The following is a 111799-nucleotide window of genomic DNA, read 5'->3' on the forward strand; positions in this document are numbered from 1 at the left end:
ATGATCCCATGTATTACATGTACATGGCCACATTCTCAACAAAGTTACGTAACGAAACATTCTGTATTCCTTGCTTACTTTTATTTAATGCTTTATAACAGCTGGAATAGTTCGTTAGAACAGGCACCTCACTCGCAATCTGCTCCTCCGCAACGCCTACCACCTACCTACGGCTGAAATTATGAATGTACAGTTAGTAAGGCATAGTAATCATAGATAACACGGCAGGGTCCGTTACAGTGTTTTTCATCTGATTTCAAATATTTCAAATGTCTGAAGTTAATAAATACATTCTTAGTGTTCAAGTCAATAATAGTCATATAAGAAAAGTACTGATCTAATAACAGAGATTTTATAAGGACTTTTCAATGTTCGACATCGCTCATGTGAAATACAGTAAACTGGATGTTGTGGTGCCGAGAGGCGGGGTATCAAAAGTACAAGCTAAAACTTTATTAGCATCTGAACACACTTGTAAACAACGTGATGCCCGGGAAGCGAAGACCCGGCGGAAACAGCTGGTCTGGTTCACTAAAATTCCGTGTACAGTATATCTGGTACTAATGTATAGCGGATCTTTGTTAAGATCCATATGTCAGTAGAGATGGGATGGCAGAAGGTGCTATATATATATATATATATATATATATATAATTCCAAGCTGGTAAAGACCTTTCAAATTTAGCAATAATAGTCATAAAAAAGTACTGATTTGTTCTTGAATCAACTTTTTATGGAAAATGTTTTATGTAACTTTATTTCATTTTAAATAAAATGAAAGACATTCACAGTTAATGTAATTAGATATACATTATTAATGCCATACATTTTTAAATGTAATTAGATATACATTATTAATGCCATACATTTTTGCATAAATATTTATTCAGTATGATAGCTGTCTAACAGAAGTTAAATCCATTTCTCACTTATTCTGACAATGTACTTAACCCCAAATAAAAGAACCCAATAAAAATAGTTGTTAAATAATAGTGAAGTCACGTTGTAATAAACAATAACTCATCTCTCTCGGTTTTTTTTTTGTTTTCTTTGTGTGCTTTGCCAAAAGCCACTGTGTCAAGTGTCCTAGTTGGGTTACCGTAACCGTAACGAACAGCAAGGCCGGCTCTCGATTTTTAATCCCATTTACATCGTTATGTTCGCCGAATTGACATGAATCACTGACAAATATGAATATACTGTATTCAACTTCATTAAAATGGTATTAACGTGCCTAAACTCAGTAATTCACTAAAATTACTGATCCCCGTCCGCGGCGCGGAGGATCTTGATCCCTGGTGTTATTTTTCCCCCATAATGACCAGTCGCTGCAAATTATCCCGCTTATTACATGGCCAACATTCTCAACAAGTAACGACCTGACTCCCAATATTAATTAAAATGCTTTTATGGATTTAGAAAATATTTGTATTGATTTAAAACATAGTTTAATGTATTGATTTAAATTTACATGCATCCGCTAAGAAAAAATAGTCCGTTGTTACCGTTTTTTAAACAGTCAGAATGAAACGGCAGCTCATCAGCTGTGTGTTCACACTCCTAACTCTGATCTTTCTTTTCCAACAGTTAAGTTAACTGTAGGTTACTCTGAGTGACCAAGCTTACAGTTAGTGAAAGTATAACACTTTTTTTTTGTGAGTCACGACCTCGCTGTTTCATTCTAACATAACGCTCCAAATATGACTGTTTCCACTCGGACTTCAAGACAGCAACACCATTGTTTGGTTTCCATGGTAGCGTGTCCTTTTAGTAGCGTGCACTCCTTTCCTGTAAATTACAGGTCCAGCCGGCAAAACAGTAATATGAAATATGAACGTGTAGTTTTAACTGAAATGATCAAATAAAGTCAAAATGTCACAGTGTTTACAAACATTGACCACTACCGTTCACCAGCCCCCACCCCACTCTTTGTTTAAAAACGAATTGGCCATCGGAATGTGTGTGTCCCAACCCCCCCCTGTGATATCTCTTCACAGGGGGGAGAGAGTTAGAACGCTCTGAATTGTCAACGGGTGGGGGGCCTCTCTGGCACGGAGGAGCCGCGGAGAAGTGAATCACAGTGATCTGCTATTTAAAGTAAATTCAACACATATCGACCCTAAATATAGCATATATTAAGAACGAGAAAGTGTTAACATCGTTTTTTTTGTAAACATATGACCAATGTGCGAGGGTGATGACATCAGAGCATCGTCCTATGGGCTTGCCCCCGGACAGGTACAAACAGGTATTCACTCAGAGGGGGGTAGTTACCCATTGTACATGTCAAAAAGCAACATACAGTAGGCGGGGTGGGGGGATGGTGAACGTTACATTTCTCTACAGCAGTGGTTCCCAAACTTTTTGTGCCCAAGGCACACCAAAGGACAAGTAAAAATCTCAAGGCACACCTATTGTGCGAAATAGCCCTTATAACACGGGTTATCACTCATATCAGTAAATATCTGTAAATGTGCATAATTATTTACTAATGCCAAATAAAATGTATAGATAGAACAATCAGTGGTTCAAGTTAGTATATTCCTCAGTGTAACATATCCACTAGTTGCAAAGCTTAAACATTTTTATATATTTTTTTATTTTAAGGGAAAGGATGTTTTCACTACTCAGTTTGTCGACTATGTACGGACAAACTTGATGTCATTACAATCATTTGATTAAGTCCTGCACTTCAAGTAAAATCAAATTTGAAAGGCTCTTGAGTCTATTCTACCATATATCCAAAGATTTTTTAAAGTTTAAAAAATAATTGTATTAAAGTTTTGTTTTTTCATGTGATATGTTCAGCACTGTCATTAAGTTTAGGGATATTTTGTATTATAAAACTACCATACAGGTCATTTTGATAGTTTTAAGAGATGTCATGTAAAAACTCCAACCTGTGTAGATATACATTATACTATAAAGGATATCAGAAGCACTATTTTAGATATTTTAAATTTGAAAAAATGAGGTGCAACATAGTTGACAATGAAAGTCAAACATTTGACGCAAATAACATAGTTGACTGGACACATTATTAACCATCAGCACTATGTTAATTTCAAGGCAGAAGTGCAAATTCCATTGATAATGATGTGTAATGACGTCTACATGTCGTACAAATTGTCAACTAGGTTACCTGTCAACTAAGTTACTACAGTTATTACAGTACTGGGTAACTCAGTTGACAGGTAACCTAGTTGACAATTTTCCCTATTTTGACCCATCATTTCAATGGTAGGCCTTGCCTGGATGACCACATGTCATTTTCTTGAACAGGTTAACATCACATTTGCACATATAATTGAATTAAAATCATTAAACAATTGTAAACCATAACAATGTACGTAACATTGTTGATTGTCAATGAGTATATTAATTGACCATGTGCTATTATACATAAAATATTGTAAAAATGTAGAGGACAATCACCACAGTGTGTTCAAAATGTCTGCCAAAGAGGAACATGGCATCATGTGATGCTGGTGACATGGTATTGGGACAAACAATTTTTTGAGTTAAAGGGGGAAGTTCTGTTAGTAACATAGTTGACAGAACTTTTGCGGACATTCATATATTAAGATATTTAAATTATTTAAAGGGGGAAATCAATTAAAAATATGTTATTATTCTTTAGTATTTAGACTTTTGAATAAATGAATCATTTTTTAAATTTACTTTAATGGTTTTTATTCATTATTTTGAATCCAAGACACGCCTCAACTGAAAAACGGACATAGCAAAAACTGACAATTTAAGAACATCATGACACATTTCAAGCTAAATAAAGCATAGGATGCACATAATGTTTGTGTGATATTATAACATGCTTTCCAATAATAGGCAAAATATCATATTTTGAAGAAAATAGTTAGAATAATTATAATTATCATCAATGGACATCAATGGACATGGAATGTACCCTAAATTGTAGAATCACTCAGCAGTTACATACACCAAACCTTCCAGTTATATTCCTATCAATATTATGAAGGCTTTTACAGAAGGGTTTGGTCATATATAATTCATAGCCTGAATTATATAACATTTTATACCTAAAAACATGGTGAAAATTGATATTTTAGGGCTGTTGACAGTATTTCTGATTTATGGAGTGATACAAAGAGATATCCAAAATCCCTTCTGTAAAAGCCTTAGATACTAATATGACTACAAAATGAAACAATAATTTTGATCCTGGCTTTATCCAAAGTTCAGATTTCGGTTCCTGAAATGTGTTAAAATTGCGCATATTTCATGAGATAATGGTTCATTTGGATATTTAAACATGCTATTTCAGAAAACTTGTAATACAAAAAGTAATTAACTGGAGAAATATTTAGCTGATATCTTTAAGTTAAAAATACCCTATTCACCTGGGGTGTCTCGCCTTAATTAGATGTTTGATAAGTGCAGATCACATAGTTAAAACACGTACACAGATACATTATTGTTGTATTTTTATTAAATTCGACAATGTCAATTTCACTTTCCACTATGTCCACCGTTGTTTTTCACAACCAATGGCAGAACTTTATTGAGGCCTGTAATTAGTCAACTACAGGTCTCTTGAGTCAGTCTTTTTCTTCCAAAAAGCTTGTGACAAGATGTTATTGCTCTTGGGGCATTAAAAACAAGATTTGAACTTTAGTTTTTTATATAATATCTGCATTTTCTATTGTGAAAAACTAAGTCTTAGTTATTTAATATATAGCGCCATCTCCTGGTTAAACCCTGAAATTGGAGAATAGTGGGAGGGCCTAACATTCCTGAATACTGGTCTTTGGCAGGCAACTGGCTGGCAACTGGCTGGCAGTCGGCAGGAAGCTGTATGCTGGGGTCCAAAATAAGAGGCTCCATCTGTAGAACTGCTGCCGTGACCCGGATTCGAACCGGGGTTGCTGCGGCCACAACGCAGAGTACTAACCACTATACGATCACGGCCACTGTAGTTCTCACAGTATTGCAAACATACCATTCTGAAGGCAAGTACACTTACAAAGGGGGCATCCAGATTTGAACTGGGGACCTCTTGATCTGCTGTCAAATGCTCTACCACTGAGCTATACCCCCTATGACTGACAGAGTTCAGACACGTACTGATAGGCTGGGCATTACTGTAAAGCTCAAATGACCAGAAGTCAAACGCCCACGTAGGCTAAAAACGAAATACTTCACATTCGCTTGGTTTCATGTTGAAGGGCCATAATAGTGTTGTTAATCGTTTCAAATGTTCATTGACTTTGATGCACTGTTTGTTGAGAAGTACTGTTGGAAATGTTGAAAGCCCATTGACCCATCATTATGTCCATCCCTCATTCCAGGTTGTACTTTGACGGACAGTTTTTTGAGAAGTACATTAGGAAATGAGGAACAAGTGATTTACTAAAGTGAGACGAGCTAGCCAGGAGTCGAACCTGGAATCTTCTGATCCGTAGTCAGACGTGTTATCCATTGCGCCACTAACCCTGTGTTTTTGCAGCAGCTTTTAAACTGTAGAAAATGAACTAAAAATGCAGTAGGTAGGTTGAAGCAAAAACATAAAAGCAGACGAGAACTGCTGCCGTGACCCGGATTCGAACCGGGGTTGCTGCGGCCACAACGCAGAGTACTAACCACTATACGATCACGGCCACTATAGTTCTCACAGTATTGCAAACATACCATTCTGAAGGCAAGTACACTTCCAAAGGGGGCATCCAGATTTGAACTGGGGACCTCTTGATCTGCAGTCAAATGCTCTACCACTGAGCTATACCCCCTATGCCTGACAGAGTTCAGACACGTACTGATAGGCTGGGCATTACTGTAAAGCTCAAATGACCAGAAGTCAAACGCCCACGTAGGCTAAAAACGAAATACTTCACATTCGCTTGGTTTCAAGTTGAAGGGCCACAATAGTGTTGTTTATCGTTTCAAATGTTCATTGACTTTGATGCACTGTTTGTTGAGAAGTACTGTTGGAAATGTTGAAAGCCCATTGACCCATCATTATGTCCATCCCTCATTCCAGGTGTACTTTGACGGACAGTTTTTTGAGAAGTACATTAGGAAATGAGGAACAAGTGATTTACTAAAGTGAGACGAGCTAGCCAGGAGTCGAACCTGGAATCTTCTGATCCGTAGTCAGACGCGTTATCCATTGCGCCAAAGACATAGCGCGTTAGTCTATGTTTGATAACCGAGAAGTAGCCGAAATACACCCTGCGAGCCGGTTTCGAATCCCGCTCTTTCCCTTGAATGTCAGAACATGCATAAATGTAAAAGTGGAGCGTATTTATTATTTTACCATACTTTTGGGTAGGTTGTGAATACAATTAATGGATCATTTCAGTTCTTCACCATAATCATTCATGATTCATTGTCTGTTTATATTATTGTACTTTGTAACAGAATCTAAATCTTCAAAGTAACTCATGTTATCAAATCAATGAGGTTCAGAGTCAAATCTTTGCCTCTCAAATGTAGTGAAGTTGAAGTATTAAGGAGCATGCAAGTCAGTACATCATTGTACAGTACTTCTATAGATGTAGTTAATATAAAATAGTACTTAGAATATAAGTAATATGACAAATATGTATGAGGATTATTGTTATGTTGTGCATTTATTATTATAATTACAACTTTTAATAAATGTATTAAAACTTAAGAACAAAGTATTAAGTAAATATAACAATAATGAAAGTGAAATATGATCATGAAATATTCCAAACAGAAACATCATACCTGTTTTATATGTATTTATATATTTAAAACAACAGTAATAATAGCAACAATAATTCTTACAATATGTATTGTAAAGTGTAAAATAAAGCTATACAATAAAAACAGTGCAAAATGCAAAAAACCTGCTCACAACAATAAAAACAGTGCAGGAAACAGTGCAAAATGCAAAAAACCTGCTCACAACAATAAAAACAGTGCAAAAAGTTGCACCTGCTCACAACATGTGGTCCTTTAAGGTGCATCCCCTCTCTTTTTTTTTCCATACCCTCTTTGCTCCAGCACAGCCCTCCAGTCCTCATAGGACTGGGTCTCTGATTCTTTACAGTACCAATTGCCAAAGTACTGTAACTGGGCTGGTGGCTTCCTGTCTTTGTTGCAGTTTTTGCAAATGATGGCATCTGTCTTTTTGACATATTTTCTTTTGCCTGATCCAGATTGCTCCCTCTCCTCTTTTCTTTTCCTGTACTGCTGTGTGGTGTACGGCACGTTACTCTGACCGGATGTTAGTGCCTGAGTAGCTGATGGCATAGCTGATGGCAATGGCATATTGAGAAGCATCATCTGAGAGCCTCCAGGCACAACCTGTGAGGGTCCAGGCACTTGAGGAAGCTGCACAGATGGTACCATGTATGGCAGGGGTACTCAAACTTTTTTATTAAAGGTCCACTTGTGAACTTTATACAAGGTCACTGGTCCGGATCAATGGCAGTAAAGTCACCCCCCCCCCCCCCCCCCCTGAAACAAAACTGAAATTAAGAAGCAGTTTCTTATGGCGCGCTATGCATGGGGCCCCCTTGAGGGGGTTTCCCGACATGTCGTTGCAGTAAATGAAAGGCTGTTCCATGTTGTCGTTGCTGTGGACCTTCTTAATCTACCTTCTTTGCGGTCCCCCTTCTGGTCCAAGCACTTGCCTGCCTTGCCTGTCGGCAAACGGCGCCGCTTTATACACTCACACATTCAATACATACATACAGTATGGTGGCTTGGCTGTTTGTCTGTAGTCAATGCCTTGAACCTCGGCAAAAAAGGCATTAGAAGCATTAGAAAGTCAAGGTAAACTTGCGGTTAACTTGCGGTCTGCAATGAGTGTCACGCTCGCGCACACAAGTAAATATATATGCACGTTCATTCTCACTACGCGTCAGACACAAGACGCGCGTACATAATGATGTACATTAATTTATCAGAATCAGATTTCTTTTTTTTAATAATTTTTTTTTTTTATATACACAGGGTTCGGTCCGGATTGATTTGCAGTTCGGTCCGGATCCGGACCTTGGTCCGGAGTTTGAGAAGCCCTGATGTATGGTGTTGGTGCAAGGAAGGGAAGAGCATAGTGTGGAGGTGGTGGTGGGACCTGTGAGATGGCCACTGGTTGGGATCTGTTCTGGAGCTTTGCCTCACCAGCAGTGTTTGGTGGCAGAACAAAGGTGTGAGGCTCAGCCAGACTGCCAGGAAACAGAGATGTCCCTTTCTGCATTGCCACAAGAAGCTGCTCAGGTCCAGCCATGGGAGCGTGAGACCCTCTTTCCCTCGCAGCGCACAGTGTTTTTGTAGAGTTTACAGAGCCTTGTGAAGATGGCCTCCACCACTCTGTTGCAGTCTGGCCACTGTGCAGGACTGTGAGCCCCAATGAAGCACCTGTAAATCCAACAGAATACTTATTATTATGAATTACTAAAGATTGAGATGTATTTGTACTTTTCTGTAATTGTACTTCCCTAAAGTTATGGGGGAAACCCAGAAAGTGTTGTTCTGCTTTATTCCATCTGACACACACACACTTGCTTACAGTATGTCTCTTATGTAATTGTTTGTTTTGGACCCAAGAAAGGAAAGGTGGTGTTCAAGTTAATAAGGATCCTTTAATAAACTTGACTACACTTATTAAGGTGAAGACATGAAATGTTGTACTTAATGGAACAAACCTTTTAGTGCTCTCCACACCTGGTGCCACAATCTTTTTTGTTGCCCTGAATCGCCCCTGCTTCAGTGTATTTTTGTGACGGGGTGAATAGCTGGTCTTCCTCTTGTCCAAATCCCCCAGCGCCTGCCACAGAGTGATTATTTTGGCGCACTCGTCTCCACTTAAGGCCAGTAGGTGTTCTCGGAGACCAAACAAAAACTCTGCCAGCTCCTGGACGGCTCCATACCCCTCGATATTGTCAGGGCCAACACAATCCTAAAATGAAAGATAATTAAAACATATTTGATAGCAACAACAAATGCTATTAATTGTAGCTGACATAACCCAGATTGTGTTACAAGCATGTCCTCCTGGTGGAGGATGGAGGAGGGACCACAGACTGTGAGGACAAGGTGCTGGTGGAGGATGGAGGAGGGACCACAGACCGTGAGGACAGGGTGCTGGTGGAGGATGGAGGAGGGACCACAGACCGTGAGGACAGGGTGCTGGTGGAGGATGGAGGAGGGACCACTGACCGTGAGGACAGGGTGCTGGTGGAGGATGGAGGAGGGACCACTGACAGGGAGGACACAGTGCTGGGTTATGGCTGTTCTGGCCTTGTCCATCACTTCCTCTGGGGAAAGAGGTCGACTCCACGGCCTATCTTTGTTAGACTTCTTGACCTTTGTTGCTTCCAAAGTGTCTGTCAAGTTAAGAATACCGTCCCGTTTTCGAAAGCGTGGTTCCATCTAGAGAATACGAAAATAGTCATATTTAAAAAAACTGAGAAATATGTAATTTATAATAAATATTTAATAAGCAAGCTGTAAAATATTACATATTGATTCAAAGAAAAACTGATGACTACATACAATACAAATTAAAGATGAATAAAAACAAGTACAAATGCAGATTATGCATTTAAATGTAATCAATCAATCGAAATGTATAAATAGCCTATATGTTGTACCTTACAATGGAAACAGGCCTGCCTACTCAAGTACAAGTATTTCATAATAAAAGGTGCTGTTAACTGCATTGTAACAACTGCATTGTAACTTCCCTTCCCCTTTCATTGTGAGGTTTAGTATTTAAATTAATGGTAAAATAAAAACAGGTGTCCGGTTACAGTCAAGGGCAAGATTTGTTTTGCTCTTGTTTTATTCGTATCTCATTTTATTTGCATCTCATTTATTTGTTAAAGCTCGCTTAAAGACTAAATTCACTTTTAAAACACGTCGGTCGCTGCCACCGGTGACGGAGAAAAAAAAGACAATAAAAGAAGCTACGCTCGCTCCCGTCCGGTCCCGACCGAGATTCTCTCTAGCTCGTAGTTATGTTAGTCCTTAACTTAAACTGGGTAATATCATAAACAGACATGTTATTTAGCCAGATATGTCAACATTAAATTAACGATACATGTACATAATAATGCGCTAACTCACGGCCTTCAGATTATGAGACTGACGAGCTGCCTACTGCGCCAACGAGGCATAAAATCTATGTCAACTTAACCAGCCTATTGTAAATGTAATTTTATTTAAATCAACGGAAATTAATGGTTGTCCTTCATGAAAACATACATTGTATGCCTGCAAAAATATATAACTCTAGACAGGTGGCTGTATGCCACTGTCCTCCGTTGAAGCTGCAGGTCACGTCCATGTATGTGAAGGATGGAAACAGCCTGAAACCACAGTTTTGTATTCTGACTCTACACAAATCCAGGCAAAGACTATACAGGCATTATACTCTGATTCCAAACAACAAAGGGGTGTCTGCTGCATTGGCCGGGAGCCGGGAATCGGAGCCGGGTCTTTCGCGTGGCAGGCGAGAATTCAACTACTGATCCACTAATGCTCACATGATGACCTTTGAATGTAATTGTTGGATAGAAGGAAATTGCACAACTGGTAATGTGTCACAGTCATTATCATACTTTTTTTCTGGTTCCTTGAGCATTTCAAGGCATCTAGCTTGTTAATTTATTCAAATCAGAATGCTAGTTGAAGCAGAAAACATCCCTGGGTGGGCTTGAACCACCAACCTTTCAGTTAACAGCCGAACGCGCTGACCAATTGCGCCACAGAGACACATGATCCATTAACTTGAGGGTGTTTGGCCTCAATATTCAAGCCCCACCCACAAACGTTTGCTATTCACTTCTTAAAGCCGGGGGTCAATAGCGTGGCCATCATAGAAGATTTTTCAAGCACCTTTGATTCTATATTTCATGATAAGCTCTTTATCCGTAAAGAAGGGATACATTCCAGTTGTCCTCCCTTACATGGATTTGATGTCTAGCATCTAACTAGAGTTTTCAAATCCCACAGAGTCAGCACCTATAACAACCCACAAAACATCTTTACTGGTACGCCCAAAAGAGCCAAAGAGTAATGTTTTTCACTTTAGCTGATTGCCGGGGAAACCATACATGTGTCTTGTAGACAAAGCTGAGTCGTGTGTCTCTGGGCTCCTAGGATGGAAACAGCCTGTCATCATGGATTGTGTATCTGACTCTGCATAAGTCCAGGCAAGATCCTTTCCACCCAGTAGCTTTACACTCTCCTTGTCTGCAAGGGCTGATTCCAAACAACAGAGGTTGCATTTGCTGGGAATCGGAACCAGGCTTTCCACGTGGCTGACGAGGATTCTACCACTCAACCGCCCACGCTCACATGACATCGTAACTACCACTATTCTGGCGGGCTCAACAATACATCTTTGCTGGTACACCCCAAATACCTGTGTGTCTTGCTGTATCAGGGTCCAGGTGAAATCGTACACGTATCTAGAAGATAGAGCCGACTCTGTGTGCCTGTGCTCCCATGATGGAAACAGGCAACTATCACAAGTTGGCTATCTAACCCTAGTTGAGTCCAGGCAAAATAATATATTAGCTCGTACTCGCTTCCTTTCAATTATGAGTCCCACATGGTGTCAATACAGGCTCACAGGATGAGAAAAACCTGTCATGTCAGACTGCAAATGGGAGGTAATTAAACCGTTGCCCCGTGTGAGGCTCGAACTCACGGCCTTCAGATTATGAGACTGACGCGCTGCCTACTGCGCCAACGAGGCATAACATCTATGTCAACTTAACCAGCCTATTGTAAATGTAATTTTATTTAAATCAACGGAAATGAATGGTTGTCCTTCATGAAAACATGCATTGTATGCCTGCAAAAATATATAACTCTAGACTGGTGGCTGTATGCCACTGTCCTCCATTGAAGCTGCAGGTCACGTTCATGTATGTGAAGGATGGAAACAGCCTGAAACCACAGTTTTGTATTCTGACTCTACACAAATCCAGGCAAAGACTATACAGGCATTATACTCTGATTCCAAACAACAAAGGGCTGTCTGCTGCATTGGCCGGTGTTAGTGATTCTTGAACCCCGAGAGCAGGAGAGACTGAAAAGAGTCAAGGCAAGCTTATAAAAGTTAACAGCATTTAATTACACAAAAGATGCGGTGGTATACAAATGAAATGTGCACGTTGGTGGTTTCCCCTGCCAGCTGTTTGGTCCCGTTCGCGCCGGGTCAGCTGGGGGCAAGGAGAGAGAGAGATCCTTCTTGTGTCTCCCGGGTAAGACCTGTAGTCTTCTCCTATTGGCCGGCGTCGACGGGGGCGTGTCCAATGCAAATCCTGTCGGTTTCTGCTGCTGAATTACATCACTCTGATGTCTGTGGTCATCTAAACATTCCCTAATAAACCTAATTCCAGCGTCAATAAATGAGTGTTAAACTCAGAGTGTTTAGTGTACAACATCACGTTATTTCACCTTCAATTCACGGTTTGAAAACGTAGCATTTCGCCACAAGCTAATGCTAACTGGAAATGACGAAATTCACCAGCGGAAAACCGGAAGTCACTTGTGAATCTTCGGTTTTCAGAATAAAACAGATTTAAATGAAATACAGTGTATTTCATTCAAATTACGCCATATAAACATTGATTTTAATTTCTAACAATCCCTCCTTTCATACCCTTTAAGGTATGAACAAAATACTGAAATCAATGAGTTCTTCATCTGAACTTTGCATAGTACATAACTCATAAAGGGTAAAAAATACAAATAGGAACAATACATGTTCATCATAAATGCGAAGTTTTTCATCTGTGCATAACTTCTAGCTTAAACCTTTAATGTCACTTCGTAAAATAGCAGCAATTAGCTTGGTATGGAAAACGTTGAACTCCCTCCTTTCACATCATACTGTTGTGACAGTTGCAGATTGATCAAAGTGTTTCTTATAAACTGTAGTGGCAGGGAAAAAGGTTAAGGCATGTGGTTTATGTTGAAATGAAAAGAAAACTGATACATGTGTATTATCCTCGCAACTACAGTTGTTAAATGTCCACTTTTATGTATGGTTTGGGGGTGTGGGTCATTAAGCCTCATTTACATATTCACCTGTCGCAGCACGCACGGAGCCTTTATAGTGGGTGCGTCACCGGGATGTCAGGGGTTGGTTCTCACGGGAGGAGGAAGCGTGTGTGAGGCGAATGCGGGTATGCAGCGGGATATTTAAGTTTTCCTCAGTATGTATACATATCTTACAATGCTACGGGGAAGTAAAGGAAAGTAACTGCATTGTGGATATTGCATCGCCCGACCTGGAAGCACGTCTCCTTGGAGAGGACGCGCACAGATCGAGAGAGATTCTCTCAAACAGGGTGAGATCGCGCCTTTGGGCCACGCCGATCATCCTATTTTTTCTTTCTGTGGATTATAGCCTCAATGGGCCTACAAACATTTCCAGTTTTTTTCTGCCGACGGGCGCAGGAGTAACAGCTTTTTTTTGTCAATGAACTATGGCCAGGGTTAGGCAGTAAAGACAATCTCGGTTTATCACCGAGCCAATTGAGATTGTTGCTGCGGTAATACTTTTTTGTTTACTGAGACACTACAAGCCTATGTGTTGAATTGTATTGATTGGATGAGAAAAGAAAAACTTGTTCTGTACTTGTGTAAAAAATAACCATAGTCAAGCAATGGCTTCTGAAGAAAATGTACGTCAGAATATGGAAGCACGCTTAGAAGAGAATGAGCCTGAAGAAGGTAATATAGTGCAGGAGACCAGTGGGCAATACCATGAAAACAGAGGTGATACATGGATAACAAGAAGAAAATCTAGTACTGATATTACCTCTTTGATCGGTTCTCTTTATATATCTGATGCAGAGCAGGAGGAAAGTGTAGGAGGGTGGGACAATCCATCTTACGTTGCATATCCTGCCCTAGCATCTTTCTCCACAGACTTGGGAATAGTTATAGAGAGAGTTAACTCCCTTGAGGCTGATTTCAGAGATTCAGTTAATAGTGCGCTAAACCGAGAAGATAGCATCAGAGGCTGTGTGGGAAAAAATGTTGAAGCACTGGAGCATCATGTGATGTCAACTTTGAAAAACTTTGAAGAAAAACTGGTGAACTGTTTACAACGGCGTGATGAAAAATGGAAGGCAGAAATTCAAAAGCTGAAGCGCGCCATCCTCCCTGCTGTCCATAGGCCCTTGGTCAGTTTTGGTGATAATTTTCAGACGTCTTATGGTTGCACCACTCCAGGTCAAACACCTCGAAGTAGTGCCTCTCACACCCATGCTCCTTCTCTTGGTACTGATACTCAGGTGTCAGGTCCTCATATTAGTAATCCCACTCCTACTCATTCAGTTCCCTCTGCTGTAGTTTCTGTCGGCCGAGTAGAGACACTCAGAAGAGAACTTGATGCTATTGATGCTGCGCAACACGGCAGGACATCATTCACTGACCTACTTCCGCTGGGACAACCACCAGGAGTCATTGACAATATAAACCCCATCTCACCTGTAGGAGCGGTATACCGCCATCCAACCAGTACGCCGGTGGTGTATTCGAAGCCTGTCGTTCATATGGAGTTCCCCTCTTTTGGTGGTTCCAGGGAGGTTGGAGAGGTTTTGAACTTTGTGGATCGCTGTGAAACATTCTTTGAAGTTAGGCCAATAACAGATACAGAGCTAATAGGGGCTTTATCTGGGGTTCTTAAGGGGCCAGCGCATAGTTGGTGGTGTGTAGCAAAAAACACAGTCCATAACTGGCCAGAATTCAAAGAAGCTTTTCATACAGCTTTCCTACCTCCTGATTACCTCATGGAAGTGGAGGAGAAGTTGAGGGATATGGTGCAGTTACCCGAACAGTGTTTGAGGGATTTTGCCTATGATTACCGAGCCCTTTGTCTACAATGGAAACCCGATATCACCGAGGCGGAGTTGGTGAGGAAAATACTCAACAACTGTAATCCCAGAATAGCTGGTTGCCTTCGGGGCACTGTCAGAACCGTGGACCAACTGGTGTCAATAGGCACATTAGTGGAAAAAGATTGCACAGCTGCAAAAGAATATTGGGGAAAAGTGGATCAACAAAAAGCAAAAGAGAAATTGAACAAAAGGCCCCAGGAAAAGTGGAGCGCTAAGAAACCTGCTGATGTAGTGACCATAGTGCAGCGAGGAAAGAGAAATCCAGTAAGTCTCTTACATGTCCCCGTAGAGGTGAGAGGAATGCAGTGTAAAGCTGTTTTTGACACTGCATGTACATATTCCCTCATGCGGCACAGCCAATGGCTGGATGTAGTCCAGAAAGGAGAGCAACTGAAGCCCAGTGAGAACCAAAGCTTTGCTCTAGCTGACGGGAAGACATGCCATGGAGCCTTAGGAAAGGTACAGCTACTCTACGGCTGGCATGAAATGATGTGGTCGCTAGAAACATACATCATCGATGATAACAACCTGGCATTCCCCATCATTCTAGGCTTGGATTTCCTTACCAAGACCTCAACCATTATCAACCTGGGAGACAGAACATATGGAGTAAAGGGGCCAAGGGATTACACGTTCTATTCATTCCTTTCTCAACCTACTGAGATCCCTGGCGCTCACCCCAGTGTTAGTCTCATAATGGCACTTCCGCTATCCAAGTCATTTCCTGGTCAAGAAGAGACTGCCCCAGATTTTTCAGCTCATCCACCAGAGGTTAGAGACATATTGAAGGCTTGGCCAAAGGTGTGTTCAGGCAGTTTAGGAAAAACTAAGGTAGAAGAGCACAAGATATTTACTACTAACGAGGTTCCAGTGCGCTGCAAAGCATACAGGGTATCACCCCACAAGCGTCAGATCATAATAGACCAGGTAGAGCAGATGCTTAGGGATGGCATTATTGAACCGTCACAGTCAGCCTGGGCGTCCCCAGTGGTCTTGGTTCCAAAACCAGACATGTCCCCAAGATTTTGTGTGGACTTTCGACCTCTAAATGCTAAGACTCTGCAAGATGCCTATCCTATGCCACTTATTCATGAGTTGTTGGAGTCATTGCATGGAGCCTCATTCTTCAGTACCCTTGACCTAAAATCAGGCTACTGGCAAGTGGCAATGTCAGAGGAGAGCAAAGCCAAGACAGCAGTAATCACACCGATAGGCCTCTACCAGTTCAAGTGCATGCCATTTGGGCTGAAGAACGCCGGTGCATCTTTCCAGCGATTGATGGAGAAGGTCCTGGGGGAGCTGAGGGGAAAAATCTGCTTTGTGTATATCGATGATGTAATCATCTTTTCACCCTCACAAGAACAGCACCTCAACGATTTAAACGCTGTGATGAAGAGACTTCATGAGGCCAATTTAACACTCAATCTGAAGAAATGCCATTTCTTCCAGCAAGAGTTAAAGTTCCTTGGCCATATAGTGTCTGAGAAAGGGGTCCAGGTGGATCCAGAGAAAACACTGGCAGTAAAAGAATATCCTACTCCTACCAATGTCAAGTCACTGCAACGATTTCTGGGACTCGTGGGATGGTACCACAAATTCATTTCCCACTTTGCAGATATGGCGGCCCCCTTGCATCGCCTGACAAGGAAAGAGGTGGAGTGGATATGGAGCGAAGAATGCCAGCAAAGCTTTGAACACTTGAAACAAGCTATGGTCAGTGCTCCGATCCTAACGGAAACATCTCAACCCACTTTGTGAAATACTTCCACAACCATCCCCTGAGTGGACATCTGGGCAGGCTTAAGACTCTCCTTAAGATCCTTGAGGTTGCCTGGTGGCAGTCTGTCAGGAAGGATGTGTGGGCCCATGTAAAGTGTTGCAACATCTGCCAGGCCTACAAAGCGGATAATCAAAAACCAGCAGGGTTCATGCAGCCTACCCCTGTGGAGGAGCCCTGGGAAAAGCTGGGGATTGATCTCATGGGACCTTTTCCCCGCAGTAAAAAAGGCAATTGCTATCTCCTTGTGGTTGTGGATTATTTCACAAAGTGGGTTGAGATGTTTCCTCTAAAAGACAGCAAGACTCACAAGATTGTCGCCATCTTGAAAGATGAGATCTTCACCCGTTTCGGTGTCCCACGTGAATTGGTTTCTGATCGGGGAGCGCAGTTCACTGGCCATGAAATGGCCAACCTATGTAAATCCTGGGGAGTAACACAAAAGTTCACCACCAGCTATCATCCTCAAGCCAATCTCACAGAACGGTCCAACCGGACCATCAAGACGATGATTGCTTCTTATGTGGGGACACAACATAAGAACTGGGATCAGTGGATCAGGGAATTTCGCTTTGCCGTAAATGCTGCCTATCAGGAAACAACGGGGCAAACACCTGCAGTTTTGGCACTCGGAAGATCTCTGAAAGGCCCGCTGGAGAGGTTGATCAGTACTCCACCCCCACCTCATCAACCTCCATATACACTACTGGAAAGACAGCAAAAAATGGTGGAACAAGTAAAAAAGAGAGTCGGGGTATGCCAGGCCAGACAAGCCAAGTATTATAATACCCACAGGAGAGGTGCGCAACTCCTGCTGGGAGACCTGGTCTGGGTCCGCACTCACCCACTCTCTAAAGCATCAGAGAGCTTCTCATCAAAGCTTGCGCCTAAATGGTCGGGTCCAGCTACAGTGGTGAGAAAATTAGGCCCTATCAATTACCAGATCAAGTGGAACGGCCAAAACAAAAAAATTGACACTATCAATGTGGTCAACCTAAAGCCCTACTTCGGGATGCAGCCCCTCATACCTCCGGTGGGGGGGGGGGGGATCTGTGACAGTTGCAGATTGATCAAAGTGTTTCTTATAAACTGTAGTGGCAGGGAAAAAGGTTAAGGCATGTGGTTTATGTTGAAATGAAAAGAAAACTGATACATGTGTATTATCCTCGCAACTACAGTTGTTAAATGTCCACTTTTATGTATGGTTTGGGGGTGTGGGTCATTAAGCCTCATTTACATATTCACCTGTCGCAGCACGCACGGAGCCTTTATAGTGGGTGCGTCACCGGGATGTCAGGGGTTGGTTCTCACGGGAGGAGGAAGCGTGTGTGAGGCGAATGCGGGTATGCAGCGGGATATTTAAGTTTTCCTCAGTATGTATACATATCTTACAATGCTACGGGGAAGTAAAGGAAAGTAACTGCATTGTGGATATTGCATCGCCCGACCTGGAAGCACGTCTCCTTGGAGAGGACGCGCACAGATCGAGAGAGATTCTCTCAAACAGGGTGAGATCGCGCCTTTGGGCCACGCCGATCATCCTATTTTTTCTTTCTGTGGATTATAGCCTCAATGGGCCTACAAACATTTCCAGTTTTTTTCTGCCGACGGGCGCAGGAGTAACAGCTTTTTTTTGTCAATGAACTATGGCCAGGGTTAGGCAGTAAAGACAATCTCGGTTTATCACCGAGCGGACTGTTTGTTGAGTTTTGTTTGTTTTGTTTGGCTCAAAAGCGGTGAATACACGTGAATAACGTATAAAACCTGTCTTTGTTTATTTTGTGAATGTGTGCATATACTGTAGTAAATACATTTCCGTGGGGACTATTTTGTGGAAAGAGCAGATTATCCGTTTATCAGTTCTGTTTACCTTTAATATATTATTTCATATCAAGAACCCCTTGTGCGTTTATTTAACACAGCTATTCATAATAGCTGATCGTTACACTGTATCTGGTGTAAAGGCACTTGTTCTTTCACAAAATATAAGGATAAAACTATCTGAAAATATTACTCTTTATTTAAACAATCCTATCTTCTTCAGTGTTGCATACACTCCCTTTTTCAACTAATGTCTAGCGCTATTCTATCGGTCTGTTTTTATCTGACTTTTTGTGTCATCCTTTTACTGTGTCTCTGGTGTGATTTAGGAATCTCTGCTGGTTATATCAGATATAGTTCTCCCCATCCACATTCTTGTTGGTTGTGGGACAGAGGAATAATAATTCAGAACCTGCTGATATCTGAATCTTAATACTCGGCATATGTTACAAACAAAATAAAACATCTTCATGGTGAACTAAATAACATATTTCAATAGCTCGGAATGTCTGATGAGCATCTGTGTTGTTCCTAAATAAAATCCTTGTAATCTTTTTCAAATCTAAATATAACAATGAACTATTCCTGTTTGTGGTAAAGGCACACACTAACTTTATGTAATATAATTTCATTATGGATTCAAAACAACTGAAGTCATGATGCTGTCAGTGAATGGTTTCCTGGGTGTATCTGTCCTGTAAGGTACGTCATTCTCTGCTTGGATCATGTGCAGAAATCCCATCAATTTCACCTGGCAATACTGCTTCTACCTATCTATTATCAAGCTGAAAAATGAATACAGAATTCAAACATACTGTCATCAAATGTCTTTCTATTATAAATTTAAATGTATCTCCCCATAATGACTTAAACAATAAAGTCTATGGCTTTTACTTCTATTTCTTTACCAGGCTAGTTACAAGATGTTGTCTAAATTAAATTCTGTGTCATTACATTAATATGTTTTAGCTTAACTGTAATATGTTCTTTCTATATTTCAAACCTCAGTTACTCTAATGTCTGTTAAAATATTACAAAATTGTTTCATTATCACAGGTCAACTTCTTTGGTATTCCATTCTGGAATTCCATCTCTCACAGTAGCCCCTTGGCCACTGCATCTGTGTTACCTGTTCAAAATGCAATCAATATTTAGAAACATGTCAACATTCATCAAACAGTATCTTATCCCCAGATATGGAGCAGGTTCATTCTAAAACTATCATTCAATGCTCAGTTTGAACATCTAGGTTGGGGCGGAAGGTTTCTTTCAATCCCTAAAAGAAAAATTTAAATTGTGAATTTGACAGCCATGTTGACGTTATACATTATACATTTATACACACTCCCCCTTTTTACACATGAACTCATGTGTAACAAAATCCTGAAATGGGGAGGGTAGGAAAGAAAACTTTCAGTTACATTTTGGTTAGGGACATAGCAATTTTACATCCATTATTATTATCTTTCCACAGTAAACACCTCAGTGAAAATAAATGTTTCTCTTCAGCTTTCAGTCCAGAATCTTCAAATTATAGTTTGAGTTTTTCATTTGCAAAACACCAACTCCTGTGGGAGTAAAATATCATCAAGTAGATTAGAAACGGGTCCCATGTGCGGTTTCCCATTTTTGTGGAATTATAGGAAACTTCTCGTTTCCCTTGGAGCTCCAAAATAATATGTTAGTCCAAAAACATGCTTGGTTAGTTATTGTTTTAGAATCATGCAGTTACACTGAGCACATGCCGGCATTCATTCACACTCATACCGTCTGGTTGTCAAGTCAGGTTCGGTCAGGTACACCCCAGAGTCAGTCATTGACAGAGCTTTTGTCACACTGTCAGTCAGGGTCAAAGGTCATTTGGTCTCGGTCTTTTGGCCATGTCGTGCTCTGCAGAGTCTTTACAGACCCTTTATCTACAAAAATATGTCATATGCGGAGCGCCATTCCTTATTCATTCACGATTTCAACTATGATTTTCAAGATGGTTCTAACTTTTCATTGGGACTTCTGCCTCCCACCTTTCTTGAAATTTGTTACAAAATTCACTTCCTTATAGTACTACTACTGCAGTTTATTTACACCTAATTAGTCTTAAAATGTCTAAAAGATCTATTTCAGAAACTTGTGTACATGTGGCTATTATCTTGAGTCAAAACATTATTAGGATCTGTGTAGCTCTGCTATGTATTTCATAACTCCTTATACTCATTTAAACCCCTTTTCTGGTCTACTTAAAAAACAATGTTATTCCCCTTAGCAGTGTGTGGAACCTTGGGTGTTCGAACATGCAGCAATTACTCCCTCCATCAAGGATTTAAAACAGAAGTCATTTCATATTTCCATCTTAAAGCCCTCCTATGGTAATAACTATGCCACAATGGTGAAATCAATACTTTAGATTGGAATACTATATTTGGCTTGGTCCTAGCTCTTCCTTTAACATTATCCATACAAATAAAGATTTGTCTGAACTTATACAGTGGTTCCTAAAACTATCCCTTTAATCTGTAGATCAATATTGTAACAAATTAAATCACCACTTTATTCACATATGAATAAGAATCTCTTGATGGAAAGATTGAAGAATATAGTTCCACTCTGTACTCCAAAACACCCACTGCTTAAAGTGTAGTGAATGTTTCCATCATGTCTCCCCCTTTATCCCTCAGTGTGTTTTAGGATGATTCTCATTTTACTTTAATAGTTTCCTCTTTACTGCTATTTTGATTTACCAATTGATTAATTCATGGTTAATACATCTTTTTGTCTTTACGTATTTATTAAGTCAATTCAAGTTCTTTAAATGTGGTCACTTTTATGTGCGTTTTGTGAATAAGTGTGTTTATGTGTAAACTCACTCATTCCCGTTTTCCTGTTCTCCTCCCCTGGTTTTCTCAAGCCGTGACCCCGGCCTCCTCACTTCCAATCGACCATGCCAACTCCTCTGATTCTGTCTTCAGTCCATCAGCTCTTGAATCCATCGGCTGTAACTCTTTTAGGCAGCCTTTGGCCCGGTTACATCTGCAGCCCACATCATGCCACTGTTCTTGTACTGCTTTGCATTTCATCTCCTCCTTTACAGTCTCTCTACTGTTTTTATGGAGGGCGGATTCTGCTCTCATGTCCCACACTTGGCTCTTGTGCCAAATCTCGTGGCTCAGCTTGGAACTTCATGTCCTGTGTGAGGGACTGATGAGAGTATCTCTCTCTGTATATCAGCATGCCGTTTGGTTCTGGATGCCACAGGTGGAGTTAGTTCTGGCTGCAGTTCTGGATGCAGTCTTGTTGTTGTTGTTGGTTCAGCTCTGGTTCTCTGTCTGTTCGATGGAGAAGGAGGAGTCTCCTGTTGGGTTAGGTCTTTTGTCAGCTTGGAGGGTTGGGGTCGTAGCCTTTCTGACTCAGAGGGGGAGTCCAGGTCTCGGGACGCATTACCTATAGGAAGTCTAGCACACTGAGGTTAAATAAATCCAACCCTTTCCACTTTTTCTAATCATACTATCTGTCTTAATTGTTAAATGCCATCTAAACAACACAATTAATGTCTACTAATGTTATTACAAAATCTCCTTCTAAAAATTATTTCAACCATTGTTACATATTTACCCAACATAACTCTTTCAAGAAACCATTTTCTCCTATAAATTGAAATACTTACATGTTTCAACCATCACATATTCCACACACTACGAAAGAACATCTCCATACTTTCTCCAATATTTTAAATCCCACTGTTACTTAGAACAATAGTAAAAAACCTGCAGAGGACACTAATCAGACCACAGTAATGTAAATTGACTCAAGTGTAGGCCTACTGTCTACTTTCCATTATACTTATTACTTTTGGTGAACATTTGTTTATATTATCTAAATTCCTTGTCTATGACTTGGAAATAGTTTGAGTGTAAAAATGTGTTTTTTCTCTGGTGGTGCCTTACCTAAAAATGTTCAATTACTTATTGTGTTGTACCAGTTTTTCCAAAATCAGTTCTAACTGCCGTGCCGTTTCTGGAAATGTGGCGGTACGGCTACACAATTTGCAAGAAAGTGCCAACATGTTCCTTTGTTAACTCTGATCCGGAGTGCATCTGCAGTGCGTTCTACAACTTCCCATGGTCCACTCCATACAGGTTGCAACAAGTTCATCTTGTGGATTCTCACATTTACCCAATCACCTGGTCCAACAGAAATATTCATCATGGACCTGGCATATGCTTCCGCCTCAATTTTCCTAATATCTAACACTGGTTCTCCTCTGTATTGTGAGGGGCTACATTGTGGTGGATATTGCTGAGTGGGGCAATCTCTGGCCAAATGTCTACAATCACCACATATGAAGCAGCCATCATCCCTTCTCCCTCTTGATCGTTGCTTTCCTCTCCATTGTCCCTTTTGTTGTATGGGAGGGTATACCTGTGCTTGCGGCTGTACTTGGGTAAGAGGATATGCAGGTGTTTGCTGTTGAAAATACTGTGGTGCTTGTGGCTGTACTTGGGTAAGAGGATATGCAGGTGTTTGCTGTTGAAAATACTGTGGTGCTTGTGGCTGTACTTGGGTAGGAAGATACACAGGTGTTTGCTGTTGAAGATACTGTGGTGCTTGTGGCTGTACTTGGGTAGGAAGATACACAGGTGCTTGCTGTTGCTGGAGTTGTGTGGGACATTCATTGGACCAATGTGACGTCTGACCACATGTGTAGCAGCCATCATTCTGGAAACTTCTTCCTCCGCTTTGTTGGTTCTGCATTTGATTCTCTGGTTCTTCCTGAGTTTGAACTGTTGGAGGTGTCCGCCCTGCCTTAGTATGGCCATCTGCTTTGTCGATTTCTTGTTTTTATTAGCTTCGGCCTCTTTCTCAGCTTCTGCATCTTTCTCAGCTTCTGCATTTTTCTCAGCTTCTGCATCTTTCTCAGCTTCTGCATCTTTCTCAGCTACTTGCATCTTCAAAAGTCTTAGTTTTAGTGCTTTCATCACTTCGTCATTTTCCCTCTGTGTTGCCTGGTATGTCATGTCGTGGTGAATGAGATGTTGTTTCCATTCTTCTGGGAGTTTAGCTTCTAATCCCACCACGGCTTCCAGGCATACCTGAACTGATCGGGGAAGGGCTTTAATGACCACGTTCTTCCACAACATTACGACAGCCGGAGAAACGTCATGTCGTTCTCCAGTGCAGTCCTCCCACACTCCTTCACATCTCTTCAGGAAGGTATGCATGTCCTCCCCCGGTTCTTTTCTCAGGCTGTTGAGGGCGTGTAAACTGCGTGTTGTCGGGTAGATGTTACGAATAGCAGCCCAATAGCTCGACCTGATATTGTTGAATGAAGTGTCATCTGGAGAGTTGGTGCATTTGGCCATGAAATCTACTGCTCTTGCCTCTAGTCTGCCTTCTATCCGTCTAAGCAGTGCCCTCATGTCTCCCAAGCACAGGTGGTCTTGGACAGTGTACTTCTCCAGATCTTTCACCCACTTCTGACCTCCTTGGGTGAGTGGAGGTAGCTTTGCCACTAATGATTCCATGTCCCTGTGAGCCCATGGTTGGTAGTCAAATCCTCCTCTCTCAGCCGCTATCAATGGCATGGAGGTATGTGCACTGGTCTTGGTTCTTCCAGCTTTGGGGCATGTCCCAGGGTATTCGTCCCTACTATTGTTCTCTGAGGGAGATGCAAATCTGCGTCGTTGCTGTGACTGTTCTTGGTAGGGGGAGTGTCTACTGGTTACAAACTGTGTACTGCCGTCGTCATCTTCATCTTCATCTCCTTTGGAATAGTCTTTGTCAGGAGAGTAATTTGTTCGGCGTTTTGTTTGAGATTCTCCCCATTTTTTAGTTATTTGTTGTTTTCTTTCATCTGCAGAATGTGTTGTTTCAGGAGAGCAACCAGTTCGGTAATTTTTCTCTTCTTGCTCTTTTTCCCATATTTTCCTTTCTTCTTGTTCTTGTCTTTGTCTTTCTTCCATTCTTCTGATGAGTTCTGTTTCCATTCTGATGAGTTCTGCTTCCATTCTTCTGTTGAACTCTTCCTCTCTGATGAGTTCTGCTTCCATTCTTCTTTTGAACTCTTCCTCTCTGATGAGTTCTGCTTCCATCAGCTGGTTGACACTGGATAGGATTCTTACCTCATACGCCAATTCTTTCACATTTGGGGCTCAAATTGAAGCTTGGTGAGAAGGGTTGTTCTCTGATATGTCGGGAGGAGACACTTCGGTCAGGCTTGGATACTGCTTTGGAGTTTGGATAACTGGAGCCTCTTCTGTTATTTCTGCTGTGTCTTCATTTACTGGCAGATCTGCTGCTTCTACCAAATGTAAGCTTGTTGTCAATCCCTGGCTGGCATATTTTAGATGGAGTATCAGACTTGTAACTCTAGCTTTTCTTTCTTCAGCTTTGTTCATAGCGCTTTTTCCAGGTCCATACCACGAGGGTCGTCCGGCTTTGATCCATGCCTCTTGCTGTTGTAGGTATTCTCCATTCTCATATTCAACTACAGCTTTTCTATGGGCTTTTGTTGGTCCAGGTTTATCATCTGCTGGAGTCAATCCTCTCGTTTGCCACTGCTCGAACAGTTTCTCTATTCTGTTCCATGTCTTCTGTCTAGCTTTTGGCGCTGTCATAGCATCTGACCTGATGTTTACCCTCTCCTTAATATCTGCAGTTGAGCCTGGCATTGAGAATGCTCTTAACTTAGTGTCATTTAGTGACATGTTTCACTTGGATGGAATTATGAAGTTTATCAAAGAAGAATTACTAATCCACTGAATAGTACCTTTGTATTCTTTATAAAAGTATCCTATGTCATCTGAACTCAACTTTAGAATCTGGTAATCTTTTCTTTTTTTTTTTTTAGTTTTTTAAGTTTTTAATAAAAAATTAATAAAGTAAATTAGAAATTATGCACATTTTAAAATCAGAAATTTAAAAAATAAAAAATGTACAGTGTATGGTTTTGACCTTTAAAATATGAAAATAGGAATATGGCGAAAATCCAAATAAACTGTGTACAGTGTATTCTGAAGTTTATGAAATTATGCAAATGTCATAACTACAATACTTCAATTCAGAGAAACCACATGTAATCTTTATCTGTGTGTGGTGAAGAATGCATTAACTGTAATGGTGTGTCTGCTAGGGGAGCTGTCTTATTTTTAACTCCTTTCAAATGCATCAACTAGTACTTCCGGTTCATAAACCTACTTCCGGTTTATTTACCGAAATAAAGTTCAAATTACTTTCTTTGAAAAGCATGAAAAACAAAAACAACTTAATCTACTCTCAATGTTCATCTACACCATCCCTGTGTATCCACCATCCCAGTAGTTACCAGTTGTATCTTTACTCAAACTATTTCACCACCTAGTAATGCCAACTGGCTAGCTAACTAGCTTAGCAGTATAGCATTAACCTCATGTGACTGGGGGAAGGGGAGGGGAACAATGGGAACATGTGATGCAATTGAAAACCACACTGCTTGAAACACTCCAATACAAACTTCATTTATCTTAGCTCTAAATTCTATAGATGCTGACCTTAAAAGCTGATCTTATACCAATCTTGTACACAATCTTTCCGGCTTAGAACATCACACAAAAATATACTTTTCGGGTTAAGAACTCCACACAATATACTTTATTAAACGAGACTACGCCGGTTTAACACATCAAACATATAAACTAACATGAACGGACCCAGTCCAGTGCAAAACAGATCATGGCTCGTACCTCCCCAGAGATCTTAACACTATTTGGAGCCAGTCCAATGTAAACCAGATAACCTCTAGTGCCTTCCCAAAGGTCTTTAATATTCACATTAATCGGGCGGCGCCGAAGAAACACTATAAACAAAACCGCACCACTCGCAATCACACCACAGATCAATCTACTACTCACCACCAACGCTTGCACCTAATGTAAGTTATTTAACTATACAGTTTTTGAATTAAACAGGTAACCGTCTCACCTTTGATTTAGGCCCAGCCAAAAAATCCTTTGTCTGCCGCCTGTTGTGATGCTAGTTAGCTGCAGCTTTCCTCTCTTCCAGCACTCTCCAGTCTCAGAGTCCCTTCGTTGGTTGCCAATTGTTAGTGATTCTTGAACCCCGAGAGCAGGAGAGACTGAAAAGAGTCAAGGCAAGCTTATAAAAGTTAACAGCATTTAATTACACAAAAGATGCGGTGGTATACAAATGAAATGTGCACGTTGGTGGTTTCCCCTGCCAGCTGTTTGGTCCCGTCCGCGCCGGGTCAGCTGGGGGCAAGGAGAGAGAGAGATCCTTCTTGTGTCTCCCGGGTAAGACCTGTAGTCTTCTCTTATTGGCCGGCGTCGACGGGGGCGTGTCCAATGCAAATCCTGTCGGTTTCTGCTGCTGAATTACATCACTCTGATGTCTGTGGTCATCTAAACATTCCCTAATAAACCTCATTCCAGCGTCAATAAATGAGTGTTAAACTCAGGGTGTTTAGTGTACAACATCACGTTATTTCACCTTTAATTCACGGTTTGAAAACGTAGCATTTCGCCACAAGCTAATGCTAACCGGAAATGACGAAATTCACCAGCGGAAAACCGGAAGTCACTTGTGAATCTTCGGTTTTCAGAATAAAACAGATTTAAATTAAATACAGTGTATTTCATTCAAATTACGCCACGTAATTTCTAACACCAGGAGCCGGGAATCGGAGCCGGGTCTTTCGCGCGGCAGGCGAGAATTCAACTACTGATCCACTAATGCTCACATGATGACCTTTGAATGTAATTGTTGGATAGAAGGAAATTGCGCAACTGGTAATGTGTCACAGTCATTATCATACTTTTTTTCTGGTTCCTTGAGCATTTCAAGACATCTAGCTTGTTAATTTATGCAAATCAGAATGCTAGTTGAAGCAGAAAACGTCCCTGGGTGGGCTTGAACCACCAACCTTTCAGTTAACAGCCGAACGCGCTAACCAATTGCGCCACAGAGACACATGATCCATTAACTTGAGGGTGTTTGGCCTCAATATTGAAGCCCCACCCACAAATGTTTGCTATTCACTTCTTAAAGCCGGGGGTCAATAGCGTGGCCATCATAGAAGATTTTTCAAGCACCTTTGATTCTATATTTCATGATAAGCTGTTTATCCGTAAAGAAGGGATACATTCCAGTTGTCCTCCCTTACATGTATTTGATGTCTAGCATCTAACTAGAGTTTTCAAATCCCACAGAGTCAGCACCTATAACAACCCACAAAACATCTTTACTGGTACGCCCAAAAGAGCCAAAGAGTAATGTTTTTCACTTTAGCTGATTGCCGGGGAAACCATACATGTGTCTTGTAGACAAAGCTGAGTCGTGTGTCTCTGGGCTCCTAGGATGGAAACAGCCTGTCATCATGGATTGTGTATCTGACTCTGCATAAGTCCAGGCAAGATCCTTTCCACCCAGTAGCTTTACACTCTCCTTGTCTGCAAGGGCTGATTCCAAACAACAGAGGTTGCATTTGCTGGGAATCGGAACCAGGCTTTCCACGTGGCTGACGAGGATTCTACCACTCAACCGCCCACGCTCACATGACATCGTAACTACCACTATTCTGGCGGGCTCAACAATACATCTTTGCTGGTACACCCCAAATACCTGTGTGTCTTGCTGTATCAGGGTCCAGGTGAAATCGTACACGTATCTAGAAGATAGAGCCGACTCTGTGTGCCTGTGCTCCCATGATGGAAACAGGCAACCATCACAAGTTGGCTATCTAACCCTAGTTGAGTCCAGGCAAAATAATATATTAGCTCGTACTCGCTTCCTTTCAATTATGAGTCCCACATGGTGTCAATACAGGCTCACAGGATGAGAAAAACCTGTCATGTCAGACTGCAAATGGGAGGTAAATAAACCCTTGCCCCGTGTGAGGGTCGAACTCACGGCCTTCAGATTATGAGACTGACGCGCTGCCTACTGCGCCAACGAGGCATAAAATCTATGTCAACTTAACCAGCCGATTGTAAATGTAATTTTATTTAAATCAACGGAAATGAATGGTTGTCCTTCATGAAAACATGCATTGTATGCCTGCAAAAATATATAACTCTAGACTGTTGGCTGTATGCCAATGTCCTTCATTGAAGCTGCAGGTCACGTCCATGTATGTGAAGGATGGAAACAGCCTGAAACCACAGTTTTGTATTCTGACTCTACACAAATCCAGGCAAAGACTATACAGGCATTATACTCTGATTCCAAACAACAAAGGGCTGTCTGCTGCATTGGCCGGGAGCCTGGAATCGGAGCCGGGTCTTTCGCGTGGCAGGCGAGAATTCAACTACTGATCAACTAATGCTCACATGATGACCTTTGAATGTAATTGTTGGATAGAAGGAAATTGCGCAACTGGTAATGTGTCACAGTCATTATCATACTTTTTTTCTGGTTCCTTGAGCATTTCAAGGCATCTAGCTTGTTAATTTATGCAAATCAGAATGCTAGTTGAAGCAGAAAACGTCCCTGGGTGGGCTTGAACCACCAACCTTTCAGTTAACAGCCGAACGCGCTAACCAATTGCGCCACAGAGACACATGATCCATTAACTTGAGGGTGTTTGGCCTCAATATTCAAGCCCCACCCACAAACGTTTGCTATTCACTTCTTAAAGCCGGGGGTCAATAGCGTGGCCATCATAGAAGATTTTTCAAGCTCCTTTGATTCTATATTTCATGATAAGCTCTTTATCCGTAAAGAAGGGATACATTCCAGTTGTCCTCCCTTACATGGATTTGATGTCTAGCCTCTAACTAGAGTTTTCAAATCCCACAGAGTCAGCACCTATAACAACCCACAAAACATCTTTACTGGTACGCCCAAAAGAGCCAAAGAGTAATGTTTTTCACTTTAGCTGATTGCCGGGGAAACCATACATGTGTCTTGTAGACAAAGCTGAGTCGTGTGTCTCTGGGCTCCTAGGATGGAAACAGCCTGTCATCATGGGTTGTGTATCTGACTCTGCATAAGTCCAGGCAAGATCCTTTCCACCCAGTAGCTTTACACTCTCCTTGTCTGCAAGGGCTGATTCCAAACAACAGAGGTTTCATTTGCTGGGAATCGGAACCAGGCTTTCCACGTGGCTGACGAGGATTCTACCACTCAACCGCCCACGCTCACATGTCATCGTAACTACCAATATTCTGGCGGGCTCAACAATACATCTTTGCTGGTACACCCCAAATACCTGTGTGTCTTGCTGTATCAGGGTCCAGGTGAAATCGTACACGTATCTAGAAGATAGAGCCGACTCTGTGTGCCTGTGCTCCCATGATGGAAACAGGCAACCATCACAAGTTGGCTATCTAACCCTAGTTGAGTCCAGGCAAAATAATATATTAGCTCGTACTCGCTTCCTTTCAATTATGAGTCCCACATGGTGTCAATACAGGCTCACAGGATGAGAAAAACCTGTCATGTCAGACAGCAAATGGGAGGTAACTAAACCACTGCCCCGTGTGAGGGTCGAACTCACGGCCTTCAGATTATGAGACTGACGCGCTGCCTACTGCGCCAACGAGGCATAACATCTATGTCAACTTAACCAGCCAATTGTAAATGTAATTTTATTTAAATCAACGGAAATGAATGGTTGTCCTTCATGAAAACATGCATTGTATGCCTGCAAAAATATATAACTCTAGACTGGTGGCTGTATGCCACTGTCCTCCATTGAAGCTGCAGGTCACGTCCATGTATGTGAAGGATGGAAACAGCCTGAAACCACAGTTTTGTATTCTGACTCTACACAAATCCAGGCAAAGACTATGCAGGCATTATACTCTGATTCCAAACAACAAAGGGCTGTCTGCTGCATTGGCCGGGAGCCGGGAATCGGAGCCGGGTCTTTCGCGTGGCAGGCGAGAATTCAACTACTGATCCACTAATGCTCACATGATGACCTTTGAATGTAATTGTTGGATAGAAGGAAAATGCGCAACTGGTAATGTGTCACAGTCGTTATCATACTTTTTTTCTGGTTCCTTGAGCATTTCAAGGCATCTAGCTTGTTAATTTATGCAAATCGGAATGCTAGTTGAAGCAGAAAACGTCCCTGGGTGGGCTTGAACCACCAACCTTTCAGTTAACAGCCGAACGCGCTAACCAATTGCGCCACAGAGACACAAGATCCATTAACTTGAGGGTGTTTGGCCTCAATATTCAAGCCCCACCCACAAACGTTTGCTTTTCACTTCTTAAAGCCGGGGGTCAATAGCGTGGCCATCATAGAAGATTTTTCATGCTCCTTTGATTCTATAGTTTTAGTGCTTTCATCACTTCGTCATTTTCCCTCTGTGTTGCCTGGTATGTCATGTCGTGGTGAATGAGATGTTGTTTCCATTCTTCTGGGAGTTTAGCTTCTAATCCCACCACGGCTTCCAGGCATACCTGAACTGATCGGGGAAGGGCTTTAATGACCGCGTTCTTCCACAACATTACGACAGCCGGAGAAACGTCATGTCGTTCTCCAGTGCAGTCCTCCCACACTCCTTCACATCTCTTCAGGAAGGTATGCATGTCCTCCCCCGGTTCTTTTCTCAGGCTGTTGAGGGCGTGTAAACTGCGTGTTGTCGGGTAGATGTTACGAATAGCAGCCCAATAGCTCGACCTGATATTGTTGAATGAAGTGTCATCTGGAGAGTTGGTGCATTTGGCCATGAAATCTACTGCTCTTGCCTCTAGTCTGCCTTCTATCCATCTAAGCAGTGCCCTCATGTCTCCCAAGCACAGGTGGTCTTGGACAGTGTACTTCTCCAGATCTTTCACCCACTTCTGACCTCCTTGGGTGAGTGGAGGTAGCTTTGCCACTAATGATTCCATGTCCCTGTGAGCCCATGGTTGGTAGTCAAATCCTCCTCTCTCAGCCGCTATCAATGGCATGGAGGTATGTGCACTGGTCTTGGTTCTTCCAGCTTTGGGGCATGTCCCAGGGTATTCGTCCCTACTATTGTTCTCTGAGGGAGATGCAAATCTGCGTCGTTGCTGTGACTGTTCTTGGTAGGGGGAGTGTCTACTGGTTACAAACTGTGTACTGCCGTCGTCATCTTCATCTTCATCTCCTTTGGAATAGTCTTTGTCAGGAGAGTAATTTGTTCGGCGTTTTGTTTGAGATTCTCCCCATTTTTTAGTTATTTGTTGTTTTCTTTCATCTGCAGAATGTGTTGTTTCAGGAGAGCAACCAGTTCGGTAATTTTTCTCTTCTTGCTCTTTTTCCCATATTTTCCTTTCTTCTTGTTCTTGTCTTTGTCTTTCTTCCATTCTTCTGATGAGTTCTGCTTCCATTGTGATGAGTTCTGCTTCCATTCTTCTGTTGAACTCTTCCTCTCTGATGAGTTCTGCTTCCATTCTTCTTTTGAACTCTTCCTCTCTGATGAGTTCTGCTTCCATCAGCTGGTTGACACTGGATAGGATTCTTACCTCATACGCCAATTCTTTCACATTTGGGGCTTGAATTGAAGCTTGGTGAGAAGGGTTGTTCTCTGATATGTCGGGAGGAGACACTTCGGTCAGGCTTGGATACTGCTTTGGAGTTTGGATAACTGGAGCCTCTTCTGTTATTTCTGCTGTGTCTTCATTTACTGGCAGATCTGCTGCTTCTACCAAATGTAAGCTTGTTGTCAATCCCTGGCTAGCATATTTTAGATGGAGTATCAGACTTGTAACTCTAGCTTTTCTTTCTTCAGCTTTGTTCATAGCGCTTTTTCCAGGTCCATACCACGAGGGTCGTCCGGCTTTGATCCATGCCTCTTGCTGTTGTAGGTATTCTCCATTCTCATATTCAACTACAGCTTTTCTATGGGCTTTCGTTGGTCCAGGTTTATCATCTGCTGGAATCAATCCTCTCGTTTGCCACTGCTCGAACAGTTTCTCTATTCTGTTCCATGTCTTCTGTCTAGCTTTTGGCGCTGTCATAGCATCTGACCTGATGTTTATCCTCTCCTTAATATCTGCAGTTGAGCCTGGCATTGAGAATGCTCTTAACTTAGTGTCATTTAGTGACATGTTTCACTTGGATGGAATTATGAAGTTTATCAAAGAAGAATTACTAATCCACTGAATAGTACGTTTGTATTCTTTATAAAAGTATCCTATGTCATCTGAACTCAACTTTAGAATCTGGTGATCTTTTCTTTTTTTTTTTTTTTTTTTTAAGTTTTTAATAAAAAATTAATAAAGTAAATTAGAAATTATGCACATTTTAAAATCAGAAATTTAAAAAATAAAAAATGTACAGTGTATGGTTTTGACCTTTAAAATATGAAAATAGGAATATGGTGAAAATCTAAATAAACTGTGTACAGTGTATTCTGAAGTTTATGAAATTATGCAAATGTCATAACTACAATACTTCAATTCAGAGAAACCATATGTAATCTTTATCTGTGTGTGGTGAAGAATGCATTAACTGTAATGGTGTGTCTGCTAGGGGAGCTGTCTTATTTTTAACTCCTTTCAAATGCATCAACTAGTACTTCCGGTTCATAAACCTACTTCCGGTTTATTTACCCAAATAAAGTTCAAATTACTTTCTTTGAAAAGCATGAAAAACAAAAACAACTTAATCTACTCTCAATGTTCATCTACACCATCCCTGTGTATCCACCATCCCAGTAGTTACCAGTTGTATCTTTACTCAAACTATTTCACCACCTAGTAATGCCAACTGGCTAGCTAACTAGCTTAGCAGTATAGCATTAACCTCATGTGACTGGGGGAAGGGGAGGGGAACAATGGGAACATGTGATGCAATTGAAAACCACACTGCTTGAAACACTCCAATACAAACTTCATTTATCTTAGCTCTAAATTCTATAGATGCTGACCTTAAAAGCTGATCTTATACCAATCTTGTACACAATCTTTCCGGCTTAGAACATCACACAAAAATATACTTTTTGGGTTAAGAACTCCACACAATATACTTTATTAAACGAGACTACGCCGGTTTAACACATCAAACATATAAACTAACATGAACGGACCCAGTCCAGTGCAAAACAGATCATGGCTCGTACCTCCCCAGAGATCTTAACACTATTTGGAGCCAGTCCAATGTAAACCAGATAACCTCTAGTGTGTGTCACAGTCATTATCATACTTTTTTTCTGGTTCCTTGAGCATTTCAAGACATCTAGCTTGTTAATTTATGCAAATCAGAATGCTAGTTGAAGCAGAAAACGTCCCTGGGTGGGCTTGAACCACCAACCTTTCAGTTAACAGCCGAACGCGCTAACCAATTGCGCCACAGAGACACATGCTCCATTAACTTGAGGGTGTTTGGCCTCAATATTCAAGCCCCACCCACAATGTTTGCTATTCACTTCTTAAAGCCGGGGGTCAATAGCGTGGCCATCATAGAAGATTTTTCAAGCACCTTTGATTCTATATTTCATGATAAGCTGTTTATCCGTAAAGAAGGGATACATTCCAGTTGTCCTCCCTTACATGTATTTGATGTCTAGCATCTAACTAGAGTTTTCAAATCCCACAGAGTCAGCACCTATAACAACCCACAAAACATCTTTACTGGTACGCCCAAAAGAGCCAAAGAGTAATGTTTTTCACTTTAGCTGATTGCCGGGGAAACCATACATGTGTCTTGTAGACAAAGCTGAGTCGTGTGTCTCTGGGCTCCTAGGATGGAAACAGCCTGTCATCATGGATTGTGTATCTGACTCTGCATAAGTCCAGGCAAGATCCTTTCCACCCAGTAGCTTTACACTCTCCTTGTCTGCAAGGGCTGATTCCAAACAACAGAGGTTGCATTTGCTGGGAATCGGAAACAGGCTTTCCACGTGGCTGACGAGGATTCTACCACTCAACCGCCCACGCTCACATGACATCGTAACTACCACTATTCTGGCGGGCTCAACAATACATCTTTGCTGGTACACCCCAAATACCTGTGTGTCTTGCTGTATCAGGGTCCAGGTGAAATCGTACACGTATCTAGAAGATAGAGCCGACTCTGTGTGCCTGTGCTCCCATGATGGAAACAGGCAACCATCACAAGTTGGCTATCTAACCCTAGTTGAGTCCAGGCAAAATAATATATTAGCTCGTACTCGCTTCCTTTCAATTATGAGTCCCACATGGTGTCAATACAGGCTCACAGGATGAGAAAAACCTGTCATGTCAGACTGCAAATGGGAGGTAAATAAACCATTGCCCCGTGTGAGGGTCGAACTCACGGCCTTCAGATTATGAGACTGACGCGCTGCCTACTGCGCCAACGAGGCATAACATCTATGTCAACTTAACCAGCCGATTGTAAATGTAATTTTATTTAAATCAACGGAAATGAATGGTTGTCCTTCATGAAAACATGCATTGTATGCCTGCAAAAATATATAACTCTAGACTGTTGGCTGTATGCCAATGTCCTTCATTGAAGCTGCAGGTCACGTCCATGTATGTGAAGGATGGAAACAGCCTGAAACCACAGTTTTGTATTCTGACTCTACACAAATCCAGGCAAAGACTATACAGGCATTATACTCTGATTCCAAACAACAAAGGGCTGTCTGCTGCATTGGCCGGGAGCCGGGAATCGGAGCCGGGTCTTTCGCGTGGCAGGCGAGAATTCAACTACTGATCAACTAATGCTCACATGATGACCTTTGAATGTAATTGTTGGATAGAAGGAAATTGCGCAACTGGTAATGTGTCACAGTCATTATCATACTTTTTTTCTGGTTCCTTGAGCATTTCAAGGACATCTAGCTTGTTAATTTATGCAAATCAGAATGCTAGTTGAAGCAGAAAACGTCCCTGGGTGGGCTTGAACCACCAACCTTTCAGTTAACAGCCGAACGCGCTAACCAATTGCGCCACAGAGACACATGATCCATTAACTTGAGGGTGTTTGGCCTCAATATTCAAGCCCCACCCACAAACGTTTGCTATTCACTTCTTAAAGCCGGGGGTCAATAGCGTGGCCATCATAGAAGATTTTTCAAGCTACCTTTGATTCTATATTTCATGATAAGCTGTTTATCCGTAAAGAAGGGATACATTCCAGTTGTCCTACCTTACATGTATTTGATGTCTAGCATCTAACTAGAGTTTTCAAATCCCACAGAGTCAGCACCTATAACAACCCACAAAACATCTTTACTGGTACGCCCAAAAGAGCCAAAGAGTAATGTTTTTCACTTTAGCTGATTGCCGGGGAAACCATACATGTGTCTTGTAGACAAAGCTGAGTCGTGTGTCTCTGGGCTCCTAGGATGGAAACAGCCTGTCATCATGGGTTGTGTATCTGACTCTGCATAAGTCCAGGCAAGATCCTTTCCACCCAGTAGCTTTACACTCTCCTTGTCTGCAAGGGCTGATTCCAAACAACAGAGGTTTCATTTGCTGGGAATCGGAACCAGGCTTTCCACGTGGCTGACGAGGATTCTACCACTCAACCGCCCACGCTCACATGTCATCGTAACTACCAATATTCTGGCGGGCTCAACAATACATCTTTGCTGGTACACCCCAAATACCTGTGTGTCTTGCTGTATCAGGGTCCAGGTGAAATCGTACACGTATCTAGAAGATAGAGCCGACTCTGTGTGCCTGTGCTCCCATGATGGAAACAGGCAACCATCACAAGTTGGCTATCTAACCCTAGTTGAGTCCAGGCAAAATAATATATTAGCTCGTACTCGCTTCCTTTCAATTATGAGTCCCACATGGTGTCAATACAGGCTCACAGGATGAGAAAAACCTGTCATGTCAGACAGCAAATGGGAGGTAACTAAACCATTGCCCCGTGTGAGGCTCAAACCCCCCCCGCCTTCAGATTATGAGACTGACGCGCTGCCTACTGCGCCAACGAGGCATAAAATATATGTCAACTTAACCAGCCAATTGTAAATGTAATTTTATTTAAATCAACGGAAATGAATGGTTGTCCTTCATGAAAACATGCATTGTATGCCTGCAAAAATATATAACTCTAGACTGGTGGCTGTATGCCACTGTCCTCCATTGAAGCTGCAGGTCACGTCCATGTATGTGAAGGATGGAAACTGAAGTTACCTACTGTAACTCCAGCTTCTATGAGTATTGGCGTAGCCCTCTAAGGCTATCGCTATTGGGTAATCCCCCTGCGCACCCGTGCAGCACTGAAACACTTGTAGTCCACGCCCGCCCGCAAGGTGGGCCCCACCCTCGGGCTCCCTTCCGGTATAAATAGGAAGGAGGCCCGACAATCTGCTCCCACACAAAACAACTTTTCTTCAGCTATTCGTGGAGCCAGTGGGGCCCAGAACTTAGAGGGCTACGCCAATACTCATAGAAGCTGGAGTTACAGTAGGTAACTTCAGTTCTATTTCGTATATGGCTTCGCCCTCTAAGGCTATCGCTATTGGGTTAAGGGCGAAGCAAGATGTAGTCTGCGCCCCACTGGGTCCCCCCGGTACAAGAAGCACAGACACACCTGCTCAGATAATAACCCATGCCTATTGCGCCATGCGAATGGCGCATCACAGTCCCTGGAATATAGCATAACATGAATATTTACCATGAGGGGACGAAGGCTGGGAATAATACATACCTGCCGCTGTGAGAAAGTAGAGACGAAGGTCACACTTTGCCCAGTGACAGAAAGGAGGGGGAATAGCAGCTCTCTGCGTGCAGACAGGCAGGAGAGCGCACAGCTGGGTCCCCAACATCACTCACTCTGACAAGACATTCCGTACGAAATGTGTCAGGGGAAAAAGGGGGACGTCCCTCTCATAAAAGGGAAATACAGGCCACTCTCCGTGTGCCGAGGCAGGAGAGAGGCGCACAGCTGGATCCCTGACGTCACTCACTCTGACAGGACACTCAGCACAGGGTGTGTCAGAGAGGAATGGGAGACATCCCTCAAATAAAATTGAATAAATGAACAGGGAGAAGACCAAGAAGCAGCAGTGCAAATGTCTTCCACTGACATTCCTCTGTGCAAAGCCGTGGAGGAGGAAACATTCCTCTGGTGGAGTGCGCATTGATGTTCTCCGGGGGATCCACCCCAGCGCAGACATATGTGACACAGCTTCACACAGCCAGTGTGACAGCCGTTGTGCAGATAGAGACTGCCCTATCGAGCGCTCTCTATAATGCACAAACAGGCGCTGAGAACGGCGCAAGGCAGCCGTCCGCGCCACATAGCAGGACAGCTGAGATGAGACGTGGCTTCTTCCTCCGACCTGTGAGGAGGGGGAAAGAAGCCAGCCAGGGTGATCACTCTTGACCTAAAAGAGTTTGTGATGACCTTAGCCTTAGGCATGAAGCCGGGTTAGGGCGTAACCCAGCTGAACTGCCATCTCCTTGGATCCGGAGACATGACGGAGCCACAGAGAGAGCGGACAAATCACCCACCCTTTTCGCTGATATTAGAGCCAAAAGTAATAGCCTACTTTGGCTGATAACAGTTTAAGGGGAACCTGATCTAAAGGTTCAAAAGGGCTTTGCTTAGTGCGCGTAACACCAAGCCAAATCCCACTGAGGCGCCAGTGCGCGTGACCCGCCAGTGTGCGTGACACAGGTCTGAGTCTCCGTACTCCTCGCATAAACGGCTGTCCTCCCTGGCGATTGAGGTATGCTGCCGTGGCCTGTTGGCTGGGCGAATCAACACATGTTTGATTGTACAGCAACGGGGCGAAGTGCTGGAATACTTCCCAACCCGGAGAACAGCTCCAGCACATTTACCTCTGACGCACGGGGTCGGTGCGTGGGCGAATGAACCACCTCTGGAGACCCCTCCTGTGGGGGAGACCCCGGGGAATCCCCACGTGATCAGCTGACGTCATGCTGAGCAGCTGTATCACGGAGAGGGCTGTCACCACGCTGTGGGATGTGACACGCTGGATAGGGAGCTGTCAGTTCCTCCACTCGCTGCAGCGAGAGCCGCACTCTGCTGGCTGAGTTTTATTCCACTCGCAGATAAATGAATGTCTGGGGGGGAAGAGGACAGCTCTTCTTCAAATCCATTATGGAAACCAAGCTTTGACAGATGCGATATGAGATGTAACGTCTGTAAAGCGACTTCCTCCCTGGAGCGAGCCAGCAATAGCAGGTCGTCCAGATAAAACCACACTCTCTCATCCCTCCTCTGTGTAGTGGCTCCAGCCTTCTATACACTTTGAAAAAATGCGAGGAGCCAGGAAACATCCGAACGGCAGACGATTGTCTGGTCTGATATTTCCCTGAAAAGAGAAACGCAGGAATTTCCTGAGTTTCGGGATGATGATAGGCTACATGGAAGTATATGTGCTTCCGGTTTATGGAAGTGAACCAGTCGTCCTGGTGAACACATTCCAGCACCTGTTTGATCGTCAGCATGGGAATACTGACAGATCAAGGATGGGTCTCACTCCCCCGTTCTTTTCCGGGATTTTAGAAAATAACGGGAGTAAACACCCCTGATTTTCCTCCCTTGAAAAAAATGCCTTTTTCAACAGGAGTTCCTGCAGCGCTGACTGGAGCGCAAGACACTGTTCCTGGGATGACAGGAGTCTTGTATCCCATGGAACTGCGGGGGGGGAGAGGCTTCTCTGTGATATGCTGTAATGGTCGTCATGACCGTGCTCTGTAGGAGGCATATCTGGGACAGAGGAATGCCGCGAGCTATGCAGTTTATAAACCAATAGGTTAAAACAGCAGGCTTCTGCAGCGAATGACCAACCTCTGGAGTCTCCTCCTGTGGGGGAGACCCATGGGGATCACCACGTGACCAGCTGACGCCAATGCCGAGCAGCTGCGTCACGGAGAGGGCTGTGCGGGTTTAGACACGCCGGAGGAGATCTCGCTGCAGTTCCTCCACTCGCTGCCGCAAGAGTCGCGCTCTGCTGGCTGAGTTTAATTCCACTCCCAGATAAATGAATGTCTGAGAGGGGAGAGGGCAGCTCTTCTCCAAATTCATTATGAAACCCAGGCTTTGACAGATGCGATACGAGATGTAACGTCTGTAAAGCGACTTCCTCTTGCTGGAGCGAGCGAGCAAATAGCAGGTCGTCCAGAGAAAAAACCTCATTCTCATCCCTCCTCTGTCACTGTGTAGTGGCTCCAGCCTTCTCTACACAAAATGCGAGGAGCCAGGGAACATCCAAACAGCAGACAATTGTCTGGTCTGATATTCCCTGAAAAGAGAAACGCAGGAATTTCCTGTGATTCGGGATGATGGGTATGGAAGTATGCATCCTCCTTCCTCCGGTGGAAGTGAACCAGTCGTCCTGGTGAACACATTCCAGCACCTGTTTGATCGTCAGCATGTGGAATACTGACAGATCGAGGATTGTCTCATTCCCCCAGTCTTTTTCCACTCCCCGTAAGACTGTTCCTGGGATGACAGGAGTGTTTCCTGTGTCCCATTGAACTGTGGGGGGGGGGGGGCCTGCTCATCCATCTGTCCATCAGACACACGCGCTACCACTCTGAGAAACAATCTGAGAGCGGGCGCACATGCTCGAGATGTGTTGCTGGCCGCCTTGCCGATCTCCTCCGCTTCATCAGCGGCAAAGGTGGTGGACCGCTCCACCAGCGTCACCACCGAGTTTGAGAGCAGCGCGATGTTGTTCGCCGACGCCGACGCCTGAAAGGCACACTGGTGCACCCGGTCGGCCTGGCGGGTGACATACTGGTCCCTGGGGAGGCCAACGTAGGGCGCCGTCCGGCGATCACGTTGGCCTGTCTCACCCCAAAAAACGCTGTCAGGCTCGGCTCCAAAGAAGGGGTGGCTGGGAAACCAGCATCTGTGAACCCCTCCACCTTGGTGAGGGGAACAAATGTGGCCACCGGAGCCTTCAGGATCCTCGGGTTCGCCGCCGCCCCCTCCTGGTACCTCCTGATGGCGGGGAAGCGTGGCCAGACCGGGTCACTCCTGACCGTCTGCACCCGCGAAAAAACTCCGGCCATATCGTCCGGAGCACACCTCTCCTGAGCTGGGGGAACGGGGAGACCTCTGCAGGCGGCCGCCTTGCATAGGATCTCCGGTAGTTCCCCCAGGATGCCACCTATCACCGGCAGCGCCGTGGTGTCGGAGAAGGGGACCGCGTGCTCGTCCGCCAAGCCGGCACCCTGCTCCGACTCTGTCTCCCCCGTCCGGGGGAGAGGAGGGAGGGGAGAACCGTACGGTGAACCGTGGAGGGAGGCGGGGTCGGAGTCGTCCGACACCTGCCCGGCACTCGGCTCACAGTGTGTGCATGCGACCTGCTGGCTGAGAGCCGCCTATGCGTGCTCTGGCCCTAGGCAGGATTCGCACATCGTGTGCTGGTCGTAACTCATAATGTATCCAGAGCCACATGAGGGACAATCTCTGACACAATTGCTGCTCATGATTGCTCTGTTAATGAAAGTGTCTCTTGTGCTTCAGTAACGGGGTGCTGAAGAAAAAGAGGGAGCAGATTGTCGGGCCTCCTTCCTATTTATACCGGAAGGGAGCCCGAGGGTGGGGCCCACCTTGCGGGCGGGCGTGGACTACAAGTGTTTCAGTGCTGCGCGGGTGCGCAGGGGGATTACCCAATAGCGATAGCCTTAGAGGGCGAAGCCATATACGAAATAGAACAGCCTGAAACCACAGTTTTGTATTCTGACTCTACACAAATCCAGGCAAAGACTATGCAGGCATTATACTCTGATTCCAAACAACAAAGGGGTGTCTGCTGCATTGGCCGGGAGCCGGGAATCGGAGCCGGGTCTTTCGCGTGGCAGGCGAGAATTCAACTACTGATCCACTAATGCTCACATGATGACCTTTGAATGTAATTGTTGGATAGAAGGAAAATGCGCAACTGGTAATGTGTCACAGTCGTTATCATACTTTTTTTCTGGTTCCTTGAGCATTTCAAGGCATCTAGCTTGTTAATTTATGCAAATCGGAATGCTAGTTGAAGCAGAAAACGTCCCTGGGTGGGCTTGAACCACCAACCTTTCAGTTAACAGCCGAACGCGCTAACCAATTGCGCCACAGAGACACATGATCCATTAACTTGAGGGTGTTTGGCCTCAATATTCAAGCCCCACCCACAAACGTTTGCTATTCACTTCTTAAAGCCGGGGGTCAATAGCGTGGCCATTATAGAGGATTTTTCAAGCTCCTTTGATTCTATATTTCATGATAAGCTCTTTATCCGTAAAGAAGGGATACATTCCAGTTGTCCTCCCTTACATGGATTTGATGTCTAGCATCTAACTAGAGTTTTCAAATCCCACAGAGTCAGCACCTATAACAACCCACAAAACATCTTTACTGGTACGCCCAAAAGAGCCAAAGAGTAATGTTTTTCACTTTAGCTGATTGCCGGGGAAACCATACATGTGTCTTGTAGACAAAGCTGAGTCGTGTGTCTCTGGGCTCCTAGGATGGAAACAGCCTGTCATCATGGATTGTGTATCTGACTCTGCATAAGTCCAGGCAAGATCCTTTCCACCCAGTAGCTTTACACTCTCCTTGTCTGCAAGGGCTGATTCCAAACAACAGAGGTTGCATTTGCTGGGAATCGGAACCAGGCTTTCCACGTGGCTGACGAGGATTCTACCACTCAACCGCCCACGCTCACATGACATCGTAACTACTACTATTGTGGCGGGCTCAACAGTACATCTTTGCTGGTACACCCCAAATACCTGTGTGTCTTGCTGTATCAGGGTCCAGGTGAAATCGTACACGTATCTAGAAGATAGAGCCGACTCTGTGTGCCTGTGCTCCCATGATGGAAACAGGCAACCATCACAAGTTGGCTATCTAACCCTAGTTGAGTCCAGGCAAAATTATATATTAGCTCGTACTCGCTTCCTTTCAATTATGAGTCCCACATGGTGTCAATACAGGCTCACAGGATGAGAAAAACCTGTCATGTCAGACTGCAAATGGGAGGTAAATAAACCCTTGCCCCGTGTGAGGGTCGAACTCACGGCCTTCAGATTATGAGACTGACGCGCTGCCTACTGCGCCAACGAGGCATAAAATCTATGTCAACTTAACCAGCCGATTGTAAATGTAATTTTATTTAAATCAACGGAAATGAATGGTTGTCCTTCATCAAAACATGCATTGTATGCCTGCAAAAATATATAACTCTAGACTGGTGGCTGTATGCCACTGTCCTCCATTGAAGCTGCAGGTCACGTCCATGTATGTGAAGGATGGAAACAGCCTGAAACCACAGTTTTGTATTCTGACTCTACACAAATCCAGGCAAAAACTATACAGGCATTATACTCTGATTCCAAACAACAAAGGGCTGTCTGCTGCATTGGCCGGGAGCCGGGAATCGGAGCTGGCTCTTTCGCATGGCAGGCGAGAACTCAACTACTGATCCACTAATGCTCACATGATGACCTTTGAATGTAATTGTTGGATTGAAGGAAATTGCGCAACTGGTAATGTGTCACAGTCATTATCAAACTTTTTTTCTGGTTCCTTGAGCATTTCAAGGCATCTAGCTTGTTAATTTATGCAAATCGGAATGCTAGTTGAAGCAGAAAACGTCCGGATCCGGACCGAACCACAACTGTCTCTGGACTCTGAGCAAATTATACTTTTCATATGTATTATCTGTATTATCTGTGTTATCTGTGTTATCTGCGAGACATTGCCACAACGCAACGAGTCAAAATTCTCCGCTATGTCCACTGCAAACTAGTGATGTGTCGGTCGCGAACGAGCCGATTCTTTTGAACGGCTCTTTGGTACGAACGAGGGGAACCGAGTCCTACTTGGTGAGAGCCGTTCTTTTTATCGTTCAATCGTTGGTCTGCACTCACTGCCTGCCAAAATCTACTCGCCTTTTAAAAAGCTTGATTTTGTTCCCCAAACGTATTCTGTGAAGACCCGCCCCTACTCTGTTTGGTAGGTTTCAGCATGGTTTCAGCACGAGGAGTGAGATGGGGTGGGTCTTAACGGAATACGCGAGAGAGAGAAGTCATAACAAGTGGTACAGGACAGGTACAGTAGATGTGTTTTTCGGATGGAAAATGAGCCAAACGCGAAAACGCAGCAGCATTTGGATTCAACCAAAACCCAGGCAGTGATAAAGCGCACCATTTGTAAAGGCAAAATATCCTTTAAAGCAGGGTCAACAAATAATCTCCATCGCCACTTAAAAACACAGTATCTAATATTAAGAGTTGCGTGAATTTCATTCAAGGCAAGGCAACTTTATTTACTTAACACATACAGAGGGTAAATTCAAAGTACATTCACTGACATGATGACATGGATATGGCGCCACCTTGTGTCACGTTTACAATGCAGATTATTGACATTAGGTCTGGCAATGCAGTCAATCATTATCCTGGTGATTATTTCGCAGATAAACCTAGTAACCCCGCCCCCTTTTTAAAAAAACGGCTCTTTTGAACGGCTCTTTGAAAGGAACGGAGCCATAAGATCCGGCTCCCTTCAAAGAGCCATAATTCCCATCACTACTGCAAACAGTGCTCTGCATGTCCGACTGTTCCGCTGTCTGTGTGTGTCTGACAACGCATTGGTCCAATCACATTCAGCATGTCGTCAGCGTTTTTTCCCCCCACCAAGAGTCTGCGAATCAGAGGCACAGTAGGGCGGGTCTTCGCGTAATGCGGGTGGGAAAAAGAAAAAAAAGTCAGAGCGAGAGTTAACAGCTCATCTAGTTGCATCTGTACTGTAGCTAGTAGCCTAGTTTCACCTACCGGGTTGGCATGGGGTGGCAACTGCCACCCTAAAAGTAGGCCTTGACACCCCAGCTGCCACCCCAGTTGGCAGCTTTGTTTTGAAAGAAAAGTTGTGGCTCATCGGACATTGATGAGAGAAAGTCTCTAATGTCCGAGTGCAAGTGAATGCAGCACAAGACGCACGTCTTGTAACCCCTCCCCCGGCCCTGATTTAATTTGAACGGTACGGCGCAAAACGAGAAGCATTCGGACCCAAGTACTGAAGGAATGAGGTATTTGTGGTCTACAATGACAGAGAAGAGACTGTCAAGTTTGGCTGTACTCAGCATTGAATCAAAACGCACTAAAGCTGTTGATCTTAATAAGTTTGTGAGGCGTTTTGCTGAACAACATGGTAATCGCGCATTCAGCTGTAATAGACATGTCAACTTGATGCTCTGCTCACGGATGAGCATACAAAACTGTTAAGAGGATGACCTTACGTGTGTAAATATATATATTTCTTTGTGGGGGTCTGCCCCCAAAAAACAGTTTTAAGTCCTGAGAAAGTCAAATAAGACGGTGTGTAAAACTAGACTGCCCAGCCAAAAAAAAGTAACCACTTTGATTTAACTAGGCCAGTAGGTAAGGACATTCCACTGGATAATAACTGAAGTATAAAAGAATGCATGACTGAAGTGATGGAGACCATGTTTGAAGGCAAACAAAAAGAGGAAATAATAGGTCAAATCAAGCAAATCCCCCTCTCAGATTCCACAGCAACCAGAAGAACATAAATACTGGCTGGTGATTTGATTAATCAGCTTTGTGATGGAATACAAAATGCACAGTGCATTTCCTTAGCTGTGGATGAGTCCACTGACACCACTGACAATGCTCAATTGCTGGTGTTTGTGAGTTTTTATGATGAGGCAAAGGGGGAGTTTGTTGAAGATGTGTTGGGCCTGACGAACCTCAGTGGACACACAAGAGGGCAAGACATTTATAAAGCAATAATGGGAATGCTGAATGAAAGAAGGTGCAGCTGCCTTTATTCATAACTGTGCAGCTCTTACACTGCGACTCTGAGGGATCAAGCACAGACACAATAACAATGAAAACTGCTGCATACAGATTATTTTTGTTTTTGCAACCTCGTGTTAAGAATCTTGTTGCAATTGTTTAAAAGTTTGAATGACCATAATAAACGGACCTTTGTCTTATTGAAACAATTTTTTTGGACCTTTAAGATTTGTATTTGAGTACCCCTGTGATAGTGTATTTAACAAACTTAAACTAGCTTTATTAAATGTCAGGTCTTTGGCAGGAAAAACATTTTTAATCAATGATTTTATCACTGAGCACAATCTCGATTTTATGTTTTTAACGGAAACTTGGATTGAACAAAATAACAGTGCAGCTGTTCTTATCGAATCAACCCCTCCCAACTTTAGTTTTATGAGTCAGGAAAGAATGCATAAGAAAGGGGGTGGAGTTGCTATTTTGTTCAATGATTCCATTCAATACAGGAAGACATCTTATGGGGACTTTGCTTCTTTTGAATATGTGGCCCTTCAGCTGAAATGCTCCTCTCGAGCTCTGTTCCTAAATATCTATAGACCACCCAAATACTGTGCAAGCTTTTTTGATGATTTTACTGAACTGCTGTCTATATTGTGTATTGACTTTGACCGTCTAGTCATTGTTGGTGATTTTAACATCCATGTTGACAACTCCCAGGACAGAGGGGCTAAAGAACTGTTCTTGATAACTGTGGACTGAATCAGCATGTGGCGGAGCCCATGCACAATAAGGGGCACACTCTGGACTTAATTATCTCAAAGGGTCTGAATATCTCAAAGGTTGTGGTGACTGATGTTGCACTCTCTGATCATTCCTGTGTTTTCTTTGAGAGCTCTATTTCGGTTCACAAAAATGTTCAGAAAGAGGTAACCACAAAGCGATATTTAACTGAAAATACTAGGGAAATGTTTACTCATAATTTTTCATCCACACTTGCCCCTGCTAACATCTCAGTAAATGAGCTAGTAGATCATTATAATTCAAAAATTAAAAATGTTATAGATACCATTGCTCCAACTAAGGTAAAGGAAGTGATTGGCAAGAAAATATCTCCATGGAGAAAGGCCATGACCGTGAGAACAGAAAAAAGAGAGTGTCGAAAAGCTGAACGCAGGTGGCGAAAAACAAATCTCCATGTTCACTTTGAAATCTATAAAGAGAGACTTGGCCTTTATAATTTGGAATTGAAAAACGCACGACAGTCTTTCTTCTCTGACATCATTACCAAAAACAAAAACAACGCACGTGCCTTGTTTGCTACCGTCGACAGACTAACAAACCCCCCAGTGTCAGTAGCCTCTGAATTTCTATCCACCAGGGCATGCAATGATTTTGCCTCCTTCTTCACTGACAAAATTCAGAAAATTAGACAAGCAGTCAGTGCCTCTGCATCAGGTACAACAAATGTGTTGTCCCTATGTCCACCTAATATCTATTCAAACACCATGACACAATTCCATCAGATTAATGATAACAACTTAGAGGACATTATTCAACTTCTGAAATCCTCCTCCTGCTGCCTTGATATTATTCCAACAGGATTTTTCAAAGATGTTTTTCCTTGCATGGCCTCAGATCTACTTCATATAGTAAACACATCTCTTCACTCAGGTATTTTTCCAGAGGCCCTGAAAACTGCAGTCATTAAATCGCTCTTAAAAAAGAATAATCTAGATGCTTCAGTAATGAACAGTTACAGGCCCATATCAAACCTGCCATTTCTAGGTAAAATCATTGAAAAAGTAGTTTTTCAACAGTTGAGTAACTTCTTGCATTTAAATAACTCTTTGGATGTGTTCCAGTCAGGATTTCGTCCAAACCACAGCACTGAGACTGCTCTTGTAAAGGTCTTCAATGACATCCACTTAAACACAGACAGTGGCAGAACTTCAGTGTTAGTATTATTAGATCTCAGTGCTGCGTTTGACACTGTTGACCACAACATATTACTAGACCGACTAGAAAACTGGGTGGGACTTTCGGCAACAGTTCTAAATTGGTTTGAGTCCTACTTAAAGGACAGAAAAAACTTTGTTTCTATAGGTAAATACACATCTGAGTTGACAAATATGACATGTGGGGTACCTCAAGGCTCCATCTTGGGGCCTCTTCTCTTTAACATCTACATGCTACCACTGGCTCAGATAATGAAAAACAACAAAATAAGTTACCATAGCTATGCGGATGACACACAAATTTACGTAACAATTTCACCAGGAGATTATGCTCCAATTCAAACACTGAGTAAGTGCATTGAACAAATCAATGACTGGATGTGTCAGAACTTTCTCCAATTAAACAAAGATAAAACTGAGGTAATGGTTTTTGGAGCCAAGGCAGAACGTATAAAAGTTAGCGCTGAGCTTCAGTCTGCAATGTTCAAAACAACAGATAAAGCCAGAAATCTAGGTGTAGTCATGGACTCTGACCTGCGTTTCAACAGTCACATTAAAACAGTTACTAAATCAGCCTACTGTTATAGCAGAATGTTTATTACAGCGTATTTCTGGTATATTCATTAATGTCACATGGTATTAAGCAACAGTATAGTGGACTGTGTGGTGTTCATTTGGTTTGCTGGAAGGAGGCCCATCTATAGGCAACCAGCTGAAACTCTTCAGCAGCAGTTGTATACATTGGCATGTGTGGTAGCTGCTAAATAAGGTCATGAAATCTAGGATCATGTAGAACTCAGAGGATGCAACATGTATGACTGTATAAGGTTGGAACATGTCCAAGTTCAGGAGAACTGACAATGTGTGTGCGTTAAACATGTTGAGGGAACATGTTCGTGTGTCATTTAGAAAAGTATATTTAGCCCTGTGTTTCTTGTATTCATTGGGGGGCAGTTCCGTGATTGGCTGCTGTGGCAGCAGGTGATGTACTCCCCATTATTGTTTGTTTGTTGCAACAACTAAATAATAATTACTGATCAGCTATATCTGTGTTTGTGTTTTATTGACTCCTCTCTGTTTCATTCTTTCCTGTTGTGTGAGTGCTGGATCTCCACAACACCTACTATCACCTAAAGAACATATCTAGGATTAAAAGACTAATGTCACAGCAGGATTTGGAAAAACTTGTCCATGCGTTTATCTTCAGTAGACTCGACTACTGCAATGGTGTCTTTACAGGTCTCACTAAAAAATCTATTAGAAAGCTGCAGCTAATTCAGAACGCCGCTGCTCGAGTCCTCACTAACACTAAGAAAGTGGATCACATCACTCTTGTTCTGAAGTCCTTACACTGGCTTCCTGTGTGTCAAAGAATAGATTTCAAAATATTGTTGCTGGTTTATAAAGCTTTGAATGGTTTAGGCCCAAAATACATGTCTGACCTGCTAAATTATGAACCATCCAGATCTCTCAGGTCTTCAGGGACTGGTCAGCTTTCTGTACCCAGAGTCAGAACTAAACATGGTAAAGCAGCATTCAGTTATTATGCTCCAAATATCTGGAACAAACTCCCAGAAACCTGCAGGTCCGCTGCAACTCTTACTACTTTTAAATCCAGGCTGAAGACTTTTCTTTTTGTCGCCGTTTTTAATTGAACTATTCACATCTTAAACTGCACTGTAACTTTTATCCATGTATTTTTTCTTTTAATGTTTATTTTATTATCTTTTCTTTTTAATGACTGATTTTAAATGCCATTTTCTTAATGTCTTCCATTTTTGTAAAGCACTTTGAATTGCCTTGTGTTGAAAGGTGCTATATAAATAAACTTGCCTTGCCTTGCCTTGCCTTAGCTGATTGCCGGGGAAACCATACATGTGTCTTGCAGACAAAGCTGAGTCGTGTGTCTCTGGGCTCCTAGGATGGAAACAGCCTGTCATCATGGATTGTGTATCTGACTCTGCATAAGTCCAGGCAAGATCCTTTCCACCCAGTAGCTTTACACTCTCCTTGTCTGCAAGGGCTGATTCCAAACAACAGAGGTTGCATTTGCTGGAGTTCGGAACCAGGCTTTCCACGTGGCTGACGAGGATTCTACCACTCAACCGCCCACGCTCACATGACATCGTAACTACCACTATTGTGGCGGGCTCAACAATACATCTTTGCTGGTACACCCCAAATACCTGTGTGTCTTGCTGTATCAGGGTCCAGGTGAAATCGTACACGTATCTAGAAGATAGAGCCGACTCTGTGTGCCTGTGCTCCCATGATGGAAACAGGCAACCATCACAAGTTGGCTATCTAACCCTAGTTGAGTCCAGGCGAAATTATACATTAGCTCGTACTCGCTTCCTTTCAATTATGAGTCCCACATGGTGTCAATACAGGCTCACAGGATGAGAAAAACCTGTCATGTCAGACAGCAAATGGGATGTAACTAAACCGTTGCCCCGTGTGAGGGTCGAACTCACGGCCTTCAGATTATGAGACTGACGCGCTGCCTACTGCGCCAACGAGGCATTACATCTATGTCAACTTAACCAGCCAATTGTAAATGTAATTTTATTTAAATCAACGGAAATGAATGGTTGTCCTTCATGAAAACATGCATTGTATGCCTGCAAAGATATATAACTCTAGACTGGTGGTTGTATGCCACTGTCCTCCATTGAAGCTGCAGGTCACGTCCATGTATGTGAAGGATGGAAACAGCCTGAAACCACAGTTTTGTATTCTGACTCTACACAAATCCAGGCAAAGACTATGCAGGCATTATACTCTGATTCCAAACGACAAAGGGCTGTCTGCTGCAGTGGTTGCGTTAGACTTTTTCGTTGTCCGTCATTTTGACGGACAGGATCGTGACATTTCCGTCATAATCCATTATTTCCCGTCATTTTATTTTTCATGTTTTAATGATGAGACATATTTAATATTTATGTTTGGGTACTAAGCAGCAAATGTTCATTCATTCCTTTTTTTTATGATTCATACAGAACTTTTAAGGGCATGGAGAAAAAAAAAGATGAACAGAGACACCGACCGTGCGGTCACTTTTCATGTCAAAACGAATATGAATGATTTATTTTTCCTTGCCACTTGCTTGTCCCTCTGCTGCTGGCTGAACGTTGTCAGTTTTAGTCTTACTGGCTTGTCCTTCATCCTCCACTGCATCAATCCCTCTTTTTTCACCTCGTTTATCCACACCATCACAATTACTGGGCTTATTAAAAAAGCTTCGGACACTCAGCTGCCGTGACATTTTGCGATTGCTAAAGCCGGTTAAACAACGAGGTAATCAACGAGGTTAAATACAAGACTAGACAATAGCTACTTAATATGCACACACTCGCCACCAACTGGAGAGGGGTGTGAATTACTAAATAATAGTTACAGTAGAGTACAGTAGATCGCCCTCAGTCGACCTGGCCACTAAGGATGTAATATAATGTGGGCCGCTGGTGGACATTTTGGCGCTGTTCCGAGTTGTGTTCTAATCTGTCAAAATGACGGACTGCTTTCAGAGTTTTCCGTCATTCTTGGAAAAATTACGTCATAGATGGAAAATATTCGGTTAACGCGACCTCTGGTCTGCTGCATTGGCCGGGAGCCGGGAATCGGAGCCGGGTCTTTCGCGTGGCAGGCGAGAATTCAACTAATGATCCACTAATGATCACATGATGACCTTTGAATGTAATTGTTGGATAGAAGGAAAATGCGTAACTGGTAATGTGTCACAGTCATTATCATACTTTTTTTCTGGTTCCTTGAGCATTTCAAGGCATCTAGCTTGTTAATTTATGCAAATCAGAATGCTAGTTGAAGCAGGAAACGTCCCTGGGTGGGCTTGAACCACCAACCTTTCAGTTAACAGCCGAACGCGCTAACCAATTGCGCCACAGAGACACATGATCCATTAACTTGAGGGTGTTTGGCCTCAATATTCAAGCCCCACCCACAAACGTTTGCTATTCACTTCTTAAAGCCGGGGGTCAATAGCGTGGCCATCATAGAAGATTTTTCAAGCTCCTTTGATTCTATATTTCATGATAAGCTCTTTATCCGTAAAGAAGGGATACATTCCAGTTGTCCTCCCTTACATGGATTTGATGTCTAGCATCTAACTAGAGTTTTCAAATCCCACAGAGTCAGCACCTATAACAACCCACAAAACATCTTTACTGGTATGCCCAAAAGAGCCAAAGAGTAATGTTTTTCACTTTAGCTGATTGCCGTGGAAACCATACATGTGTCTTGTAGACAAAGCTGAGTCGTGTGTCTCTGGGCTCCTAGGATGGAAACAGCCTGTCATCATGGATTGTGTATCTGACTCTGCATAAGTCCAGGCAAGATCCTTTCCACCCAGTAGCTTTACACTCTCCTTGTCTGCAAGGGCTGATTCCAAACAACAGAGGTTGCATTTGCTGGAGTTCGGAACCAGGCTTTCCACGTGGCTGACGAGGATTCTACCACTCAACCGCCCACGCTCACATGACATCGTAACTACCACTATTGTGGCGGGCTCAACAATACATCTTTGCTGGTACACCCCAAATACCTGTGTGTCTTGCTGTATCAGGGTCCAGGTGAAATCGTACACGTATCTAGAAGATAGAGCCGACTCTGTGTGCCTGTGCTCCCATGATGGAAACAGGCAACCATCACAAGTTGGCTATCTAACCCTAGTTGAGTCCAGGCGAAATTATACATTAGCTCGTACTCGCTTCCTTTCAATTATGAGTCCCACATGGTGTCAATACAGGCTCACAGGATGAGAAAAACCTGTCATGTCAGACAGCAAATGGGATGTAACTAAACCGTTGCCCCGTGTGAGGGTCGAACTCACGGCCTTCAGATTATGAGACTGACGCGCTGCCTACTGCGCCAACGAGGCATTACATCTATGTCAACTTAACCAGCCAATTGTAAATGTAATTTTATTTAAATCAACGGAAATGAATGGTTGTCCTTCATGAAAACATGCATTGTATGCCTGCAAAGATATATAACTCTAGACTGGTGGTTGTATGCCACTGTCCTCCATTGAAGCTGCAGGTCACGTCCATGTATGTGAAGGATGGAAACAGCCTGAAACCACAGTTTTGTATTCTGACTCTACACAAATCCAGGCAAAGACTATGCAGGCATTATACTCTGATTCCAAACGACAAAGGGCTGTCTGCTGCAGTGGTTGCGTTAGACTTTTTCGTTGTCCGTCATTTTGACGGACAGGATCGTGACATTTCCGTCATAATCCATTATTTCCCGTCATTTTATTTTTCATGTTTTAATGATGAGACATATTTAATATTTATGTTTGGGTACTAAGCAGCAAATGTTCATTCATTCCTTTTTTTTATGATTCATACAGAACTTTTAAGGGCATGGAGAAAAAAAAAGATGAACAGAGACACCGACCGTGCGGTCACTTTTCATGTCAAAACGAATATGAATGATTTATTTTTCCTTGCCACTTGCTTGTCCCTCTGCTGCTGGCTGAACGTTGTCAGTTTTAGTCTTACTGGCTTGTCCTTCATCCTCCACTGCATCAATCCCTCTTTTTTCACCTCGTTTATCCACACCATCACAATTACTGGGCTTATTAAAAAAGCTTCGGACACTCAGCTGCCGTGACATTTTGCGATTGCTAAAGCCGGTTAAACAACGAGGTAATCAACGAGGTTAAATACAAGACTAGACAATAGCTACTTAATATGCACACACTCGCCACCAACTGGAGAGGGGTGTGAATTACTAAATAATAGTTACAGTAGAGTACAGTAGATCGCCCTCAGTCGACCTGGCCACTAAGGATGTAATATAATGTGGGCCGCTGGTGGACATTTTGGCGCTGTTCCGAGTTGTGTTCTAATCTGTCAAAATGACGGACTGCTTTCAGAGTTTTCCGTCATTCTTGGAAAAATTACGTCATAGATGGAAAATATTCGGTTAACGCGACCTCTGGTCTGCTGCATTGGCCGGGAGCCGGGAATCGGAGCCGGGTCTTTCGCGTGGCAGGCGAGAATTCAACTAATGATCCACTAATGATCACATGATGACCTTTGAATGTAATTGTTGGATAGAAGGAAAATGCGTAACTGGTAATGTGTCACAGTCATTATCATACTTTTTTTCTGGTTCCTTGAGCATTTCAAGGCATCTAGCTTGTTAATTTATGCAAATCAGAATGCTAGTTGAAGCAGGAAACGTCCCTGGGTGGGCTTGAACCACCAACCTTTCAGTTAACAGCCGAACGCGCTAACCAATTGCGCCACAGAGACACATGATCCATTAACTTGAGGGTGTTTGGCCTCAATATTCAAGCCCCACCCACAAACGTTTGCTATTCACTTCTTAAAGCCGGGGGTCAATAGCGTGGCCATCATAGAAGATTTTTCAAGCTCCTTTGATTCTATATTTCATGATAAGCTCTTTATCCGTAAAGAAGGGATACATTCCAGTTGTCCTCCCTTACATGGATTTGATGTCTAGCATCTAACTAGAGTTTTCAAATCCCACAGAGTCAGCACCTATAACAACCCACAAAATATCTTTACTGGTATGCCCAAAAGAGCCAAAGAGTAATGTTTTTCACTTTAGCTGATTGCCGTGGAAACCATACATGTGTCTTGTAGACAAAGCTGAGTCGTGTGTCTCTGGGCTCCTAGGATGGAAACAACCTGTCATCATGGATTGTGTATCTGACTCTGCATAAGTCCAGGCAAGATCCTTTCCACCCAGTAGCTTTACACTCTCCTTGTCTGCAAGGGCTGATTCCAAACAACAGAGGTTGCATTTGCTGGAGTTCGGAACCAGGCTTTCCACGTGGCTGACGAGGATTCTACCACTCAACCGCCCACGCTCACATGACATCGTAACTACCACTATTGTGGCGGGCTCAACAATACATCTTTGCTGGTACACCCCAAATACCTGTGTGTCTTGCTGTATCAGGGTCCAGGTGAAATCGTACACGTATCTAGAAGATAGAGCCGACTCTGTGTGCCTGTGCTCCCATGATGGAAACAGGCAACCATCACAAGTTGGCTATCTAACCCTAGTTGAGTCCAGGCGAAATTATACATTAGCTCGTACTCGCTTCCTTTCAATTATGAGTCCCACATGGTGTCAATACAGGCTCACAGGATGAGAAAAACCTGTCATGTCAGACAGCAAATGGGATGTAACTAAACCGTTGCCCCGTGTGAGGGTCGAACTCACGGCCTTCAGATTATGAGACTGACGCGCTGCCTACTGCGCCAACGAGGCATTACATCTATGTCAACTTAACCAGCCAATTGTAAATGTAATTTTATTTAAATCAACGGAAATGAATGGTTGTCCTTCATGAAAACATGCATTGTATGCCTGCAAAGATATATAACTCTAGACTGGTGGTTGTATGCCACTGTCCTCCATTGAAGCTGCAGGTCACGTCCATGTATGTGAAGGATGGAAACAGCCTGAAACCACAGTTTTGTATTCTGACTCTACACAAATCCAGGCAAAGACTATGCAGGCATTATACTCTGATTCCAAACGACAAAGGGCTGTCTGCTGCAGTGGTTGCGTTAGACTTTTTCGTTGTCCGTCATTTTGACGGACAGGATCGTGACATTTCCGTCATAATCCATTATTTCCCGTCATTTTATTTTTCATGTTTTAATGATGAGACATATTTAATATTTATGTTTGGGTACTAAGCAGCAAATGTTCATTCATTCCTTTTTTTTATGATTCATACAGAACTTTTAAGGGCATGGAGAAAAAAAAAGATGAACAGAGACACCGACCGTGCGGTCACTTTTCATGTCAAAACGAATATGAATGATTTATTTTTCCTTGCCACTTGCTTGTCCCTCTGCTGCTGGCTGAACGTTGTCAGTTTTAGTCTTACTGGCTTGTCCTTCATCCTCCACTGCATCAATCCCTCTTTTTTCACCTCGTTTATCCACACCATCACAATTACTGGGCTTATTAAAAAAGCTTCGGACACTCAGCTGCCGTGACATTTTGCGATTGCTAAAGCCGGTTAAACAACGAGGTAATCAACGAGGTTAAATACAAGACTAGACAATAGCTACTTAATATGCACACACTCGCCACCAACTGGAGAGGGGTGTGAATTACTAAATAATAGTTACAGTAGAGTACAGTAGATCGCCCTCAGTCGACCTGGCCACTAAGGATGTAATATAATGTGGGCCGCTGGTGGACATTTTGGCGCTGTTCCGAGTTGTGTTCTAATCTGTCAAAATGACGGACTGCTTTCAGAGTTTTCCGTCATTCTTGGAAAAATTACGTCATAGACGGAAAATATTCGGTTAACGCGACCTCTGGTCTGCTGCATTGGCCGGGAGCCGGGAATCGGAGCCGGGTCTTTCGCGTGGCAGGCGAGAATTCAACTAATGATCCACTAATGATCACATGATGACCTTTGAATGTAATTGTTGGATAGAAGGAAAATGCGTAACTGGTAATGTGTCACAGTCATTATCATACTTTTTTTCTGGTTCCTTGAGCATTTCAAGGCATCTAGCTTGTTAATTTATGCAAATCAGAATGCTAGTTGAAGCAGGAAACGTCCCTGGGTGGGCTTGAACCACCAACCTTTCAGTTAACAGCCGAACGCGCTAACCAATTGCGCCACAGAGACACATGATCCATTAACTTGAGGGTGTTTGGCCTCAATATTCAAGCCCCACCCACAAACGTTTGCTATTCACTTCTTAAAGCCGGGGGTCAATAGCGTGGCCATCATAGAAGATTTTTCAAGCTCCTTTGATTCTATATTTCATGATAAGCTCTTTATCCGTAAAGAAGGGATACATTCCAGTTGTCCTCCCTTACATGGATTTGATGTCTAGCATCTAACTAGAGTTTTCAAATCCCACAGAGTCAGCACCTATAACAACCCACAAAACATCTTTACTGGTACGCCCAAAAGAGCCAAAGAGTAATGTTTTTCACTTTAGCTGATTGCCGTGGAAACCATACATGTGTCTTGTAGACAAAGCTGAGTCGTGTGTCTCTGGGCTCCTAGGATGGAAACAGCCTGTCATCATGGATTGTGTATCTGACTCTGCATAAGTCCAGGCAAGATCCTTTCCACCCAGTAGCTTTACACTCTCCTTGTCTGCAAGGGCTGATTCCAAACAACAGAGGTTGCATTTGCTGGAGTTCGGAACCAGGCTTTCCACGTGGCTGACGAGGATTCTACCACTCAACCGCCCACGCTCACATGACATCGTAACTACCACTATTGTGGCGGGCTCAACAATACATCTTTGCTGGTACACCCCAAATACCTGTGTGTCTTGCTGTATCAGGGTCCAGGTGAAATCGTACACGTATCTAGAAGATAGAGCCGACTCTGTGTGCCTGTGCTCCCATGATCGAAACAGGCAACCATCACAAGTTGGCTATCTAACCCTAGTTGAGTCCAGGCAAAATTATATATTAGCTCGTACTCGCTTCCTTTCAATTATGAGTCCCACATGGTGTCAATACAGGCTCACAGGATGAGAAAAACCTGTCATGTCAGACAGCAAATGGGAGGTAACTAAACCGTTGCCCCGTGTGAGGCTCGAACTCACGGCCTTCAGATTATGAGACTGACGCGCTGCCTACTGCGCCAACGAGGCATAAAATCTATGTCAACTTAACCAGCCAATTGTGAATGTAATTTTATTTAAATCAACGGAAATGAATGGTTGTCCTTCATGAAAACATGCATTGTATGCCTGCAAAAATATATAACTCTAGACTGGTGGCTGTATGCCACTGTCCTCCATTGAAGCTGCAGGTCACGTCCATGTATGTGAAGGATGGAAACAGCCTGAAACCACAGTTTTGTATTCTGACTCTACACAAATCCAGGCAAAGACTATACAGGCATTATACTCTGATTCCAAACAACAAAGGGGTGTCTGCTGCATTGGCCGGGAGCCGGGAATCGGAGCCGGGTCTTTCGCGTGGCAGGCGACAATTCAACTACTGATCCACTAATGCTCACATGATGACCTTTGAATGTAATTGTTGGATAGAAGGAAAATGCGCAACTGGTAATGTGTCACAGTTGTGGAGGAAACTTCTGTGTAGCAATGCATGGAGTCACCGACTCAGGAAGGAGACACGGTGAGAGTTGGAGCTTTGATGTCAAACACTGATGGGTTTATTCAGAGTATTCGGCCGGAGGATTCACATCACAAATCAAAGAGTCAGAGGTTCTGACTACACGGTAGAGTTGCCACGTCAATTCTGAAGAACCTCTCTCTATGCTAGACCTTTTAACTGGTTCACAGACAGAAATCAACATCTCTGAAGGAGTAGACTAAACAGCTGGGAACACTGAACCACCTGCGTCCGACACTCATGGCCTCAAGGATTTCACATCCTAGAGTCCACAAACACCGATAAAGAAGTGCCTCAGTGTTCTCACAACAATTACCCTTCGTGCCAGACAAGTTGACCGGTCACAAACTGATGACAACAACACATATGGCACCAAGGCCTTTCCTTAAAGGAGATAACAGACGTCAGAGTAGATCATAAAACGTCACAGAGCAAAAGGTTAGATATCTAGAAGAATTATTCCTTAACAGTTCCTCTCTTTTTATCATTTTTGATAACCTTAAAACATTAGTCTAATAATAATTCTGGTCAATACTTAAATCAATAGGTGTCTTCAGATTCGAGTGTGGTCTCACCTTACATTCAATTACATCACAAAGTAGAATAAGATTGAAACATTCAATCACAATGATTGATACAGCCAATCATAATAGGAACAATTATCTCTCATCAGTGTTTGGAGCATCTTTTGTCAATAAGCACAATAATGAACACACATAAAACACAGATACATAATAGCAAAAATATTTGTTTTAAACTAATATCTTTTATCATTTAAACCATTAGTTAATGTCATTTATCAAACTATAAAATCAAAACCAGCAGCAGCTTAAAGATTTGCTTTAAGGCAATCACTAGTCAAAAGCATTTAAAACTTAGGATCATAAGAGATCCAGCTAAGGCATAAAATTCACAGTGGTGATTTGATCAATCTGTAATCCGCAAAATTGCAGTGTCCTCAATTTTAGGATTACTTTACGTTTACTTCATTACGCTTTAGCCAAGAGTAAGGCACTTAGTCTCAGTACATTCATTTTAGTCAAGTACATTGTTCAAAATCTGAAAAGGAAAAGTTAGGCAAATATTCAAAGACTTTTGTAAAAACCTGGAAAGGAAAGATTAAACATTCTTAAAACTTTAATTCATACATTTGTAAATGCTATAACTGATCTGTACCAAATTAAGTCTATCAATTATTCTTATTAGCCATACTTACCTGAACATCTACTTATGGTACTTGGAAAGGGTTCTTCTGTGTTTATCTAATGTTGAATATAGAATATCAATTTCTTTAAATTATACTTCTCTAATTTGAGGATCAAATATGCTACATAATTGTTATATGAATTATTATAAATATTTGTTTTGGGCCAAAACTGAAATGAATCCAGTACTTGAAACATCATTGTAGGTCTGTCTGTGCATGGACAATACATTAAAGAGTAGTGTTGTTAAGCCTGATTGCTGGATGATTAAGGATATTAACATTATCTGTTATAATATTAGAAATACCTTATTATTCAATACCTTATAATCTGAAAATATTTATTTATTAATTTTGTTTAGTGTGAAAGTGTAATCTGATCTGACAAAATATATTTATCACCACTATTTAACACATGTCTGGTCATTGGAAATATAAAAACAATCATTAATTGTACATCTTTAAACATCTGGACATTCAATTCAAAGTTCATCTTTGTACGAGAGCTGGAAGAACATGTCCGTCAGTCTTCGTTCTCCTCCTCCCTTTATGACACCGAGTGTCTGGTGTGTAAAGGCATCCTGATACTGTAGATTAGCACTGAGGTGCTGATTGGCTCAAACTCTTCTTCATCAGAGCGCCATATTTCAACCCCCCAATTGCTCTGCTTTTGTGTGGCTCATTCAGTGAGCACTGTAGTTAATCCCCCAGTGAGACGGAGGCTCATCTGCCTGTATTCCTTCTGCTATCTGCTTGAGTACAACTGCGTATTCCAGGTGTCCCCCCCGTGATGGGAGAGGTTAGGAAGACATCAAACTCCTCCAAGAAACATGGAACCTTGTATTATAGAAGCCTCTGAAGCCCTCGCTCGTCCTGCAGGGTTGTCTGCTAGAGCCCACCGAGCAGAAAGATGAAGAGAAGAACCCCATCTTATCAGAAAGGTGAAGAGAAGCATCCCATCTCGAACGACCTCGTGCTTCCTTGCACGTGGCTGGGGGTGCTCTCTGCACCCGGAGAGTGTGACCCTCTCTCTCTGACCCTTGGCCTTGAGAGCTGTCCTAGTTATTGGGTTAACACTTGATAGGGATGTTTTTCTGAGTGAAGACAACTCAAAGTAATGGATTAGCACATTATCATTTAATTACAAAAAATAGGCCCCTCAGAATTATTTGGGAGCCTTCCAGACACATGCACATTATCATTTTGAAGGTTTGTGTTAGTCATTGAACATGCAAGAATCATATACTCATCAGTCCATAGCAGAGAAATGTTATTGTAAGTTAAAGGTGAGCTAGTCCCTGTGGATATAACCCCTTCTCAATGATTCTAAATGTATATTAATTCACCATTTACCTTTTGATAAAATATTAGTTTATCAGAAATATTTTGTCTCTTCCATAAAACATAGGTTTGAGAAATAAATTACCCAATATAAAATAAATTACTCAATATAATTGACTCTTCCCTCCCTTTTCTTACATATGGTACATATGAAATAATAACTTAGGAGTCTATTTAAGCATGGTATAGTTTATTAATCGAGAAGACTCAGTATCACCTGTGTGCAGCTTACAAAAAACCATTGTGATAAACATATATTATGCAGGAAATTGATACATTTGTTGAAAAACAAAGCATATCTGATTTGGGAGGAAAAGTTTCATCCCTTTAACATCTGAGTTATTAAACAACCCACTCTGCGGTAACGAGAGTCATGTATCTGAACCAAATGCCCTAAGTGAAGCCGTTAGTCTCATCTGACTGACCCAAGGGTTGGTGCTGGTGTGACAGGGAGGCTTCCAAGTGTTTAAAGCAGACGTCATGCTTTCAGTTCATGGCTCGGTGGGGGGGAGCAGACCCATGTGAGACAGTATCAACAGCTGTAATGTTCAGTTTGAGGAGTGTCATTCTCTCTGGGAGCAGGAAATGGTGTCCATTCTCGGATCACACCATTAATGTCATATAGAGCAGCCTTTAGCATCTCTGTGACTGCACTCAGCCGGACTGCAGCAGGGCAGAACTGGGTGACTTTAAGTGAAGCCGTCCAAGGCCATAGACAAAATGGAACCACGTACTAACAAAAGGGACACAAGGTCATCAATGTATCTCTTTACCTTTGGCCTAATTGTAAAACAAATTAGTGGAAGAAATGTGGAACCCTAATCCATCATCATGTGAAATTTAGAGTTAATTTAAATAATTACTTATGGGTTGAAGTCAAATTAACATTAACATTAGAACTAAAGTCAGTCAAAATTGGACGTGCACGGATCAGAATCTAATCAATACACCATTTCCCCAGCTCTGTAATGAAAAGGATATCAAGATTAGGTACATTACAGGAGTGTTAAAACATCCAAACATGCACACGTATCTTATTCTAGTAGAGATTAGAGGACAGGTCTAATGTTGTGAACAAAATGATCAAGTCAAGTTATTTTATTTATTTTATCTTATGTACCACATTTAAATTAATAATTAATCTTAAATTACTAATAACTTTAAAGAAGGCAACCATTTACAATGTGGATAAGGTGACTACTTATCCAAAGTGTGTGGGTGTGTGAACAGCTTGTCTGCCCAAGGTTAAAACATTTGGGACAGCAGTGAGAATGTTATGAGAAACAATTTGTTGCTTAGACTGAACTCGAAAGAAGCTAGACTGGAACATTTTAAATACATCAAAACACTTGTACATTAATTAAATACATTTGACATTTAGCTTGAGCTGGGTTCAATACTTTCTTTATGGTATTTAAATTGGGCTCAAGTAGAACCTTTACATGGATTTGGCTTGCAACACAAAGTGATACCGATCTCTGTCTGTTATGATTTGAAAGTCTCATGATTTAAAGTGTAGGGCTGTGAAGGAGAGGCCCTTGGAAAACAACATCTATTTTTTTAACTAATTACTTATTGTAAAGAGATTGCAACATTATACTTTTTAAAGAATTGCTCAATTCATTTAACACATTTATTATGCACACTGTAATGAAAACGTCAACAAATATATTGATCCTGGCTTAACCAGCGACCTTTACTCTTTGGTTCATAAGCTCGGTTTCAGAAAACGTGTCAGTAGTTTAACAACTATTATAATTGTAGTAATGTCTATGGAGACCAATTGGTTGATACGAGAAATCATTTGAAGCAGTTTAATAAAGAATGTTAAACTATATTTAAAACTGTAATTAAAACTTCAACTTATATTAATTATCTGATTCCAGTGGCCAGTTGGAACAGATAATCAACAAAGTTTCCATTTTGCAGCAACAGGCAAAATGTTTCAACAATAATTTGTATTATGTCTGAGTCTAGTTCTGTCTTATCAGCTTTGTTTCGGAATGTGTTCAATACATTACGTTTTTTTCATTATTACCATACAATACATAGATTTAAGAATAAATGAAACAAGTAATACAACATTGACCTAAAACAGCAGACAGATTTTGCAACCCTGACCTCCTCAGGCAGGTTGTTTACGACTAGCAGTGATGCCTCTCAGAGTCTCGGGGTGCAGGACGGGGCATAGGGTTTATAAAAGTCACAAACATATCTTAACATAACAGCAATACAATTTAAAATGTATTCTTAAAGTAATATAATCGTATTTTCTTCTTACACCTACAGCGCACACCCTGAACAGTGTGCTTCTTGTTTACATTTCCTCTGCACACTCAGATGCAGGACATAAAACACTCTTTTGCTATTTATTTTCATTTTGCAGCACATCTATACTACCAGAATTTTGCTTTACATTTATATATTATTTATTTTTCTCCAGTCATTTACTTTTGGTGAGTTAACTAAAGCTTAGTTTATTTTACCCTGGCTATGGACTGATTCATTATTAGTTGTTACAAAACATGCACAAGACGGCGGTTAGACAAACCAATATAGACCCCTGATACAAACAATCAGACAAACAAACATGATGAACTCGTAATAAACACCAGTGCGTCAGCAACAGCTCATCCAGCTCAATTTAGTCCGGATTAAAGAGGTTTCAGAGGGGGTAGGGAATTATCTCTCCCTTTATGGGGAACCCAGTGGGGCACCTTGACTCGCGCCCCCACCCTTGTATACAAGTCCTAGATCGGTGCCTGAAGACCGTCCAAGAGCAATAACTAGCTTATCCTCTTGCGACCCCACTACCCTGTTCTAGTGGTGCTATGCCCCCCCGATCTGGAGCGCATAGACTTTTTTTCTCCGCTACCCTTTCTATCCGAAACTACACAGTTAACTGTAGTCCTACTCGACCAGCCTATACACACGCCATCATGTTCATCACAACGATGAAACACAGTTTTGTTCTACACTTGCATGCCACTGCCCACCCATGATCAATTAGCCTATAATTTGATGTATGCACCCCGGACCGGCACCAGTTCCTCCAGCAATGTAGGGAACTGTGGCGCATCAGGTAATGCACGCACCTCGCACTTGCCAGCACGTCGTAAACGGCCACAAGCCACGAGAGTGCTTTTAAACCATCTCGTTTTTTAATAGAGACGGCGGTGGTGTGAGTTAAAGCTATAGACAAAAGCTGTGACTTTCTCCCTCTGAGTCCACTTCACCAGCCCATGCAGATATGGGGAGGTATTTTACACACACCCCCCGGAGCCGCAAGCTGGAGCCGTGTTTTTTTTAGAGGCGCTGGGGGTAATATCTCTGGCTGCTTGTGTTAACTGCTAGTGTTGGCCGCTGAAACCCCCGGAATCTCGGCGATTTGTTCATTACAAATCTCTATTTTGATTTCACACAGAAGTTCCACTTTACTGCTGCCCTCATTAAGGTCTTTTTAAACATCTCCGTGTATGCCTGTATGGCACATACGTCCCGAGCAGCACACACAGAGGAAATCAGCCAGGACAGAGTCCCTGGATGATCCCCTGGGGTTTCCAGCCCCAAATGTTCATTAACCAAAACGAAACACAGCCGCTCAGCTTCACAGATAATTTTAGGATACCGTCAATCACAGATTCTGGTAAGGCAATGTCCAAATGTAGATTTGAAATCACACTTACCAGTTCTGAAGATTTGTTGGTATCCTGCCGACAATGCCAATTTGTGGAGGAAACTTCTGTGTGTTGGGATGCATTGGGAGTCACCGACTCAGGAAGGAGACACGGTGAGAGTTGGAGATTTTGATGTCAAACACTGATGGGTTTATTTCAGAGTATCGGCCGGAGGATTCACATCACAAGTCAAAGCGTCAGAGGTTCTGACTACACGGTAGAGTTGCCACGTCAATTCTGAAGAGCCTCTCTCTATGCTAGACCTTTTAACTGGTTCACAGAGAGAAATCAACATCTCTGAAGGAGTAGACTAAACAGCTGGGAACACTGAGCCACCTGCGTCCGACACTCATGGCCTCGAAGATTTCACATCTTAGAGTCCACAAACACCGATAAAGAAGTGCCTCAGCGTTCTCACAACAAGTACCATTCGTGCCAGACAAGTTGACCGGTCACAAACTGGTGACAACAACACATATGGCACCAAGGCCTTTCCTTAAAGGAGATAACAGACGTCAGAGTAGATCATAAAACGTCACAGAGCAAAAGGTTAGATATCTAGAAGAATTATTCCTTAACATAGCCTATTGAAACAGTTTCCTCTGTACCTGCCAGTTCTGTCCACTGAGCTCTGCCTGCATCTCTCCCTCAGGGCCATCACCATCAGCATCATCTGATAGTGGAACTGAATAAGGAGAACATGTAATCATTACATTAACAACTATTTATGAAATAACATTATTCAAGAACATATATTATGCAACACTTATTTGATCACTTAGTTGACCCTGTATTTGCATGGCCTAATACCATAATGATTGTCTCCCCTTTAGACAACATAACCATCTCAAGTTATTCACTCACCGTATGAGGGGTTTGTAGCCCCACAGTTAGCTGCAGTCTAATGGTTATATTACATATATTTGCCTTGAGTAACATTAAGGACATGTTTGGGTTTTGTGTAGCCTTATAGTCTCCAGTCACACAGGGCCTGCCACTAACTTAGCATTGGACTGAGAAACTGTTTTGTTGACATTTCGCTGCCTTTTTTTGCAGGATGGGGGTCCATCCTTCCACAATAATTAATCTTGCCGTCAGTTTCAGTCGGTCCAGTTCACACTAATGTAAACAGCAGCGTGCTGGTCTCGTGAGAAACGGAGAGTGGAACAACCAATCACATCTTCATTATTCTCCTGAAATTTAAAGCTTTTAAACTGTAGAAAATGAACTAAAAATGCAGTAGGTAGGTTGAAGCAAAAACATAAAAGCAGACTAGAACTGCTGCCGTGACCCGGATTCAAACCTGGGTTGCTGTGGCCACAACGCAGAGTACTAACTACTATACGATCACGGCCACGGCCACTGTAGTTCTCACAGTATTGCAAACATGCCAATCTGAAGGCAAGTACACTTACAAAGGGGGCACCCAGATTTGAACTGGGGACCTCTTGATCTGCAGTCAAATGCTCTACCACTGAGCTATACCCCCTATGACTGACAGAGTTCAGACACGTACTGATAGGCTGGGCATTACTGTAAAGCTCAAATGATCGGAAGTCAAACGCCCACGTAGGCTAAAAACGAAATACTTCACATTCGCTTGGTTTCATGTTGAAGGGCCATAATAGTGTTGTTAATCGTTTCAAATGTTCATTGACTTTGATGCACTGTTTGTTGAGAAGTACTGTTGGAAATGTTGAAAGCCCATTGACCCATCATTATGCCGATCCCTCATTCCAGGTGTACTTTGACGGACAGTTTTTTGAGAAGTACATTAGGAAATGAGGAACAAGTGATTTACTAAAGTGAGACGAGCTAGCCAGGAGTCGAACCTGGAATCTTCTGATCCGTAGTCAGACGCGTTATCCATTGCGCCACTAACCCTTTGCTCTTGTAGCAGCTTTTAAACTGTAGAAAATGAACTAAAAATGCAGTAGGTAGGTTGAAGCAAAAACATTAAAGCAGACTAGAACTGCTGCCGTGACCCGGATTCGAACCGGGGTTGCTGCGGCCACAACGCAGAGTACTAACCACTATACGATCACGGCCACTGTAGTTCTCACAGTATTGCAAACATACCATTCTGAAGGCAAGTACACTTACAAAGGGGGCATCCAGATTTGAACTGGGGACCTCTTGATCTGCAGTCAAATGCTCTACCACTGAGCTATACCCCCTATGACTGACAGAGTTCAGACACGTACTGATAGGCTGGGCATTACTGTAAAGCTCAAATGACCAGAAGTCAAACGCCCACGTAGGCTAAAAACGAAATACTTCACATTCGCTTGGTTTCATGTTGAAGGGCCATAATAGTGTTGTTAATCGTTTCAAATGTTCATTGACTTTGATGCACTGTTTGTTGAGAAGTACTGTTGGAAATGTTGAAAGCCCATTGACCCATCATTATGTCGATCCCTCATTCCAGGTGTACTTTGACGGACAGTTTTTTGAGAAGTACATTAGGAAATGAGGAACAAGTGATTTACTAAAGTGAGACGAGCTAGCCAGGAGTCGAACCTGGAATCTTCTGATCCGTAGTCAGACGCGTTATCCATTGCGCCACTAACCCTTTGTTTTTGCAGCAGCTTTTAAACTGTAGAAAATGAACTAAAAATGCAGTAGGTAGGTTGAAGCAAAAACATAAAAGCAGACTAGAACCGCTGCCGTGACCCGGATTCGAACCGGGGTTGCTGCGGCCACAACGCAGAGTACTAACCACTATACGATCACGGCCACTGTAGTTCTCACAGTATTGCAAACATACCATTCTGAAGGCAAGTAGACTTACAAAGGGGGCATCCAGATTTGAACTGGGGACCTCTTGATCTGCAGTCAAATGCTCTACCACTGAGCTATACCCCCTATGACTGACAGAGTTCAGACACGTACTGATAGGCTGGGCATTACTGTAAAGCTCAAATGATCGGAAGTCAAACGCCCACGTAGGCTAAAAACGAAATACTTCACATTCGCTTGGTTTCATGTTGAAGGGCCATAATAGTGTTGTTAATCGTTTCAAATGTTCATTGACTTTGATGCACTGTTTGTTGAGAAGTACTGTTGGAAATGTTGAAAGCCCATTGACCCATCATTATGTCGATCCCTCATTCCAGGTGTACTTTGACGGACAGTTTTTTGAGAAGTACATTAGGAAATGAGGAACAAGTGATTTACTAAAGTGAGACGAGCTAGCCAGGAGTCGAACCTGGAATCTTCTGATCCGTAGTCAGACGCGTTATCCATTGCGCCACTAACCCTGTGTTTTTGCAGCAGCTTTTAAACTGTAGAAAATGAACTAAAAATGCAGTAGGTAGGTTGAAGCAAAAACATAAAAACGACTAGAACTGCTGCCGTGACCCGGATTCGAACCGGGGTTGCTGCGGCCACAACGCAGAGTACTAACCACTATACGATCACGGCCACTGTAGTTCTCACAGTATTGCAAACATACCATTCTGAAGGAAAGTAGACTTACAAAGGGGGCACCCAGATTTGAACTGGGGACCTCTTGATCTGCAGTCAAATGCTCTACCACTGAGCTATACCCCCTATGACTGACAGAGTTCAGACACGTACTGATAGGCTGGGCATTACTGTAAAGCTCAAATGATCGGAAGTCAAACGCCCACGTAGGCTAAAAACGAAATACTTCACATTCGCTTGGTTTCATGTTGAAGGGCCATAATAGTGTTGTTAATCGTTTCAAATGTTCATTGACTTTGATGCACTGTTTGTTGAGAAGTACTGTTGGAAATGTTGAAAGCCCATTGACCCATCATTATGTCGATCCCTCATTCCAGGTGTACTTTGACGGACAGTTTTTTGAGAAGTACATTAGGAAATGAGGAACAAGTGATTTACTAAAGTGAGACGAGCTAGCCAGGAGTCGAACCTGGAATCTTCTGATCCGTAGTCAGACGCGTTATCCATTGCGCCACTAACCCTTTGTTTTTGCAGCAGCTTTTAAACTGTAGAAAATGAACTAAAAATGCAGTAGGTAGGTTGAAGCAAAAACATAAAAGCAGACTAGAACTGCTGCCGTGACCCGGATTCGAACCGGGGTTGCTGCGGCCACAACGCAGAGTACTAACCACTATACGATCACGGCCACTGTAGTTCTCACAGTATTGCAAACATACCATTCTGAAGGCAAGTAGACTTACAAAGGGGGCATCCAGATTTGAACTGGGGACCTCTTGATCTGCAGTCAAATGCTCTACCACTGAGCTATACCCCCTATGACTGACAGAGTTCAGACACGTACTGATAGGCTGGGCATTACTGTAAAGCTCAAATGATCAGGAAGTCAAACGCCCACGTAGGCTAAAAACGAAATACTTCACATTCGCTTGGTTTCATGTTGAAGGGCCATAATAGTGTTGTTAATCGTTTCAAATGTTCATTGACTTTGATGCACTGTTTGTTGAGAAGTACTGTTGGAAATGTTGAAAGCCCATTGACCCATCATTATGTCCATCCCTCATTCCAGGTGTACTTTGACGGACAGTTTTTTGAGAAGTACATTAGGAAATGAGGAACAAGTGATTTACTAAAGTGAGACGAGCTAGCCAGGAGTCGAACCTGGAATCTTCTGATCCGTAGTCAGACGCGTTATCCATTGCGCCACTAACCCTGTGTTTTTGCAGCAGCTTTTAAACTGTAGAAAATGAACTAAAAATGCAGTAGGTAGGTTGAAGCAAAAACATAAAAACGACTAGAACTGCTGCCGTGACCCGGATTCGAACCGGGGTTGCTGCGGCCACAACGCAGAGTACTAACCACTATACGATCACGGCCACTGTAGTTCTCACAGTATTGCAAACATACCATTCTGAAGGCAAGTAGACTTACAAAGGGGGCATCCAGATTTGAACTGGGGACCTCTTGATCTGCAGTCAAATGCTCTACCACTGAGCTATACCCCCTATGCCTGACAGAGTTCAGACACGTACTGATAGGCTGGGCATTACTGTAAAGCTCAAATGATCGGAAGTCAAACGCCCACGTAGGCTAAAAACGAAATACTTCACATTCGCTTGGTTTCATGTTGAAGGGCCATAATAGTGTTGTTAATCGTTTCAAATGTTCATTGACTTTGATGCACTGTTTGTTGAGAAGTACTGTTGGAAATGTTGAAAGCCCATTGACCCATCATTATGTCCATCCCTCATTCCAGGTGTACTTTGACGGACAGTTTTTTGAGAAGTACATTAGGAAATGAGGAACAAGTGATTTACTAAAGTGAGACGAGCTAGCCAGGAGTCGAACCTGGAATCTTCTGATCCGTAGTCAGACGCGTTATCCATTGCGCCACTAACCCTTTGTTTTTGCAGCAGCTTTTAAACTGTAGAAAATGAACTAAAAATGCAGTAGGTAGGTTGAAGCAAAAACATAAAAGCAGACTAGAACTGCTGCCGTGACCCGGATTCGAACCGGGGTTGCTGCGGCCACAACGCAGAGTACTAACCACTATACGATCACGGCCACTGTAGTTCTCACAGTATTGCAAACATACCATTCTGAAGGCAAGTACACTTACAAAGGGGGCATCCAGATTTGAACTGGGGACCTCTTGATCTGCAGTCAAATGCTCTACCACTGAGCTATACCCCCTATGACTGACAGAGTTCAGACACGTACTGATAGGCTGGGCATTACTGTAAAGCTCAAATGATCGGAAGTCAAACGCCCACGTAGGCTAAAAACGAAATACTTCACATTCGCTTGGTTTCATGTTGAAGGGCCATAATAGTGTTGTTAATCGTTTCAAATGTTCATTGACTTTGATGCACTGTTTGTTGAGAAGTACTGTTGGAAATGTTGAAAGCCCATTGACCCATCATTATGTCGATCCCTCATTCCAGGTGTACTTTGACGGACAGTTTTTTGAGAAGTACATTAGGAAATGAGGAACAAGTGATTTACTAAAGTGAGACGAGCTAGCCAGGAGTCGAACCTGGAATCTTCTGATCCGTAGTCAGACGCGTTATCCATTGCGCCACTAACCCTGTGTTTTTGCAGCAGCTTTTAAACTGTAGAAAATGAACTAAAAATGCAGTAGGTAGGTTGAAGCAAAAACATAAAAAACGACTAGAACTGCTGCCGTGACCCGGATTCGAACCGGGGTTGCTGCGGCCACAACGCAGAGTACTAACCACTATACGATCACGGCCACTGTAGTTCTCACAGTATTGCAAACATACCATTCTGAAGGCAAGTAGACTTACAAAGGGGGCATCCAGATTTGAACTGGGGACCTCTTGATCTGCAGTCAAATGCTCTACCACTGAGCTATACCCCCTATGACTGACAGAGTTCAGACACGTACTGATAGGCTGGGCATTACTGTAAAGCTCAAATGACCGGAAGTCAAACGCCCACGTAGGCTAAAAACGAAATACTTCACATTCGCTTGGTTTCATGTTGAAGGGCCATAATAGTGTTGTTAATCGTTTCAAATGTTCATTGACTTTGATGCACTGTTTGTTGAGAAGTACTGTTGGAAATGTTGAAAGCCCATTGACCCATCATTATGTCGATCCCTCATTCCAGGTGTACTTTGACGGACAGTTTTTTGAGAAGTACATTAGGAAATGAGGAACAAGTGATTTACTAAAGTGAGACGAGCTAGCCAGGAGTCGAACCTGGAATCTTCTGATCCGTAGTCAGACGCGTTATCCATTGCGCCACTAACCCTGTGTTTTTGCAGCAGCTTTTAAACTGTAGAAAATGAACTAAAAATGCAGTAGGTAGGTTGAAGCAAAAACATAAAAACGACTAGAACTGCTGCCGTGACCCGGATTCGAACCGGGGTTGCTGCGGCCACAACGCAGAGTACTAACCACTATACGATCACGGCCACTGTAGTTCTCACAGTATTGCAAACATACCATTCTGAAGGCAAGTACACTTACAAAGGGGGCACCCAGATTTGAACTGGGGACCTCTTGATCTGCAGTCAAATGCTCTACCACTGAGCTATACCCCCTATGACTGACAGAGTTCAGACACGTACTGATAGGCTGGGCATTACTGTAAAGCTCAAATGATCGGAAGTCAAACGCCCACGTAGGCTAAAAACGAAATACTTCACATTCGCTTGGTTTCATGTTGAAGGGCCATAATAGTGTTGTTAATCGTTTCAAATGTTCATTGACTTTGATGCACTGTTTGTTGAGAAGTACTGTTGGAAATGTTGAAAGCCCATTGACCCATCATTATGTCCATCCCTCATTCCAGGTGTACTTTGACGGACAGTTTTTTGAGAAGTACATTAGGAAATGAGGAACAAGTGATTTACTAAAGTGAGACGAGCTAGCCAGGAGTCGAACCTGGAATCTTCTGATCCGTAGTCAGACGCGTTATCCATTGCGCCACTAACCCTGTGTTTTTGCAGCAGCTTTTAAACTGTAGAAAATGAACTAAAAATGCAGTAGGTAGGTTGAAGCAAAAACATAAAAAACGACTAGAACTGCTGCCGTGACCCGGATTCGAACCGGGGTTGCTGCGGCCACAACGCAGAGTACTAACCACTATACGATCACGGCCACTGTAGTTCTCACAGTATTGCAAACATACCATTCTGAAGGCAAGTACACTTACAAAGGGGGCATCCAGATTTGAACTGGGGACCTCTTGATCTGCAGTCAAATGCTCTACCACTGAGCTATACCCCCTATGACTGACAGAGTTCAGACACGTACTGATAGGCTGGGCATTACTGTAAAGCTCAAATGATCGGAAGTCAAACGCCCACGTAGGCTAAAAACGAAATACTTCACATTCGCTTGGTTTCATGTTGAAGGGCCATAATAGTGTTGTTAATCGTTTCAAATGTTCATTGACTTTGATGCACTGTTTGTTGAGAAGTACTGTTGGAAATGTTGAAAGCCCATTGACCCATCATTATGTCCATCCCTCATTCCAGGTGTACTTTGACGGACAGTTTTTTGAGAAGTACATTAGGAAATGAGGAACAAGTGATTTACTAAAGTGAGACGAGCTAGCCAGGAGTCGAACCTGGAATCTTCTGATCCGTAGTCAGACGCGTTATCCATTGCGCCACTAACCCTTTGTTTTTGCAGCAGCTTTTAAACTGTAGAAAATGAACTAAAAATGCAGTAGGTAGGTTGAAGCAAAAACATAAAAAACGACTAGAACTGCTGCCGTGACCCGGATTCGAACCGGGGTTGCTGCGGCCACAACGCAGAGTACTAACCACTATACGATCACGGCCACTGTAGTTCTCACAGTATTGCAAACATACCATTCTGAAGGCAAGTAGACTTACAAAGGGGGCATCCAGATTTGAACTGGGGACCTCTTGATCTGCAGTCAAATGCTCTACCACTGAGCTATACCCCCTATGACTGACAGAGTTCAGACACGTACTGATAGGCTGGGCATTACTGTAAAGCTCAAATGATCGGAAGTCAAACGCCCACGTAGGCTAAAAACGAAATACTTCACATTCGCTTGGTTTCATGTTGAAGGGCCATAATAGTGTTGTTAATCGTTTCAAATGTTCATTGACTTTGATGCACTGTTTGTTGAGAAGTACTGTTGGAAATGTTGAAAGCCCATTGACCCATCATTATGTCGATCCCTCATTCCAGGTGTACTTTGACGGACAGTTTTTTGAGAAGTACATTAGGAAATGAGGAACAAGTGATTTACTAAAGTGAGACGAGCTAGCCAGGAGTCGAACCTGGAATCTTCTGATCCGTAGTCAGACGCGTTATCCATTGCGCCACTAACCCTGTGTTTTTGCAGCAGCTTTTAAACTGTAGAAAATGAACTAAAAATGCAGTAGGTAGGTTGAAGCAAAAACATAAAAACGACTAGAACTGCTGCCGTGACCCGGGGTTGCTGCGGCCACAACGCAGAGTACTAACCACTATACGATCACGGCCACTGTAGTTCTCACAGTATTGCAAACATACCATTCTGAAGGCAAGTAGACTTACAAAGGGGGCATCCAGATTTGAACTGGGGACCTCTTGATCTGCAGTCAAATGCTCTACCACTGAGCTATACCCCCTATGCCTGACAGAGTTCAGACACGTACTGATAGGCTGGGCATTACTGTAAAGCTCAAATGATCGGAAGTCAAACGCCCACGTAGGCTAAAAACGAAATACTTCACATTCGCTTGGTTTCATGTTGAAGGGCCATAATAGTGTTGTTAATCGTTTCAAATGTTCATTGACTTTGATGCACTGTTTGTTGAGAAGTACTGTTGGAAATGTTGAAAGCCCATTGACCCATCATTATGTCGATCCCTCATTCCAGGTGTACTTTGACGGACAGTTTTTGGAGAAGTACATTAGGAAATGAGGAACAAGTGATTTACTAAAGTGAGACGAGCTAGCCAGGAGTCGAACCTGGAATCTTCTGATCCGTAGTCAGACGCGTTATCCATTGCGCCACTAACCCTGTGTTTTTGCAGCAGCTTTTAAACTGTAGAAAATGAACTAAAAATGCAGTAGGTAGGTTGAAGCAAAAACATAAAAAACGACTAGAACTGCTGCCGTGACCCGGATTCGAACCGGGGTTGCTGCGGCCACAACGCAGAGTACTAACCACTATACGATCACGGCCACTGTAGTTCTCACAGTATTGCAAACATACCATTCTGAAGGCAAGTACACTTACAAAGGGGGCATCCAGATTTGAACTGGGGACCTCTTGATCTGCAGTCAAATGCTCTACCACTGAGCTATACCCCCTATGACTGACAGAGTTCAGACACGTACTGCTAGGCTGGGCATTACTGTAAAGCTCAAATGATCAGGAAGTCAAACGCCCACGTAGGCTAAAAACGAAATACTTCACATTCGCTTGGTTTCATGTTGAAGGGCCATAATAGTGTTGTTAATCGTTTCAAATGTTCATTGACTTTGATGCACTGTTTGTTGAGAAGTACTGTTGGAAATGTTGAAAGCCCATTGACCCATCATTATGTCCATCCCTCATTCCAGGTGTACTTTGACGGACAGTTTTTGGAGAAGTACATTAGGAAATGAGGAACAAGTGATTTACTAAAGTGAGACGAGCTAGCCAGGAGTCGAACCTGGAATCTTCTGATCCGTAGTCAGACGCGTTATCCATTGCGCCACTAACCCTGTGTTTTTGCAGCAGCTTTTAAACTGTAGAAAATGAACTAAAAATGCAGTAGGTAGGTTGAAGCAAAAACATAAAAAACGACTAGAACTGCTGCCGTGACCCGGATTCGAACCGGGGTTGCTGCGGCCACAACGCAGAGTACTAACCACTATACGATCACGGCCACTGTAGTTCTCACAGTATTGCAAACATACCATTCTGAAGGCAAGTAGACTTACAAAGGGGGCATCCAGATTTGAACTGGGGACCTCTTGATCTGCAGTCAAATGCTCTACCACTGAGCTATACCCCCTATGCCTGACAGAGTTCAGACACGTACTGATAGGCTGGGCATTACTGTAAAGCTCAAATGATCGGAAGTCAAACGCCCACGTAGGCTAAAAACGAAATACTTCACATTCGCTTGGTTTCATGTTGAAGGGCCATAATAGTGTTGTTAATCGTTTCAAATGTTCATTGACTTTGATGCACTGTTTGTTGAGAAGTACTGTTGGAAATGTTGAAAGCCCATTGACCCATCATTATGTCGATCCCTCATTCCAGGTGTACTTTGACGGACAGTTTTTTGAGAAGTACATTAGGAAATGAGGAACAAGTGATTTACTAAAGTGAGACGAGCTAGCCAGGAGTCGAACCTGGAATCTTCTGATCCGTAGTCAGACGTGTTATCCATTGCGCCACTAACCCTGTGTTTTTGCAGCAGCTTTTAAACTGTAGAAAATGAACTAAAAATGCAGTAGGTAGGTTGAAGCAATAACATAAAAACGACTAGAACTGCTGCCGTGACCCGGATTCGAACCGGGGTTGCTGCGGCCACAACGCAGAGTACTAACCACTATACGATCACGGCCACTGTAGTTCTCACAGTATTGCAAACATACCATTCTGAAGGCAAGTACACTTACAAAGGGGGCATCCAGATTTGAACTGGGGACCTCTTGATCTGCAGTCAAATGCTCTACCACTGAGCTATACCCCCTATGACTGACAGAGTTCAGACACGTACTGATAGGCTGGGCATTACTGTAAAGCTCAAATGATCAGGAAGTCAAACGCCCACGTAGGCTAAAAACGAAATACTTCACATTCGCTTGGTTTCATGTTGAAGGGCCATAATAGTGTTGTTAATCGTTTCAAATGTTCATTGACTTTGATGCACTGTTTGTTGAGAAGTACTGTTGGAAATGTTGAAAGCCCATTGACCCATCATTATGTCGATCCCTCATTCCAGGTGTACTTTGACGGACAGTTTTTTGAGAAGTACATTAGGAAATGAGGAACAAGTGATTTACTAAAGTGAGACGAGCTAGCCAGGAGTCGAACCTGGAATCTTCTGATCCGTAGTCAGACGCGTTATCCATTGCGCCACTAACCCTTTGCTCTTGTAGCAGCTTTTAAACTGTAGAAAATGAACTAAAAATGCAGTAGGTAGGTTGAAGCAAAAACATTAAAGCAGACTAGAACTGCTGCCGTGACCCGGATTCGAACCGGGGTTGCTGCGGCCACAACGCAGAGTACTAACCACTATACGATCACGGCCACTGTAGTTCTCACAGTATTGCAAACATACCATTCTGAAGGCAAGTACACTTACAAAGGGGGCATCCAGATTTGAACTGGGGACCTCTTGATCTGCAGTCAAATGCTCTACCACTGAGCTATACCCCCTATGACTGACAGAGTTCAGACACGTACTGATAGGCTGGGCATTACTGTAAAGCTCAAATGATCGGAAGTCAAACGCCCACGTAGGCTAAAAACGAAATACTTCACATTCGCTTGGTTTCATGTTGAAGGGCCATAATAGTGTTGTTAATCGTTTCAAATGTTCATTGACTTTGATGCACTGTTTGTTGAGAAGTACTGTTGGAAATGTTGAAAGCCCATTGACCCATCATTATGTCCATCCCTCATTCCAGGTGTACTTTGACGGACAGTTTTTTGAGAAGTACATTAGGAAATGAGGAACAAGTGATTTACTAAAGTGAGACGAGCTAGCCAGGAGTCGAACCTGGAATCTTCTGATCCGTAGTCAGACGCGTTATCCATTGCGCCAAAGACATAGCGCGTTAGTCTATGTTTGATAACCGAGAAGTAGCCGAAATACGCTCTGCGAGCCGGTTTCGAATCCCGCTCTTTCCCTTGAATGTCAGAACATGCATAAATGTAAAAGTGGAGCGTATTTATTATTTTACCATACTTTTGGGTAGGTTGTGAATACAATTAATGGATCATTTCAGTTCTTCACCATAATCATTCATTATTCATTGTCTGTTTATATTATTGTACTTTGTAACAGAATCTAAATCTTCAAAGTAACTCATGTTATCAAATCAATGAGGTTCAGAGTCAAATCTTTGCCTCTCAAATGTAGTGAAGTTGAAGTATTAAGGAGCATGCAAGTCAGTACATCATTGTACAGTACTTCTATAGATGTAGTTAATATAAAATAGTACTTAGAATATAAGTAATATGACAAATATGTATGAGGATTATTGTTATGTTGTGCACTTATTATTATAATTACAACTTTTTATAAATGTATTAAAACTTAAGAACAAAGTATTAAGTAAATTTAACAATAATGAAAGTGAAATATGATGATGAAATATTCCAAACAGAAACATCATACCTGTTTTATATGTATTTATATATTTAAAACAACAGTAATAATAACAACAATAATTCTTACAATATGTATTGTAAAGTGTAAAATAAAGCTATACAATAAAAACAGTGCAAAATGCAAAAAACCTGCTCACAGCAATAAAAACAGTGCAAGAAACAGTGCAAAATGCAAAAAACCTGCTCACAACAATAAAAACAGTGCAAAAAGTTGCACCTGCTCACAACATGTGGTCCTTTAAGGTGCATCCCCTCTCTTTTTTTTCCATACCCTCTTTGCTCCAGCACAGCCCTCCAGTCCTCATAGGACTGGGTCTCTGATTCTTTACAGTACCAATTGCCAAAGTACTGTAACTGGGCTGGTGGCTTCCTGTCTTTGTTGCAGTTTTTGCAAATGATGGCATCTGTCTTTTTGACATATTTTCTTTTGCCTGATCCAGATTGCTCCCTCTCCTCTTTTCTTTTCCTGTACTGCTGTGTGGTGTACGGCACGTTACTCTGACCGGATGTTAGTGCCTGAGTAGCTGATGGCATAGCTGATGGCAATGGCATATTGAGAAGCATCATCTGAGAGCCTCCAGGTATGGCAGGGGTACTCAAACTTTTTTATTAAAGGTCCACTTGTGAACTTTATACAAGGTCACTGGTCCGGATCAATGGCAGTAAAGTAACCCCCCCCCCCCCCCCTGAAACGAAACTGAAATTAAGAAGCAGTTTCTTATGGCGCGCTATGCATGGGGCCCCCTTGAGGGGGTTTCCCGACATGTCGTTGCAGTAAATGAAAGGCTGTTCCATGTTGTCGTTGCTGTGGACCTTCTTAATCTACCTTCTTTGGGGTCCCCCTTCTGGTCCAAGCACTTGCCTGCCTTGCCTGTCGGCAAACGGCGCCGCTTTATACACTCACACATTCAATACATACATACAGTATGGTGGCTTGGCTGTTTGTCTGTAGTCAATGCCTTGAACCTCGGCAAAAAAGGCATTAGAAGCATTAGAAAGTCAAGGTAAACTTGCGGTTAACTTGCGGTCTGCAATGAGTGTCACGCTCGCGCACACAAGTAAATATATATGCACGTTCATTCTCACTACGCGTCAGACACAAGACGCGCGTACATAATGATGTACATTAATTTATCAGAATCAGATTTCTTTTTTTTAATAATTTTTTTTTTTTATATACACAGGGTTCGGTCCGGATTGATTTGCAGTTCGGTCCGGATCCGGACCTTGGTCCGGAGTTTGAGAAGCCCTGATGTATGGTGTTGGTGCAAGGAAGGGAAGAGCATAGTGTGGAGGTGGTGGTGGGACCTGTGAGATGGCCACTGGTTGGGATCTGTTCTGGAGCTTTGCCTCACCAGCAGTGTTTGGTGGCAGAACAAAGGTGTGAGGCTCAGCCAGACTGCCAGGAAACAGAGATGTCCCTTTCTGCATTGCCACAAGAAGCTGCTCAGGTCCAGCCATGGGAGCGTGAGACCCTCTTTCCCTCGCAGCGCACAGTGTTTTTGTAGAGTTTACAGAGCCTTGTGAAGATGGCCTCCACCACTCTGTTGCAGTCTGGCCACTGTGCAGGACTGTGAGCCCCAATGAAGCACCTGTAAATCCAACAGAATACTTATTATTATGAATTACTAAAGATTGAGATGTATTTGTACTTTTCTGTAATTGTACTTCCCTAAAGTTATGGGGGAAACCCAGAAAGTGTTGTTCTGCTTTATTCCATCTGACACACACACACTTGCTTACAGTATGTCTCTTATGTAATTGTTTGTTTTGGACCCAAGAAAGGAAAGGTGGTGTTCAAGTTAATAAGGATCCTTTAATAAACTTGACTACACTTATTAAGGTGAAGACATGAAATGTTGTACTTAATGGAACAAACCTTTTAGTGCTCTCCACACCTGGTGCCACAATCTTTTTTGTTGCCCTGAATCGCCCCTGCTTCAGTGTGTTTTTGTGACGGGGTGAATAGCTGGTCTTCCTCTTGTCCAAATCCCCCAGCGCCTGCCACAGAGTGATTATTTTGGCGCACTCGTCTCCACTTAAGGCCAGTAGGTGTTCTCGGAGACCAAACAAAAACTCTGCCAGCTCCTGGACGGCTCCATACCCCTCGATATTGTCAGGGCCAACACAATCCTAAAATGAAAGATAATTAAAACATATTTGATAGCAACAACAAATGCTATTAATTGTAGCTGACATAACCCAGATTGTGTTACAAGCATGTCCTCCTGGTGGAGGATGGAGGAGGGACCACAGACCGTGAGGACAGGGTGCTGGTGGAGGATGGAGGAGGGACCACAGACCGTGAGGACAGGGTGCTGGTGGAGGATGGAGGAGGGACCACAGACCGTGAGGACAGGGTCCTTGTGGAGGATGGAGGAGGGACCACAGACTGTGAGGACAGGGTGCTGGTGGAGGATGGAGGAGGGACAACAGACCGTGAGGACAGGGTGCTGGTGGAGGATGGAGGAGGGACCACAGACCGTGAGGACAGGGTGCTGGTGGAGGATGGAGGAGGGACCACTGACAGGGAGGACACGGTGCTGGGTTATGGCTGTTCTGGCCTTGTCCATCACTTCCTCTGGGGAAAGAGGTCGACTCCACGGCCTATCTTTGTTAGACTTCTTGACCTTTGTTGCTTCCAAAGTGTCTGTCAAGTTAAGAATACCGTCCTGTTTTCGAAAGCGTGGTTCCATCTAGAGAATACGAAAATAGTCATATTTAAAAAAACTGAGAAATATGTAATTTATAATAAATATTTAATAAGCAAGCTGTAAAATATTACATATTGATTCAAAGAAAAACTGATGACTACATACAATACAAATTAAAGATGAATAAAAACAAGTACAAATGCAGATTACGCATTTAAATGTAATCAATCAATCGAAATGTATAAATAGCCTATATGTTGTACCTTACAATGGAAACAGGCCTGCCTACTCAAGTACAAGTATTTCATAATAAAAGGTGCTGTTAACTGCATTGTAACAACTGCATTGTAACTTCCCTTCCCCTTTCATTGTGAGGTTTAGTATTTAAATTAATGGTAAAATAAAAACAGGTGTCCGGTTACAGTCAAGGGAAAGATTTGTTTTGCTCTTGTTTTATTCGTATCTCATTTTATTTGCATCTCATTTATTTGTTAAAGCTCGCTTAAAGACTAAATTCACTTTTAAAACACGTCGGTCGCTGCCTCCGGTGACGGAGAAAAAAAAAGCCAATAAAAGAAGCTACGCTCGCTCCCGTCCGGTCCCGACCGAGATTCTCTCTAGCTCGTAGTTATGTTAGTCCTTAACTTAAACTGGGTAATATCATAAACAGACATGTTATTTAGCCAGATATGTCAACATTAAATTAACGATACATGTACATAATAATGCGCTAACTCACGGCCTTCAGATTATGAGACTGACGCGCTGCCTACTGCGCCAACGAGGCATAAAATCTATGTCAACTTAACCAGCCAATTGTAAATGTAATTTTATTTAAATCAACGGAAATTAATGGTTGTCCTTCATGAAAACATACATTGTATGCCTGCAAAAATATATAACTCTAGACTGGTGGCTGTATGCCACTGTCCTCCGTTGAAGCTGCAGGTCACGTCCATGTATGTGAAGGATGGAAACAGCCTGAAACCACAGTTTTGTATTCTGACTCTACACAAATCCAGGCAAAGACTATACAGGCATTATACTCTGATTCCAAACAACAAAGGGCTGTCTGCTGCATTGGCCGGGAGCCGGGAATCGGAGCCGGGTCTTTCGCGTGGCAGGCGAGAATTCAACTACTGATCCACTAATGCTCACATGATGACCTTTGAATATAATTGTTGGATAGAAGGAAATTGCACAACTGGTAATGTGTCACAGTCATTATCATACTTTTTTTCTGGTTCCTTGAGCATTTCAAGGCATCTAGCTTGTTAATTTATGCAAATCAGAATGCTAGTTGAAGCAGAAAACGTCCCTGGGTGGGCTTGAACCACCAACCTTTCAGTTAACAGCCGAACGCGCTGACCAATTGCGCCACAGAGACACATGATCCATTAACTTGAGGGTGTTTGGCCTCAATATTCAAGCCCCACCCACAAACGTTTGCTATTCACTTCTTAAAGCCGGGGGTCAATAGCGTGGCCATCATAGAAGATTTTTCAAGCACCTTTGATTCTATATTTCATGATAAGCTCTTTATCCGTAAAGAAGGGATACATTCCAGTTGTCCTCCCTTACATGGAATTGATGTCTAGCATCTAACTGTTTTCAAATCCCACAGAGTCAGCACCTATAACAACCCACAAAACATCTTTACTGGTACGCCCAAAAGAGCCAAAGAGTAATGTTTTTCACTTTAGCTGATTGCCGGGGAAACCATACATGTGTCTTGTAGACAAAGCTGAGTCGTGTGTCTCTGGGCTCCTAGGATGGAAACAGCCTGTCATCATGGATTGTGTATCTGACTCTGCATAAGTCCAGGCAAGATCCTTTCCACCCAGTAGCTTTACACTCTCCTTGTCTGCAAGGGCTGATTCCAAACAACAGAGGTTGCATTTGTTGGGAATCGGAACCAGGCTTTCCACGTGGCTGACGAGGATTCTACCACTCTCACATGACATCGTAACTACCACTATTCTGGCGGGCTCAACAATACATCTTTGCTGGTACACCCCAAATACCTGTGTGTCTTGCTGTATCAGGGTCCAGGTGAAATCGTACACGTATCTAGAAGATAGAGCCGACACTGTGTGCCTGTGCTCCCATGATGGAAACAGGCAACCATCACAAGTTGGCTATCTAACCCTAGTTGAGTCCAGGCAAAATTATATATTAGCTCGTACTCGCTTCCTTTCAATTATGAGTCCTACATGGTGTCAATACAGGCTCACAGGATGAGAAAAACCTGTCATGTCAGACTGCAAATGGGAGGTAACTAAACCGTTGCCCCGTGTGAGGCTCGAACTCACGGCCTTCAGATTATGAGACTGACGCGCTGCCTACTGCGCCAACGAGGCATAAAATCTATGTCAACTTAACCAGCCAATTGTAAATGTAATTTTATTTAAATCAACGGAAATTAATGGTTGTCCTTCATGAAAACATACATTGTATGCCTGCAAAAATATATAACTCTAGACTGGTGGCTGTATGCCACTGTCCTCCGTTGAAGCTGCAGGTCACGTCCATGTATGTGAAGGATGGAAACAGCCTGAAACCACAGTTTTGTATTCTGACTCTACACAAATCCAGGCAAAGACTATACAGGCATTATACTCTGATTCCAAACAACAAAGGGCTGTCTGCTGCATTGGCCGGGAGCCGGGAATCGGAGCCGGGTCTTTCGCGTGGCAGGCGAGAATTCAACTACTGATCCACTAATGCTCACATGATGACCTTTGAATATAATTGTTGGATAGAAGGAAATTGCACAACTGGTAATGTGTCACAGTCATTATCATACTTTTTTTCTGGTTCCTTGAGCATTTCAAGGCATCTAGCTTGTTAATTTATGCAAATCAGAATGCTAGTTGAAGCAGAAAACGTCCCTGGGTGGGCTTGAACCACCAACCTTTCAGTTAACAGCCGAACGCGCTGACCAATTGCGCCACAGAGACACATGATCCATTAACTTGAGGGTGTTTGGCCTCAATATTCAAGCCCCACCCACAAACGTTTGCTATTCACTTCTTAAAGCCGGGGGTCAATAGCGTGGCCATCATAGAAGATTTTTCAAGCACCTTTGATTCTATATTTCATGATAAGCTCTTTATCCGTAAAGAAGGGATACATTCCAGTTGTCCTCCCTTACATGGAATTGATGTCTAGCATCTAACTGTTTTCAAATCCCACAGAGTCAGCACCTATAACAACCCACAAAACATCTTTACTGGTACGCCCAAAAGAGCCAAAGAGTAATGTTTTTCACTTTAGCTGATTGCCGGGGAAACCATACATGTGTCTTGTAGACAAAGCTGAGTCGTGTGTCTCTGGGCTCCTAGGATGGAAACAGCCTGTCATCATGGATTGTGTATCTGACTCTGCATAAGTCCAGGCAAGATCCTTTCCACCCAGTAGCTTTACACTCTCCTTGTCTGCAAGGGCTGATTCCAAACAACAGAGGTTGCATTTGTTGGGAATCGGAACCAGGCTTTCCACGTGGCTGACGAGGATTCTACCACTCTCACATGACATCGTAACTACCACTATTCTGGCGGGCTCAACAATACATCTTTGCTGGTACACCCCAAATACCTGTGTGTCTTGCTGTATCAGGGTCCAGGTGAAATCGTACACGTATCTAGAAGATAGAGCCGACACTGTGTGCCTGTGCTCCCATGATGGAAACAGGCAACCATCACAAGTTGGCTATCTAACCCTAGTTGAGTCCAGGCAAAATTATATATTAGCTCGTACTCGCTTCCTTTCAATTATGAGTCCTACATGGTGTCAATACAGGCTCACAGGATGAGAAAAACCTGTCATGTCAGACTGCAAATGGGAGGTAACTAAACCGTTGCCCCGTGTGAGGCTCGAACTCACGGCCTTCAGATTATGAGACTGACGCGCTGCCTACTGCGCCAACGAGGCATAACATCTATGTCAACTTAACCAGCCAATTGTAAATGTAATTTTATTTAAATCAACGGAAATGAATGGTTGTCCTTCATGAAAACATGCATTGTATGCCTGCAAAAATATATAACTCTAGACTGGTGGCTGTATGCCACTGTCCTCCATTGAAGCTGCAGGTCACGTCCATGTATGTGAAGGATGGAAACAGCCTGAAACCACAGTTTTGTATTCTGACTCTACACAAATCCAGGCAAAGACTATACAGGCATTATACTCTGATTCCAAACAACAAAGGGCTGTCTGCTGCATTGGCCGGTGTTAGTGATTACAAGGCAGGCAAGGCAAGGCAAGGCAAGGCAAGTTTATTTATATAGCACCTTTCAACACAAGGTAATTCAAAGTGCTTTACAAAAATGGAAGACATTTTAAAAATGGCATTTAAAATCAGTCATTAAAAAGGAAAGATAATAAAATAAACATTAAAAGAAAAAATACATGGATAAAAGTTAAAAGTTACAGTGCAGTTTAAGATGTGAATAGTTCAATTAAAAGCAGCGGCAAAAAGAAAAGTCTTCAGCCTGGATTTAAAAGTAGTAAGAGTTGCAGCGGACCTGCAGGTTTCTGGGAGTTTGTTCCAGATATTTGGAGCATAATAACTGAATGCTGCTTTACCATGTTTAGTTCTGACTCTGGGGACAGAAAGCTGACCAGTCCCTGAAGACCTGAGGGTTCTGGATGGTTCATAATTTAGCAGTAGGTCAGACATGTATTTTGGGCCTAAACCATTCAAAGCTTTATAAACCAGCAGCAGTATTTTGAAATCTATTCTTTGACACACAGGAAGCCAGTGTAAGGACTTCAGAACAGGAGTGATGTGATCCACTTTCTTAGTGTTAGTGAGGACTCGAGCAGCGGCGTTCTGAATCAGCTGAAGCTTTCTAATAGATTTTTTAGTGAGGCCTGTAAAGACACCATTGCAGTAGTCGAGTCTACTGAAGATAAAAGCATGGACAAGTTTTTCCAAATCCTGCTGTGACATTAGTCCTTTAATCCTAGATATGTTCTTTAGGTGATAGTAGGCTGATTTAGTAACTGTTTTAATGTGACTGTTGAAACTCAGGTCAGAGTCCATGACTACACCTAGATTTCTGGCTTTATCTGTTGTTTTGAACATTGCAGACTAAAGCTCAGCGATAACTTTTATACGTTCTGCCTTGGCTCCAAAAACCATTACCTCAGTTTTATCTTTGTTTAATTGGAGAAAGTTCTGACACATCCAGTCATTGATTTGTTCAATGCACTTACTCAGTGTTTGAATTGGAGCATAATCTCCTGGTGAAATTGTTACGTAAATTTGTGTGTCATCCGCATAGCTATGGTAACTTATTTTGTTGTTTTTCATTATCTGAGCCGGTGGTAGCATGTAGATGTTAAAGAGAAGAGGCCCCAAGATGGAGCCTTGAGGTACCCCACATGTCATATTTGTCAACTCAGATGTGTATTTACCTATAGAAATAAAGTTTTTTCTGTCCTTTAAGTAGGACTCAAACCAATTTAGAACTGTTGCCGAAAGTCCCACCCAGTTTTCTAGTCGGTCTAGTAATATGTTGTGGTCAACAGTGTCAAACGCAGCACTGAGATCTAATAATACTAACACTGAAGTTCTGCCACTGTCTGTGTTTAAGTGGATGTCATTGAAGACCTTTACAAGAGCAGTCTCAGTGCTGTGGTTTGGACGAAATCCTGACTGGAACACATCCAAACAGTTATTTAAATGCAAGAAGTTACTCAACTGTTGAAATACTACTTTTTCAATGATTTTACCTAGAAATGGCAGGTTTGATATTGGCCTGTAATTGTTCATTACTGAGGCATCTAGATTATTCTTTTTTAAGAGCGGTTTAATGACTGCAGTTTTCAGGGCCTCTGGAAAAATACCTGAGTGAAGAGATGTGTTTACTATATGAAGTAGATCTGAGGCCATGCAAGGAAAAACATCTTTGAAAAATCCTGTTGGAATAATATCAAGGCAGCAGGAGGAGGATTTCAGAAGTTGAATAATGTCCTCTAAGTTTTTACCATTAATCTGATGGAATTGTGTCATGGTGTTTGAATTGATATTAGGTGGACATAGGGACAAAACATTTGCTGTACCTGATGTAGAGGCACTGACTGCTTGTCTAATTTTCTGAATTTTGTCAGTGAAGAAGGAGGCAAAATCATTGCACGCCCTGGTGGATAGAAATTCAGAGGCTACTGACACTGGGGGGTTAGTTAGTCTGTCGACGGTAGCAAACAAGGCACGTGCGTTGTTTTTGTTTTTGGTAATGATGTCAGAGAAGAAAGACTGTCGTGCGTTTTTCAATTCCAAATTATAAAGGCCAAGTCTCTCTTTATAGATTTCAAAGTGAACCTGGAGATTTGTTTTTCGCCACCTACGTTCAGCTTTTCGACACTCTCTTTTTTCTGTTCTCACGGTCATGGCCTTTCTCCATGGAGATATTTTCTTGCTAATCACTTCCTTTACCTTAGTTGGAGCAATGGTATCTATAACATTTTTAATTTTTGAATTAAAATGATCTACTAGCTCATTTACTGAGATGTTAGCAGGGGCAAGTGTGGATGAGAAATTATGAGTAAACATTTCCCTAGTATTTTCAGTTAAATATCGCTTTGTGGTTACCTCTTTCTGAACATTTTTGTGAACAGAAATAGAGCTCTCAAAGAAAACACAGGAATGATCAGAGAGTGCAACATCAGTCACCACAACCTTTGAGATATTCAGACCCTTTGAGATAATTAAGTCCAGAGTGTGCCCCTTATTGTGCGTGGGCTCCGCCACATGCTGAGTCAGTCCATAGTTATCAAGAACACAAAACAGTTCTTTAGCCCCTCTGTCCTGGGGGTTGTCAACATGGATGTTAAAATCACCAACAATGACTAAACGGTCAAAGTCAATACACACTATAGACAGCAGTTCAGTAAAATCATCAAAAAAGCTTGCACAGTATTTGGGTGGTCTATAGATATTTAGGAACAGAGCTCGAGAGGAGCATTTCAGCTGAAGGGCCACATATTCAAAAGAAGCAAAGTCCCCATAAGATGTCTTCCTGCATTGAATGGAATCATTGAACAAAATAGCAACTCCACCCCCTTTCTTATGCATTCTTTCCTGACTCATAAAACTAAAGTTGGGAGGGGTTGATTCGATAAGAACAGCTGCACTGTTATTTTGTTCAATCCAAGTTTCCGTTAAAAACATAAAATCGAGATTGTGCTCAGTGATAAAATCATTGATTAAAAATGTTTTTCCTGCCAAAGACCTGACATTTAATAAAGCTAGTTTAAGTTTGTTAAATACACTATCAGTAAAACATTTTGTGACAAGCTGTGGCTGACATGGAATCACTTCTAAATTTGATAACCTCACACAAACGTTTGAGCACTTCCTGTTTCTAAGCTGATTCACCGCTCTTAATCTATTACCTATCAACACAGATATCGGCAAAGCTACTGGCAGGCAGGGCCCCGGCATGTGCTGGAAAGAGTTGAGAGTGCCATATGCCCTTGAGCCTGGACCCAGCACATATCAGTAAAAGTTTGTTGCGTTTTGTACACACACATCCTTATCAGGCTTCGGAGACTGCAGATGCTTTCTTGAAGGGATGGGAGGTGGTTGACATAGGCACAGTGATGAAGACGGGGGAGATGGTGCGCGTCTCTGCTTCGGTGATTTTGGTGGGCGTCGTTGAGGGGCGGGGGTAAAGGACATGCTGCCAACCCTGCATCTCGCCTTCATGCGGTCATCGAACTCCAGGGGGGAGGGCGAGGGTGAAAGGGTGAGCGGAGAGTAGAGAGAGCTGGGAGATGAATGAAGAGTATCCTCCAAGGCGTTGACAGGGGGGGTGACGGGCAGTGGAGACTCCTCCATTTGTGTCATAGGTCTCCCATAATCAGAACATTCCTCAGGCGGGTGCAGTGATACTTCTTCAGGGTTTTCTGCGCAATGTGTTGTGTCTTTCTCCTGTTTTGATTCCTCTTGCCGCTTGTCCTTGGCAGAGGGAACAGATTGCTGACGCAGGCAGTTGAATATGTTAGAGATAAACAATTTCACTCCTGACTTGTTCAGGCAAACTCCATCTGCCTTAAAAAGATGTCTGCGATCCCAGAAAAAGTTAAAATTGTCAATAAAATGGACAGAATGGTCAGTGCAGGCAGCTGAAAGCCACATGTTCAATGCAAACAGTCTGCTGAATCTCTCCACTCCTCTTCTGACTGGCGGTAGAGGGCCACTGATGAACACCTCCGCATTTAGAGAGCTGACAGTTTCCAACAGACATTTAAAGTCTTCTTTCAGCGCTTCTGACTGTTGTTTCACAACATCATTTGTTCCAATATGTAGTACCACATTCTTCACAGTCGGATGTTCAGCCCCAATATGCAGGATCTTCTCAGCCAAGTCGGAGACCATATCCTTGGGAAAACAGAGTACTTTGGTGTTGTTCTTACTACACAGACCTTTTACATCTCTTACAGCAGAATCACCCACAATCAGAGTTTCAGGCCCAGCCGTTAGCTTTCCCTCTAGCCTTTTACTTTTGGAGTAGCTATTGGTCCTTACCCTGCTGTGTGAAGAGGACGGGTTATCCAGGTCATCAGAAAGAGATCTCCGGTTCTCGGTCAGCGGAGCGTATCTGTTCTGGATTGGCACACTTGGTGGTTTAGGAGGATTGTTTGTAGTTCTCCCTTTAGCAGCTGTCCACGGCTGTTTCCTAGTATGAATAGGGGTTGAAGAGGCACTCTTCCTGGGTGATAACAATGCAGGCCAGCCGGTCGCATCACAGATTTCAGAGCGCTGGGCTCTGCCTGTTATTCGTCCTCCCAAATCCCATGGAAATGATTTACTCTTAGGCTTTGCACCCAGAGAGTTCCAGGGAGGACTACCACTTGTAGATTTATTACCCAGTACACAGCCCTCCTGTTCCTTGGAAACCTTGTAGCTGCTAACTAGCTGTGAGTTAGCATACCCTTTTCCATTATCTTGCAACACTGGTAAAGTGGTGTTATTCCCACAACATAGTCCATTCACTTCCACGTTAACTTCCAACCGTTGCATTTTCATTTCCAACACAGCCATCTTCTGTTGAAGTTTGTGGAAGTCATCTGTAGAGAACGGAGGCATTTTGCTACCAACTAGCTTAAGCTAAATAGCATGCAGTAGCCTACCAGGCTTTAGCTGTTGCTAGGCCACGCTACTGTAAGACTGAGGTCGTCGTAAAAATGTTGAAATATGGCTGAAACTAGTGATGACGAGATGAAGCCGAGGCTTCGGAGCGTGTGTCGAGTAATCGCCGAAGCTTTCTGTGAAGCCTGTGTCGAGGCTTGTATCATTTGGGGGCCAGTGACGTCATCGATGACAAACGAAGCCTCGTTTGTCGATACCACGTGACTGCTTCAGGAAGCGATTCAGATCTTGGCGCGAGCTTCTGACAGATAAAAAGCCATGGGATTCGATTCAAGATGTGTGATCCTTGTGAGAGGAAAACACTTGTCGTTTTGCCAGTTTTGGTTGTACGATATTTTTGCTACTTGCAAAGTTAGAATGGAGCCAGCTAAGAAGAGAAAGACTTCCCCTATGTGGGAATACTTTGATCAGATTTCACACAATGTAAGTTACACAAGCATATTCACTGCCCTCTGGCAAGTTAAACCCTTGTTCTTTTCCAGTTTTCGAACATATATTGCTTCTTTTGTCTTTATAGAAGGCAGCAGACATTTACATTTATTTATGTATAGATGTAACAACAAGATACTATATTGACACATTGTTTTTATTATTATATACAGTCATTTTAAAACACTTACTGGTGTAAAATTCTGTTCATACAGGATGACAAATACATTTGACATCTTTTACCTTTTTGTATCATTATTTCCAGTATTTTTAGTATGTCAAAGATTACAAATAATATGTGGCTGTTTTACACCTGTTCACCAACAGGGGGTCTTGTGAGCACATGAAGCCCATGATGAAGCTTCATGAGATGAAGCTTTTAGCGAACCGATTTGCTGGAAAGCTTCAAAGCTTCATGAGGCTTCATCTCGTCATCACTAGCTGAAACCCTCCGTCTAGGCATACAAATGAAATGTGCACGTTGGTGGTTTCCCCTGCCAGCTGTTTGGTCCCGTCCGCGCCGGGTCAGCTGGGGGCAAGGAGAGAGAGAGATCCTTCTTGTGTCTCCCGGGTAAGACCTGTAGTCTTCTCCTATTGGCCGGCGTCGACGGGGGCGTGTCCAATGCAAATCCTGTCGGTTTCTGCTGCTGAATTACATCACTCTGATGTCTGTGGTCATCTAAACATTCCCTAATAAACCTCATTCCAGCGTCAATAAATGAGTGTTAAACTCAGGGTGTTTAGTGTACAACATCACGTTATTTCACCTTTAATTCACGGTTTGAAAACGTAGCATTTCGCCACAAGCTAATGCTAACCGGAAATGACGAAATTCACCAGCGGAAAACCGGAAGTCACTTGTGAATCTTCGGTTTTCAGAATAAAACAGATTTAAATTAAATACAGTGTATTTCATTCAAATTACGCCACGTAATTTCTAACACCAGGAGCCGGGAATCAGAGCCGGGTCTTTCGCGCGGCAGGCGAGAATTCAACTACTGATCCACTAATGCTCACATGATGACCTTTGAATGTAATTGTTGGATAGAAGGAAATTGCGCAACTGGTAATGTGTCACAGTCATTATCATACTTTTTTTCTGGTTCCTTGAGCATTTCAAGACATCTAGCTTGTTAATTTATGCAAATCAGAATGCTAGTTGAAGCAGAAAACGTCCCTGGGTGGGCTTGAACCACCAACCTTTCAGTTAACAGCCGAACGCGCTAACCAATTGCGCCACAGAGACACATGCTCCATTAACTTGAGGGTGTTTGGCCTCAATATTCAAGCCCCACCCACAATGTTTGCTATTCACTTCTTAAAGCCGGGGGTCAATAGCGTGGCCATCATAGAAGATTTTTCAAGCACCTTTGATTCTATATTTCATGATAAGCTGTTTATCCGTAAAGAAGGGATACATTCCAGTTGTCCTCCCTTACATGTATTTGATGTCTAGCATCTAACTAGAGTTTTCAAATCCCACAGAGTCAGCACCTATAACAACCCACAAAACATCTTTACTGGTACGCCCAAAAGAGCCAAAGAGTAATGTTTTTCACTTTAGCTGATTGCCGGGGAAACCATACATGTGTCTTGTAGACAAAGCTGAGTCGTGTGTCTCTGGGCTCCTAGGATGGAAACAGCCTGTCATCATGGATTGTGTATCTGACTCTGCATAAGTCCAGGCAAGATCCTTTCCACCCAGTAGCTTTACACTCTCCTTGTCTGCAAGGGCTGATTCCAAACAACAGAGGTTGCATTTGCTGGGAATCGGAACCAGGCTTTCCACGTGGCTGACGAGGATTCTACCACTCAACCGCCCACGCTCACATGACATCGTAACTACCACTATTCTGGCGGGCTCAACAATACATCTTTGCTGGTACACCCCAAATACCTGTGTGTCTTGCTGTATCAGGGTCCAGGTGAAATCGTACACGTATCTAGAAGATAGAGCCGACTCTGTGTGCCTGTGCTCCCATGATGGAAACAGGCAACCATCACAAGTTGGCTATCTAACCCTAGTTGAGTCCAGGCAAAATTATATATTAGCTCGTACTCGCTTCCTTTCAATTATGAGTCCCACATGGTGTCAATACAGGCTCACAGGATGAGAAAAACCTGTCATGTCAGACTGCAAATGGGAGGTAAATAAACCATTGCCCCGTGTGAGGGTCGAACTCACGGCCTTCAGATTATGAGACTGACGCGCTGCCTACTGCGCCAACGAGGCATAAAATCTATGTCAACTTAACCAGCCGATTGTAAATGTAATTTTATTTAAATCAACGGAAATGAATGGTTGTCCTTCATGAAAACATGCATTGTATGCCTGCAAAAATATATAACTCTAGACTGTTGGCTGTATGCCAATGTCCTTCATTGAAGCTGCAGGTCACGTCCATGTATGTGAAGGATGGAAACAGCCTGAAACCACAGTTTTGTATTCTGACTCTACACAAATCCAGGCAAAGACTATACAGGCATTATACTCTGATTCCAAACAACAAAGGGCTGTCTGCTGCATTGGCCGGGAGCCTGGAATCGGAGCCGGGTCTTTCGCGTGGCAGGCGAGAATTCAACTACTGATCAACTAATGCTCACATGATGACCTTTGAATGTAATTGTTGGATAGAAGGAAATTGCGCAACTGGTAATGTGTCACAGTCATTATCATACTTTTTTTCTGGTTCCTTGAGCATTTCAAGGCATCTAGCTTGTTAATTTATGCAAATCAGAATGCTAGTTGAAGCAGAAAACGTCCCTGGGTGGGCTTGAACCACAAACCTTTCAGTTAACAGCCGAACGCGCTAACCAATTGCGCCACAGAGACACATGATCCATTAACTTGAGGGTGTTTGGCCTCAATATTCAAGCCCCACCCACAAACGTTTGCTATTCACTTCTTAAAGCCGGGGGTCAATAGCGTGGCCATCATAGAAGATTTTTCAAGCTCCTTTGATTCTATATTTCATGATAAGCTCTTTATCCGTAAAGAAGGGATACATTCCAGTTGTCCTCCCTTACATGGATTTGATGTCTAGCTTCTAACTAGAGTTTTCAAATCCCACAGAGTCAGCACCTATAACAACCCACAAAACATCTTTACTGGTACGCCCAAAAGAGCCAAAGAGTAATGTTTTTCACTTTAGCTGATTGCCGGGGAAACCTTACATGTGTCTTGTAGACAAAGCTGAGTCGTGTGTCTCTGGGCTCCTAGGATGGAAACAGCCTGTCATCATGGATTGTGTATCTGACTCTGCATAAGTCCAGGCAAGATCCTTTCCACCCAGTAGCTTTACACTCTCCTTGTCTGCAAGGGCTGATTCCAAACAACAGAGGTTTCATTTGCTGGGAATCGGAACCAGGCTTTCCACGTGGCTGACGAGGATTCTACCACTCAACCGCCCACGCTCACATGTCATCGTAACTACCACTATTCTGGCGGGCTCAACAATACATCTTTGCTGGTACACCCCAAATACCTGTGTGTCTTGCTGTATCAGGGTCCAGGTGAAATCGTACACGTATCTAGAAGATAGAGCCGACTCTGTGTGCCTGTGCTCCCATGATGGAAACAGGCAACCATCACAAGTTGGCTATCTAACCCTAGTTGAGTCCAGGCAAAATAATATATTAGCTCGTACTCGCTTCCTTTCAATTATGAGTCCCACATGGTGTCAATACAGGCTCACAGGATGAGAAAAACCTGTCATGTCAGACAGCAAATGGGAGGTAACTAAACCATTGCCCCGTGTGAGGCTCAAACGCCCCCGCCTTCAGATTATGAGACTGACGCGCTGCCTACTGCGCCAACGAGGCATAAAATATATGTCAACTTAACCAGCCAATTGTAAATGTAATTTTATTTAAATCAACGGAAATGAATGGTTGTCCTTCATGAAAACATGCATTGTATGCCTGCAAAAATATATAACTCTAGACTGGTGGCTGTATGCCACTGTCCTCCATTGAAGCTGCAGGTCACGTCCATGTATGTGAAGGATGGAAACTGAAGTTACCTACTGTAACTCCAGCTTCTATGAGTATTGGCGTAGCCCTCTAAGGCTATCGCTATTGGGTAATCCCCCTGCGCACCCGTGCAGCACTGAAACACTTGTAGTCCACGCCCGCCCGCAAGGTGGGCCCCACCCTCGGGCTCCCTTCCGGTATAAATAGGAAGGAGGCCCGACAATCTGCTCCCACACAAAACAACTTTTCTTCAGCTATTCGTGGAGCCAGTGGGGCCCAGAACTTAGAGGGCTACGCCAATACTCATAGAAGCTGGAGTTACAGTAGGTAACTTCAGTTCTATTTCGTATATGGCTTCGCCCTCTAAGGCTATTGCTATTGGGTTAAGGGCGAAGCAAGATGTAGTCTGCGCCCCACTGGGTCCCCCCGGTACAAGAAGCACAGACACACCTGCTCAGATAATAACCCATGCCTATTGCGCCATGCGAATGGCGCATCACAGTCCCTGGAATATAGCATAACATGAATATTTACCATGAGGGGACGAAGGCTGGGAATAATACATACCTGCCGCTGTGAGAAAGTAGAGACGAAGGTCACACTTTGCCCAGTGACAGAAAGGAGGGGGAATAGCAGCTCTCTGCGTGCAGACAGGCAGGAGAGCGCACAGCTGGGTCCCCAACATCACTCACTCTGACAAGACATTCCGTACGAAATGTGTCAGGGGAAAAAGGGGGACGTCCCTCTCATAAAAGGGAAATACAGGCCACTCTCCGTGTGCCGAGGCAGGAGAGAGGCGCACAGCTGGATCCCTGACGTCACTCACTCTGACAGGACACTCAGCACAGGGTGTGTCAGAGAGGAATGGGAGACATCCCTCAAATAAAATTGAATAAATGAACAGGGAGAAGACCAAGAAGCAGCAGTGCAAATGTCTTCCACTGACATTCCTCTGTGCAAAGCCGTGGAGGAGGAAACATTCCTCTGGTGGAGTGCGCATTGATGTTCTCCGGGGGATCCACCCCAGCGCAGACATATGTGACACAGCTTCACACAGCCAGTGTGACAGCCGTTGTGCAGATAGAGACTGCCCTATCGAGCGCTCTCTATAATGCACAAACAGGCGCTGAGAACGGCGCAAGGCAGCCGTCCGCGCCACATAGCAGGACAGCTGAGATGAGACGTGGCTTCTTCCTCCGACCTGTGAGGAGGGGGAAAGAAGCCAGCCAGGGTGATCACTCTTGACCTAAAAGAGTTTGTGATGACCTTAGCCTTAGGCATGAAGCCGGGTTAGGGCGTAACCCAGCTGAACTGCCATCTCCTTGGATCCGGAGACATGACGGAGCCACAGAGAGAGCGGACAAATCACCCACCCTTTTCGCTGATATTAGAGCCAAAAGTAATAGCCTACTTTGGCTGATAACAGTTTAAGGGGAACCTGATCTAAAGGTTCAAAAGGGCTTTGCTTAGTGCGCGTAACACCAAGCCAAATCCCACTGAGGCGCCAGTGCGCGTGACCCGCCAGTGTGCGTGACACAGGTCTGAGTCTCCGTACTCCTCGCATAAACGGCTGTCCTCCCTGGCGATTGAGGTATGCTGCCGTGGCCTGTTGGCTGGGCGAATCAACACATGTTTGATTGTACAGCAACGGGGCGAAGTGCTGGAATACTTCCCAACCCGGAGAACAGCTCCAGCACATTTACCTCTGACGCACGGGGTCGGTGCGTGGGCGAATGAACCACCTCTGGAGACCCCTCCTGTGGGGGAGACCCCGGGGAATCCCCACGTGATCAGCTGACGTCATGCTGAGCAGCTGTATCACGGAGAGGGCTGTCACCACGCTGTGGGATGTGACACGCTGGATAGGGAGCTGTCAGTTCCTCCACTCGCTGCAGCGAGAGCCGCACTCTGCTGGCTGAGTTTTATTCCACTCGCAGATAAATGAATGTCTGGGGGGGAAGAGGACAGCTCTTCTTCAAATCCATTATGGAAACCAAGCTTTGACAGATGCGATATGAGATGTGTTGGAGCAGAATACCTCTGCTACGCACCGTTCGTTGGATGAGGCTGGATCTCTATTAAATTAAGAAAGGAATTGAAAACACCGGAATCAAAGTTATAACAAATTATCTGAGTTTACTTCTAGTAGGAAACCAAACACATATACAAGTTATACAGAGTACTCGAGTACTCCGGGCTTCAGGCCTGTGATGCGGTTTTACAGGTAGACAGACCAGCTTTCAGAAAACGAGAAGTATGGACTCCAGGTTTGTGATGCGGTTTACCGTCTTCTAGCACCAGCTTTCAACAGACCAGAAGCATTTTTACATACAAAACCAACCGTATACATATCCCTATTTTGGGGCGGAGATGTGTTGAATTCTTCCTTCCCACTTTTCTCCCAAGCGAATTAGAGAACCCCTGGGGAGGAGCTGTTTAAACTGACCACCTCCCCCAAGTGCCCTGATTGGCTGGATTCGCTTCTGGCCGGGTTCAATAGTTCTCACCAGGGTTGCGTTCGAATACTCCAAAAAAACAGCTCCTAACGTCTAACCCTATCGTCTATTCCTTGACCTCGGAGTGAAACGTCATGGGGTTAAGGGATAGTGGATAGGAGAATTCAAAAGGATTTAGGAGAAGAGACTGCGGCACTTTAGAGAATCCGACTGCACTTTCACTATCCGACGTGTTTATGATGCGCCAGCAGAGGTCATAAATGTGCGCCTGCTGCTGTGGGGAAACTATGGAAACTACAGTTTTCTATACAGCGGACTACAACATGGATGTTTAATAAGAACGAGGGACTACTGTAAACTCATCTAGAGACTCTGCACCGTGCTCTGATGCTGTTGTTTTATGCTTTATGAACGGGGACAACAGAGAAACATATTCTTCATGACCAAAGTTGGAATTGAAATAAAAAAGGAAAGTGAAACTTATGCTCGTCACCCTCTCCCTCCGGTCCACATTAATACAAATGATCCCAATACATATGATTGTATGAAAAGATCTTAAAATCAATACAAATGTATTTATTATAAACGTTAGTCCTTAACATCTATCACTGTGTATATCACCATTCAAACATCTTTTAAAAGTTGAACAAACCCCACACAGCTCAGTAAAGACTGTGAAATGTTGACTTTATTTGATCATTTCAGTAAAAACTAACGTTCATATTTCTCTTTTTGATTATAATACTGATGAACGTTCAAAACAAAGCACTTTGGCAACTTACCACATACGTTTTAAAATGCTTAATAAGCACCGTAACTTTCATGATATCATTTCTCGTTCATAATCGGTTGTTTCCGTGAACGGCCGACTGTTGTGTGACGGCAAATGCTGCGGCCGCAAGGCATTGTGGGGCAGCATTTTCTCCTCTCCTTTCGGTTAGGGAGGTCCAGTGGTTCCTAGGCTAAAGGAGGTTATAAAGGAAGTTTGAAACCTCCTTTCCTTTTAATTTAGAGAATTCGAACGGCACTTATCATGGCTGCCACTGAGGGACTTCCGGGTCATTTCACTCCGTTAGGAAGGTTCCTAAGCTAAATGGACTATTCGAATGCAACCCAGGACTTGAAATTCCAAAGTCCCCTAAGGTCAAAAGTCAATTCTTATCTCCGTCCCGATCTCCCCTCCCTACCTTTTCCAGGGGAGTTACCTCATAAACTTTTCTTTTTAAAACAATTAAACCTTTAGTGCCCCCATAAAAAGAGACCCAAATCTACCTTAAAAACAACATCTGGTGTGTTGAGGTGAAAGGGACAGGGTGTGTATATGACCCAGGAGTGTGATTACTTAAAACAGTTCAAACATGTTCACTAAAATACAATTCAAAATAATACATCTTTACTTCAATACAGTTTAGAATCATATCTTCTTACTTCAATCCCTCTTTTGATCTCACCTCACGAGATCAACATATAGCATTTGAAACATTACCACCGTCAATTTTCTTCTTACTGTGTCTGTCCCAACATTTATATAAACCCATCAGAAGTTGGGATATAGAGCACTTTAAACCTTTAGGAACAGTCCACAACAACAACTTATTATGACAGTGGAAGGAGAATAAAATATGTCTAAAAAGCAAAGTCCTTGTCAGCTGAGTCATCTTTACTCTTCCCTCAATGGTGGAACTGATGAGTCTAACACACAGTGAGCAGATACAAGGCACACAACAACAACCACATGTCACTAAAATGGCAATAAAAGTAGCCACAGAAATCAGAAAAGACATTATCATACTTTTCCCTCTTTTGGTAACACATAGTTCTGTAGAATAAAAAATACCAATCCCTTATATTGTGGGATATAAAAATAAAGTTGAAAGTTCCTCAAAAAATGGATTGTTCAGACAAAGTTCCACACCGGCTATATCAACCTGTTTCAGCGGGAAATGGAGTTCCCTGTGCCGTCTTGGTTTGCCATGTCTTCGTCCCCCCAGCCCGCTGACGGCGGCTTCTGGGGTGCTTGCTAGAGAGATGTGGCCTGATTGTTCTCCCCCGGCCCGCTGATGGCGGCTTCCGGGTCGACTGTTGGAGAGATGTCCCGATCCTCCTCCTCCGGCCCGCTGATGGCGCCTCCTGGGTCGACTGCCTTGACGAGAGCCAGATCTGTTCTGATGTCGTCCAGGGTCCTCGCGACGAGGGCCAACTCTGTCCTGATGTCGTCCAGGGTCCTCGCAGGTGTTTTTCCCGACCGCACACTGGCTCCAGTGGTACCAGTTGTCTCTCTTTCCATCTAGGCGAACGGCATGGGAGGTCCCCTCCAACCAGACGTAATCTGCTGTGTTGGCCTTGTGTTTCTCGGGTCCCCCTTTTGACGTCAGCAGCCTGTGTGGAGAAGTCTCATACCAAGCCCTTAAGTTGCTGGAAATATGGTTTTGAAATCATCTTTTCTACTTCTTTAGTGTTTATTGGCGGCACCAACTAGACTGGAGTGTGGACAAGAGACTATGCAGAAAATAATAAACAAAAATTAAAAAATTAAAAATTAAAATAAAAAATAAAAAATAAAAAATAAAAAATAAAAAATAAAAAATAAAATTAAAAAATAGAACAAAAATAAAAAATAAAACAAAAAGGAACAAACTAACAAAACAAAAAATAACCAAAGCTAGATTATTTTAACTGTATCAATTTCTCTTAAAAGCAACAAATAAAACAAAACAAAAAATACCATAACTAGTATTTTAAATTGATAAATTTCTCCTAAAAACGTAATAATCTCACATACATATTGTCTGATGTATATCCTATCCTTTTCCCCCTTTTACTGAAATAGAACGCCGTTAACAGTGTTCCCATTTTCAGAAATATCGAGCCTTATACATCAGTTATTTAATATCAGCTATATATTTATTATTACTATTACTTATATATCAGGCATTAAATGTCAGCCTTCTTCCATGATTGACCTCGTCTACATTATCTGACTTATATTGATACGTGTCTGTTTGTATTTATTTAATATACTGGGCAATTTATTGATAACTTTTTGAATCTCCCTCTTTTCTTAACAACTGGAGCTATGGCTACTTTGAAATCTGACTTGGTTAAGAGATGATTTGTTTATTGGTGAGAGGAACACTCTTCCCCTCAATGGTGTGGGGGTGGGTATTTAGGGAGAGTTCCTTACAATCTCCAGATCTTCCTCTCTGTGTTTAGGCCATAAAACCTTTTAATGGGCTCTGTGGTCTGTTCAGATTTAGATTTTCTTCCTCTCCAGAGGTCACGCCTGTCTTTGACCCTGAGTGCTGCTGTGATTCTGCAGCACCTCAGGAGTAGAGAAAGGGGAGATCTCTTCCCAAAAGTGTAAGCTCCCACATGAGCAACATAGCAACACATTAAACTCCCTGACTTGTTTGTAAAGCGTTCTTTAAGGCCTGAATTGAGTCTTCTGTTGTGTAACGGAAAATCCCATTTCCAAAAAGGGGTCAGTTTAATAGTCCTTATCATATTATCGCTCTGCGCTTGCATGCTAGGACCTATTGTCTTTGCCAGAGCTGCTGCTAGTCTTTCTACATGTATTAGCTCCATATTAGCAGGGTTCACTAACATGGTTGGTTGATCCAGTTTAAGATTTTCAATATCTTCCATTACTATTTCCAACATTCCTTTTCCCTGAATATCAGGTCTAACAATGTGTTTTCTTTTAGGAGTATTAGATGGGATACTCATAAGTGGCATTTGTGAGCTATCATCTCCGTAGGGTGGAGGTAGGGTCTCAGACATTATACCACCTTCTTGTTGCTCTCTGTCTCTCAAGTATTACACAGATTTGACTTAAAAAAAATCACACAGAGCTTCTCATACCTTATCATATCACAGTCAGGCAAATTTTTATTGTGCGATGTTTATTTCAACAGATAGCGTGACTTCCAGAAGTAGGCTTCTACAATCTCCTCACGGTGATTGCGACTTCAGGTCAAGAGTTAAAAACTCAGTCAACAAAATCTCTTTATCGTCACGTTTAATGAGCCTGATTATCCCCACAACAGTTTTGTGATGAGATACGGTCGTTCCAAATAATTAGTTGGAGGTCGCGTCTCTCTCCTCCTCTATCACCCACCATATAACAATTACAGACATTTTACACATTTAAAGCACCACGAAAGGTAACCGCATTAATCAATCTGATCATGACCTGCGGGGAATGTAACCCTTCTTTTACAGCCTTACAGTCTTTAATGAAAGCACTGCAAGGTAACCGTATTCATCAATGTTATATTGACCTACGGGGAATTTAACCCTATTTTGACACCTTCGTAGTCTTTAATTAAAGCGCTGCAAGGTAACCGCATTAATCAATCTTATCATGATCTGCGGGGAATTTAACCCTCTTTTTCTAGCCTTGCAGCCTTCGTATTTAGTGAGTGAAGGGCTGGGATCTACCCGCCACACTCAAACACTATTTTTGCTCTAGATCCAGGACTGAATACCCTTCTCTAAGCACTTCCCCAATATCCCCAACTTGTAATATGTATTGTATTTCCCACCGTGACTAAGAACACTGAGAACGCTGCTGACAACTCTACATTTTTAGTATAATCAATCACAGATTTTTGATAATCAAAACAGGTGTCTGCTCACCTTTTGTATATGGCGCCTTGGTGTAGTTGTCAACAGTATCTCTGTGTCCTCCCCCTGGACTGGATTCTGTCCCCTGGCTATCGGTGTCCCTTTCTAGAGATCAGCTCTCACGTCGGCAGGTCACCACTTGTTGGAGCAGAATACCTCTGCTACGCGCCGTTCGTTGGATGAGGCTGGATCTCTATTAAATTAAGAAAGGAATTGAAAACACCGGAATCAAAGTTATAACAAATTATCTGAGTTTACTTCTAGTAGGAAACCAAACACATATACAAGTTATACAGAGTACTCGAGTACTCCGGGCTTCAGGCCTGTGATGCGGTTTTACAGGTAGACAGACCAGCTTTCAGAAAACGAGAAGTATGGACTCCAGGTTTGTGATGCAGTTTACCGTCTTCTAGCACCAGCTTTCAACAGACCAGAAGCATTTTTACATACAAAACCAACCGTATACATATCCCTATTTTGGGGCGGAGATGTGTTGAATTCTTCCTTCCCACTTTTCTCCCAAGCGAATTAGAGAACCCCTGGGGAGGAGCTGTTTAAACTGACCACCTCCCCCAAGTGCCCTGATTGGCTGGATTCGCTTCTGGCCGGGTTCAATAGTTCTCACCAGGACTTGAAATTCCAAAGTCCCCTAAGGTCAAAAGTCAATTCTTATCTCCGTCCCGATCTCCCCTCCCTACCTTTTCCAGGGGAGTTACCTCATAAACTTTTCTTTTTAAAACAATTAAACCTTTAGTGCCCCCATAAAAAGAGACCCAAATCTACCTTAAAAACAACATCTGGTGTGTTGAGGTGAAAGGGACAGGGTGTGTATATGACCCAGGAGTGTGATTACTTAAAACAGTTCAAACATGTTCACTAAAATACAATTCAAAATAATACATCTTTACTTCAATACAGTTTAGAATCATATCTTCTTACTTCAGATGTAACGTCTGTAAAGCGACTTCCTCCCTGGAGCGAGCCAGCAATAGCAGGTCGTCCAGATAAAACCACACTCTCTCATCCCTCCTCTGTGTAGTGGCTCCAGCCTTCTATACACTTTGAAAAAATGCGAGGAGCCAGGAAACATCCGAACGGCAGACGATTGTCTGGTCTGATATTTCCCTGAAAAGAGAAACGCAGGAATTTCCTGAGTTTCGGGATGATGATAGGCTACATGGAAGTATATGTGCTTCCGGTTTATGGAAGTGAACCAGTCGTCCTGGTGAACACATTCCAGCACCTGTTTGATCGTCAGCATGGGAATACTGACAGATCAAGGATGGGTCTCACTCCCCCGTTCTTTTCCGGGATTTTAGAAAATAACGGGAGTAAACACCCCTGATTTTCCTCCCTTGAAAAAAATGCCTTTTTCAACAGGAGTTCCTGCAGCGCTGACTGGAGCGCAAGACACTGTTCCTGGGATGACAGGAGTCTTGTATCCCATGGAACTGCGGGGGGGAGAGGCTTCTCTGTGATATGCTGTAATGGTCGTCATGACCGTGCTCTGTAGGAGGCATATCTGGGACAGAGGAATGCCGCGAGCTATGCAGTTTATAAACCAATAGGTTAAAACAGCAGGCTTCTGCAGCAAATGACCAACCTCTGGAGTCTCCTCCTGTGGGGGAGACCCATGGGGATCACCACGTGACCAGCTGACGCCAATGCCGAGCAGCTGCGTCACGGAGAGGGCTGTGCGGGTTTAGACACGCCGGAGGAGATCTCGCTGCAGTTCCTCCACTCGCTGCCGCAAGAGTCGCGCTCTGCTGGCTGAGTTTAATTCCACTCCCAGATAAATGAATGTCTGAGAGGGGAGAGGGCAGCTCTTCTCCAAATTCATTATGAAACCCAGGCTTTGACAGATGCGATACGAGATGTAACGTCTGTAAAGCGACTTCCTCTTGCTGGAGCGAGCGAGCAAATAGTAGGTCGTCCAGAGAAAAAACCTCATTCTCATCCCTCCTCTGTCACTGTGTAGTGGCTCCAGCCTTCTCTACACAAAATGCGAGGAGCCAGGGAACATCCAAACAGCAGACAATTGTCTGGTCTGATATTCCCTGAAAAGAGAAACGCAGGAATTTCCTGTGATTCGGGATGATGGGTATGGAAGTATGCATCCTCCTTCAGGTGGAAGTGAACCAGTCGTCCTGGTGAACACATTCCAGCACCTGTTTGATCGTCAGCATGTGGAATACTGACAGATCGAGGATTGTCTCATTCCCCCAGTCTTTTTCCACTCCCCGTAAGACTGTTCCTGGGATGACAGGAGTGTTTCCTGTGTCCCATTGAACTGTGGGGGGGGGGGGGGGGGGGGGGGGGGAGAGGCGAACTGCAGGGTGTACCCTCTGCTGATCAGCCTGCTCATCCATCTGTCCATCAGACACACGCGCTACCACTCTGAGAAACAATCTGAGAGCGGGCGCACATGCTCGAGATGTGTTGCTGGCCGCCTTGCCGATCTCCTCCGCTTCATCAGCGGCCAAGGTGGTGGACCGCTCCACCAGCGTCACCACCGAGTTTGAGAGCAGCGCGATGTTGTTCGCCGACGCCGACGCCTGAAAGGCACACTGGTGCACCCGGTCGGCCTGGCGGGTGACATACTGGTCCCTGGGGAGGCCAACGTAGGGCGCCGTCCGGCGATCACGTTGGCCTGTCTCACCCCAAAAAACGCTGTCAGGCTCGGCTCCAAAGAAGGGGTGGCTGGGAAACCAGCATCTGTGAACCCCTCCACCTTGGTGAGGGGAACAAATGTGGCCACCGGAGCCTTCAGGATCCTCGGGTTCGCCGCCGCCCCCTCCTGGTACCTCCTGATGGCGGGGAAGCGTGGCCAGACCGGGTCACTCCTGACCGTCTGCACCCGCGAAAAAACTCCGGCCATATTGTCCGGAGCACACCTCTCCTGAGCTGGGGGAACGGGGAGACCTCTGCAGGCGGCCGCCTTGCATAGGATCTCCGGTAGTTCCCCCAGGATGCCACCTATCACCGGCAGCGCCGTGGTGTCGGATAAGGGAATGCTCTGGTTTTTGGACAAAATTAACATGGGATCACTCCCGTCACCGGACGTACTTCGTCTCACTGGAATAGTAACGGTCATAGTGAATATAAAATCGTCCCCATGTATCCGGCCAATGACGGGAGAGTTTTGAAAGAGACAAAACACTGTTCCATACATTTAAAAACACTTAAACAATTAAACAATGTTTACCCCAGGATTCAGGCCTCTTCCCTGGCTTGTAAAGTGCAGTTATGCGCCTTGGAGGTATTGCACTATTTACAAAATGTATACCCAGGATAAGGGAATGCTCTGGTTTTTGGACAAAATTAACATGGGATCACTCCCGTCACCGGACGTACTTCGTCTCACTGGAATAGTAACGGTCATAGTGAATATAAAATCGTCCCCATGTATCCGGCCAATGACGGGAGAGTTTTGAAAGAGACAAAACACTGTTCCATACATTTAAAAACACTTAAACAATTAAACAATGTTTACCCCAGGATTCAGGCCTCTTCCCTGGCTTGTAAAGTGCAGTTATGCGCCTTGGAGGTATTGCACTATTTACAAAATGTATACCCAGGATTCTGGCCCCTTCCCTGGCTTGTAAAGTGCAGTTATGCGCCCTGGAGATATTATACTATTTCAAACAACTTTTCCCCTCCTTTCAAACACTTATTCCTGGGTACAAGTGTTATATGTCTTCCCCCTGGGTGTGTGTGAGACAAGTGAAGTGAGTCAGCCTGCCAACAAGCAGCATTGTGCTGTCATTTGAAACATGTTACCCCACTGTTTAACACACTTTTACCTGTGTTTTGAAGACTCTTTCCTGGGTCATTGTGTGCTCTTTCACCCACCTGGGTGTGTGTGAGACAAGTGAAGTGAGTCAGCCTGCCAACAAGCAGCAGTGTGCTGTCATTTGAAACATGTTACCCCACTGTTTAACACACTTTTACCTGTGTTTTGAAGACTCTTTCCTGGGTCAATGTTTTCTCAAATGTGCCCTCTTTCTCCCCCCTGGGTGTGTGTGAGACAAGTGAAGTGAGTCAGCCTGCCAACAAGCAGCAGTGTGCTGTCATTTGAAACATGTTACCCCACTGTTTAACACACTTTTACCTGTGTTTTGAAGACTCTTTCCTGGGTCAATGTGTGCTCAAATGTGCCCTCTTTCTCCCCCCTGGGTGTGTGTGAGACAAGTGAAGTGAGTCAGCCTGCCAACAAGCAGCAGTGTGCTGTCATTTCAAACATGTTACCCCACTGTTTAACACACTTTTACCTGTGTTTTGAAGACTCTTTCCTGGGTCAATGTGTGCTCAAATGTGCCCTCTTTCTCCCCCCTGGGTGTGTGTGAGACAAGTGAAGTGAGTCAGCCTGCCAACAAGCAGCAGTGTGCTGTCATTTGAAACATGTTACCCCACTGTTTAACACACTTTTACCTGTGTTTTGAAGACTCTTTCCTGGGTCAATGTGTGCTCAAATGTGCCCTCTTTCTCCCCCCTGGGTGTGTGTGAGACAAGTGAAGTGAGTCAGCCTGCCAACAAGCAGCAGTGTGCTGTCATTTCAAACATGTTACCCCACTGTTTAACACACTTTTACCTGTGTTTTGAAGACTCTTTCCTGGGTCAATGTGTGCTCAAATGTGCCCTCTTTCTCCCCCCTGGGTGTGTGTGAGACAAGTGAAGTGAGTCAGCCTGCCAACAAGCAGCAGTGTGCTGTCATTTGAAACATGTTACCCCACTGTTTAACACACTTTTACCTGTGTTTTGAAGACTCTTTCCTGGGTCAATGTGTGCTCAAATGTGCCCTCTTTCTCCCCCCTGGGTGTGTGTGAGACAAGTGAAGTGAGTCAGCCTGCCAACAAGCAGCAGTGTGCTGTCATTTGAAACATGTTACCCCACTGTTTAACACACTTTTACCTGTGTTTTGAAGACTCTTTCCTGGGTCAATGTGTGCTCAAATGTGCCCTCTTTCTCCCCCCTGGGTGTGTGTGAGACAAGTGAAGTGAGTCAGCCTGCCAACAAGCAGCAGTGTGCTGTCATTTGAAACATGTTACCCCACTGTTTAACACACTTTTACCTGTGTTTTGAAGACTCTTTCCTGGGTCAATGTGTGCTCAAATGTGCCCTCTTTCTCCCCCCTGGGTGTGTGTGAGACAAGTGAAGTGAGTCAGCCTGCCAACAAGCAGCAGTGTGCTGTCATTTCAAACATGTTACCCCACTGTTTAACACACTTTTACCTGTCTTTTGAAGACTCTTTCCTGGGTCAATGTGTGCTCAAATGTGCCCTCTTTCTCCCCCCTGGGTGTGTGTGAGACAAGTGAAGTGAGTCAGCCTGCCAACAAGCAGCAGTGTGCTGTCATTTGAAACATGTTACCCCACTGTTTAACACACTTTTACCTGTGTTTTGAAGACTCTTTCCTGGGTCAATGTGTGCTCAAATGTGCCCTCTTTCTCCCCCCTGGGTGTGTGTGAGACAAGTGAAGTGAGTCAGCCTGCCAACAAGCAGCAGTGTGCTGTCATTTGAAACATGTTACCCCACTGTTTAACACACTTTTACCTGTGTTTTGAAGACTCTTTCCTGGGTCAATGTGTGCTCAAATGTGCCCTCTTTCTCCCCCCTGGGTGTGTGTGAGACAAGTGAAGTGAGTCAGCCTGCCAACAAGCAGCAGTGTGCTGTCATTTCAAACATGTTACCCCACTGTTTAACACACTTTTACCTGTGTTTTGAAGACTCTTTCCTGGGTCATTGTGTGCTCTTTCACCCCCCTGGGTGTGTGTGAGACAAGTGAAGTGAGTCAGCCTGCCAACAAGCAGCAGTGTGCTGTCATTTCAAACATGTTACCCCACTGTTTAACACACTTTTACCTGTGTTTTGAAGACTCTTTCCTGGGTCATTGTGTGCTCTTTCACCCCCCTGGGTGTGTGTGAGACAAGTGAAGTGAGTCAGCCTGCCAACAAGCAGCAGTGTGCTGTCATTTCAAACATGTTACCCCACTGTTTAACACACTTTTACCTGTGTTTTGAGGACTCTTTCCTGGGTCAATGTGTGCTCTTTCACCCCCCCTGGGTGTGTGTGAGACAAGTGAAGTGAGTCAGCCTGCCAACAAGCAGCAGTGTGCTGTCATTTGAAACATGTTACCCCACTGTTTAATACACTTTTACCTGTGTTTTGAAGACTCTTTCCTGGGTCATTGTGTGCTCTTTCACCCCCCTGGGTGTGTGTGAGACAAGTGAAGTGAGTCAGCCTGCCAACAAGCAGCAGTGTGCTGTCATTTCAAACATGTTACCCCACTGTTTAACACACTTTTACCTGTGTTTTGAAGACTCTTTCCTGGGTCATTGTGTGCTCTTTCACCCCCCTGGGTGTGTGTGAGACAAGTGAAGTGAGTCAGCCTGCCAACAAGCAGCAGTGTGCTGTCATTTTAAACATGTTACCCCACTGTTTAACACACTTTTACCTGTGTTTTGAGGACTCTTTCCTGGGTCAATGTGTGCTCTTTCACCCCCCCTGGGTGTGTGTGAGACAAGTGAAGTGAGTCAGCCTGCCAACAAGCAGCAGTGTGCTGTCATTTGAAACATGTTCCCCGACCTTTTAACACACTTTTTACCCATGTTATGCGTCCTGGAGGTATCAGCCTATTTTAAACAACTTTTCCCCGCCTTTCAAACACTTATTCCGGGGTTTTAGTCAGTCATTTTGCGAGATATCATTTAACATTGACAGTCTCCTGAAAAAGCACATATTCTGTGCATTTTCAGGAGAGCGTCTATGTTAAATGATTTCGTGCAAAATGACTGTCTAAAACTCTCTTCCAGACATTTAAAAATACTTTCCCAGACAATTTAAACATTATTTCTGGCTTGTAAAGTGCAGTTATGCGCCCTGGAGATATTATACTATTTCAAACAACTTTTCCCCACCTTTCAAACACTTATTCCTGGGTACAAGTGTTATCTTTCCCCCCCTGGGTGTGTGTGAGACAAGTGAACTGAGTCAGCCTGCCAACAAGCAGCAGTGTGCTGTCATTTGAAACATGTTACCCCACTGTTTGACACACCTTTAGCCACGTTTCAAGCACTTACTGCTGGGTCAATGTGTGCTCCAATGTGTCCTCTTTCACCCCCCTGGGTGTGTGTGAGACAAGTGAAGTGAGTGCAAGGTTATGGAAGTCCCACTGTTGGGGACTGCTGCTGGAGGTCTATAGTCCGTCCTTGGGGGCTCTGTGAGCGGGCTAGAAAGGTGACCTCTCTGGGTGATTTAGTCAGTTTATGGAGCTTAGCCCACAAATCCTGGATGATCCAGGCCGAATTTGGGTGCTCATAGGCGGACATCGAAGCACCATAAAAACCACCCCCCTTGTAGAGTCACCAAGGGCACGAGAATACCCTCCACAGAAGGGGGGGTGATGCCGTGAAGAAGGCCGAATATGGATGCTGATGGGCGGACATCGAAGCACCATAAAAACCACCCCCCTTGTAGAGTCACCAGGGGCACGAGAATACCCTCCACAGAAGGGGTGGTGGTGCGTCAAGAAGGCCGAATTTGGGTGCTCATAGGCGGCCTGCTGCAGTCATTTTCAGGCTCCTCTCCACAATTGTCCCCCTAAAATGATTTAAAATCATTATTTTTGCATTTAAATGCATTTATTCTATCATTTATATGGTTCCCCAACACAATGCACATAGTCTGGAGCTCACTGGGGTCCTGCATATAATTTAATCAGGCGTTTTAACACTTTTTCCCATGAAAATGATTTTTAATCACTATCATGGGGCTATGAAAATAAAATTCCGGGTAATGCAGAGCACAAGTGCACCTTTTACTATTTAAATGTATTTGTATTATATATATTTGGGCTAGAAAGGTGACCTCTCTGGGTGATTTAGTCAGTTTATGGAGCTTAGCCCACAAATCCTGGATGATCCAGGCCGAATTTGGGTGCTCATAGGCGGCCTGCCAGGCGCCCCCACCCGTGGAAAGCAAAAAAAAGTGAAGAAAACGCTTAATTATATCTTAAAATAATCAAAAATGAAGTTTTGAAAAATTGTCAAAAAAATGACAGAGTGCCAACGGGAGAAGGGGCCAGACTATTGGCGCTTCGGGCCGATTTTTCCCCTTCTCCGATGGTTGGTACAACGGAGAAGGGGAAAAAGTCCCTGGGCTTCATTTCCACTTCTCTGTCAAAAAGATTCATCCATACTTTTCAAACTACCGTCTGCACGAAATCGGAAACCCAGTTTTTGGGTGCACTCAGAAAAATAACGGCTGTTGCAAATCATGGAAGAATGTATCCGCTCACCAAGCACTTTGAGTGGGCCTAATTTTGTGGCGCAAGGACCCCCCAGCCTGGTTCTCCCAATACTTAAAGTTTGACATGGAGGAATGCGAGGGCACTTTGCAGGTGACTCTACCCGATTATGAGACACTATTTTGGGGCGTATTTTTTACATTTCTCTGGTTCTCCAAATAGTTTAAGTTCGACATTTTGAGCCATGGAGGAATGGGAGGGCACTTTGCAGGTGACTCTACCCGATTTTGAGGCACTATTTTGGGGTATAATTTTTACATTTTGACCCCTTTGCCCGGTTATCACCAAAGTTGAGTTGGATGATTTCGACCATGGAGGAATGTCAGGGGAGTCCGCGGGGGACTCCTGCGGGGTCATGAGGCACTATTTTGGGGTACAATTTTTACATTTTGACCCCTTTTCCCGGTTCTCACCAAAGTTGAGTTGGATGATTTCGACCATGGAGGAATGTCAGGGGAGTCCGCGGGGGACTCCTGCGGGGTCATGAGGCACTATTTTCGGACACTTTTTTCCCATTTCCCCCCCTTTTGCCTGGTTCTTTTTATTTTTATTTTTTTTCCTGTTTTGGCCCGTTTGACCCGGTTCCTTCTGCCGGGGGCACTGCCCGGTCCCGGGTGCCCCCAAGGGCTCGCGTAAAGCCGTTTCACCCCCCACATTGACGGATTTTGACCATTTTTGGCCGGCTCTCACAAAAGTTGAGTTTGTTGATTTTGACCATGGAGGAATGTCAGGGGAGTCCGCGGGGGACTCCTGCGGGGTCATGAGGCACTATTTTCGGACACTTTTTTCCCATTTTCCCCCCTTTTGCCTGGTTCTTTTTATTTTTTATTTTTTTTCCTGTTTTGGCCCGTTTGACCCGGTTCCTTCTGCCGGGGGCACTGCCCGGTCCCGGGTGCCCCCCCAGGGCTCGCGTACAGCCGTTTCACCCCCCACATTGACGGATTTTGACCCCTTTGCCCGGTTCTCACCAAAGTTGAGTGTGATGATTGCTGAGTCATGATGCACTATTTTGGGGTACATTTCCCCCATTATCAACACGGACTAGAGATGTCTCGGAGATGGCTCGGAGCCCACACCCTGGTTCTATGTAACCCTGGAGGAATGTCACATGAGTCGACAGGGGACTGCTGCTGGCTAATGAAGGACTATTTTGGGGTACATTTCCCCCATTATCAACACGGACTAGAGATGTCTCGGAGATGGCTCGGAGCCCACACCCTGGTTCTATGTAACCCTGGAGGAATGTCACATGAGTCGACAGGGGACTGCTGCTGGCTAATGAAGGACTATTTTGGGGTACATTTCCCCCATTATCAACACGGACTAGAGATGTCTCGGAGATGGCTCGGAGCCCACACCCTGGTTCTATGTAACCCTGGAGGAATGTCACATGAGTCGACAGGGGACTGCTGCTGGCTAATGAAGGACTATTTTGGGGTACATTTCCCCCATTATCAACACGGACTAGAGATGTCTCGGAGATGGCTCGGAGCCCACACCCTGGTTCTATGTAACCCTGGAGGAATGTCACATGAGTCGACAGGGGACTGCTGCTGGCTAATGAAGGACTATTTTGGGGTACATTTCCCCCATTATCAACACGGACTAGAGATGTCTCGGAGATGGCTCGGAGCCCACACCCTGGTTCTATGTAACCCTGGAGGAATGTCACATGAGTCGACAGGGGACTGCTGCTGGCTAATGAAGGACTATTTTGGGGTACATTTCCCCCATTATCAACACGGACTAGAGATGTCTCGGAGATGGCTCGGAGCCCACACCCTGGTTCTATGTAACCCTGGAGGAATGTCACATGAGTCGACAGGGGACTGCTGCTGGCTAATGAAGCACTATTTCCGGGTACTTTTTTTTCATTTTCACCCAAATTTCCCTGGATGAAATATTTTTTAGTTTTTTTAGTTTTTAGCCCAGTTTTGGCCACAGCGTTGCCTGGAGGATAGGACCGAGATATGACAGACTCTCTGGCCGCCTCACAAGTCACTATTGTCGGACACTTTCTTTGCTTTACCCCCGGTTCTATCACTCTTTCCTCCTTTGACCATACAACCCGTTTCCTGCTGGGGTGGTGCCTGGTTCCGGGGTACCCCAAACCCTCTCATGGTCGGGGCACCATGTATTGATGCATCGGACCCAATGTTGCCATCACCAGCCCCGCGTTGGTGCGGAAGTGGGACCATCTGACCCGGTGGTAACCCAATACTTCCCTTCGTCCATGCACCATGAATTGATGCATCGGACCCAGTGTCGCAACCACCGCTCACGCTAACGCATATAAACGGAGAACTATAACATAATTTTGATCAAATTCATTATGTGTGTTTCAGGAAGGATGTCATCTGAATGCCCGGTGTGCAGACTCTTCTATCTGGCATTGAACAAACACCTTAAGCACAAGCATGCAGTGCGGAACTTGGAGGAGAGGGGAATCCTCCTGAAAATAGCCAGTGGAAGGATAAATGTTCGGACCAAACCCTGTCCCATCGCTGGGTGTTCGTACGCTGGGAAGAGACTGGACCGTCATGTAAAACATGACCACCCTGAGTTGTCCCGACATGAGGCACATCAGGTCATGGCAAGGCTGAAGCATAGTGTGGCACTGCAGTTGCTCCATGACCTCCGTGAGACTAACCCCATCATTGGAATGGCTACATCATTGGATATAGACAATGAGGAGGAATACCCCGGGCACCCTCCACCCTTCTCCCCACATACCGAGTGTGACAACGAGGACTGCAGGCAGGTGATGCTGGAAAATGTGGCATTGAGGGCTCAGAAGGATGCCCTCAATGATGAGGTGAAGACCCTGCGCTCCAGGCTGAAAAAGGAGCTAAAACCCAGGAAGCAGAGTGCTGCTGTTCTTGAGGAAGAGGACGAATGTATACGATTTAAGGGCCTGGCAATCCCAAGTACCTCCGGCATAAACACAGTAGCCTCAGGCAGCAATACCCCTGTGAAGAGCCCGGTGAAGACTGTCATGCAGTCCCCAGTAACCTCCGGTAGCGAGACCCCTGTGAGGAGCCCGGTGAAGACTGTCATGCTTGCAGTAGCCTCCGGTGGGAAGAGACCGGTCAAGAACCCTGTGAAGAGCCCAGTGAAGACTGTCATGCTTGCAGTAGCCTCCGGTGGAAAGAGACCGGTCAAGAACCCTGTGAAGAGCCCAGTGAAGACTGTCATATTACCAGTTTCCTCCGGTAGCGAGACCCCTGGGAAGAGCCCGGTGAAGGACTGTCATGTTTGCAGTAGCCTCCGGTAGCGAGACCCCTGTGAAGACCCCGGTGAAGACTGTCATGTTTGCAGTAGCCTCCGGTAGCGAGACCCCTGTGAAGACCCCGGTGGAAACTGTCATGTTTGCAGTAGCCTCCGGTAGCGAGACCCCTGTGAAGACCCCGGTGGAAACTGTCATGTTTGCAGTAGCCTCCGGTAGCGAGACCCCTGTGAAGACCCCGGTGGAAACTGTCATGTTTGCAGTAGCCTCCGGTAGCGAGACCCCTGTGAAGACCCCGGTGGAAACTGTCATGTTTGCAGTAGCCTCCGGTAGCGAGACCCCTGTGAAGACCCCGGTGGAAACTGTCATGTTTGCAGTAGCCTCCGGTAGCGAGACCCCTGTGAAGACCCCGGTGGAAACTGTCATGTTTGCAGTAGCCTCCGGTAAGCGAGACCCCTGTGAAGACCCCGGTGGAAACTGTCATGTTTGCAGTAGCCTCCGGTAGCGAGACCCCTGTATGCCGGAAGACCCGTGCCTCTAAGCTGGCTAATGACTTGCCCTCTCCCTCAAATTACTGGTCCACTGGGTGTGGACGGGGGAATACCATGCGTGAAATCACGTTGCCTAGAAGCATGGAGGCGTACCTTCAGACATACTTGGATCACTGTTTGGGTGTCGCTCTCCGACAGTAAAACAGAAAGACAATGTTGTGTCGAAGATCAGCCGGATAAAGAACTTCATAGTATACATGGCCCATGGTGTTAACCGCCTGTCAGACTGGCTGTTCCTAAG

At 43.6% G+C, this 111799-nt stretch overlaps 76 non-coding genes across 76 annotated transcripts; all 76 read right to left on the minus strand.

Annotated features, from left to right (window-relative positions):
- Positions 1-4875: 4875 nt before the first annotated feature.
- On the minus strand, positions 4876-4947 carry trnah-gug. Its single transcript has one exon. It is a non-coding gene; the product is annotated as a tRNA-His (tRNA).
- Positions 4948-5004: 57 nt separating this feature from the next.
- trnac-gca lies at positions 5005-5076 on the minus strand. The gene has a single exon. It is a non-coding gene; the product is annotated as a tRNA-Cys (tRNA).
- A 323-nt stretch (positions 5077-5399) lies between these two features.
- Positions 5400-5472, minus strand: trnar-acg. Its single transcript has one exon. It is a non-coding gene; the product is annotated as a tRNA-Arg (tRNA).
- A 92-nt stretch (positions 5473-5564) lies between these two features.
- On the minus strand, positions 5565-5636 carry trnah-gug. Its single transcript has one exon. It is a non-coding gene; the product is annotated as a tRNA-His (tRNA).
- A 57-nt stretch (positions 5637-5693) lies between these two features.
- On the minus strand, positions 5694-5765 carry trnac-gca. Its single transcript has one exon. It is a non-coding gene; the product is annotated as a tRNA-Cys (tRNA).
- A 4889-nt stretch (positions 5766-10654) lies between these two features.
- trnan-guu lies at positions 10655-10728 on the minus strand. The gene has a single exon. It is a non-coding gene; the product is annotated as a tRNA-Asn (tRNA).
- Positions 10729-11643: 915 nt separating this feature from the next.
- trnam-cau lies at positions 11644-11716 on the minus strand. The gene has a single exon. It is a non-coding gene; the product is annotated as a tRNA-Met (tRNA).
- A 15638-nt stretch (positions 11717-27354) lies between these two features.
- On the minus strand, positions 27355-27428 carry trnan-guu. The gene has a single exon. It is a non-coding gene; the product is annotated as a tRNA-Asn (tRNA).
- A 915-nt stretch (positions 27429-28343) lies between these two features.
- On the minus strand, positions 28344-28416 carry trnam-cau. The gene has a single exon. It is a non-coding gene; the product is annotated as a tRNA-Met (tRNA).
- Positions 28417-28942: 526 nt separating this feature from the next.
- trnan-guu lies at positions 28943-29016 on the minus strand. Its single transcript has one exon. It is a non-coding gene; the product is annotated as a tRNA-Asn (tRNA).
- A 915-nt stretch (positions 29017-29931) lies between these two features.
- trnam-cau lies at positions 29932-30004 on the minus strand. Its single transcript has one exon. It is a non-coding gene; the product is annotated as a tRNA-Met (tRNA).
- Positions 30005-30530: 526 nt separating this feature from the next.
- Positions 30531-30604, minus strand: trnan-guu. The gene has a single exon. It is a non-coding gene; the product is annotated as a tRNA-Asn (tRNA).
- Positions 30605-33660: 3056 nt separating this feature from the next.
- Positions 33661-33734, minus strand: trnan-guu. Its single transcript has one exon. It is a non-coding gene; the product is annotated as a tRNA-Asn (tRNA).
- A 914-nt stretch (positions 33735-34648) lies between these two features.
- On the minus strand, positions 34649-34721 carry trnam-cau. Its single transcript has one exon. It is a non-coding gene; the product is annotated as a tRNA-Met (tRNA).
- Positions 34722-35248: 527 nt separating this feature from the next.
- Positions 35249-35322, minus strand: trnan-guu. The gene has a single exon. It is a non-coding gene; the product is annotated as a tRNA-Asn (tRNA).
- Positions 35323-41355: 6033 nt separating this feature from the next.
- Positions 41356-41429, minus strand: trnan-guu. The gene has a single exon. It is a non-coding gene; the product is annotated as a tRNA-Asn (tRNA).
- Positions 41430-42344: 915 nt separating this feature from the next.
- Positions 42345-42417, minus strand: trnam-cau. Its single transcript has one exon. It is a non-coding gene; the product is annotated as a tRNA-Met (tRNA).
- Positions 42418-49515: 7098 nt separating this feature from the next.
- trnam-cau lies at positions 49516-49588 on the minus strand. The gene has a single exon. It is a non-coding gene; the product is annotated as a tRNA-Met (tRNA).
- A 1313-nt stretch (positions 49589-50901) lies between these two features.
- Positions 50902-50975, minus strand: trnan-guu. Its single transcript has one exon. It is a non-coding gene; the product is annotated as a tRNA-Asn (tRNA).
- A 915-nt stretch (positions 50976-51890) lies between these two features.
- trnam-cau lies at positions 51891-51963 on the minus strand. Its single transcript has one exon. It is a non-coding gene; the product is annotated as a tRNA-Met (tRNA).
- Positions 51964-53276: 1313 nt separating this feature from the next.
- trnan-guu lies at positions 53277-53350 on the minus strand. The gene has a single exon. It is a non-coding gene; the product is annotated as a tRNA-Asn (tRNA).
- Positions 53351-54265: 915 nt separating this feature from the next.
- On the minus strand, positions 54266-54338 carry trnam-cau. The gene has a single exon. It is a non-coding gene; the product is annotated as a tRNA-Met (tRNA).
- Positions 54339-55651: 1313 nt separating this feature from the next.
- On the minus strand, positions 55652-55725 carry trnan-guu. The gene has a single exon. It is a non-coding gene; the product is annotated as a tRNA-Asn (tRNA).
- Positions 55726-56640: 915 nt separating this feature from the next.
- Positions 56641-56713, minus strand: trnam-cau. The gene has a single exon. It is a non-coding gene; the product is annotated as a tRNA-Met (tRNA).
- An 8129-nt stretch (positions 56714-64842) lies between these two features.
- On the minus strand, positions 64843-64914 carry trnac-gca. Its single transcript has one exon. It is a non-coding gene; the product is annotated as a tRNA-Cys (tRNA).
- Positions 64915-65236: 322 nt separating this feature from the next.
- trnar-acg lies at positions 65237-65309 on the minus strand. Its single transcript has one exon. It is a non-coding gene; the product is annotated as a tRNA-Arg (tRNA).
- A 92-nt stretch (positions 65310-65401) lies between these two features.
- trnah-gug lies at positions 65402-65473 on the minus strand. Its single transcript has one exon. It is a non-coding gene; the product is annotated as a tRNA-His (tRNA).
- Positions 65474-65530: 57 nt separating this feature from the next.
- On the minus strand, positions 65531-65602 carry trnac-gca. Its single transcript has one exon. It is a non-coding gene; the product is annotated as a tRNA-Cys (tRNA).
- A 322-nt stretch (positions 65603-65924) lies between these two features.
- trnar-acg lies at positions 65925-65997 on the minus strand. Its single transcript has one exon. It is a non-coding gene; the product is annotated as a tRNA-Arg (tRNA).
- Positions 65998-66089: 92 nt separating this feature from the next.
- On the minus strand, positions 66090-66161 carry trnah-gug. Its single transcript has one exon. It is a non-coding gene; the product is annotated as a tRNA-His (tRNA).
- A 57-nt stretch (positions 66162-66218) lies between these two features.
- trnac-gca lies at positions 66219-66290 on the minus strand. The gene has a single exon. It is a non-coding gene; the product is annotated as a tRNA-Cys (tRNA).
- A 322-nt stretch (positions 66291-66612) lies between these two features.
- trnar-acg lies at positions 66613-66685 on the minus strand. The gene has a single exon. It is a non-coding gene; the product is annotated as a tRNA-Arg (tRNA).
- Positions 66686-66776: 91 nt separating this feature from the next.
- Positions 66777-66848, minus strand: trnah-gug. Its single transcript has one exon. It is a non-coding gene; the product is annotated as a tRNA-His (tRNA).
- Positions 66849-66905: 57 nt separating this feature from the next.
- trnac-gca lies at positions 66906-66977 on the minus strand. The gene has a single exon. It is a non-coding gene; the product is annotated as a tRNA-Cys (tRNA).
- A 322-nt stretch (positions 66978-67299) lies between these two features.
- On the minus strand, positions 67300-67372 carry trnar-acg. The gene has a single exon. It is a non-coding gene; the product is annotated as a tRNA-Arg (tRNA).
- Positions 67373-67464: 92 nt separating this feature from the next.
- trnah-gug lies at positions 67465-67536 on the minus strand. The gene has a single exon. It is a non-coding gene; the product is annotated as a tRNA-His (tRNA).
- Positions 67537-67593: 57 nt separating this feature from the next.
- Positions 67594-67665, minus strand: trnac-gca. The gene has a single exon. It is a non-coding gene; the product is annotated as a tRNA-Cys (tRNA).
- A 323-nt stretch (positions 67666-67988) lies between these two features.
- trnar-acg lies at positions 67989-68061 on the minus strand. Its single transcript has one exon. It is a non-coding gene; the product is annotated as a tRNA-Arg (tRNA).
- Positions 68062-68152: 91 nt separating this feature from the next.
- On the minus strand, positions 68153-68224 carry trnah-gug. Its single transcript has one exon. It is a non-coding gene; the product is annotated as a tRNA-His (tRNA).
- A 57-nt stretch (positions 68225-68281) lies between these two features.
- On the minus strand, positions 68282-68353 carry trnac-gca. Its single transcript has one exon. It is a non-coding gene; the product is annotated as a tRNA-Cys (tRNA).
- A 322-nt stretch (positions 68354-68675) lies between these two features.
- On the minus strand, positions 68676-68748 carry trnar-acg. Its single transcript has one exon. It is a non-coding gene; the product is annotated as a tRNA-Arg (tRNA).
- A 92-nt stretch (positions 68749-68840) lies between these two features.
- trnah-gug lies at positions 68841-68912 on the minus strand. Its single transcript has one exon. It is a non-coding gene; the product is annotated as a tRNA-His (tRNA).
- Positions 68913-68969: 57 nt separating this feature from the next.
- Positions 68970-69041, minus strand: trnac-gca. The gene has a single exon. It is a non-coding gene; the product is annotated as a tRNA-Cys (tRNA).
- Positions 69042-69363: 322 nt separating this feature from the next.
- trnar-acg lies at positions 69364-69436 on the minus strand. The gene has a single exon. It is a non-coding gene; the product is annotated as a tRNA-Arg (tRNA).
- Positions 69437-69528: 92 nt separating this feature from the next.
- trnah-gug lies at positions 69529-69600 on the minus strand. The gene has a single exon. It is a non-coding gene; the product is annotated as a tRNA-His (tRNA).
- A 57-nt stretch (positions 69601-69657) lies between these two features.
- trnac-gca lies at positions 69658-69729 on the minus strand. Its single transcript has one exon. It is a non-coding gene; the product is annotated as a tRNA-Cys (tRNA).
- Positions 69730-70051: 322 nt separating this feature from the next.
- Positions 70052-70124, minus strand: trnar-acg. The gene has a single exon. It is a non-coding gene; the product is annotated as a tRNA-Arg (tRNA).
- Positions 70125-70215: 91 nt separating this feature from the next.
- On the minus strand, positions 70216-70287 carry trnah-gug. The gene has a single exon. It is a non-coding gene; the product is annotated as a tRNA-His (tRNA).
- A 57-nt stretch (positions 70288-70344) lies between these two features.
- On the minus strand, positions 70345-70416 carry trnac-gca. Its single transcript has one exon. It is a non-coding gene; the product is annotated as a tRNA-Cys (tRNA).
- A 322-nt stretch (positions 70417-70738) lies between these two features.
- On the minus strand, positions 70739-70811 carry trnar-acg. Its single transcript has one exon. It is a non-coding gene; the product is annotated as a tRNA-Arg (tRNA).
- Positions 70812-70903: 92 nt separating this feature from the next.
- trnah-gug lies at positions 70904-70975 on the minus strand. The gene has a single exon. It is a non-coding gene; the product is annotated as a tRNA-His (tRNA).
- A 57-nt stretch (positions 70976-71032) lies between these two features.
- On the minus strand, positions 71033-71104 carry trnac-gca. Its single transcript has one exon. It is a non-coding gene; the product is annotated as a tRNA-Cys (tRNA).
- Positions 71105-71426: 322 nt separating this feature from the next.
- Positions 71427-71499, minus strand: trnar-acg. The gene has a single exon. It is a non-coding gene; the product is annotated as a tRNA-Arg (tRNA).
- Positions 71500-71591: 92 nt separating this feature from the next.
- On the minus strand, positions 71592-71663 carry trnah-gug. The gene has a single exon. It is a non-coding gene; the product is annotated as a tRNA-His (tRNA).
- Positions 71664-71720: 57 nt separating this feature from the next.
- trnac-gca lies at positions 71721-71792 on the minus strand. Its single transcript has one exon. It is a non-coding gene; the product is annotated as a tRNA-Cys (tRNA).
- A 322-nt stretch (positions 71793-72114) lies between these two features.
- trnar-acg lies at positions 72115-72187 on the minus strand. The gene has a single exon. It is a non-coding gene; the product is annotated as a tRNA-Arg (tRNA).
- A 209-nt stretch (positions 72188-72396) lies between these two features.
- Positions 72397-72468, minus strand: trnac-gca. Its single transcript has one exon. It is a non-coding gene; the product is annotated as a tRNA-Cys (tRNA).
- A 322-nt stretch (positions 72469-72790) lies between these two features.
- Positions 72791-72863, minus strand: trnar-acg. The gene has a single exon. It is a non-coding gene; the product is annotated as a tRNA-Arg (tRNA).
- A 92-nt stretch (positions 72864-72955) lies between these two features.
- On the minus strand, positions 72956-73027 carry trnah-gug. Its single transcript has one exon. It is a non-coding gene; the product is annotated as a tRNA-His (tRNA).
- A 57-nt stretch (positions 73028-73084) lies between these two features.
- trnac-gca lies at positions 73085-73156 on the minus strand. Its single transcript has one exon. It is a non-coding gene; the product is annotated as a tRNA-Cys (tRNA).
- Positions 73157-73479: 323 nt separating this feature from the next.
- Positions 73480-73552, minus strand: trnar-acg. Its single transcript has one exon. It is a non-coding gene; the product is annotated as a tRNA-Arg (tRNA).
- Positions 73553-73644: 92 nt separating this feature from the next.
- Positions 73645-73716, minus strand: trnah-gug. The gene has a single exon. It is a non-coding gene; the product is annotated as a tRNA-His (tRNA).
- Positions 73717-73773: 57 nt separating this feature from the next.
- trnac-gca lies at positions 73774-73845 on the minus strand. Its single transcript has one exon. It is a non-coding gene; the product is annotated as a tRNA-Cys (tRNA).
- Positions 73846-74167: 322 nt separating this feature from the next.
- On the minus strand, positions 74168-74240 carry trnar-acg. The gene has a single exon. It is a non-coding gene; the product is annotated as a tRNA-Arg (tRNA).
- Positions 74241-74331: 91 nt separating this feature from the next.
- trnah-gug lies at positions 74332-74403 on the minus strand. The gene has a single exon. It is a non-coding gene; the product is annotated as a tRNA-His (tRNA).
- Positions 74404-74460: 57 nt separating this feature from the next.
- Positions 74461-74532, minus strand: trnac-gca. The gene has a single exon. It is a non-coding gene; the product is annotated as a tRNA-Cys (tRNA).
- Positions 74533-74855: 323 nt separating this feature from the next.
- On the minus strand, positions 74856-74928 carry trnar-acg. The gene has a single exon. It is a non-coding gene; the product is annotated as a tRNA-Arg (tRNA).
- A 92-nt stretch (positions 74929-75020) lies between these two features.
- Positions 75021-75092, minus strand: trnah-gug. The gene has a single exon. It is a non-coding gene; the product is annotated as a tRNA-His (tRNA).
- A 57-nt stretch (positions 75093-75149) lies between these two features.
- trnac-gca lies at positions 75150-75221 on the minus strand. Its single transcript has one exon. It is a non-coding gene; the product is annotated as a tRNA-Cys (tRNA).
- A 4924-nt stretch (positions 75222-80145) lies between these two features.
- trnan-guu lies at positions 80146-80219 on the minus strand. The gene has a single exon. It is a non-coding gene; the product is annotated as a tRNA-Asn (tRNA).
- Positions 80220-81119: 900 nt separating this feature from the next.
- trnam-cau lies at positions 81120-81192 on the minus strand. Its single transcript has one exon. It is a non-coding gene; the product is annotated as a tRNA-Met (tRNA).
- Positions 81193-81718: 526 nt separating this feature from the next.
- On the minus strand, positions 81719-81792 carry trnan-guu. Its single transcript has one exon. It is a non-coding gene; the product is annotated as a tRNA-Asn (tRNA).
- Positions 81793-82692: 900 nt separating this feature from the next.
- trnam-cau lies at positions 82693-82765 on the minus strand. The gene has a single exon. It is a non-coding gene; the product is annotated as a tRNA-Met (tRNA).
- Positions 82766-89596: 6831 nt separating this feature from the next.
- On the minus strand, positions 89597-89670 carry trnan-guu. Its single transcript has one exon. It is a non-coding gene; the product is annotated as a tRNA-Asn (tRNA).
- A 914-nt stretch (positions 89671-90584) lies between these two features.
- Positions 90585-90657, minus strand: trnam-cau. Its single transcript has one exon. It is a non-coding gene; the product is annotated as a tRNA-Met (tRNA).
- A 526-nt stretch (positions 90658-91183) lies between these two features.
- trnan-guu lies at positions 91184-91257 on the minus strand. The gene has a single exon. It is a non-coding gene; the product is annotated as a tRNA-Asn (tRNA).
- Positions 91258-111799: the final 20542 nt, after the last annotated feature.

The sequence above is a fragment of the Trematomus bernacchii genome, unplaced genomic scaffold (genome assembly GCF_902827165.1).
Source record: "Trematomus bernacchii unplaced genomic scaffold, fTreBer1.1, whole genome shotgun sequence".
In the NCBI taxonomy this organism is placed as follows: domain Eukaryota; kingdom Metazoa; phylum Chordata; class Actinopteri; order Perciformes; family Nototheniidae; genus Trematomus; species Trematomus bernacchii.